The following is a 119,149-nucleotide window of genomic DNA, read 5'->3' on the forward strand; positions in this document are numbered from 1 at the left end:
CGACACCTTTCTGCAGTAGATGATATAATCCGGTGCTTTGGATCGGTTGCACGAGCAGACCAGTCATGTTTCACTGTGGTCGAATCTCTCGTAATATGCGGCAAAGTCCCCGTGGAGGGATCTTGCTGCCAGCAGATAGTACAAGTCTGCATGCGGGAGCAAGAGCTCCAGCAGGCAGCCTATGGTTGCCTTGAGATTGAATCTCTTATACTGCTCAGGAGCAGAGGTGGACTACTATATTTCGAATACTTCTTTTGGTTTCTATCTTGCGATTCTTTGCAGGTAAGCTAGCATTAGCCGGGTACCCTTAGGCTTAGGCAGTGAAGATGCTGCTTTCGCTATTTTATTGGCCTGTTTGTTGCCAGGGATATTGGTATGGCCTGGTACCTAGCGCACCTATATGGCTCCATGCAATATAGCTAAGGCCTGGAAGTCGAGGAAGACTCCTTGAGAGGAGTTAGATAGTGTGACTTGCAGGCATGTGGCGGCCGCGAGGTTATCTAGGCAGATGATGATATCTTGTCTTGCTGCTTCTCGAAGATTTAGGGCGGCCTTCAGGCCTTCTAATGCTCCTATGGCCTCAGCATCAAAGACCTCCGCCGGCCCGAGGCGACCCTATCTATCGAAGACTAGGAGGTTATTTTAGTAAATAGTAAAGCCATAGCTGGCTTCCCCATCTAAGGATAAGGAGCCATTTGAATATACAACTAAGGTAAGCGAGTCAAGTGACTGAAGCCGATAGAGGAATGCCTCGGCCGTTTCTTCTTTCGATGCCGCCACAACGTCGAGCAGTTGTCAGGGGAAGCTGCTCTGTCTGAGGCGGAGCACACACTTTGGCGGCACAAAGGACCTGTCGGAAAGCTGCACAATCTGGTGGTTGACGTCCGAAGGTCGGACCAGCTTACTTATTTGCTGCGGAGTATACAACGCTCCGAATTCGATCTATCCTCGGATCCCAGGATTAGAGCGAGGCAGCCGGTCGATTTGATCATTGACAACGATACCCGGTGGCTTTCTCAACTATACATGATTAGACGCGCCATCATTCTTCGGCCATTCATCGAACAACTCGTCTTGAATCTCGTCAACAGTGGGAGTAGGACAACAGATCAAAGAGGACAGGGAATCTTAGAAAGTCTGCGAGGGAGCCTCGGATTTGCTTGGAGGAAAACCAGCCTACGGTCAATGACTGGGCAGTCCTGGAACACCAGGCTAAGCTTCTTGGAATCTACGAGGATGCCGTGGAGACTCTGGAAGGCGATAGCAAACAACGCAAGCGGAAAGGAGGGCGGGTTGGCTCGTACGGGAATGTATGGGAGGTTATCCAGGGATACGAGTTCTTGTTGGAAGTGCTCGAGGACTATAAGCAGCTTGCTTCTGAGATACCCGACGCGGAGCACTTCCAAATCAATATTAATCTGGGTTGGGAAAAGCTCAACAAGTACTACCATCCACAACCCCTCTTTCGGCGTAACCTCTCTTTCGACAAGCAAAATAAAAAAAGCTCCACCAAAACTCATTAACTTCACTCATACCAAAATTGGTCAAAGTAAATAGCTACTTAGGGGACAATGCCTCTAGTGACTATAGGAATGATTGGTATTAATGATTGTAGCTCTCTAAGGCTGTGCGGGGTACGCGATCAATGCATACTGTGCTATGGAAATAGTGTTAGTTTAATCATCAAATTCCTCACCGCTCCTTCTCGTGTTTTTTGGTGTTTGTCTTTGACAACGACAAAAAAATGCCTAAATAACGACTTCAATGGGAATATACAGAGGACAACATGGCTGAGGCTATATTGGACATTACTGATAATGGCTTTTCACCTTCTCAAGCGGCTCAGAGACGGGGAGTGCCCCGAAGGACTCTAATCGACAGACTTAACAGCCAGACAGCCGTGAAAGAGCAGATCCACCCTCATCGACGCTTGTCCAAGAGCCAAGAGGATAGCCTGGCTTTCTGGATTCTCCGTCGGGAGTCCTTGAGCTATGCACCGTCCCATAGTCAAATCCGCACTTGCGTCATAGGCCAGCTGAGACAGCAGGGCGAACATCCCGACTTAGGACGCAACTGGGTGAAGTTTATCAATCGCTATTCAGACCTAAAGACCGAGATGGGTAGACGTCAAGAAGTCAAGAGGTTCGACTCTTTCACACCTAGAGCGGTTCATTGGTACTTTGATATCCGGGATGGCCAGTATGGCTGGATCAAGCCTGAAAACACCGTCAACGTTGATGAAGGCGGTATTATGACTGGTTTCGGCAAGCGCTCACCTCTATTCCTTGTCAGTGCTTGAGTTTTGACCGACTAATCCTCTTCATTCAGGACTAGATAGCTTAGTTGTTCGAAGCGCGGACCCGAAGCGCAAGGCCTTTCTCAAGGGACCACAAACCCGAAATTGGACTTCATTTATCGAAGCTATCACTGCTGACGGCCGCGCTTTAGTTCCTGGCATAATCTTCAAGGGGAAGCAACTGCAGAAACAGTGGTTTCTTGACGAGTTCAAGCAGATAGCAGACTGGTATTACATAACATCGCCTAACCGGTGGACTGATGACCACATAGGCATCGAATGGCTCGAGAGAGTCTATCTGCCCCAGACCAAGCCTGCTGACGACTCAGACGCGAGACTAATCATTTTATATGGTCATGGAAGCCATGCAACAGTATGTCCTTCATTTTCCCCATCTCAAGATCAATGCTGAGTGATGGAAGGATGAACGGATGGCAACGTGCTTTCTGAACAACGTTTATTGCTGTTATCTGCCAGCACACTGCTCTCATGGACTCCAACCACTGGACAACGGAGTCTTCAATGCCTCGAATGCTGCATATCGACGAGAGTTGGAAAGGTTCTCCTCGTTGACTGATTCCACTCCGATGGACAAGGTCAATTTCATCAGAGCCTACGCCAAGGCTCGCCGAGTTGGAATGACCAAGAACATACTGTCAGGCTGGAGGGCCACTGGTATCTGGCCAATTTCGCGTTCCAAAGCGCTGTGACACCCTGAAATCCAACAAGATGGGCCAAATGGCAGCCCAAGAGCGACTCCCGAACCCAGGCCGTGTCTTGACTCGGACGATACACCACAGACGAGCCGTCAAATTCGAGACCTTGGGCTGAACAAAACACCAAAGACACGGAGACGATACAACGTGATAGCCAAGGGCTTTGAGGCCCAACAGCAGACAGTAGCGGCGCATACGCTGAGGATTGCTAGCCTAGAAGAAGAGTTGGCTCGCCTGAAGAGAGGGAAGAAGAGGAAGGCTGTGCCGAATTCTAATAAACGTTTTATGACTCTTGGGGAGACCCAAGCTGGTGGAGAGGCCATAGTAGAAGAGGAGACTGAAAATATGCCTGTTGTGGTGGAAGGTGGCTGCTCAGGCGAGCCGGAGTCAGAATCGGAGGCTGTCTCGGCCATTGAGGTCAGAGAGGAAACCATACCCCGTCAACCAACCACGCGATCATGGCGGCTTATCAAAAGTCCCAGGATTCAATAGATATGTGCAATTATTATTTATAAGACGAACAATTTTGCGCATATCTATCATTTTGGCCAAGTTCTGTGTAAGTAAAGTTGTTGATTTTTGGTGGTGCTCCTTTTTTTTTGCGTGGCGAAAGGGTGGGGTTGGCGAAAGGGTGGTTGTGCATGGTAGCCCCAACACGTCTCACACTGTCTGGGTCGGTGGGTTTTGTCAATCAGTCTCGCCGCGCTGCTGCCAAAGAGCGACCAGAATCTCTTTGTGGGCTTCAGAAATGACACAAATAGAGTCTTGGTCAAGGGGTTGTCCGAGAATTGTCGCGAAGGACGTATATCAACAGGCTTGAGCCCCGTCTGGATTTCTATCTCGTCGCTGACGATGCTGTCACTATCCACCTCTTTACCGTAGAAGTCGGTCAGTCTTGTGGGGAAGTCTGAGACCACATAGGTGAGCCGTTCCTTGTTTGTTTCTACTGTCGTAGCTCCCAGTTCAGCCGCCCACTCGGCCTGCTTCTCTACAAGAAAGTCGCGTGTCTCAGAGTCAGCAGTCAGGACGGCCCATCCCGATCTGACCTGGAAAATCTGTCGAATCTTGCTTGAGACGGCGCTGAGTTTTTCCTGGATCAGGGTTCGGATTGCATAGCTACTGTGGGCTCTGGCCGGAGCCCCGGCTTCTAGACGGATGAAGACACGGAGGTCTTGTCGGGGTGGGGCGATGGTCGTTTGTTGCCCTTGGCGATGAGGTGGATCTGTTTGGCGGCGTCCATGTTGTTGTTGTTGTCTGTGAGTTAGACGGTCACGGTCAGTGGGAGGCGAGGCAGCGGCTACGCTGCTCTAGGTAGGGTTGGGGATGGTAGGTCCGGCACTGGAGAGCTCTCGTTTCCAGGAGTCGAGGAAGCTGTCGGCAAACTGTTGAGCGACACGTCGATGCGGTCCGGTGGTGAATTGTTGTGCGGCTTCTTCGAACTTGGCGCAAAAGGCCTGGAATACTATAAGTTTGACATTATACTCCTCTACGTTCGCGCGCGAGATCATTGGTTGATTCGATGATAGAGACTGGTTGCTGTTCAAAAGTCGATGAGGGGCTGGCGCGCTCAGCTCCTTCCGTAGCTGCAGCAGTGGTGGCGGCTCTGAGTGGTGAGGATGGTGTCTGAGCCATCCGCCTGGGACCGGGCGAAACACCAATGGTGCCGTTCACGGCCGCAGGGCTGTTCTGCAAGAGGGCTGCACGGGCTCCTCGGTTCAGATTGGCGGGAGTGTGGATCCCCAGATCGAAGGAGTCTGGAGCAGCTGGCGGGATTGTTGTAGACAAAGCCATCGCCGCGGCTTGCGACTGCGCAAAGCGCAAATTGAGGCGTTTGTTGTGCACTTGTTAAGGATTTAGGTGTAGACAAGGCCACTTTCTTAACACTTGTATGCCAAGAAAGTGTGATGACAAAGGAAGGTTGTGCGGAGCTGGAACATGTTATGTTATGTTATGTATATTTTTCGTCCGGGGGGCCGTAGGCCCCAAAAAGTCTCCTACTGGAGCACAGGACGTGCTGAGCTAGAGGAATTACAGTCTATCTATACGCTAATTACAGAGATATTTGGCCCTAACGAGGATTAGTCATCCGCTACGCGAAATTAGTCTTCCCCTCAGAGTCCAATTTCTGCGAACGCGTCAACAAACTGCGCTCTATCCAGCATATCAATAGCACAAATGGCGCATCTTATCAAGCTTGCTACCCGTCAGCGGGATGATCAAGCGCGGCTGATGAATGACAGCCGCAAGGTAAGCCTGTTTTTAGGCGATCGTGAGCCTCTAAACGCGGTTGTCGCGGGGCTGCCTCCGAGTGATCGCAGTCGGATGGAGGGCGTATCAGCGCCTTCCATTTAGCTGCAAGCATATAAGAAAGAGGAAAGGTAACAAAAGAAACGTATTGAAAATAAAAAGAGAGAAAGAGAGAAAGAGAGACGCGAGTGCTTCTCGAGTCGTGTTCGCCTAGTAGCGAGGGCAGATGTTTCCAAAGAACGCGCTGGCCTTGGATAGGTCGATATATTTGGTAAAGTCTTTTCCTATTGCTAGATTGACCGCTGCATTCGGTGAGGGTGCAAGCCTCATCCGATGACGCGGCGGTATCTTTCTGCAGTAGAAGATGTGATCCGGTGCTTTGCGTCGGCCACATGAGCAGACTAGGCGTGCGTCGACATGGTCGAATCTCTCGTGATACGCAGCGAAGTCCCCGTGAAGGGATCTCGCTGCCAACAGATGGTGCAAGGCTGCGCGCGGGAGCGAAAGCTCCGGCGGGCAGCCTGTAGTCGCCTTGAGATTGAGCCTCTTATACTGCTCAGGGGCAGAGGTCGACCACCACGTCTCGAATGCTTCTTTCGGTTTCTGTCTTGCGATCCTTCGCAAGTATGCTAGTGTTGGCTGAGCCTGCCCAGGCTCGGGGGCTGATGATGCTGCTTTGGCCAGTTTATCGGCCTGTTCGTTGCCGGGGATGTCGGTGTGTCCTGGCACCCAGCGTACCTGTGTGGCTCCATGCAAAGCTGTTAGTGCCTGAAACTCGAGAAAGACGTCCTGTGAGGAGTCGGACGGTGTGCCTCGCAGGCATGTAGCAGCCGCGAGATTGTCTAGGCAGATTATGATGTTTCGTGAAACTGATTCTTGTAGGTTTAGAGCGGCCTTCAAGCCCTGAAGCGCCCCTGTAGCTTCGGCATCGAAAACCTCTGCAGGTCCAAGGCGACCTGACCCGTCGAGGACGGGGAAGTTGCCCTGGTGAATAGTAAAGCCGTAGCTGGCAGCTCCCTGAGAGGAGAGAGAGCCATCTGAGTATATTACTAGGGTTAGCGGATCGAGTGACTGCACCCAACGGAGGAAAGCGTCGGCCGTTTCCTTCTTCGACGCTGTCTGCAGCGGTGGCATTTGTTCTTGGTTGAAGCATCGCTGGATGAGCTTCGGTCGCGCGCACGGCGCAAGGAGCTCATCTGTGCGTCGAAGACGTGTTCGGAAGCTACTTTCCGTCTGTGCTTGGTATCTTCGTTTTATGAGGTCGTGGTAAGCAGGTTGGCTGGGCGGACGCGTTCGCCTCGCCAGAGGGTGAGCCTCATCAAGCGATTTGAGCCGTGCAGAGAATCGGAGTCGTCGTGATTCAAGGAGTTGCGCGACTGGCGGTATCCCACTTTCTCGGTGGAGAGCAGCAATAGGTGTTGTCTTCCAGACGGGAAGTATAGCTCTCATGGCCTGGTTCATGGCTTTGGTCATTCTCTGTATCAGATGTTGGTTGCTTGAAGGTAAGTCTTTACTGGGTTGATTCCATCGCGGCCTGGATGTGCCCGGGTACCAGGCCTCGGAGCCGTGGAGCAGCACGGGCTCGATACATGCCCTGACGGCACTTCGTACGGCAGCCGGCAGCGGGCCGTGTTTCGTGTTGGTGAGTCCTCGCAGATGGTAGGCCACGGCTTGCGCTTTCGCCGCCCACTTCTCTACATGGATTCGGAACGATAGCCTGCTGTCAAGCCAGATGCCCAGCCAGCGTAGGGCTGACTCGGGATGTTTCTCGATATCGCCGTGACGTACTACCGGGGCGGTCCTGAGTTTGCTACGAGAGAAGTGCATGACTTCAGTCTTCTTCGAGTCAAAGGAGACACCGTTCGTCGCTCCCCAGCGCACCATCTCGTCGATGGCCCCGGAAGCCATAGCCGTAGTTTCGTCTACTGTGTCGCCTATGGACAGGATGGCCGTGTCATCAGCATAACCGAAGCGACCCTGAGGGTTTCCTAGTCGATAGATTGGCTCAGTATAGAGTAGAAAGAGGATTGGCGATACCGGCGACCCTTGAGGGAGGCCGCACTGAAGGGGAGAAGAGGCCGTGACGGTGTCTTGGTACCTGACACGCGCCGACCGGCCGCCCATGAAGGAGCCGGCCCAGCGAGCCAGATGATTAGGCCAGCCTTGCTCACGAAGACGCAGGATGAGCCTGTTGCGCATGACGGTGTCGAAAGCACCTTGGACGTCCATTGTGACTATAGTTGCCACCTTCTTGCGTGCAAACGCTTCTTCAATATCATGGACCAGAGCAGTTACCAAGTCTGTTGCCGACCTCTTGGGGAGCGCCCCAGCTTGCTGCGGATGAAGGACGCTGTAGTAAACGGCTGCCCAGGCTAGGCGGCGCGCGATCAGTCGTTCTAGTCCCTTACCAAGACAGGAGAGCAGTGAGATGGGTCGCCATGCTCGTGGTTCGGTAAGGTCTCTCCGTCCCGGTTTCGCGATCATGACCACCTCCGCCTCCTTGAATGGTTTTGGATGATGGCCTATGGTAAGGCATCTTTCGAAGAGACGACGGACGTGTGTACCGATGGTATGCCATACTGCTTCAAGAAGTTTGACTGTGATGTTGTCTGACCCTGGGGATGTATTGCCTGTGTGACAAGTCGCATATTGCGCCTCCTCCAGAGAGATTTCGGGAGAGAATGGGATCGATCTAGGTGGGGATACTGGCGTCCATGCGTTTGCGATGTCGTCCTCCGCAGTTCTTCGTTCAAGCGTGGCCTGTCGGAGTGCGTTGGCTTTATCCATCTGGCTTTCGTACACGACGTTATCGACCTGTAGAGGTGGCGGCTGGAAGGCTCCTGGGGACTTTAGCCACCGGACAGCTTTCAAAACATCGCTACTGCTGGAGAAGCCATCGATGAGGTTACGCCAATAGCGCCTCTTGGCCCGACGGACCACACGATGAAAGCCTCTCTTGGCGATCTGAACGTCCTGGTTGAAGCCGAGTGGGTAGCTTCTTCTGATGGCTCGAAAAGCAGCCGCGGCGTCGGCGCACTCCTCCGTCCACCAGGGAGCCGGACGTCCGCCTTTCCGTGCGGGCCTCCCAGACGCTTTTGCTGCTGATGTTAGTAGACTCACAAGTGAAGACGCAAGCTCGTCCAGCTCCTCGGGGGTCGAATCTGTGAGGGGGATTCCTGTAGCGCCAAGCTCTACGATCTCGACGAATCGTTTAAGCTCGTCTTCCGTCGTCACTCGAATCTTGCCTGGCTGCACCGGGGTCGATCTGACGTCTGGGAAGGTCAGGCTGAGCGTGAAGTGGTCAGAGCTGGTGGCGAGATGGTCCTCGACGACAGCTTCAGCAAGTGGTAGGTTAGTAAAGGCAAGATCGATTGTGTTGCCGTACGGGTTTGTTGGGATGTCTAAAGTGTTGAGAAGGCTGAGGTCATTCTCAGACACCCATCCTGCTATCTCTTGGCCCCGGTTCGTAGTTTGGCCTGTTTGCCAGCTACGATGTCTGGCATTGAAATCGCCAGCTACGAGGCAACGTTCCGGGACAGACCATTGAAATAGCGTGTCTAGGGCGTCCCTCTCGTCGTTCTGACGATAGAAGTTGACGATCGTCAGGTCGTTGATCGTGAGCCAAAGGATATCACGAGTCTGAAAAGGCCGAATCTGGTCAGCAAGAAGTCTTGGGTCTCGTCGGACATATGTCATCACTCTAGGCCGAGTGTCGTTGCTGTTCCACATGTCGACCGGCGTAAATGTGTCGTATGCAGGGTGAGTCTTAGTTAAAGTGCGGGTCTCTGTATGAGCCGTCCACGGCTCTTGCAAGAGCACAACGTCATATTGTTCCGAGTCGGCCAGCGCCAGGGCGCAGTCGTGGGCCGGAGGGATCTTGCCGACGTTGGCCTGGAAGATCCTGAGCGGCTTCCTGTCGTTCTTTCGTGTTTGAGAATATCTATTCCTGGCCATGCGAGCGATTAATGAGAACTATTCGGCGCTTTCGCGGTGAGCCTGGTCTGGGCTGTTCGGGTTCTTCCTCTGCTTCATAGCCGGCATGAGGGGTCGTGGCCACCATGATGCACGAAGGTGCTCCTGATACAGCTGGGCTTGGAGCACGAGCGTTCGGTCGTTCTTGTGATGTGACATCCTCGTTTTGTCGCTCAGCCATGCCCTGCTGGGCTTCCTGATGCGATCCCGACTGTGGTTCTTGGTGTCGTTGTCGGTATGTCTCCGCACCAACGGCCCTGACATGTTTTCGTTGGTCTTTAGTCAGTCGGCGGAGCACGCCATGCACTGTCTTTGGCCGAGCTGGGCACCTACGAAAGTTGGCCTGGTGGGGGCCCAAGCAGTTGACGCACTGTTCTGGTGCGATGCAGTCGTCTACGAGGTGGCCGGTCTCACCACAGCGTCGGCAAACTGGCTGTCTGTGACAGTTGCGGGCAAAATGGTGGCCCCAGCACTTCTCACATTGTCTAGGTCGGTCGGTTTTGTCAACAAGTCTAGCTGCGCTACTGCCGAAAAGAGACCAGAATCTTTTTGTAGGCTTCAGAAAAGACACAAGTAGGGCCTTGGTCAAGGGGTCATCCGATAATTGTCTTCCGGGACGTACGTCAATGGGCTTGAGCCCAGTCTGGATTTCTATCTCGTCGCTGACGACGCTGTCACTATCCACCTCATTTCCGTAAAAGTCAGACAATCTTGTAGGAACGTCTGAGACCACATAGGTGAACCATTCCTTGTTCGTTTCTACTGCTGTAGCTCCCAGTTCAGCGGCCCACTCAGCTTGCTTTTCTACCAGAAAGTCGCGTGTTGCCGAGTCGGCAGCCAGAACGGCCCATCCCGATCTGACCTGGAACACCTGCCGGATCTTGTCTGAGACAGCGCCGAGCTTCTCCCGGATCAGAGTCCGGATGGCATAGCTACTGTGGGCCCTGGCCGGAGCTCCGGCTTCTAGACGGATAAAGACGCGGAGGTCTTGTCGGGGTGGGGCGATAGTTGTCTGTTGCCCTTGGCGATGAGGTGGATCTGTTTGTCGGCGTCCATGTTGTTGTTGTTGTCTGTGGGTCAGACGGTCATGGTTAGTGGGAGGCGCGGCAGCAGCGACGCTGCTGTATGTAGGCTTTGGGGTCGCAGGTCCGGAGCAGGAGAGCTCTCGTTTCCAAGAACCGAGGAAATCATCGGCAAATTGCTGAGCGAAACGTCGTTGCGGTCCGGTGACGAATTGCTGGGCCGCTTCTTCAAACTTGGTACAGAAGGCCCGGAACACCATCAGCTTGGTGTTGTACTCTTCCGCGTGTTCTCGCGCGAGATCGTTGGCTGATTCAACGATAGAGATTGGTCGTTGTTCAAAAGTGGATACGGGACTGGCACGCTTAGCTCCTTCCGTAGCTGTGGTGGTGGTGGCGGCGGCGTTGAGTGGTGAGGATGGTGTCTGAGCCATCCGGCCGGGAGCAGGTGAAACACCAATAGTGCCGTTGATGACTACCGGACTGTTCTGTAAGAGGGCTGCACGGGCTCCCCGGTTCAGGTTGATGGGAGTGTGGATCCCCAGATCGAAGGGATCCAAGGAAGCGGGCGGGATCGTCGATGACGAAGCCATCGCCGCGGCTTGCGACTGCGCAAGGCGCAGATTGGAATGTTTGTTGTGCACTTGTTAAGGATTTACGTGCAGACAGGGCCACTTTCCTAACATTTGTATGCCAAGAAAGTGTGATGACAAAGGAAGGTGAGGTAGAATTGAATTTACCAAAGTCAGTAACTGCAGGGTAGGTTTAACTTTTTGTAAGGGTAAGATGCTGGTTTATAATTGGGCCTTGGTTATACGTCGAGATTTGGCCGTACACAAAGGAACGCCTTTCGTAAAGCTTCTACTAGGATTTCTAGATCCTCTCATGCTCTAAAATATTTAGTAGACCGTTTCTAAAAGTCCGGACCTCCCGACCAGCCAGCTCATGACAAGCAGCCTTACTACAAAGCTGGGCTCCTTTAACCCTATATATCCTTTTATTCTTCTTTCTGAGCATCGAGTTATCGTGTGCCAAATATGTTAGTATGCGTGTTTGATTGGCCAAAGGCATATGATGCCGCGCTGACCTACCAATATAAAAAAAACTGATTGGGCGAGTAAGCGCCTGCGATTGAGGGGTAGCCTTGGCAAGTGGCTGATGATAAATTTCTCAGCGGCCTGCTGCTGCCTAACGGTGCCCAACCTCTTTTCAGTTCGAAGGAGCGTCGTAGTGCTCTGGCTTCTTTGAAAGCATCATCGTTGTTTTTGAGGTACTATGCGCTCTCCTGATCGAACATTAGCGCAGATCCTAGAGATCCACTGAACCCCCGCGATTAGAGTTACATCGGTTTTCCAGCGGATCTCGTTTGTCTAGGCGGAGGCAAGTGCTCTTTTTAGGAGACCTCGGCGACCAAACGCTAATTGTCCTTTGTAGCTTAGCTTCCGTCTGGATCATTCTGCAAGCGAAAATGTCTAACCCAAACGACTACACGGTTGGCTGGATCTGCGCGATAACTACGGAGTATGTTGCCGCCCAGGAATTCCTTGACGAAGAACACGAAGGACCGGAATTCGTGTCTCCCCATGACAACAACCATTACACACTAGGCAAAGTTGGGAAGCACAATGTCGTTATCGCTGTCTTGCCTGATAACGAGTACGGAAAGTCCTCTGCTGCAAGCGTTGCAAGGGATATGATGCATAGCTTTCCTAATATTAGATTTGGCTTGATGGTCGGCATCGCCGGAGGAGCGCCTGGAAAGCATGACATCCGTCTTGGGGACATTGTCCTCGGTTGTGCTGGCAACGGAAAGGGTGGGGTGTTTGGGTACGACTTTGGTAAAGCGATACAAGGCCAGGGCTTCCAAGAAACAGGGTTCTTGAATCAGCCACCAACCCTCCTTCGGACGACAGTAAGTGGACTCAAGGCCCGCTACGAAAGGAAAGGACATCAACTCTCAAAGACTGTTGATTTGATTCTAGAGAAGAACCCAAGGCTCTGGAGAAAGTACAAACAGCCAGGGTCAGGTACCGACAACCTGTTCAAGTCCGACTTTACTCACGACTTGAGTTGTGCGACGACCTGTAGCGATGATGCATCAAATTTGATATTGCGACCCGAAAGGACGGAGGACGAAGACAATCCAGCCATTCATTACGGTCTCATTGCTTCAGCAGATCGACTGATGAAGGACGCTTTGGCTCGAGATAGACTCTCAGAAGAAAAGGAGGTTCTATGTTTTGAGATGGAAGCAGCTGGGCTGATGAACCATTTTCCCTGTCTGGTTATTCGCGGCATATGCGACTATTCAGACTCACACAAGAACAAGGAGTGGCAAGGCTATGCGGCAATGGTGGCTGCTGCATATGCTAAGGATCTTCTCCGTGAAATAGCTCTGAACAGAGTTGAAGCTGAAAGGAAAATCAGCGACATTCTATTCGGTAATTACAAGGCCTAGAACTATATAATTATTATTTATTAACCCTATATATAGACTTTCAAGAAATTGCACAAGAGCATCGGGATGTTTCAAAAGAGCACTGTGATATTGCCAAGGAGCAGCTCCAAGCCCAGAAAGATCTAGCAAAGGAAAAGCTATCTGAACAACAACAAAGGTGTCACCAGCTATTCCGCCTCACAACCAACAACAAGGACGCCACTTACGAGTGGTACAAAGACCGAGTGGAAGAAAGAGTTGAAGGTACATGCATGTGGCTCCTCAAACACGACCACTTCCAGACGTGGTTGAACCAAGAGTCTGGCCCCCTGCTGGTCTCGGCGGATCCTGGCTGCGGAAAGTCAGTGCTGGCCAAGTACCTGATAGACCATTGGCTGCCACGATCAACGACTATCTGTTACTTCTTTTTCAAAGACCAAGACCAGAACACCGTTCGGCAAGCACTTTGCGCCCTGCTTCACCAGCTCTTTTCTCTGAAGCCGTCTCTGATCGAACATGCTATGCCACAATTCCGTAAGGATGGACAAGGTCTTATTAACTCTACAGAATCGCTTTGGAAGATTCTGCGAAACGCTATGAAAGATCCTCAGGCAGGATCTGTAATCATAGTCCTAGATGCCCTAGACGAATGCGCCGAATCGGAATTTGCGGACCTGATGCGGAATGTGGAGAGCCAATTCCGCGGCGACCAGTTGGGCTATGGCAAGTTGAGGTATCTTCTAACATGCCGGCCGTATGACCAGACTTTGTCCAAGTTCCGCGTCCTATTACATGCCTTTCCAAATATCCACATACCAGGAGAGGAGGAGTCAGAAACGATTAGTCAAGAGGTAAATCACGTCATTGGGCGCCGGGTCAATCAACTGGCCATGGAGAAGCGCTTAACAACCGAAATTAAGAACCACCTGGAGAAGAAACTACAGGAGGCTACCCATCGCACGTATCTCTGGGTACACCTTGTGTTTGACTACTTGCAGAAACACGGCTTTAAAAAGACACTCAAGGGGATCGAGTCCGTTGTTGCAACACTTCCACGGAGTATCAATGAGGCGTATGAGCAAATTCTTAGTAAGGCTAATGATGATCCGATGATTCGAAAAGCCTTGAGTATTATATTGGCGGCAAGCCGGCCACTAACCCTGTCGGAAATGAACGTTGCTGTTAATATCGACGACGAATCCCAGTCTATCGACGACCTCGACTTGGAGGATGATGAGGACTTCAAGACGCGTCTCAGATCTTGGTGTGGGCTGTTCATCTCAATCCATCGAGGCAGTATTTACTTCATTCACCAAACGGCTCGCGAATTTCTCCTCGCAGATTCGGCATCGCCCAAGACCGTTTCGTCAGAGCTGCACTGGCATCAATCCATAACTACCCGCCACGCACACGCCGTTCTTGCGAAGCTCTGCGTGCTCTATTTGAACTCTTTCAACTCAAGCGTTGGTTTGCTGGCGGGTTTGGACGGAGAAGTCGGCCGCTGTGCTGACAGACACCCATTCTTGGAGTACTCGGCCGAAACTTGGGGCGCGCACTTCCGCAAGGCTGAGTTCATCGACGATAACAGTATTATACCTTTCGCTCTGGGAATCTGTGATACGGGTTCGAAGAGCTACTCGGTATGGTTTAGAATTTATTGGAAGACTTCAGGTTGGAGTACTACTAAGTATTTTACGGATCTTATGATAGCGTCGTACTACGGCCATGGCGTCATTGTCAAGCTGCTGCTCGATAAGGGCGCGGAAATCGAGGCGAAAGATAGCGAGTATGGTCGGACGCCACTGTCATGGGCCGCTGAGAGTGGGTATGAGGCCGTTGTCAAGCTGCTGCTCGACAAGGGCGCGGAAATCGAGGCGAAAGATAGCAAGGACGGTCGGACGCCACTATCATGGGCCGCCAGGAACGGGCACGAGGCCGTTGTCAAGCTGCTGCTCGACAAGGGCGCGGAAATCGAGGTGAAAGAGAGCATGTTCGGTTGGACGCCACTATTATGGGCTGTCAGGAACAGGAATGAGGCCGTTGTCAAGTTGCTGCTCGACAAAGGCGCGGAAATCGAGGCGAAAGATAGCGAGTATGGTCGGACGCCACTATCACTGGCCGCTGAGAACGGGCATGAGGCCGTTGTCAAGCTGCTGCTCGACAAAGGCGCGGAAATCGAGGCGAAAGATAGCAAGTATGGTCAGACGCCACTATCACTGGCCGCTGAGAACGGGCATGAGGCCGTTGTCGAGGTGTTTCTTGCAAAGGGCAATGTGAATATCGAGGATAATATTGGTCGGACGCCATTGTCACTGGCGGCCAAGTATGGACATGATAATGCCGCTATGACATTACTTAGCCATGTCTCTGTTGATCCTGACCATGAAGACTACTATGGTTCGACACCGCTTTCAATAGCTGTGCGAAATCGTCGCACAGAGATGGTAAAAGTGCTGCTGGCTACTGGACAAGTCACTCTCGACTCTCAGGATCGTTTCGGACGGACTTTATGGTGGTGGGCTAGAAGATGTGGGAATACCGACATCAAGCAAGCGCTACTCGACTTCGCGGGGAAGAGAGATATAGCAGTCTGTGGAAATGATGAACTTATCGAGGTGAGCCTGATAACTAATGACAGGACATCCAGATGGTGCGATGTTTGCACCCTGAGCATTCCAGACGATGAGGTCTTTCATGAATGTAGAGTTTGCAATGGTGGAGATTTTCATATTTGTTCAGAGTGCTATAAGCTTGGAGGGCGTTGTTTGGGGGATGATCACGGATTGGCTCAGAGAAAAGATGAAGGGAAATGAGGGTAGCTTGAGTAGCTTGACTCTGTCCCCGATTGCAAGAATACCGAAAAACACCAGTTTTGTGTGTCTTTCTCACAACAATCTGGCGGCGGTCTCTAGTAGTGTCCTACATCCTTATGGTCAGTCCCATTTTCAGTGAAATCTATATGCTGCAAAGGGCATAACTTTGAATTCATTCTATGACCTATTGCATGGTATTTGCTGTATGTTGGCTGCGCTCTGGGTTATATAGCTGCCTTAACTACCTAGTCCTACTGTACTAATTACCACTGGTAATGGGCCCAATACCAACTTTTGCGGCCCGTGCACCTTCCCCTTTTGGATCTTTAGGAGTTTGGGTCAATACAAGAATATTTGGTCCGTGCCCTCTCTCCAACTACCCAGGATCCCAGCGCTGATTCCCTGTCAACGCGAATAAAAAGCACCTTTCATATGGCAAAGGGTGCGCCGGAAACTCAATTGTAATGAATGCAATTTGGGAGCTTTGGCGCCATGTCTCCTATTCACATGGTCTCATGAGACCTTAAAACCCGATGCCGGCATCCATTCCACTTGGTGTCCTTCGTCAAAGCTTTTTCGCCTGCATCATCCTCTTACTGACGGAATCGGTCACGAGACAAACAGGGCACCATGTCCGACGATGCAGTGTTTTCACGGGTCAATCTCTCCATTGACGTCCATGCTCGAGTGCTCATATGTTGCCACGACGTACCATGCAGTACCCACCTACCGGCAGTACCCACCTACCGGCAAGCAAAAAAAAAGTTTCCCCATACAAACTGCTATCTTTCAACCCCCTCACAGAGAGTCACCAAATATAGGAATAACAAACTGATTGCTATTTTCCAGTTCGGAATTGAATGTATTTTAATATTGTCTTGGCCTCTTGACTGCGCGCCCTGCGCGCGTGCGTGCCACAGGTAACTCTTCCGCCTCCGAATTTGAGCCCTCATCCTCTTCCACTCCTCCCACCTCGATCACTTCCTCAACATCCTTTGTCTCTTCAGCTGCTTGATTTGGTCCTGAAATGGCGTCACCAGCCACTAGAGCCTCGGCTAATGTCATGAACTTCCTGTTGGGATTCGGTATCGCCTTTCTCTTCTTGCCTCTACTCAACCGCCCGACTTCCTCCTCTAAACTGGCTACTCTTGAGCTTAGGGAGGCGATCTTTGACTCTTGCGCTTCAAAGCCTTTTGATATCACAGGATACCGTCTTCTTGTTGAAGGGCTCTTGTTCTTCCCCAGGTCTCTGATGTGACGGCTGGTCTTTGGCGTATTATCAGAGTCGACTTGCCCGTCTCTGTGGCCGTCTGATCCAGGCGTCGTTTCCTTCTTGTCTGGCTGAATCTCAGGATGCATGAGCGCTTTCCGTCGTGAGATCGGCCAGTTTCCAGTCACTCTCCAGCCCGAAAGGATGTTTTTCTTCGTCATACCCACTTCCCTGGCTTTGGCATAAGCCTTGATGAAGTTAACCTTGTCCACCGGGGCAGAATCAGTCAGGGTGGCCAACTTTTGGAGTTCTTTGCGGTATGCAGCCTTAGAGGCATTGAACACGCCGTTGTCAAGTGGCTGTAGGCCGTGGGAGCAATGGGTTGGCAAATAACAACAATATACGTTGTTTAAGAAACACGTAGCCATCCACTCATCCTGGATTTAGGGTCAGCGGCACTTTTGGTTCAGGAGGTTCAGGACAGGCAGATACTCACAGACACATGGCTTCGATGACCATCTAATATAATGAGCCTCGCATCGGACTCATCTTCCGGTTGTGTTTGGGGAAGATAGACCTCTCTGAGCCACTCAATTGCGATATGGTTGTCTGTCCAGCCGTTATCGGACGTGATATAATACCAGTCGGCCACCTCCTTGAGCTCATCGATAAACCACTGTTGCTGAAGTTCTTTGCCTTTGAAGATAATCCCCGGTTTCAGAAGACGGCCAGTTGCCGTGACGGCCTCGATAAAGCTAGTCCAAGTGCGGGACTGGGAGCCTTTGAGGAAGGCCTTCTTCCTTGGATCACTACTGCCGACAACCAAAGAATCCAAGCCTAGATTCGCAATAGATTAGCTAAATTCTTGGTCAAAACGCCAGATACTCGCCAAATCCGGCCATTATACCGCCCTCATCAACGTTAACTGTGTTCTCCGGCTTGATCCAGCCATATTCACTCTCCCGGATATCAAAGTACCAATTGACAGCGGTCGGGGTAAAGCAATTGAACCTCGACGCCTCCTGGCGTTTTCCTATCTTTGTCTTTATGGATGGATGTCGTTTCATGAACCTGGCTAGCCAATGTACACCGACAGGCTTTTCCCTTCCTTGTTGTCGTAGGAGGGCATTGACGGTGGCGCGAACTTGACTGTGAGAGGGAGCATAGCCCAAGGCCTCTTGCCGAAGTATCCATGCGACTAATCTAGACTCTTCAGGTTTGGATAACAGCTGGGCAGGCTGTGTGACCTCTGACCTTGACGGTAGGCCCCTTAATCGGTCCCCGAGAGTCGACCGAGGGATCTCACGTTTCTGGGCGGATTTGTTCTGCGAGAGGCCGTTATCCGTGACATCTAACATTGCTTCAGCAACTTCATCCTCTTTATAAGACACGCGTGGCATTTTTAAGGCGATTGTTAGGGGCTGCCGTCGGGAACATTGGAAGGAGCGTCGGGGAGGCTGGGTGTCAAAGGAGACGTTTTGACAAATTTTACATTGGTCCCGTGCGACCATACTGCATACGTAATCAAAAAAGCAATGTGATGATATCAGACGGAACGAACTCCCCAATACAACAGACATTGTTCCATGCTAATAACTTCAATTCTGGTCAAATACTGCGTAAGTGAAATTGGGCATTTTGTATGAGGAAACTTTTTTTTTGCTTGCCGATAGGTGGGTACTGCCGGTAGGTGGGTACTGCATGGTATGCCGCGTTGCCCTTTCTCCCAGCCCTGCTCAAGTCAGCCAGCATCTCCGAACGAAGCATAACATACCTGCTGCTGAGCGACGTCTGGTGACCGATCTTTTGAAGGATCGCATCTCACCACTACAGAGCCCATCTGAAGCTCCCGTACGACAAGATGGTTCATCCCCAGACCCGAACCTACACCTCGTCCACGGGTTTAGGTGCAAGTTCTGCATTGAACGTACGGGCAGCTCCCAGGTCATGTCTCGTCACATAACTTCGGCGCACGAGAAACAAAGACTCCAGCTGGGAGTGCGAAGGAACGCCATGTATGAACCCGTGTTCCTGCAAGCGTGGACTAAAAGTCGTGATGACTGCTACTATTCTGCGCTCCGAGACATCCACGACTCGGTACTTCCGGACTCTGCGCCCGCATCCATTTGCGATGTGCCGATCACTCGACAAGTAAATGGCTGGACATGCGGTGTCATAGTCGTGGAATATACCCGACGATTTCTGACCGCACGAGAGCAGTATTGTAGTGAGGATTTGATGATAGAAGATCAGCCCGGGATACTCGACTGGACACAGCAGGAGCCGTATTTGTCCGAGATGCAAGACCCAGACTTGCGAGAGGTTGGTGCTATATCGTACTGGATCGAGGTGATATCGCAATATTTGGGCGCAACAACAAATCACAGTGCCACCTCCGTCGGCAGCAGGAGGAGTAGTAGTAACGATGCAGTTACCATCTCAGAACCGGCTGACCCTGCGCTGCTCCTGTTCCAAGAGTGGAGCAGACCGGTAGGATGTACGTCCCAGCAACATGAAGAGGACCACTCCTCCCAGTTGGCGGATGCAACTACAAAGCGAGGCGTCTCTCCAAACTGTTCTTCTCTATTAGATATTGCAAAGAGGTTAGAGGGTGTGACTGGGGAGGATGGCACAAACGGGCCACTACCTTGCGTCCTTGACCCAGCGAAGGATCTCTTAAGGTCCGGCATGCGGGAGTCCTTATCATCGGACGCTGACCCAACACGCTATAGCGAACCCTGCAAAGCCGCCATGGAAGGCTTGGTAGAGGGTGAACAAGATCCGCCCTATCTATGCATGCATTCCAACCATAGCGCTCGACGTCTGGAAGATGACAGGATATCGTCGTCCTACGACATCGATAGTCTTTGCAGCTTCCCCACGTCCCTTGGCGTGGCCCGGCTGGGGATTCAGTGGTACACTCAGTCGCATGTCACGCTCAACCTAGTCGACAATGTCCATCTGAGCATGGAAATCCCAGGTACGCGTGAGCAAGATGGCACAGTGACAACCCAGCCTCTCCATACCATCCCCAACTACTGCCTTGGACGTGTCATTGGCCTTGCGGATACGTTCATCTGGGCCTTCTTCCCTGCCCTTTTCTCCGGCAAGCTCTCCGATCCTTATAGCCAGACCTGTATTCCCAAAAAGAACTTCGTGCACTGGTACGAGGAGGTGATGCTGCCCGCCATACAAGCTGTTGTCGATGACAATAACATACTCCAGTATATCCCAAAGACACATGCCATCGCGTCTTCGGACTGCAGTGCGCCCCGGGAAGCGTTAGTAGCTCTGGCGGTGGCGGAGGAAGAGGAGGCCGATATGGAAGAAGAACTGGATGGGTTTACCGGAGCGAAAAGACGAGACGGTCCGGCCGCACAGCCAGGGTCACGACGCAAGCACTTCTACGTCACGCTTCAGTCCCGCTACCTCGCAGCTTTATGGGAGGAGATACATTCCAGGGCTGCTCTCTGGCCTGAATATGCAGGGTTGCGACTCTACATGGCTGCTAAGAACACCAAACTGACATGGATGCGGCCCACGTTCGAGTCGGCACTCGCGGAGTGGCAGCACCACTGGAATTCTGCGGTTGACGAGGCGTACATTGATCCGGAAGTCACTTACATTGACATCGGCCGCCAGATGACCCCGGCCGATACAGGACCACATGGGCGCGTGCTTATCTGGCGCCGTTGCTGCATGGATAGGCTCTGGCGTCGCCGGCTACAGTGGAGCCGGATCCAAAATCGGCTGTATCATCGTGAGGAAGACGCTTGCAAGGACGAATCGGGCAAACGTCAGGCTCCGCCAATCCCCAGGACGACCTATCCGTTTGTTACTCTTCGTGATGCGAGAGACATGACCATCACTCCTAGTTCATCAAGCTGGGAGCTTCGAAATGGTCTCGTGTATAGCCAGTTCTACAACCTCATCAAGGTTCCCTTCGATGCAGCTAAGCAGTACCCGTTCCAGAACCGCCACACCGAGAGCATGGCGCTAGACCCATCGTACCTCAGAGATCAACGTAACTCCACACGAGGGGCACATGCCCACCAGTCCCGAGTACAATGTGCCTACCGTCTGAGCAAGCTCCGTATTCATCGCAATGTTCCCGCTGTCGACCAGAATGAGGATGATGATGGTGATGAGATACAACATGAGGGATCAACACATCATCCTTTCACATATGGTATACGTGCAGAGGATAGGGTATCATTGGCCCTTCTACGGCGCATCACTGGTCTGTTCTCATCTAGCCCCTCGCAAGATGGGTCAGGCGATGATGAAGATGAAGAGAGGGACCATCCATTCTTCTCCGTTTCTTCTCAAACGATGGCCCGTTTTCTCCGTGCTAGCGTCAATCGATATTGTTTTCTCTTCGAGTATGTAAAATCGCAGACCAGCTTGAAATATTCACTTCCCGAGACTGTTGTCATGGCAGCAGCGCTTCGTGGACTTCGGTTCAGCTACGATTGCTCCCTCATCGCGAAAAAATCGGTACTCTGGGGAGATAAATGGACGTCGACGCAGCGTGTTAGGGTTGAGGGTGGAGAGGCACGGATCACCAAGGTAGAGCGAGAAGGGCTAGGTCTGAACAAGACGTCTACGTCGCATGGCTTTGGTTGGTGGCTACCAGGGAAGTTTGACTGGAGTATCTGGCGGTTTGCTTCCGATGTTGGCGATCGGCTCGCCGTAGGCAACGACCTCCTACGTCAGGATTACAAGCGTCAATGGAGAGTCCTCAAGGATATTCGAGATGTCCACGTTCGCATGTGGCAAGCCCAGAGTTGGTTAGGGCGATATCGAGTGCAGGACGACGCGGTGGCAAAGAGACTGTGGCTCGAATACCTACACTCCACAGTCATCGAACTCTTTCAGCGGGATGTCTGGCGTGTGGCCTTGAAGAGCGTCAGCTGGAAGACGGGCTCCGATGTGACGGACGAAGCGTCGATGAAATATCCAGAGTCTAGCCCACCAAGCTTCTGCTACGATGGGCTATCGAACCTGTTCCACGACCGCCAACGTGATGTGAGCCACACGAGACCGCACCTTGTCGCTGGCAACAAAATACGGTCGACAAGCATGAAGGATCTCTTCGATGACCTATTCTCGCCGAGCTCTACCGGCACGGCTATGAAGCGTCGGAGAGGGTGGGCTTCGCTGCCCTATCGTATCGCGACTCGTCGAAGCATCGAGCTCGTGGAGATGGCGCTTGGGGCGGCGGCCGCAACACAGTGGTACGCACAGCTTAGGCGAATTGTGCTATTGACACATTGGATTCTGCCCTGGCCGTCAGACACAGAGCTTCTAACGACGACAAAAGAAAGTAGGGCTACCAATCTCAAACGCCGGCTTACTTGGGCCTCGGTTGTCCACATCACTCCATCTTCCAAGTCTACAGGGCACGTCGAGCCTGCTGTACCGACGCGAAAGGTCAACGACGCAGACCGTCAGGTCTCCACTCAAGACGATCTATCGCAACTACTATCGGAAGCATGCAGGCGTCGGTTCGGGGATAATGGCTGGGCAAGTAGTGCAGACAATACAAAACCGTGCTACCACTGGTCCACTGGAGACTTGATCAGCAGCACGCGCGACTGTATTGGAATTGATACGCTTCGACTTGGCCGTGCTGTTGGGGCATATAATAGAGGTTGTATCTTTCCCGTAGTAGAGAACGGCCATCCGCCCCAATTACGGATGGTCACGCGTATTCGAGATAAAACCCTAGACGAGCTCAGCCAGGTTTTCAGCGAGCTACTGGAGGTTGGCAACGTTCATCCTAGCTCTCCAGGGGGGAGCATCACACCCGAAATTGGACAGTCTCGCGTATCATTTTCGCGTTCCGCGATATGGCAAGCTGAGCAAGAAGCTTCGAGAGGTCCAGCAGCACAGCCACGAGGATTCCGTTATCTACAGCTGCTAGCTAGGAAACGTCCACGAACAGCGGAGGAGCGGGAAAGACTCCGGAGACATTTCCGACGACGTGGCTGTGTACGAGTTGGTAAGGTTGTCGTCGGTACGGATTCGATCCATTCGGACGATACGGGTTCGAGCGCGCAGACAGAGGAGACAGACCAGTCGTGGAGACCACAGAAACGTTTGAGAAAGGCAGTCAGGGACCAGATGATAGTCAGGCTAGAGTAATGTAGCAATCAGTGAATATCAGTCAAAGCGGACAGAGGGCTTCTCCATGATAGATAGCGCAGTAGGTACCTTCCATCCTTATGGCGAAGATAACACTAGTTTGAGCTGCACTGTCGAACTAGACGGGGGTGAGCGGCATGAATGTATGCAGAGCGTACATGATGGGGTGAGAACTATAGGTGCAGTACGATGTATTTTTTTGCGTAATTTTAAGGCTACCTTTGTAGCGCACACGTGCATAAAGTTATGATCGCAGCTGCCGACGGATAGAAAAAAAGCAAGCTGTTAGGTCCTAAAATCCGGACAAGGTTTATTGTTCAGGTGGAATAAGTGGCCGAGGCTTGACGGAAAATGGTGCAACTTTGGCCTGTACTATACCTGGACCGATTTTTCAAGACCGATATCATGCTCGACTCAGAAATTCTATAATGCGCGCTAATTAAAGAAAAGAACTCTACATAATACTAAATACTAGATAGCCTCAGTCAAAAGGATGCTTTACGGCAGTTGCAGTATAAAATACGCAGCGACTTGGAATGGGTGTATGGTATAGGGTAGTTAGATGGTGTTGGAAAAATGAGGCAGCATGGACCTTTATGATGAGACTTGGAAAAAACTACGTCGCGACTCTAGCATTATCATCACCACTCCAATATGTATTTTTTCACGTAAGATGCATCAATATTTATGTAGGTATGCTAAATAGTACAAGCCGAAAACATACTTCAGTATATTTCCCCACAGTATTTCATGCCACGACGAGTTCCTTCTTCTTCAAGCCGACTCAGCAATCTCTTTTTTGCGCCGGGACTGGATGCATCTTCCTTCAAGATAAAAGGCACAGCGATTTCCTCAATGAGGTTACAAAACCTATGAATATCGTCCGTTTTAATGTCCCGTTTTGAACGACAGACGAAAAGAATGCTTCCCTGGTGAAGGTGACGTCGGTAATCAGGCGAGTGAACCCATTCTCCACCCTTGACAGAAGTTGTCATCAACAAAAGCTGAGCCAGAGGATTCTGCAGATCATCAGCTGGAGGCGTCTCATCGTTGTTGGATTGATTGTTGCTGTAAGACTTTGCAACGAGGTCTACGCCGAAAAGCGCGGGAATATCGCACGGGTCATCACCCTCTAGGTTAAAAAGAGGGTGCGTCTTGGGCACGGCCACTTCCACCAGCTGTGGCTCCTGTCGACTGATCTGATCGCGGAGGCAGTTGATACGGACACCAACAACCTTAGAGATCCTGTCGGCTAGCACGCGCTTGGAGAAATGGTCGTCTTGGCCAGGTTCGATCATGCTACCGATTGTGTCCCTATAATAGCCCAGGTAGTCTATGGCATCGCGGTAAGCAGTGAGGGTTATATCAGTTGAGTGGCGTGGTTCATAGCCGGTCCCCTTCCTCATAACTGCAACGACCGGGCCCTTCCAGATAAATTCGCCCCAAGTATCGCCAATCAGAGTTGGGATTGTACCATGGATTGCCTGGTTCATTGTTATGTTGCGGGGTGTCACATCTGGATCCAGGAACCAGAGGTTGAGCGTGTTCTGCCAGCTGGATCTTCCACGGAGAACATTGCCTTGCACCTGGCGCAAGCCGCGTCCGATATATCCGTCGTTCCCGGGGATATGCAGGAGCTGGTCGAGGACTGGGTGGAAGTAAGGCTCAACCTCGTACTTGTCCTTCTTGGTGTCTATCCATACAATGGAAGGCCTCTTCTTGTCCATAGGGAAGAAAATGGCAAGATAGTGTGTCGGAGAAGGCCGACTGGTATAGTTGTCTTGGGCCTGCTCTGAGAATTTGGTGCAGAGAAGGCGATGGGTACGCCAATCCGTTTGCTGACATTCAAGAGAGCAGTAGGCGGCGGAACGGCAGCGGGCGCATCGGCTCGCCTCGGAAGAGCCGCAAATTGTGCATTGGACGTCAATGTCCATGATTGGAAGCGGGCGACCGGATTAGGGTTAAGGAGTGCGAAAGCAGTAATGAAATGTTTGGGAGAGAAAAAAAACAAAACAAAAAAAATCGGAGATATGCTGGGTTAAATGGGCGGCGGTTGTTTTTTGCTTATTCTGTGCTTTGTCTATCCATTACTTTAGGGGCGCGCGCATAGCTGAGAAATCGGGCATGTTTGTTTATGGCTTGGTGACTAGTTCAGGGGCTGTCGCAGTCACAATCACGGCAGCTAGGATGACCAATGCCGGGGTGGCAGGGATAGCTGCAAGGGGTGGCTGGGCGGGTTCAAAACTGAAGCAGTCCCCCAAATTTTGGAGTCGCCCCATTTCTCCACTTTCAACTACAACCAAAGCTCGGAACCGGACGAGCAGCGACGATGAATATACAGCAGCGAAGCGAGAAGGATTGATGATCGCATCGACAAATGCAATCAGTTGGGTTTAATTTTACTATCGTCTGCCTTTTCTTTTATTTTTCTTCTTAATTTTTTATTTTTTATTTTCTATTTTTTTTCCCGTCTTCTTTTCTGTTACGGCTTGGTCCGACGTAAGCTCTTACAGGCAGCTGAAAGCACCACCATAATTGCTACAATAGCAGTTATAGCCCAATCTTTTGCCCTGTGGCGTGATGGTTAGGTGCGACCGTTACATTTTCTTCCTCTTCTGCTGCTCTTTCACTCTGTTGAGATCAGCCACAGTCGAACCCTCACCAATCTATCTCTCAGCCTGGGTTGTAGAGATAAACGCACTACCATGCTGGGTCTAGGCAATGATGCTAGGGTTGAGAGAGCAGACGGATAGCCCAAGTGGGATATCAGTGAGGTCTGTGGGTTGTCTCGGCTGGCTCGCCCTGGCTGTACGTATATGTAGTGCGTGTTCGATTCGGAGGGTTCCTATCGGACGGAGTTTACGAGTACATTCATGCTCAACTGGTTGTTTGCTCGCTGTTGGGCTAGAGGGAGATATTTGCAGCCAGGATTTGGTGTCCTGATAGGAAAGCCTAGGGTATCGCTGTCGTGGGATGAGCAGGGGGCAAGCGGGTGATTAAGGTCCTCTGAGTTGTCTGTAAGAGTAACGAGATTGGTAGGGGGTTTGGGTTTGAAGGGGAGGGGAAGATTCGGGTTGGTATGGCTTTGATGTTTTACCCGTAACCCTAACCCTATCCTAGCTGCGAGGCGGATACAGGTCTGAATCCAATGGAAAACACATATAAAATAAAACCACGCTAATGAAGACAGGGACCTGAATCCATTGCCCCCAACGGATACAGGTCGCCATCATCAAAAGTTGGAAAAAATAACTTTTAAGATAATGCATCAATTCGTAAATACCAGGACATATCGCATTTTAACTTTTAGCCACAGAAACCAAGTATTGCGGTGTTGCGATCAGTTTAAAATTCAGTTAATTGCATTCAGCGTTGTTGAAAGTGGATAACAATTAGCGAATCATTTACCCCGAGTTGGTCCGTGCATTCCAGTATGCCCGGGTGTAAGTGAGGGAGAGCAATGGAAATATAAGCGGAGAACAGCAATTAAGCCAAATCAATTCATAAGGACAGCCAAGTCGTAATAGTAAACACAAACATATATCACATTAGTATTATCACAGTCCGTCAATCCATAGTAGTTATTAACCCATAGCAATATATACGACCAAGTTAGGATTAAGGTTTAAGCCATAGCAACCGCAAAAGCAAGTATATTAATAGATACAAATAACAATTAACGTGGTTGATAAGCATGCTGACCGGACAAGTATACTGACCAGCTTAACCTATACCATAAAAGCTAGTTTTTAAAAGCCTATACAAAATTCAAGCTAAGCCTAGAATAGCTATAATTAAAATATTATTTATTTAACTACTTAATAAAGCTTTATTATTAATAAAATTATTCTAGCTAATTTATTATACTAGTTATATATAAAAAAGCTTATTTACACTCTTTACACTGTATAAATAAGCTTTTCTATATAAAATAAAATAGCTAAAAGTCTAGGAAAAATATGTATTATTAATAGAAATATAATATAAATAAAAATAATTTTAGTGGATTTTTAGCTATTTTATTTAAGGTAGCTAGGTGCTATAGGGTAGGCTATTTTTAGCTGTACAGTGCACTGGTCAGCATACTTGTCTGGTCAGCATGCTTATCATATACGTTAACAGTCATCAAAACAAAGCAACCGACAATCAATCCATTAGCATTTAACAGTTACAAGCCAACGGTATCAATCATGGATAACATAGGGCCATTTGTAAAACTGCCCGAGTTTCCATTTGTTATTTGCAAAGTATGTCGATATGCGTATACTGGGAAGAAAGTAGAGCAGCATTTGAGGAAGCATCACAAGTCATTACAGGCAGCAGAACGAAGCAAGATCATAACAGCAATCCAATGCAACCCCGACATTATCCAGAAGCAGAGCGATTTAGCAACATGGCCACTGCCACCACCGACGATTGACCCCATACCATTCATCCATCCGCCAAGCCCGAAGCTTGGATGCAGCGAGGAAGGGTGTTTACACGCGGTTGGTACGACACGAGGTATGCAAGAACATTACCGGGAAGAGCACCGATGGATCAATCCCCGAGGGAGGGGGGGGAGTGCCCAGAAGCGAGCCATAGAGGCACAGCAGGTACCGTGGCGTATCGGGGTCCAGTGTCAACGGTTGTTCAGTAGCGGGCCGGGTAGCAGTTGGTTCGAGGTCGGGTTCGGTGGACAAGCCAGCCAAGCAGCGCCCGAGGAGGCGGCCATCATCGACCGGATGAACCGGGCGATGGAGCAGCAGCAGCGCCGATTCGAAATGGAGGATAAGGAAAAGATCAAAGCGGCCGATGCAAGGATGGATGCCAATGCGTGGTTAGAGCACGTCGGGTGGGCGACGCATTTGGAAGGATTCGACCCGGAAGCCATGCTGCGGTTAACCGATCCGGTAAGTGAGCATGAGCACGCATTACAGTTGATACAGGACAGTTTAATGCGAGTGATGAGCCGGGCCCGCGCCATAGCCACGCCGGCGCAGGTTGGCAGCCAGGCATTATTCGAGGCGCAGCGGAAAGAAGTGGATAAGAAGCCAAGGCGGCCATTTGATAACCGAATGGAGGACGACACGTGGGCGCGTTACACGGCCGTATGGACCAAGTTGGTGTGTTATATATACCGTGCGGAGGCCATGGCGGATGAAGATAGGCCCGGGTATCGATTGTCGAAGCGGCAGAGCGAGTCACTCGATGAATTGAGTGAAATTGTCGAAGCATATGTCGATGATCCGGATACGCGGCCATTGGAAGAGGATCAAGTAGACAGGTTGACATTACAGACCGTGATGGCATTATTGGACCACCGTTTAGCAGCCGGGGAGTATCGCAGCGCCATTATCAGCGGATTAGCGGTGATGGGTATCCGGAAGGATGGTGGTTGGATGGATGTGTTGGATTACACGCCGATATATTCCGCCGTCATCAAGATCGCCCGTGCCTAGTGCTACAGTCCAAAATCAATTGTTGTACAATTGATTTAATTTACTCCACTTTACAGGGGGTAGAATTGATTTTTGACCGGGGGTAGAATTGAATTTCGAAAAATGGACTAGCGTTGGGGTAAACTTGATTTTGACAGGGGGTTGACTTGGATTTCTGATTGGTGCTTGGCCACACGTTCAGGCAAAACAACACTTTAACAGCAGCGCGTCAAGTTTTGATTCTAGCTTGCCAGCGTCTATCGCGACAAATGTGACAGCCAGCCAGCAATTACTATTGATTTTATCCAGAAATGATTCGTCAGACCATGGCACTCAACCCTACTGTACCAATTACCACTGGTAATGGCATCCAATACCACTTTTCGTGGCCCGTGCACCTTCCTCTTTTAGATTTTTGGGGATTTGGGTCGCAATACAAGAATATTTGGTCCGTGCGCCCTCTCCAACTTCCCAGGACCCCTGGCACCGATTCCCTGTTACCGCAAATAGGAAGCATCTTTCATGTTGCAAAAGGATGCGCTGGAAACTCAATTGTAATGAATATAATTTGGGAGTTTTAGCGCCGTGCCTCCTATTCACATAATCTCATCAGACCTAAAAACCACATGCCGGCAGTCATTCCACTTGGCGTCCTTGACCAACGCTTTTTTACTTGCCGTATCCTGTTGCTGACGGAACCGGCCACAAAACAAACAAGGGACAATGTCTGAAGTTGCAGTACTTTCACAGTTCAACCTCTCTACCGACCCTCATGCTCAAGTGCTCATATGCTGCCATGACACATGCCGCATCGCCCTTCTCCCCAGTCCTGCCCAAGTCAGCGAGCATCTCCGAAAGAAGCATAACATACCTGCTGCTGAGCGACGTCTGGTAACCGATCTCTTGAAGGCCCGTATATCGCTACTACAGAGCCCATCCAAGGCTCCTATTCGACAAGATGGGGCAGCCTACGACCCGAACCTGCATCTTGTTCACGGGTTTAGGTGCAAGTTCTGCAACGAACGTACGGGTAGCTCCCAAGTCATGTCTCGTCACATGACCCCGGCACACGAGAAGCAAAGATTACAGCTGGGAGTGCGTAGAAAAGCCATGTACGAACCTGTATTCCTGCAAGCGTGGACTAAAAGTCCCTCGGGAGGACGTTACTGGATTGTCGAATATGGCGGGTCTACAATCAGACCAGTCGGGGGCAAGGAAGTTTGCGACCATCTTGAGGGTGTTTTCGAGCGCGAGAGAGAACGACAAAAAGACCTGTTAGGCGGGGGCTCAGCGAATGGGAATGTGACTACTAGGGACTCACGAACCACATCATTCACGGATCTCAGGCCCTGGCTGGAGAGAACCGGATGGGAACGGACTTTTGAAGGAGTCAATCGAGAACTGCTGAGAAACCTAAGCGCTGCACCCTCTCCTGCAACATTAAGTCGGGGGCTGATACTGGAGGGCGGTGGTAGTCGCGGTGGCCCTGTTCGTCCCGACGAACAAACAACAAGCTCGGCGGATGATGAACGCAAAATCACTGCTCTTATTACCGCCGTGGATTTGGTAATGAGCCGCTGCGAGCAAACGGCACGGACAACAAGCAGAAGTCTTCTGTGTTGGTTGCGTAGTGTACGCCCCCACGGGTGTTATGCGAAGCCTTTCACATTTGTAGGAAAGACGGCAAGCAGGAGGAAGTACATCCGTCTTCTCAAGCGCTTCGTTGCTATGATCTTTCGAGCTTATCGCCTACCTGCGGGGATTCGACAGCACCAGGCCGGCATCCGTTTCAAAAAATCACAACTTCGTTTGATATCAGTACTGTGGAACCACGAAGGCTGGACCCAGCATGATGCTTTGAACGAGCAGCTTTGGCGAAGTATGAAGCTATCTGACGGGGCCGATGTTGAGGTTGATCGAGATGTAGAGAGCACTGATGGAGAGGAGGGTTGTGAAGATGAAGACGAAGACGACAGCGACGATGAGAGTAGTGTCGTGGGTGCTGAAGACTCCGAGACGGATGATATGGATGATGAAGATGACGAAGATGACGAAGATGACGAAGATGATGAGAGTGAAGAGGAAGATCACGGCCGGAAGAACAAAGCGATGAGGAGTTCGGGCGGGGAAGAAGTATCACCCTGGGCCGAAGAGGTGCTAGAACTCCTATTCGGACTAATCATGGCATTTTGCACTGAAGAAGTTATGGATGGTCGCCCAGATTCAACGCTGCTGGTGTATTTCAGTGGTGTTCTTGGATTCTCGGCTGACCTCACTGGTTTCCTTCCGGCCAGGTCATACACGTCTAACCTTGCCGCGCTGATATACATACAACGCCTTCTCTTCCTCGAGTACGCTGTACCAACGCAGGACTACCCTCGTCTTGGAATTTCGAGACGCCCTCGGACGAATCAGCTCGCACGCCTGCAGAATGTTCGTCAGGAATACCTAGTCCTCGGATCACAGTCACCATTCGAGGAGTTATTCTCCCTACTCGCATTTGGAAGGGCAATAGCAGGCTCAGAAACACCTGCCTTCCTCCTCAAATGGAGCGATGACGGTCAGGTTGTGTCATACAGAGACGACATTGCGGTTCACATGGAAAAGTTCCGACGTCTCCCGAAGGTGCTTTTGGCGCGCGCGGAGGCTCTTTGTGAGCTATTGATGTATGGGTGGAAACCTCCATGCGATCTCGCCTCCGTCAAAGACGATATGGCAAATACGACACACGAATTTTCATTCGTTAGTCACCCGAAGAACGGGCTGGCAGAGGCTTATTTGGAACTAACCTTAAAAGCTTGCACCAGTCAAGCGGACTCCCTTTCCCGCAAAGGGCGATGGAACCAGAAGGCGATATTCGAATACCTGAAGAAGGAAGAAGCATTGCGCGAGAACCTGGCAGGTCTGATGCTCATGACGTGCGGAGGTCAGCCCCGTTCACCAGACCTGCTCAGTGTCCGAGTGAGTAATCACAGGACTAGCGAGCGTGGCCTTTACATATACAACGGCTATATGATCTATGTCACCCGTAGTCAAAAGCAAAGCGCTCAACCAATAGGGAATTCGTTGTTGCTCGGTTCTTCCCTTCCCAGGTCGGTCACTTGGTGTATATATACCTTGTATATATTCGTCCTTTCGTGGATATGCTTGCTCGAGAGCAATTGCCGAATATCGATGGCTGTTCCCCTTTTTTCTTCCGGAGCCGGCCCGAGTCTGACAGCCCCCATTGGTCCACTGAACGCCTCACCAAGATAGTGAAACGCTTCACACGACAGGTTTGGGACCAAGGGATTAAGCTGCGCCTCTTACGACAGATCTGTATTGGGATCGCTGATAAACACGTTCGTGAGGTGAGCCGTCCTTTTAACCGGTTTGATGACCGGACGGATAATGCGGATCGAGGAGTGGTATTCGCCTGGTCGAGCGGCCACCGCCCGCTACAGCGAGCGAGGACATACGGGCTTGATGGGGTCTTCCCGACGCATCTACAGCCTCAGTTACTTGAGCGTTACGAATGGGTGTCAGTTCGTTGGCACGAATTCTTGCACCTACCCAGTAGTTATGCCTCTAGGCTTGTGCACGCTGGACCTGATCCTACTACTGTACGCAGTCGTAGTGGTAATTCGACGAAATACAACAAATCTGGCCCGTGCACATTGCTGGATTATTCGTGTCCTTTGTATTTCATTAAATTACCATAAATTCTGGTCCGTGAACGCATAACATCTCTCAACCTTCCCTTTTACATCCTATACACCCTTTCGTCTACGGCACGATCCAAATACCATAAGACTTTTAGTGTAATGGCTGACTGCACTCTTTTTGATAACCTCCACCTCTTCTATGATACTGGCGGCCGTCTATTAATCTGCACTAGAGAGAGCTGTAAATTCGCACTATCCAACGGTCCATCACCCATAACAACACATCTCTGCGACAAGCATAACATCCCCACCGAGGCAAGAAAAGGGCTAAGCCAGCTTCTTAAATCATTATCCTCAGTCCCTTAGACCCTATTCTACCGATTACCATTGGTAATGGTACCTAATACCATTTTCTGTGGCCCATGCACCTCCCTCTTTCGGATATATTTGGTATTACTGTTTGTGAAGTGGGTTATTCTAGCTATTAACTGAAGCATTTTGAAACAGGCAATAGATCTAGCTATTAGTGTATTTGACCAATTTCTAAAGCAGCGATTTAGGTAAAAACAAACAAAAGCTGGTAAAGATTAAGTGGTGTATTACGATACAACTGATATAATAATTGCGAGGTTATATGATGAGAGGGCTGAAATTGAAGCCGCGGGTCGCATCAGGCGGAAAATCATTAGCCCCGGCAGTCTCCTTGGGGGCCGTGCGAGGGCCCTTATGTTGCTCGTAGAAGCTCTCGTCATCATAGGAATCAATTTTCCGTCTTTGATAGGGGTCTAAAGAGGTATTCATTGATTAAATTGCAACGATTTGTATAGTAGGTTGCTGTGAGAGGTTGGAAATTGAAGCTATTGGTACCCCGCTTGTACTGCTGTGATGACAGGGATAGGATGGGGCGGGGTACGGATTGTGGCCTCATAGGAGATGAACAAATGAAATGATCGAGACGCCATCAGCGGCATACTCAGGATCGCGCGTTATGTCAGAGCAACGTAACCCGTAAAGACGACAGCTCGCTTAGACGCAACCCTACACCCTCATCCTGCCCCTCCTCAAATTAGGTTCTAGAGCATTTTTTTAAACCTCCCAGTCCCAACCTCCCTGCGTCATTCGCTGGCGTCTTCCTCTCCTGCCTTTTATCTCTGAACCTCCGTTAAAATTCGGTCAAGTCAAGATCCGTGTGTGATGACCTGTTTGCCCTGCCTACGCAATGCTCGACCTGTGATCTGGCACAGGCCGAATATGTCGAAGCCGCGACCTTTTCTTGATTCCAGTCATTATCCAGTTGAAAATAAAAATGAAACAGAACGTCAGGACAATAAGCCCGGCGCAAATCAGCGGTCCCAGAATGGAGAAGACGGTGAAGCCGTATGATGCAGATTGAAAGGCGTCGTTGTTTTTAAGAGAATCGGTTGCGAGCCCGACCTGCATCGCGGTCAGGACAAGTGCGATGTAGACTGTCGTCCCCGCGAGCCAGGCAAAATTATCTTGAAAAAAAGTGGCGTACCGATTCCAGTGAGCCATGTAGCCAAGCAAAGGGGTTTGAGATAGGCGGTATATCTTGTTTAACCGACTCAATCGAAGCTCACCGTAATAGAATCGCGGGTCAATGTCTGGGTAGATGTGCTCCGTGTTAAGTTGCTCGACAAAGGATATCCACTCTGGCCATTCGACCTCTTCCGGGAGCAAGTGCTTGTCTTGCGCCGTGAAGAAGTCACTCTCGTGGCGTATTAGCGCGGCGTAGGAGAACAAGAACCCAAGCGCGCATTTCCAAAGCCTTCGACACTCACATTCCTGGACACTCCCTTGGGAATGAGGTTCACCCTTAGAGCAGTCACATTCTGGTCCGCAACAGAGATATTGGATCCAGAAGCACGGCTCAAGCAGGAAGCGCGGGATGGGTTTAATGAAGATACGGCCTGTTGTCCAGACGAGATGCATATCCATCTGCTCCGTAATGAAGATCTCCCGGCTAAGCAGGAGCTGGTGGTGCAACGGACGAGGCGGCGTGAGCCGTCCCGCAATCCACAGCCAGCCGTCAATGTTGTTCAGCCTGTGCACATCGAGCTCCATCCTTATGCAGGCCCTGACCTGACGGCTCGGCGTAGTTAGGTCGTCGGATTCAGTGCGATATGACGCGGGCAAGAGCGGCGTGAGCTGGCAGTCGTCCAGGGGAGATTCAGAGGCGTCTTGGTTATCCTGGTATTTTAGGAGTCGAACGGAGAATGGAGCAGCCTGTTAGCGGTATTATTAGCTTGATCGGGGCCAGCTGTACGGAGGGTACGATGGGGAAATACTCGACCGCGCTGCCTTCTTATTCCACTCCCGTTTCGTGAGTCCGCCATCATCATCAAGTGCGCTCCTGAGAAGAATTCACAAAATTGACTCAATCGGACGTTGTTGCCTGTCTAGGGTTGCGCTGATGTTCAGCCGGCTTCATATTCAGCAGGTTGTTATGCGGCAAACGGGAAGCAGGTCGACTCAGCTCCCAGCTCATCACCGTCCGCAATGTTATCCTGTCTAATTCTGTCTAATAGCTGACAATTCGTCAACCTGTTCATTACAATTCGCATCGCCATTCACCTTTTGGCCGCTTCTCACATGATGCAAATTTTCGCAGTGCTCTCTTGACCATTCAGCACCAGGCAGCGACCTTTGCATTCAAGCTACCGTTATCGTCAGCTGAACCTTCCGGGTCACCATTTCTCTAACTCACCACCGTATCGTTGCGGTGACGGGCAACCACGTCATAAGTGGCTTCCACTCCGCTTTGCTTCGCCATTCCTAGTCAGAGGCGAAAGGATATGGGACCGAGTTATTCCTCGTTTCAGCGTAAATGCTAGCCTTGCGAAGAACATTTTCTTGATAAGCCCTTCGTCTTAATAGCCTATGGTCAAACTCCATTCGTCGGCACGGTGGCGATATCTACCCTTCCATTCTCAGTCTGTCGGGTTGATCCAGCCTGCCTCGGACGATAAGCGGTGGCAAGAGAGCGACTACCGCGATGTCTTCTTTTGCGTTCCCTAGGGTCGTTGCCGGGATTGTCATCGGGCCTCATGGGGCGATTTGGTATATTTTCTCGATCTGCTGTGGACTTCTCATCGTATCCATCAGCCTCTCTCGACGGCGACGAGGCCCATCTCGCCTCACAAACGCCCCGCCACCCGCTGAATATCCCATACAGATTTTGCATGACGACAGCAATGCAACTGTTGAGTACGTCTTTTCTCTCGGATGGCGTTAGATTCCTAACAATTATCTCAGCATCGTTGCTGTACATGGACTTGCAGCGAACCCGGATTATGCTTGGGTCTGGCAACCGAAGAACAACACTCCGGGCCACCCTGGATACCCAGCTAAGCATTTCAACTGGTTGAAGGAATTGCTACCAAATGAGCTGTCTTCTGCACAATTGCCTTGTCGAGTTATGACCTTCAACTACGACTCCAAATGGTTCATGAACGCCCCCAAACAAAGACTCTCTAACATTTCGGACACATTGCTAGTCAGCCTCAGGAACAAGCGTCATGAGGTATGTGCAACGTCGTATTTATGGGACCAACAGCATTGTTAAATAACCGCCTTCATTAGAAGGCCACCGGCAGACCGTTGATCTTTATTGGCCACAGCTTCGGAGGCAACCTTATTGAACAGGTTCGTAGCCGTCCGCTGTCTAACTTGTTCAGTTTATATCAATCGTTCGGTAGACTATCATCTCCGCTCTCCGGCGGTCCGAGTACCTCGAGGTCGCCGAATCTACCGTCGGGGTGGTCTTCCTGGGTACACCTCATCGAGGCAGTGCCGCTGCATCCTGGGGTGTTCTGATCACATCGCTCGCACCGCCTCAGTTTACTGTCGAAAAGAGGATTTTGACGGACCTAGAAGAGCAGTCAAGTTCCTTAACAGATCGTCTGCATGACTTTTCTCGCTGGCTTTTTGTCGAATCAGTGCCTGTGGTCTGCTTCTTCGAACAGCTCATGACAGACTATTCATCCAGGATGGGAGCTGTAGGAAAGATTATCCCCTCCAGAGAACTCGTACGCATCTATCTATCCTTCCATCAGCACTTCTGACAGGCTCACTAGGTCGTACCCGAGACTAGCGCCTGCATCGATGGCCACCTTAAGATATCTTTGCACGCAGACCATTTCAAGATTAACAAATTCTACGGCCCAGACGATCCCTCTTTTAAGCTCGTCTACCCTGAGATTGAGCGGATGGTCCGGGGTGCTCAAGACATGCTCAGCCACCGCCGGAATCCTAAAGCTATTCCAATGGATCAAAACGCTACATCTGGCGAACTCCGCACATGTCTTCAAGAAATGAGGGTGACAAATCCCCGAGACGTCCTATCAGACATCCGGAGTCAAAAAGGAAAAAGAATAGGGCATACCTGCGAATGGATCCTGAAGCGAGAAGAATTCTCGGCTTGGGGAACCAACGACAACTCGCAACTTCTTCGCCTCATCGGCCCCCCGGGCATCGGAAAGACGATGATGTCCACTTTCCTCATCGAAGTCGTCAAGGCAAAAGTTGAGAAATCTCCCGACAAGATGTTTGCATACTTTTTCTGTGACTACAGATACCCGGAGCAGAGGTCGCCCACGGCAATACTTCGAAGCCTCATCTGGCAGCTGCTGCTGCAAAGGAATGAACTCTTCCAGCACATGCGGTCGGACTTTGAGAAGCACAAAGACAGCCGCCTTTTTGAGTGCCTATTCGAGAACTTCTCGGCTCTATGGCGAATATTTCAAGACATGCTCCAAGATGAGTATCCTGGTGAAGTATTCATCCTCATTGATGCCCTAGACGAGTGCGATAGATCCACGGGCAAGGCGCTGCTCCGTTGCGTAGGGGAACTCTTCCAAAACTCGCCAAAGTCGGCAGGAAACTTCAAGTTTCTTGTAACCTGCCGCCCTGAGATAAGCGACATTGAGTTTGAGCTAGATGGAATTGGCGTGCCTTTGAAAATGGACTCGAGCGAAGTCAATCCCGATCTTTCCGATTACATAAACCTCAAGTGTAAGGACCTAGCGCAGAGGAAAAAGTACAGCCGAGGTCTGAAAGAAGATGTCAAAGAGGCTCTAGAGAGTCGGGCTGGAGGCACCTTCCTTTGGGTGTCTTTGATGATCAATGAGCTTGAGAGCACACCGAAATATGAGGTTGCGGATAAACTTAAGGATCTTCCCGAGGGGCTTGACGAAACTTACACCAGGATTTTGGACGACAACATTCCGAAAAAGAGGCGGGAGGACGCTCGATTTCTCTTACTCAGCATGGTCGCTGCGCGGCGTCCTCTAACCAAAAAGGAGCTAGCGGCCTCATTCGCGTTTTGGAAGACTGGGTCAGTGGTGGGTGATCATGATCTTCATGATTACATGGACATATGTGCGACATGCAGCTCCATCATCTATCTTGACGTTGCTAGCAACGGCAACGAGACTACAGCCAACTTCTGCCACCAATCGGTGAAAGACTTTCTCCTGAACAATCATAGTGGTTCAACTGACGCGTGGTACCACACGTCCCCGGATCGCGCGAATCTTCACATGTTCGAGATGTGCTGGCATTATTTGAGCAGCGACGTGTTCCTCAACGGCAGGTTAATTATCGATCGCCAGAATAATGTGCTCCTCAAAGAACCTATGGGGGAGCTGCGAACTCACTTGCGCCAGTATTCCTTTTTGAAATATGCATCCAGCGAGTGGAAAGAGCACGCAATAGCAAGTTATCCTGTTTTGTTAAAGGAGTTGAAGATCGACATCGCGAAGGCCCCGACATTACGCGACACCTGGTTGCTACGCACGGCTAGGGAAGGGCACGGGCAAGAGGCCGTCGTCAAGCTGCTGCTCGAGACAGAGAAGGTTGATGTGAACGCAAAGGGTGAGGATGGTTACACGCCGCTAATGTTGTCCGCTGCAAACGGGCACGAGGCCATCGTCAAGCTGCTGCTCGAGACAGAGAAGGTTGATGTAGACTCGAAGGGTGAGGATGGTCGAACGCCGCTGTCGTGGGCCGCCAGAATGGGACATGAAGCCATCGTCAAGCTGCTGCTCGAGACAGAGAAGGTTGATGTAGACTCGAAGAATAATTACGGTTTCACGCCGCTAGTGTGGGCCGCTAGAATGGGACATGAAGCCATCGTCAAGCTGCTGCTCGAGACAGAGAAGGTTGATGTAGACTCGAAGAATAATTACTGTTTCACGCCGCTGTCGTGGGCCGCCGCCAACGGGCACGAGGCCATCGTCAAGCTGCTGCTCGAGACAGAGAAGGTTGATGTGAACGCAAAGGATGAGGATGGTCTGACGCCACTAATGTCGTCCGCTGCAAACGGGCACGAGGCCATCGTCAAGCTGCTGCTTGCAAAGGGCAATGCGAATTCAGAAGATACTATTGGTCGAACACCGTTATTTTATGCGGCCAAGAACGGGCATAGGACAGTCGCAATGGCATTGCTTAGCCATGGCTCTGTTGATCCCGAACACAAAGATCATTATGGTTCGAATCCGCTATCAATAGCTGTACGAAATTGCCGCACAGAGATAGCCAAAATACTGCTGGCTACTGAACAAGTCACCTTCGACTCACAAGATCGTTTCGGACGCAGTTCGTGGTGGTGGGCTAGAAGACGTGGGAATACCGACATTCAGCAAGCGATACGCGACTACGCAGAGAAGATTGGCATAGCAGTCTGCGATGACGACTTTATCGAGGTGAGCCCGACATCTGATGACAGGACATCCAGATGGTGTGATGTCTGCACTTTGAATATCCCAGAAGATGAAGTCTTCTACGAATGTGAAGTTTGTAACGGCGGGGATTTTGACATTTGTTCGGAGTGTTATAAGATTGGAGGGCGTTGTTTGGGGGATGATCACCGATTGGCTCAGAGGAAAGAGACAGGAATGAAATGAAATACGCCATGCGAATCGGGCCTCCCCAGGCTTGAGCCCTACTCAAGAATTATCGGCAGAAACGCATTGCGTTTCATGTTTTTGACCAATCATCGTCTAGCATTTTCGCCCCATATTTCCCCGATAGAAACGCACTGCGTTTCTTGTACTGCACTCATGAAATTAGAAACCCTACTCTTCTATTCCTAATTGTCGTGTACCCCTAATTGTCGCGTACCCCCTGTTTATTTCTCACGTGTTTGCTTATCTCCCGTCTATTCCCACATGACCATACTATGGTGACTTATGTTTTCTCATTTCGATCGACAGTCTGCGGGCGCATTACTTACGCGTGTAAACACGCGTAAACGCGTACATCATCTTTCTTACATCATCTACTCTCTTTGCTTCCTCCAACGATCTTTAAAAGCTCATACCATCAAGAAGAGACTCATGGACTATAAACGACTTTCACTATGGAACTTGAAGATCTCCTTTATTACGATCCTTCTTGGCGTATCATTGTTTGCAAACAGTGTGGCGTTGTACCGCAAACCAATATCGCCCGGCATATCCGACGGCACCACAACGCGACGCGTGCCTTCAAGGTTGCTGCCATCAAGCTATTTGAGCGAAGTTTGGACCATCTACCTCTCATACGAGACGCCGATGAGATATGTAGGAACGTGCGACCGTTGCCGATCGCCCATCCGATTCGGTTCCTTGATGTTTTTCACGATGGAATTTGTTGTCTACTTTGTCAAGACGACCGAGACCGGTATGTCTGCCGAGGTCGCACAGCAATAGAAGATCATCTCAAAAAGGTTCATAATCAACCATTGCGCCAACCAGGGCGTAGACGAAGGGGAGAGGCCGGAGGGATCAAAGGTTTGACCCAGGTTGGTCTGGTCCGGACTCCAGTCGCTTGTCAAACCCTTTTCCACGGCCCACGATGCAGGTACTTTATCGTCAAGGCCCGCAAAGTTCACGAGGAAATAGAGGGAAGACTATCTGGATCTGATGCAGGAAGTGACGGAACTAACATGGGCCCTGCGTTTACTCAACCTAGACTCGAGGACATCATAAACCTTCAGCTTGCTCAGCAGGAAAACGAAAACTCAGCAATATCAAACCAGACTGGCTTTAACATAAACCTTCTATCTTCTGACCCGCGACATCAATCCCAGTGGCTTCGAGTCACGGAATGGCCCCGCTTCCTAGAGCCCCACAAACAAGAACTCCCTCAGGTCGCTGCTCTAGTTTCACTTCCAAACCTAGCCAAGTCCTATGAGCTAGGCTCCCCAGGCAATTCTGAAATTTTACTCTCTATTCTTCTTGATTCTCTTTCTCGCGTGATCACCCGATCACGGAGTTCGCTTCAGGATGGCACGTTGAATGCTTTCGACCAACATCGACTCAACTCATTCATCGCTGGTCGCTCGTCCCGGAAGCCACTAATCCATAACCTAAGAGAAGACACGTATAAGAAATACAGCCGCGTCCTTCAGCACTTAATGTGTTATATTTTTCGACTAGCATGGCTAAAGAGGGGTCCAAAATTACACTACCGGCTTACTGAGGGACAGGCTGTAGCGATGATGGACGCCGTTCACACAGCGTCAGAAATGAGTGGTGCCAGCGGCGATGGACAGAATCCCGATCACGCTGAAGAAACCAGAAAGAGACTTGACGATAAGTGCCTTATTCTGATGGTTTCGCTACTAGATCACAAGTTATATGGCGATGTTTATGATAGCATTGTTGTCAGCTTTCTGGCAGTAATGGGAATCCGTCAAGATGTGACATCCAGCAACGCGCAGAAATTGTCAGAGGCTGCTGAGTTTACTCCGAAGTTATCGGCGCTCATAAAGTTGGGCCAGCTTCTTGTGGCCGAGAGGGTGCTTCTTGCGGTGGAACTCGACGAAGCAGACGTCCCGGCTCACGCACTGGAAGAAATGCAAGATAGATTTATGACAAAAGACGCGAGGTCACCGATAAGCTGGTCACTAAAGCTTCGCGCATACGGCAAAGCCGTAAAAGATAACACGACAAGCCTTGGCTACATCATGTGGTCAGACGATAACGAGATTCTAAGCTACAAAAAAATGCGCTTCTCGATGACTGGACTTCGTGACCTGGTTTCTGCAGAAGTAGAAGCGGCCCAGAACCAGTTAGCAGATTTACTCTTGGTGCCACCTGACACAGAGAGAAAGCATATTGTGCCCCAGGTTAGCCTGCGATCAGTCGTGGATGATCCGTCGGAAGGGGCTCCAGGTTGGAACTTCACTTGCCATCCCCAGAACGAGGTCTTACATGGCCATCGGAGGTGGATACTTGGCCGCATACTCAAAGAAGCTTTCCTTCGACGGGACTTCTTCGATAATGAATCAACAGGTAAATGGAGGTTGCAAACTGTAGGCCGATACTTATCTACGGTCAACGCATTCCTCGAGCGGTTGCTACTTCTTGTACATATTACAGGGGGTCAGCCAGCGCGTGGGACGGAACTACTTTGTATTCAGCACTCTAACCCTAGAGACGGGTCGGGAGGCCGTCGAAATATCTTTGTTGAAAATGGCCTCGTTAGCTTCGTGACATATTATCATAAGGGATATAGCGTCACTGGTACAACCAAGATCATACCTCGATACCTCCCGAGCAACGTTGGGGAACTTCTTTTATACTATGTTAGGCTCATCGTCCCATTTCTCAGCCAGCTTTCTCAGCTAGCCAAGATTCCTGGCTTCAAGCAAGGATCCACCCCATACTTATGGGGCGAGTTTTCCATCTCGCAATTGTTGCCATCAGGGAATACAAAAGTGCAGACCCTGCCTTACCTGCAAGCGAACGATACAAAGGCTCGTAAAGAAAGAAAGAAGGCTTCTCGCATATTGCAGAAATTGACAAATGAGAAAGCAGAAACTGACTCAGTAAAATTAGTGTCCAAAAGTCTGTGGACGGTGCCCCGCCAACGTGTAATCCACCAGATAAAATCAGACTGATCCTAATTACAAACTTGGACAAAACTTAGACAAAACATATCTCAAATGAATGGAATTTTGGCCACCTTATGCGCAAAGCGCAAAAGAAACCATGAATTCGATGACGTAGTTAAAGCTCTTATTATACAGGCTGTAGAGAGTGGGAAGTCATATCGAGCTGTCGCACAAGAGGCAAGATGTTCACCACAAACAATCTCAAATATTGTTCAACGCTGGAAAACTCTACAAACTCTGGATAAAAAACCAAGATCTGGACGTCCCCGAAAACTCACGATTCAGCAGATTCGGTACGTACTAATTTCATTAAAACGCGACCGTCGCATTACATATGAAAAGCTTGTCAACTTTTTAGGTGGTCACATCTCACGAACTACGATACGCCGAGTTATACGCCTCCATTACGGTCGCAAATGGAGGGCTATGCAAAGAATACCGTTATCTAGAGAAACCGCTCGTCAACGGCTTTCTTGGTGTCAAGCTTGGAAGGAATATATCGAAGAATTGTTGGAGGTTTGTCGCTTTGAAGTTTGCGGGTTGTTCGCTTCTGGGAATCTTCCACTCAACTGACGAAGCCTTCAGACCATTTTCAGCGACGAATCGTCAGTTCAATCGCAACCCAATTATAAACGAGGTTGGATATTCCGGAAGCCTCATGAGAAGTTCATGAAGGAATTAGTTAATGTAACAGTTCATGGAAAGTCTCGATTATCTATCATGGTTTGGGGAGCAATCTGGAGAGGAGGGAAATCTGATATCATCGTCATGATCCGCGATCAGACCGCCAGAAGAAGAGGATATACTTCTTTAAGTTATCAACAGGCTTTAACAGAAGGTTTACTTCCTATATACGAGGGATTTCGTCAATTTCAACAAGATAATGCTCGTATTCACACCTCAGAGTCTACGACGAACTGGCTGTTAGATCACGGAATATCCTGGATTGACTGGCCTGCTCACAGTCCAGATCTCAATCCAATTGAGCATATTTGGAAGCAATTGAAGCTGAATATTAAAAAGATGTTCCCTCAATTAGACCTTCTCAAAAACAACGAAGTCGATCGAGCAAAGTTGATTAAATGTATCAAGTTGGCGTGGGCAGCAATTACAACTGAGCAGGTAAACCGGCTGATGGACTCACTCCCCCGTCGAATTGACGCATGCATTCGCGCCCGGGGCTGGTATACAAAATATTGAAGAGAAAATTCAGGGCTTTAAAATGATATATAATACATTGTTATTGGATTTAATTTAATTAAAATATCTATAAGTGAAGTTATTCCTGTTGTACGGATCAAGTTGCTACAGGGTGGGGTGTCCACAGACTTTTGGAGCATAATTTTACTCACCTGGAAACACAGCATCGCAATATAAAGCCAGGGTATCGGCAGAGCCTGGTGGGTCAAGTCCTACGTACTGTAATGGGAATGGGGTTTACACGTGTTTTACACTTTTTGGTGTACATACATACTTAATCTATGAGATTGTCTGCTCAGCCAACGTTGGTCGAGGCTAACGGAAATGACGAGAATGCGTCACCTTCTCCTAGTTAAGCAACACAACTTGTGAAGAAGGAGGAGATAGCGAAGGTGCAACCACTCAGGAAGCCATATAAACTATCAACTCTGATGTGCACACTATCACCACAACATTAGAGAGGGACATCGCAAATACATAGGATTTATTCAACATCTTGAGCTATGGAATGCACCTAAGCTGTTCTCAGAATTGGTTCATGCAGTACAGGCTGTCTCAGCCAATTGGTGAGGCGTGTATCTCACGGCCGGGATCCGTTTGGGTTCGTGGGGTGGCCTTGGATAATGAACTTTTCGGGCCAGAACTTGAGCTCGACACTACTGCCGGAGACGTCCACCACATTGTGCAGGCGAACTGATTCGGGCGGGTTGCTCTGGATGAGCAGGATGCCGTCATCACGCGACTGAGGGTCTTCTTGAAGCCAGCGAATAAAGCCATCCAAATTTTCACGTCTGCCAGACTCCAGGTATTTTTCTAGACGGCGGTAGAGCTTCGGCCATAAGACCGCCTTCCTCAGGTTTGCCAAGATCGGCGTCTCAACGATAAGTGGATCTCCTGGGAAACCCTTTGATCGTAACCACACGCCCTTCTTTGCTATGCGGGCAGCTGTCGACTTCATGGCCAAATGTTCGCGCAGGTTCTCCGGAAGACTGTCGTAGAACGCTGGGAAGACGTATCCCTCAGAGAGCAGGGCGGTATTAACTGATTCATCTACCAGGCTCCTGTCCAAGGAGATGACAGAGCCATCCGAGCCGTGCACGCTACCATCGCCTTCGTAGACGAAGCCAATTAACCTCCCAAAGTTGTCAAAACCATTGGACAATACATGCCCACTGATTTCTTGATCGCCAGAATTGATGGTGAACGGGGGATTGCCAGAAAACCTCACATCTGTAAACCCGAGCCTGCGCAACAGCTCGTCACGAGCGGCTGTGGCGCCCGTCAACTCCTGGCTTTTTTCCAGGGCGTCAACCGCTTCCAACCGAATATTGACACCTTCATTCATGATAGTGCTACCATGGGATTCTCGTCGCAGCTCTTCAACGAAATCGACGTTGTCAGGCTTGAACCTGATCGTATCGCCATCTGGCTGCAGACCGTTTCGGACAACGAACTTTCCGTGCAGAAGCTTGAACATCTTAGACTTGTTCTTCGAAGAGAATCCTTAGTTGCAAAGAAATTTTGTTTGGGAGTCGTAAATGTTGATCTATGCATTCTCTGGTTGTATGCGATTACGGAAATTATGAGGCCATGCAGAGGCCACATATATACTTGACGAGTACCATTTGATCGCATATCGCCGGGACAAGCTTTCTGTAATAATGTCTCCTAAAGCTATCGTTCAGCCTTATTGATTTCTAGGCAACAACGCCAATTTCCGTTTCATGCGCCAAAAATACCTCCGTAAGTTCAGCTTCAGGTGATCGGAATGTGAGGCTTATGTCTATTACGCTGAGCGGAAGGCCTAGATGAGTCTAGACCAGCTTGCAGAATGCAGCTAGGAGCATTATAAACCAAAACGCCATTAAGCCTAAGCACTAATTGTATTATACACATTCTCAAGCATGTGTCAGGGATCTCCGGAAACAGTGCCTAAATGACATATGAACCCTGTAGGCGAATGACGAGAAACGCCTTCTCTCCTTCCACTGGCTGCTACACCGTGTGGCTTAAAAAATCTTCAGCCACCAGGCCTAGAACGTCCCAATAACCAACACCAGATCAGCTGGCGCTCTATGCAAGACCCCGCTATCCTCAGGCGCTTTTCTTTTCAGAGACTCTTGGGTGATTTTGACATTGCGTCTTTGCAAGTCTGGCATCACATGTCACTGCTCAGCAACACCTGCTGGCGGCTTGCATGGTAGATTGCAACTTGGTGTCCAAGGTGATCGAAGCTACCCACAGCAGCCAGAAGGCTTATTTTGAATAAGGCTATCATAGTACAGAGCGTTAGGTATGGTGCTGCTGTTGTGTAATATGACTGTGTTTGTTTTCGCTGTTGAGTTACTGTAACCTACCCTTTAAGCATTAAGAAGAGAAACAGAGTAATGCTAGATAAGGTATTAAAAGTCTATGCCCACCCAGACATTGCGCCACAATGGTGGCCATAGGCTTTTGGTAGCTAACTGTACCCGGACTTTTCGAGGCATCCAGTCACAGAAGATAGTGTGGCTGTTCCGGGATATGCGGTATGGGCTTGGGTTTCATCGTGGGGGGACATATTTATCATGGCTGCCTGTTGCTCGAGCAAACTATAGTCTAACTCCGAAACTCTGATCGGTGTGCCCCAAAGGTAAATGCCGTATGTTAACATACCTCATGTGTTCTGTTACTTGAAACATGCGGCATGATCGGAACTTCCCACTCCCAAACCATCACAAGTGCCGTCACATGTCAGCAACATCCATTTGTGGCGCAGTATACCTACCAATCAGATAAACAGAACCTTCGCTAAATTCTGAGAATACGAACAGCAGTTCAAGTTCACAATTCAAAGGCAGTACAATTGAAGTTGGAGCGTCTAATGTACTCCTTGCAGATAGTTGAAGCCACGGGCAAGCCATAAAACAAGAAGTCTCTTTATGGTTGGGTAATATGAAGCGGAGGGCAAGGCATGTCACCGTTCAGAGTGACGCTTCCCTGACTTATGGCAAACCTTACGATTTCTGGTCAAGAGATAACATGTGAATAAAAACAATAGTCTGGGCTGTGCCGCAAAATCTGCACTTTGAGCTTGCGCGCCTTGCCCTTTAGGCGGCCGGATGAGGGGGCGGCACTCTTGTTGGCTGCCGCACCTGCGGTAGGGGGTGCCGCGAGCGAGGTCGTGTGTCCATGTTGCTGGGCAGTTGTGGCTAGCCATGAAGCGACGATGTCCATGTCGCGCTTGTATTTCTGGTATATTGGGAGGAAGCTGGCGGATAGCATTTTGGAAAGTTATCCCATTCTTAGTCAGTCTGAACTGGAACGGATTTTAGTCTGCCCCCGGAGAGTGCACGGACGAAAATGATGTATTACGACGCATTTTGTGGGCAATTGGAAGGACGTCAAGCGTGCACGAACCAGGATATGTGCATTGCGTCGTAATATTTGCAGCAATCATTGCAGTAGGGATTTATCAAGCGATTGCCCTGGAGCGGCATGCCTCTGACTAGTAAATCAATCTCGAGCCTGACAAGTGATCAATTGCGTAGGTATTCTTGCACTGGCAGACTGACCAACCGTTTATTCATCGTTGTACGCTTCATTTTCAATTTCCGCGGCGCCGGCTTACGCTCCGGCAGAAATTTTGTCATTTTTATGCAAAACTGGTCTATCATCTTTTCACACATCCCGCGCACAGGCAGCCACTTATTCATTATCATGTTGACATAGACTATTAAGCACACTGCGCATCTAGTCGTCATCCTTCGAGCCATTCCTCTCCTTTGGCTGGTCGCTCTGTGCTCGTTGACCTGTGCATAATGCACCTTTACTTGTATGCTGAGGCTAGCTACCCTGTAGCAATACGACAGAGAAACCTGCGTCTTTAGGAACATTTCCGAAAAGCCCATATCAACTCACCTCAAGAGTTTACTCATAAATTACTTATTGTCGCTCAGCTGCGGATTAAGCTTTAATAGATAGGATCTATAATAGTGGCCTTAGAGTCTGTAGGTTTAATTGTATTATCTTTAAACCACGAGCCTAAGCTGCTGGCCAGTGTTTTAGGGCTTAGGCCTAGATTCAAGCTATTCAATCGTGGGTGTACTACCCTACAAGTCGGATGTTGGTAGCAGGTGATGGCCTAGAGTGGGAAGTTTCACTCAGCCAGCATATGCCGGTAACCAAAGGCATATTCAGCCATGATGCTATTGTCGCATCGCCTGACTAAAACAAATATAGGGACTACTTACTTATATTGGCTGATATGTATTCGAGGACAAGTATAAGCCATAAAACCTTAGGTTAGTCACAAACTCTCTGCTTCATTATAGGATTATCAGAGCTCTTAATGAGGTGTAGAAGAGTATAGATTGCTATTGGTCTATAACCTGGAATATATTCCGTTAAAATTAGCTTTTAGTAATAATTGTCACAGTATCAGTGCATAGACATTTTGGTCTTTTTATATTGTCATTATATTCTTCGTGCTATTACTTTATCTGGTTATCGCTTGGTCTATATATCAAATCTTGTTACTTTTCTACTATAACCGGCTCGTTCTTATTACCCTTTGGAAAGATCCTATGCTAGGAGCTTTTATCCTCAATGACGCCTGTAATATAATGAATATACTGGGCCCATCCTAATTATTTCATGAGGCATGGCCCCTCTGCTGTCGGAGCTTTCCTTTTACGCTCAACTGGACCCTTTTATTATCTTCGTCGCCGTGCAGGGATAATGGATTTGTAATTGAGCACAAATTTCTTTTTTTTTTTGTGGGGGGGGGGGGGGGTGGAGGTAAAAAGAAAGAAAAATTTAATACTTGCTCGGGCCATATTGTGTGTATTTAGTCAAACTATGTGCACCCCTTTAGTACAGTAAAGATGTCAATGGGCACTGCAAGAGCTCGTCGTGAGAGTACAGTGACGAGGTGTGTGGCTGTAGACGGCTAACATGCTGCATGTTGATAGTACATACACACAAAGGTAGTTCATTATATCTTAAAAACTCCTCATGTATTCAGAGCACACCAACAGAGACCCAAGCATTGTGGACAATAATCGATGCAGGACCGCCGAACAGACTGCGAGCCTGATCAACCGTCACTTGAGCCCAATTTGCAAAAGTAATACCTTCGCCAAAATCCCTGATTTTCGGGTCCGTCAAAGTCTTGTACCAAATTTTTCCTGCTGTCAGCCAGGCATACCCACCGAAACCAACAGCAATCAAGTAGAATGCGCGATTGGGGATACCCGAAGTAACGTGAACATCCAGGCTATCATTGTACTGGCTAAAATGGGAGATCTGACGGTCTGGACCAAGGATCGGATCGTTGAAGGCGGTCCCCGGCTTTGCAAGGTTGCGGAGAGCTGCACCTTTAAAGGCAACAGGGAACAGGTTCTGACCAGTGAGCCAATCAGCATCTGCCGCGGTCTGATTGAATTGCCACTGCTCAACCAGTGCGGCAAAAACATCGGAGATGGACTCGTTCAGGCCTCCGGCTTGCTTCGCGTATGGGAGAGCAGCGGTGTATTGGGTAATAGCATGAGTCAGCTCGTGGGCGATAACATCCAGGGAATCTGCAAAATAGTCAAAGATGATACCATCACCGTCTCCGAAAGCACACTGGGCGCCGTCCCAGAAGGCGTTGTTGTACCCAAGGGGATTCTCCTTCTCCGGGTCGTGGTGAACTGTGACAAGGGGAGTGCCGCCATTATCGTTGATGGCGTTGCGACCAAATACTTTGTAAAAGAACGCGACCGTAATGCCGACGCCGTCAAAGACGTTATCAACTTGTCTGTCAAATGTGCGTCCATCACCTTCCTTGCGAGCAACTTTACCAGGAAGAGCGGGACGTTTCTTTCCATCGTAAATGGCGCGCCTCAGCGTTAGAGCAACAGCTGCAGGGTCATGAGGCTGGTCCGTCGCGGCCGGGCCAACGAGAGCAGCTCTCTGTTCGCGAATCTTAGCATCTGACCTCAACGTTGCTCTTGCACTCTCTCGAGCCTTGTCGTCTCCTAATTCACTCTGGGCGACATGCTCGAGAATGCCAGGTGGGACAAAGCTTGATCTTACAATTGGTAGTTGTGCTGTCGGAACTTCGGGATCGCCAAGAGTAGTGGGCTGTTCACGACTAAGGGTATCCATACGTTCCTTGCGGAAATTCTGATCGGCTGATAGAGTGCGACTAGCAGCCTGGCGTGCTTCCTCTGGAACAGCCTCAGACTTGGCAATGTTGTCAAGGATATAAGCGGGGACGAAGTGGCACATCTGGAACGAGAGGTTAGAATACACCCGCAAACAATAACTCCGAGAGCCCTACAGCCCGGGACTGGTGTTGATTGCACATGATGATTGATCAACAGGTACTTTGCGAGGCAAGAGGTAGGAAGGTCAGTACTAGCTCAGGATCGTAGTAGAACTTCGGTGGTTCTTGGATGATAAGTTTGCATTCGATGTTCGCCATCCATATGTCTCATTTATACCTTAATTATGGGCCCCCGGTCAACAACGGCCCCCAAGTATGCTGCAATACCTTTCACATGTCCAACATACTGTGCCTTGATCTGAACCAAAAGCAAAGCCTTCTTAGCCGCCGAAAACCTAGCAGTCCTGCAGGACACAACTCTATTGCCATTTCTTCGACGTATTATCATATGCAAAGACATGTGCTGGTTGGTGAATAAGTCACTCAGCAGGGCCGGAGAATACGGCTTGTTCCAGGATTCGGTACTACTGGCAGCTGTAGCACGCCATCCTTGAATGATATGATAAAAGTATGATAGTTCTGGAGCCTTCTAGGGCAATTTTGCAAAGTATATGCCCACATGCGTATGTTGATCTCAAAGTGTGCCGGGCTGCAGCGGGACAGTGTACTAGACCATGAGGTAACAGGAACAGCCATTTGTAGCTACTGACTTACCTTGGCAGTATTGCAAGAAGGTAATAATGAGGATTATGGATGGTGTGCTCGGCAAGACGATGGTTAGGCCTTCGTTAATTCCTTCACACCAGCAACGACTTTTACAGCCACCTCGCTTCCTGTTTTACGTAACTAATTCGCAAAGCGGGCTACCATTAGGAAGAAAAATCATCACCTACGCCAGCGTTTCGATCCTCAAAAAGGCATATCAAGCGCCGGCTACGTCAGGCATCGTTCAAATCAAGGTGCGGGGTGCTGAAGGTGCATGATCTTCTAATAGGCCATTCAATAATGTATGCAGGATGTAGTGCTTTCTTCAGTATGGCCGAATAAGCTCTTGGAACTAACATATCGTTAACATTAATCAGAAGGTAACAGCTCCCCCCATAATACTAAGTGTAAGCCTTATCAGGAGGCTCCTTTTGCCAACGGACATCACGCGTATTAGTGACGCAGTATACGGGCTTTTCGGGACCATCACCAGAAATCCCTATGGAGCTTATTTAACTACCGCTGCGGCTTTTTGGCATTCACAAGTCATCGTAAGCCTCAGCGTTACATTTAGTGTTGGGCACATTGACGCACACTGGCTTGTGATATATCCCCGCTAGTGTGTGCTTAAGAGTACGCAAAGCGCATCCACCAATATTAGCGTTATTTCCTTAACACGTAGAAGATTCCTTTCGTAATATTAAGCACGATTACTGCGGAATCTCAAACTCCGGTCAGGTTTTCGTTGCGCAGCGAATCCTAGGCTCCTTCTTGAGGGCGCTAACTGGTGGATGCAAGCTCAAGGTCTAGGGGCAAAACCGCCATTCACTCCGGGAACGCAACGAGAGTCTCCATCCCTCCTAGTCCGATCAGACTGCTCCCTTCAATTATTAAACTCCCTTAACTTTGCCCCTAACAGCAAAAAGACTACGACCAGGCTTTCGCTCAAACGCTAATGTTTCCCTTCCCTCAGGAGAACAAAGGTTATGAGTAAAACCTTAGATGCCTTGACAATGGGCGGATAAAATGTTTTGGAAACAGCAGCTCAACTATCCCTTGAGTTGTGTTGAACCTCCCGCCAGGTCACAGCAGGGGGTTACAGCCAATTAAAATGCGTCAATCAAAAGATACCTGTCGCTCCCCTATTTCAGCCTGTGATAGAAGTACCAGCAATCTCTCGAGTTACAAATCGCTACATCTCACTGCTCACGTTCCCAATCTATCAAGTGGTGTCCACCCATGTACCTCCTAGAAGACGGTGGGCATATGGGGCCTGGTACGGCCGGGAGGTTCAACACAACTCATGGGATTAGTCCCTGACCGAAAATTAAAGCTTTATGGCACCGCCAAATCGCTGCCACAACTAACTACCAAGTGCAGAATGGCCAGTATGCAACCTAAACTTAAGCTCAGACTTATTATTATACGGTAAGTCTAAAATAAGAACTTAGGTTCCAAACATCGAGCTCTTACCGCTATTGCATCTGCGAGTTATTCGTATAATGCTATTATTACCTTTTCTACCTCCTTGTATAACCTAAATATAGAAAAATGAACTTATTTTATGATGAATCATCCTGACTTCATTATTACTACCTTGTCACCAAACTTAAGAAATAAGAATCGTAATAGTGACATACCGGCGGTGGCTCTTATTCGTAATGACTAACAGGGTTTTTGATATTTTATCTAAGAATAGTAATTACCGCTCCTACTTGGTCCGCTCCTGAAATCTACCACTGCTCAGCGCCCTTGTCATTCCACTCAAACCCTGCCCGTTAACACACAGATACAGTACAGTTCTCCCCACGCCTCCTGTTTGCCATGGCTGCCAATGCCGAACCCTCAACGCAAGCAGCGCCAAATATGACGCCCGAGTACGAGGTCAAGCTTCTGCTCAAACCCACCGCTGTCCTCGGCCCAGATAAGGAGCTTAAGAGCACCGTCCTATCGACCTTCGATATGCCTCCAAGCGTCACTAAGCAGAGTATTCAGTTTCTCGACACGGACAGCAAGGACATCTATACCGCCGGCTGGAGCGCACGCATCCGCAAGACTGAGAACGACGATGGTTTGGAGCTGACGTATAAGAAGCGGTATGCCATCATGGGCGGTGACATCGACGCCGCGCTCACCACGGCTAATAACGATGGTTTCGACGCCGGTGACGTGAAGTACGAGGCGCAAGTCGAATGGGGCTATCAGAAGCAGACGCTCTCTATCAGCCGCAAGAAGAAGGTGGCAGAGTCTACGAACAGCGAGATGGATCTGCCGGGGGAGTCAAACTCGCGTGCAATGTTAATTGACGAAGCACCTGATAAGTTCGATGACTGGCAAGGCAACAACTGGGGCACTAGCATGTTGAAAGAGTCGCGTATATTTGGGCCGGTCCGCGCCAAGCGCTCCGTTGGCAAGTGGGAGGGGATGCGGCTCTACATCGAGGTTTGGCCTATTGGCCAACGCGCGAGCACTGAAATCGAGTACCTCGTCGAGGCATCGTTCAAGACTGAGAGCCGCATGACAGCCTCGGCAAAGCACGACAGCTTTATCTCCTTCCTGCAGGACAAGGGTTGGTTTCTCTGCAAGGACTCACTAAAGACGCAGCTCATCATGGATCGTTATTAATTTGAAAGTTACTAGGCGTAGAGATAGTTCTTAATTTGGCCTCTGGGATAATGGACTCTGAAAGAATAAAAAAAGGGTTCCGAACTATGGATAAAATATTATCCTATCAGCCGCAATTCACTATCGAGATAACCCTCTCACGATACATGACATAATTAGGTTATGATCTATCTGCCTTGTGACGTAGTTTTAACTTTAGGCATTTCTGCTCTAATATGACACCTGCCATGTTAGCCCTCACCTGGAGCACCAGCTCCACGGAGGCGTTTAGTAGAACTGTCTAATATGCTTTCTATAGTACCTAGGCTCCTAGCAAAAGATATAAGCAGGAGATGCATCATTGGTCTCCCAATTAACCTGATGAGTGACTAAACCCATTGTTTAACGGTTTTATCAAGTGATTGCCCTGGAGCGACATGCCCGTGACTAGTAAATCAATCTCGAGCCTGACAAGTGATCAATTGCATATATATTCATGCACTGGCAGACTGACCAACAATTTATTCATCGTTGTCTGTTTCTTTTTCAATTTCCGCGGTACCGGCTTACGCTCCAGCAGAAATTTGACATTTTTATGCAAAACTTATCTATCATCTTTTCACACATCCTGCGCACGGGCAGCCACTTATTCATTATCACGTCAACATAGACTATTAAGCACACTATGCATCTAGTCGTCATCCTCGAGCCATTCCTCTCCTTCGACTAAACACTCTAGTCACTAACCTGCACACAATGCACCTTTACTTGTATGCTGAGGTTAGCTACCCTGTGGCAATACGACAGAGACACCTGCGTCTTTAGGAACATTTCCGAAAAGCCTAGATCAAATCACCTCAGGTGTTGACTCGTAACTTCGTTATTGTCGTTCTGCTGCGGGTTAAGCTTTGATGAACAGGATCTGTAATAATGGTCTTAGAATCTGTAGGTTCAATTGTATTACCTTTGAACTACAAGCTTGAGCTGCTGGCCAGCGTGTTAAGGTTTAGGCCTAGATCCAGGCTACTCAATCGTGTGTGTACTGCCCTATAAGTTGGATGTTGCTGGCAGGTGATGGCCTAGAGTAGGAAGTTTCACTCAACCCACACACGCCGGTAACCCAAGGCACATTCAGCCATGATACTATTGTCGCAGCGCCTGACTAAATCAAATGTGGGACTATTCATTCATATTGCCTGACATGCATTCGAGGACAAGTATAAGCCACAAAACCTTAAATAAGTCGCAAACTCTCTGCTTCAAAACAGGTTTATCAGAGAGCTCAATAAGGTGTAGAAGAGTATGAATTGCTATTGGTCTACAACAAGTCGGACGTTCAGTTTCATATTAACATGCTTGAGTAGACCTATGTTGCAAGGCATCGCTTGTCCCTCTTTTTGGCGTTGTTGCGGGTTAGTAGATGTCGTTAGGACAAAGTTGAGGCTCTTAGGCAGGAGCGGGGATAAATTCAACGGCTCGGAGCGTGTCGCGCTACACAAGGTCCCTGCTTGGTTTCAACAATATTCCGAGCCGGGGAGCGGCTAAAAATAGCTGTTTACGACGAGGAAAAAAAGCCCGAAACTAGCTTTTGCGTATGACGCTGCATTTACATAAGCTGTATTTCACCAACCCCACTTGCCATTTTTGTCCCCACCCTCTAAATAGCAGTAAGTGCGTTTTCTGGAGGGGTAGACAGGGGGTAGAGATGTATGGGACTGTGGATGGACGGGAAGGGGAAACACAGTGCGTTTCCGGTCTACATACATGAGTAGGGTATGGGTCAGGTTGAACTCGAAATCCAGCAATAAAAGAAGCAAAGAAGCCAACCAATAAAAGAGTTAGAACTTCACTATAACTTGAACTTTGCTCGGGGTCCTTTATTGAGAGCTTTCTTTCAAGTGAAGGTGGAATGCGGGGAAGATACAGGGATTATCAGCCAATAGGATCGTGAAACGTCCACTTTCATCAAAAGTGAATGAATCCATAGAGATGTAGGCCTTCCTCTTCCTCTTGGGTTTTTCCACAGATGCTCTTCCATACAATGGTGCCGCATCTTTTGGGCTTGCCGGAACATACGGCCACATTTCCGGCACTTCAGTCCGTCCAATCTCGGCGCAGCAAGGCAAGAAATCGGTTTAATCGGTATGCGTGGTAGTCGAAGCTTAGACTGGTCTTGGAGAAGATTTGGGATTGCTTTGACCTGCTCTGCCAATCTATGCCGGCATTCCAGAGCAATATTGTTGTGTTTTGTCCTGAGGTTTGTGTTGACCTCGTTGGGGAGGGTTGCAAATCCGCATAACTCGGATACAAATGGGCAAGGGGCGAAAGTACGACTCTAATGAACGACTACCCTATAGCCACTATATCTCGATTTCTATAACCAATTTAAAGCCCATCAGGTGATTGAAAGCTATTATCTATATGAAATAAAATCTTCTATATTCTTAGGAATCCCTATGTCTATGTTTTAGTATACGAATGACCGCTGTGGCGTGGTTACGTTTTGGAACAGGTCTCCGGATTAATTGTGTGTAAGGTCAAAACCCGTCACCTAAAACTCAACATTGATAACTGATCCTTATCCCATTTATCTGTGATCACAGCCAACACAATAATCTACAGTGTATTGTAACTTTAAGCTGACAGTAAATCTCATTTAGCAAAGCTGGCGAAATTGAGCAGCTCCTAATTAACATCTGCAACAATATGCCTGACCGCAAAGCACGTGGGCGTTTCGCGTCTGGTTGTACAAACCTCGTGACGATATGGGACAGTTTATCAACGCTAGCTAAATTAGGGAATCGTCACGCTCTACAGAAACTGTACTAATCCATAAGAGGAAATCGTCACGGTCGAATGGTGCCGGTATTATTTCTTGACTTTAACAAGTAGCTACAACAGAAATACAGATCTAATCATTAATTTTTTTATTTTCATACTTTCCAGTGGCTAAGCTTCTAAAAAGAGTTACATAGGATAAAGAATCTTGGTTGTGGTCTTGCAAACCTAAGTGCTGATTCCCTCCTGGATTCTGGTTAACGGTGAATTCATCAATGGGTTGTCGCTCAATGTTGTACGATGCAAGCAGTGAATGCGACGCCTTCCCGGACAAGACGTATGCCAACTTCAATGCAAAGTTATGAGCATCCTGGAACAGTAGATGTTAGCAATATGTTCTACGAAGAAAGGTGCCAACCAACTGACAGCTATTCCGGTATTTCCACCCAAGCCTCCAGTCGGCGGCATAGTATGGGCAGAGTCTTCAGCAAGGAAAACTCGACCGCCCTTGCTCTCGAAGCGACCAGCATTGTACGCCGCAATGGTCTATTAGTTCATTGACACGATCTCAGGATCTACCTGGTCAGGAGTCAAGCCGGACAATTGATAAAAGTATTGTTCGGCGTCGTCCACTGTTACGGATCCGGGCTCGAAGCTGGTCTTAGATCCAACATTGTTGACCATCATAATGCCCTGTTTTCCTTCATTTTCTAATCGAAAGCTTCCACCGATGTCTTTGTTTGCCACGTAGACAACTCCGTGACCCATTCTCTTGCCGATGAAAGGGCTCAGGTCTGATTTGAAGCTGACGCGAAGACTGTTTCGAAGAATACCTGGCCCATCCCAGCTGATACCCTCCTTTTGACGGGTCGGGCTGCGGTTGCCATCACATGCAACCACATATGGTGTCTTGTACTTTTTGACATCGCCAATGTTCAGATCCTTGACGACAACAACAACAACATGATCCTTCTGTTCCTCATAGAGCAGAACCTGGTGGCCATGGCGCTGTTCGCTGTTCAACCTTTCGGCATTCTGGCTTAAAATGGGCTCAAACATTCGTTGCGATATCCATACCCAGTTGGAAGGAGTAAAGTTCTTGACATGTTCTGGATCATGTTCTTGAAGATGTTTTATAACTTTGCCACCCACAAGCTTTTCGACAATAAGCATACCGGCATTGAAATCAAACTCTTTACCGCTCTGCTCTAGAGTAAAGTCTTCTAAGCCCAATTGGCAAAAGATCTCGCTTGTTCGAAAGTTGATGCCTGCAGCTTGGGGGTGAGCTCCGGCTTTAGAGTGACGATAAAACGAGACCGATTTAATGCTAAAGCTCATTCTCAGCTTTCATTTTGTTCGGCTATAAAACATTGAATAACTATATTTCTTTTTAATAAAAGAGAATTTATAAAGGTATAAATAAATAAAAGACTGTAAATTTACTCTTTTATTAAAAATAAAATAGATGATATTAATATAGTCCTCATAGTATAATTTAAGTCTAATACTTAACTAAATTAAATAAAAACAGTAGTAAGTTCGGGCATTAGACTAATCTTATAGGATATAAAGAATCTAAATATAACTGCTATTTATCTCTTTTTAATTCAGCCTGAATTTCATTAATAAGTAATAGCCCTTTTACGATTTTCTCTCCAATGGTTGACATTACATAATTTATTTATATACAATACCACACTGCAACACATTATAAAGCAGACATGGTCTGAATTAGATAGAACAGCCCGTTGGCATTATTAGACGTTGGAAGCAGCCACGCGTAGCTGCCATTACCCAGCCAAAGTTTCCCGGACCTTCTAACCCCAGGCCCCCAAGCTCGTCGCATAACCGTGTTCAGCTAACCTTTTTTCTTTTAAATATACATGTTAATTCCACATGGCCACTAGCACTCAAAACTTCAGTCCAGTCTGTAGTATTACTTTGAGATTCTCCATCTTTAACATTTCCAAAGCATGGGACGATTCCGTTGAAAAAGGGAGTACAAGGGTTATCTGTAGGAGTAAACTTGATTCCTTTTTTAGATCGCTCAAAAGGCCCATTAGGAGGAGAGGGGATCTGTCCAACGCATTTTTGGATTATCTGGCCACTGGGAGTATAGACTTCTGTTATTTTGGCAGGAAACTTGCCCAGGTTATCATAAAGATCATATAATGTGTCTTCCGCCGTAAGACAAGAGGCGGAGGTGTTGAAATATACCGTGCATAAACCACGGATATTCGATATGTGGACTGCGCCTCCTTTCACTAGGGTGATCGTGAAATATATAAGAAGTAGTGCTAACATCTCGATTATGCGTCGTGCGTTTGAGGGTTTGTATGTTTGTGTGTAGTTTAGGTTTGTGTATATAAGTGTGAGAAGTTTGATAGTATCTCCTGAGTGCGTGAAGCCCTCCAATGCGGTCACGACAAGGGTATCAGGCCAATCAGAGTTCTCGTTAAAAGCGATACCTCACTCTCGCCCATCTTTCGCCCAAGGTTTAAGTAGATGTATGGTAGGACCTTAACAGTCACGCCCCCTGAGCTCCTCTATAAAGGGCGCTAGCTGTTAAAGGCATAACACTGGGGCGGGGTACGCCTTGGAGGGCTTCACGCACTCAGGAGATTGGGGCGGTTCTAGCTTTGTGTGTTAGCGGCCTTTGACTATCCCTTCGATTGTGTTAAGGCTCCAGTCGGGTCACTACAGGGATAACTAACCAATGAATTCGCGAAGGTTGATAGGTACATCATCTTCCACCCATATTACCCTGTGACTAAAGTCCTTGCGATCTTCAAGCTACAAAATAAAACCCCCTTGTTACTTTTATTCACTTACTAATTGCCTTGCGTATATAAGTTTCCTCACGTAGAGTCGAGGTACGTGGGGTTAGTGGGGCGTTATACCTAATGGAGCCTTAACATAGTCGAGGAGATAATCTTCGTGATAATGACATTAAGGCTTACCAAATTTTCAAGTTTCGTTTTTTGTTATTTTTATGCTTAGCTATCTGGTGAATCTTTCTCTTTGTATGTGCGTTGAAGCGTACAAAGAACTCAGAGATTGTAAGTTAGGGGGGATGAAGACGTGTACTTATAGATTGGCTAGTCTCGAGCCTTGACAGTGTAGGGCAGAAGAAGCGAGGTGAAAGATCGCAGTGCCTCGTCCAGGATCCCCTCAATGCTCAATGAAAGCATCACTTCAAAAATAAAGTTATTGGCTAAATGACTGGATGGAACCCACTGTGGTCACGTTCCGAGCGCGATGCGACGCGATGAGTTTATTGATATAGACTCGGGCTTACCAGTACGGATTTCGCCAATAAGAAAATAAACAACAAATCTGGAGTGAGGGTTAATGATGAAAGAATGACGCAAGACTAGGTTGCCTCTGCCTTGCACCGATTTATATGCATACATGGCTGTGCGACGAGAGGCAATAGGCCATCGAATCCGGTGAAGAACACAGATGGCTTCCCAAATGACGATGCGTATGTGCCGTCAAAGGCCTCAGCATCGCTGGATCCGCAGCCGATTGCGTTAAGATTTTGCTCGTGATGCTTTTCAGGTGGCATTTCTTTTGTTGGGGATGCAAGGCGGGCTCCGAAAATGCTATTGCAGTAGCACAGAAGGGTGCTCGGGCAGTGTCTCGGTCACCCTGGCCACCTGTGGACGCAACGTAATGCAGGAGCGTCTGTGTGTACGATTAACGTTGTGGATCCTTGTCCCTTGTCTCCACCACTTACTTTCATGAGTTGCATCGTCCCTCCTCTACGGCTGAGTAGCTCATCGAATGGCCTTTAGGATATGATAGAAATTTGTATATCCCTCCACGTCCCCCTTATAAACCACACGATGCGATTTATAATACACTCGGTCTGTTAATATTCTAATTGTCACTTTAGCTATATTGCGCCCTCTATTTGTGCAGTGCCTCGAGAGTAAAAATAAAGTTGCTAACCTTGAAAGTAATATAAGTAAACGTTAGCTATTAAACTGTTAACTCTTTACAATAAAGAAAAGAAATATATAATAAAGTATAGCTGTTAGATTAACTTTAGAGTAACTAATAGCTTTAGTTCTTTTTTAATATATTATTAGATATAATATATCTAATAATTAAGTAAGTTTGATAAATAGAGTAATAACGTAGTTCACAAGCGAGTTGGCCAGCATACTGTGCAGCTAATAATAGCTTACCCTATAGCATCCCCAAAGCGTAAATAAATTAGCTAAAAATTAAATAAGTTTTTTTTCCTAAAATAGTATAGTTAATGCTATTAAAAAGTATTTTTAAAAGATTTTAAAGTATTTTAATTTATATAGAAAACCTTAAAATACAGCGTATTTTACAGTATAAATAGACTTTAAAGTTTATAGCTATAAGTTAGCTTATGTTAGAGCTTATATATAAGTTATTTAAATCTTAACGTACATGATAAGCAAGTGGGCCATCCAAGTAAGTGGGCCAAAAATCCCTCACCTTGCAACATTTCTATCTGATCAGATAATTCTCAACCACCAAGCATGCCGAACTCTTCTACTGAGGCTAGAATGCTTCTTGCACTTCAGGCCCTTCAAAATAACCCCAAACTAAGTGTCCGACGCGCTGCAGATACATATGAAGTTCCTCGCAATACCTTACGTCGCCGCCAGAATGGCATTCAATCACGACGCGATACTACCCAGAAATCACGCAGACTATCTAATCTAGAAGAAGAAATAGTAGTTCACTTTATTCTCGACCTAGATTCGCGAGGGTTTCCTCCGAGACATTCTTTTATTGAAGAAATGGCCAATTCTCTCCTCGCTGACCGCAAGGCGCCACCCGTCGGCAAGCGCTGGGCTCATAACTTCGTTAAACGACAACCAGAGCTCAAGACGCATTTCTTTCGTAAATATGACTACCAGAGGGCCAAATGCGAAGACCCAACTGTTATTCGCAACTGGTTTAAGCTCGTACAGAACACAATCGCGAAGTATGGTATCCAATCAGAGGATATCTGGAACTTTGATGAGACTGGCTTTATGATGGGTGTTATCTCAAGCGGCATGGTCGTCACAGGTTCAGAAAGGCTTGGAAGACCAAAATCAGTGCAGCCTGGGAATCGTGAATGGATTACAGTCATTCAAGCGATTAATGCGGAAGGCTGGGCGATCGAGCCGTTTATCATTGGAGCGGGCCAATATCACCTTGCTAACTGGCATGAAGAACCTACCCTCCCAAACAGCTGGGTTATTGCAACGAGCCAAAATGGCTGGACAAATAATGAACTAGGCCTTGAATGGCTAAAGCACTTCAACCGATGCACAACTGACCGATCAGTTGGTTCTTATCGTCTTCTGATCCTTGATGGCCACGAAAGTCACCACTCCGTCGCTTTTGAGAAATATTGCCAGGAGAATAATATCATCACGCTCTGTATTCCAGCTTATGCATCTCATCTACTTCAGCCTCTTGATATTAGGTGCTTTAGGCCACTAAAGAAGGCATATGGTCGAGAAATAGAGCATCTGATTAGATGCTCTATAACCTATATTTCGAAGACCGAGTTTTTTCCCGCCTTCCACGCCGCCTTCCAAGCCACTATAACCGAAAAAAATATCAAAAGGGGTTTTAGAGGAGCTGGGCTTGCTCCTTTTAACCCGGAAAGCGTGATCTCAAAGCTTGATATGAAGCTGCGGACTCCAACGCCTTCCGAGGAGGTTGCTGAACCCTTAACCCCATGGGTTTCAAAGACCCCAAAGACAGTTCTTGAGGTCCAATCTCAATCTGCCTACTTACAGAAACGAATCAGAAGACATCATAGCAGCTCTCCAGAGTCACTTATTCAAGCTGTGAAGTGTTTTGAGAAGGGAACAAGCACAGTCTTGCATAAGCTAGCCTTAGTAGAGGCTAGGATGAATGACCTTGAACAAGCAAATGAGATACTTAGTCGACGCCGAAGGGCAAAAAGAACCCGATTACAGAAAGGAGGGGTGATGACTGCAGGGGAATCAAGGCAAGTAGTTGATCAGATGGATGTAGATGCGCAGGTAGTGGCCGAATCGTCGAGAAGTAGTGGTCAAGAAAGGTCGGCGCGACCGGGTGTTCGGCGCTGCGGTGTATGCGGAAAGACTGGGCATAATGCAAGGACCTGTCAGGTAGTGATTGAGACGTCTAGAGGAGAGTATAGCGAGTAGTTTTAATTAATTAGGTAGTTTGTGGTGTTTTTATTTTAATTTTTACCTTAAGGGTATATAAGAAGTGGCCCACTTACTTGGATGGCCCACTTGCTTATCATGTACGTTATTATTAATTTTTATAACATTTAAATCTAGGTATCTCCTCTCCTACCTAGGAATGTGTTGTTACTTTTTGAGACCCACTGTAAACCCTTATTATTGGATGATCGGAGAGGCTCGCCTTAAGACGGTGATCCGAGATGAATGGACCGCTAAACAGGCCGCCGACAATCTTGAGCGCCAGTTGGCGGGTTGTTTGGCGCCCGAACCAGGTCATAGACAAGCGCTGCCGTCCCAGACCAGCTCAGAGGCGTCTGGTTCAAGCATTGACCGCTCCATCCGACAATACGCTTGAGGGTCAATATCGGCGACGGGACAACGCGATGGACGCTGTCATTGCGTACTGCATCGTTGACGAAGGGCAGACTAGCTCTGCTCTAGCAGTTCACTCCCTCCTTGACCTGGTTCGATATGCCAACGAGATGCGTCACCCAGCTCAGCTGAAAGGGGCTTGCGTATCATCGCAAGTAACGCGTCATCGTGATTCGAGATATCTTTCACATGCTAACCGCAATGCTGGTCTGTGTACGTCTTTGGGTCCATCAGTATTGACTGTAGCGTCTGATCTGATGACGTACAGATGTTCTCATTGCGTTGAAAGGATCAGCTCGACCGAAATTGCATGTGAAGCTTCATCTCCCAAGATGCTTAGCCGCGGCAGAGTTATAAGATTCAACATGCTGCCGACCTGTCATCCTCTGCTCAACATATTCTTTCCCAAGATTTCTGAATAGTTTAAACAAGACCTTACCAAATCAAATCCTACAATGTTTCTCACTTCAACTCTTTTCATTATCGTCACTCTCGGTGGACTCTTTGGCAAATCTGTTCTGTCCCAAACTCTCAATGACCCGGATGGGCTTGTTAATTTGCGGAACCTCGCTAAAGAAACAGAGAGAACGGCAGCCGACAAGTCAATTCCGATTGTTTTTGGTAGGTATTACACGTATTCCCGAACACAACTAACAATGCAACGAAGTGCCTGGATTCTCTGGTTGGGGCGCACCGCTGTTCGGTGCTCTCAACTACTTCGGCGGCGTAATTGACATCCCGAATCTCCTTGCCGATATGGGATATACAGTTATTGTTGCTCCAGTTGCTCCAATCTCCACCAACTGGGAACGCGCTTGTGAGTTATACAGACAGCTCACTTTCGGAAAGTATATTTCATCACTACCTATTCAACCTTCTTAGCTAATTGCTATCAGGTTCAGCATAGTTAACTCGGCGACAAATTCCATTGACGAGGTCTATGACGTAGACGTTGATTACGGCACTTACTTTGCTGCAGATCCAGCTCACGCTCCGGAGAAGACCAGTACCACAGGCAGGAGACGGGCAATCCAGTTTTCAAACTCACCAGACTTTCGCAACTGGAAGTGGGACCGCGATCGCAAAGTTCATTTTGTTTGCCACTCTCAAGGTGGAAACACAGTACGCTATCTCATTAGTCTGATGGCCAATGGCGCCGGAACTTTGCATCCCACATACTTTGCCGAGGCAGGTAGAGATGACTGGATCATCTCTGTCACAACACTTGGGACCCCTCACAGAGGAACAACAATCATAAATGCCCTCGAAAGCTTTCTTTCCGTATGTACTTAAGCCCTCGGTTCCTGGGCCGTCAAGCCTTCAAAGACTAATGAAAGGTAGCGATCGAGGCAACAGGCAGTGGGCCTGGTCGCAAGACTCTTCGCTACAGCATCGTTCTATCCTCCAGAGAAGAGGGCTTATGATCTTCAGCTTGACCACTGGGGAATCCGCAGAAATTCCGGAGAAACCTTCCAGGGCATGCTCGCCCGTATGGAATCAGTTAACGGCTCTGTGTCGAAATGGCTGAATTCCAGCAACAATGGTCTTTACGATAACAGCATCGAAGGAGTTCATAATCTCTCCCTGAAGGCAATCAATACCTCAGAAAATATCTATTACTTCAGCCTATCCTTCCATGCAACAGATCCATTCCCTGAAGCCTGGCCTGAGTGGGGTAGGGACGCAATAGACTCCTTTCCCACCAACATAGAGAGGTTCGTTCGGGAAGTGACAAGAAACATTCCAATCATCGGGAGGCTGGTAGACAGAATAATCAGCGCCTTTACTAGCCTTGGATGGAGAGTCATCATTAACGTAACCAGTTTCCGCTCTTTCGTGGAGTGGGTTACTAAAGCAGTGATAACTAGGGTTCTCCAGGAACTGGGATATGATCTCGCGCTTCCAAATCCAGGAAGATACATTCCGCGAAAAGACGTCATACCAATTTTGCTACCGAGTGTCTACGCAATGGGAAGCCAGGAGCTCACACAGGTGCAAAGGGACATCCTAGGGCCCAATCTAGGAGACTGGTATCAGAATGACGGTATCGTTAACACCGAGTCCATGAGCGGTCCCGATAACTTCGTCAGGGGCATCAACTCCCTGCCGGATCTCAACTTTAGTGTCGACGGAAAGCGGGGGATCTACTGGCATTTAGGCGTAAACGATCAAATGGACCATGCAGATCAGATTGGCGTTTTCATAGAGCAAAGCACGGTGAGGCTGCGAACTCTATGCTGCTCATGGTCTTGCTAACTTTGAAGCAGGGGAACCTCATGAAAGAGATGTATCTTAATATCGCGAACCTGATATCACGGCTGCCGGTTCATTAAGGTGAGTTGTTCCCTCTATTTGGCCAGGCAGCGCCGGTTCCCAAAGGCATATGACGTTAAGAAAGAAGTCGCTACTTGCGCGCCCCACGGGCGATCGGAATGTGGGATGAAATCGGGATCAAAAGAACGCAGCTGCAGAGAGCGACGCTGCTTATCGGCATTTTTGGCCTCTACAAGACCTTTGTAGATGCCACAGTTAGGGCGGGCTGTGCCGGTTGCACCATGGCCGTGCTGGCGAAGGGAGCGGAAGTGGTCCGGCGACCAGAAGAGGATATTGTCAGACATTACGTGTATTCGGTCCATTGATCCAGATTGATATATTCATGTTGTGTTTTTTGTTGAAATCTACCACTTAGAGGTTTTACCATTTCGGTTGTAATCTTAAAGTATCCCTGCTTGCACGTGAGACCCCAGCACCTGTTCAACAGATATCCACGAAGACGTAATATGCGATATCGGCAGTAGGTTAATGACCCCAGCTTGAGAAAGTCTTGGGGGTAGGGTTAGCCTTAGGTATTAGCTAGGGTTATGTTAAGTAGTATTACGTAGTATTCGGTAGGAAAATAGAAAATGCTAAGGTATGTTTGTACCTTAGGGTATAAAGTAGAAAGATACCTAGACATCATGAAAAAGGTGACTAGACATGGGCGTAGAGAGCTGACCAAAACTACTTTCCATACACTATACACAATCTCAAGGTCATTTAGATATTATAAAAGCTCATTTTATCTTTATTCCTGCTCTCGTTGTGACGTTATCGCTCGTATTAGTTGTGAACGTCGTCGTCGCTTCACCAGCCCGTAGCCAATCAGAATTTCGTGGTCAAAACTAAACCTGATTCGATTTTCGTGGTCAAAACTAATCCTTCTTTGAGCTAGCGCAGCATGTACCCGCGCTAAGTCTGTTTAGTCAAGTAATCTCCACATCTGTGGCCTTAGGGGGTTCACTGATGTATTTGTGTAAGTACTTTGTTTGCTTCATGTCTATGCGTCCTAAACCTGTCACCTATTCTTTGTGTTCAATAGTGCCTGTTGAGCCTTCGAGTATGGATCCGCCTCTTCAATCTGAGCTTGGGCGTAAGAGGCGCGGACGACCACGCCAGTACGCTACACCCCAGGATAAAACGAATGCAAACGTAGAACAAAGGCGAACAAAGCGGCAGAAAGCAACTTCTGCCAAGAGGGACCAACAACATACCCATTTCTACGACGCGAGTACTTCATCATCACTACTGCCTATTCCACTTCAAATCGATGGTGGAGCCTCGATCCAACGGTCTGATCATCGATTTGAGAATACCAGCATGATATCAGAGATTCCGTGTCACGCCCCGGAACTTGATGGTCTAGATATCTCGCACCTCCTTCCTCCACCTACGCCTCCACTAGAACCATCTTTGTTGCAAGAGTCCCCTTTAAGGAATGATGAAGATCCAGGAGTACCGTTGCCAGTTTTGGGACTTTTGGAAGGTGATACAGAGGGCCTTGCTTCAACAGCCACAGCTCACGATGCCGAGATCTCGTCGCCCGCTCATCATGCAGACTACGAATCTCGAGTGAAACGTCTTGGACGCCAGCTGGCGCAGCAGTTAATCAGATTTCAAGGATGTTGTGCAGACTGTCATCGTTCAGCAAAAGCCCAGCACGACCAGGTCCAAAGGGAGCATATCGGCCTTGCTGCTTACCTGGAAAGCACTGCAGACATTTGTCCTGAGATCATAAGCTCTACTCGCATTGCATCTCCAGAAGATGGACTTTCTGAAAAGTTGGGTAGCTTAGACCGGCGACAGGTTTATTGTGGTCTTGGCTCTGGGGGCCACGCGTCCCATATCTGCTTGAATGAGGACGAACGAATCACGCATGTTGCTGGAGTCAGCTTTGACGTGGATAGCGTCACAGGATTTCCCAGCAGCCTTGCTATTGCTAAGCAAGGAATTCGATGGTCTCCCACCCAGATGCCTGTTTCAGACCTGCAGTCGAATCTTCATCTCTGTCCGAGAGAGGTACACTATCTGGATATGGCGGGAAACCAACGCCGAGTCCACCGTCCTGTGCAGCGAATCCCGCATTACACTTTCGGTCGCCTCATCGGATTTGAAGATGTGTCGCTCTATCTGCTGTTCCCTAACTTGTACCGAGAAGAGCAAAAGTCTAGTCGGCTCCGGGATGAAGATTTTCGCACATGGATGGACGGCCTGCTGCTTCCTATCATTCACAACCATTACAGTAATTCCCATGTCCAACACTACCCCTCGAGCTATGATCACAGCAAGCATAACGCTACCGCTCGCGGCATTGAGACGCTTGCCCAAAGAGTGCATCCAATTGCTCGAGAGCAACAACTCATGTATTACCTCCCACCTGAGTCTTTGGGAGCTGTATGGGCTTCCATTCAGCTTGCAGTTCAGAGACCTGGATTTCGTCACTTCCGCGACGTTACTGTTCTCCTACAAGCCAAGAATCTGAAGGTCCTAACGAAGGACATCACTTGGTCACAAACGATGGCACGATTTCAGAGTTACTGGACCCACTCGATCGATGAAGAGTATGTTACAGCGGAATTCTACTTCGATGTAGGAAAGGAGACTTGCCCTGAACAGGCATCTCAAGCTGCGTCGTTCGGTGATGACGCGATAGGTGATGGCGATGTCAACAATTCGACGTGTGTTCCGGTTGGCACGCTTTTATACAAGCGTTGTTGTCTCCAATCGTACGCACATCTAGCACAGAACGACGTCAGCGCCCAAGAAACTGAGAAGCAAATGTTCTATCCTTTCAGCATGCTCCACGATACTGGTAGCCTGACTATTGAGACGGGTCAGCGATCCTTACGACGCAAAACTGGACTTCTGTATACTCAGTTCTACCCCAGTGTGAAAGAAGTCTTTGCGGCAGGGAACGTTTATCCATTTACCAACACCGCGATCGAAACACTTGCCTTGGACAAAAGGTTACGGCGAACTTGGGAATTAGTCGGGGGCGCCCTCAGTCATCAGCCGGCAGCTTTGATGAAAGCATACTTATATACTAAGCTCCGTTGCCACTTCGCTTTGTTGGGGTCAACAAAAAAGTCGTTTGGTATTAGGGAAGAACATCGTGTCTCCAAAGACCTTCTCAATGCTATTGACACAGAATTCCATTCTCGGCAGCTGCAAGATGAGCGTTTGACGGTACCGGCCAACCAAAACTCTCCATACTACGACTTCACAACAGAAACTGTGCTACGCTGGTTACGATGGAATATTAATAAGTTCTGTGTCGGATTTGAAATGGTCTACAGCCTTCAAGACCCTCACTTCGTGACATGGGAACATACCCGAATCATGCTCATGTTCCTCCGATGCCTCCAGTTCTCGTACTCTGGAGGCCTCATACAAAAGTCTGGCGGTTGTTGGCAAGATGTTCGACTTCAACCCGATGCAAACCAGCCCGATGGACTCCGACGGACTGAAGGTCTCGGATTTCGTCACACTATGGAGACTTACGGGTATGCGTGGTTTCTAGACAAAGTTGATTGGGAAACGCTCACTTTCAAGCAACCTCATGCAGCCTACATGATGTTCAACAACCCGTCCATGCAAGCTGCCTACCATGCTCGATACCGTCAAGTTCGAGATGTACGTATTGATTTTATCCGAGTGGATAAGGCTCGACAATGGATGATTGAGTTCAGCTCGGTTCCTGACTGCCTACAACTTCTGGAGAAATACCTTCAACAGCTTTGCTTGTGTGCTTTTCGAAAAGATGTCTTCACCTACATTAAGTCTGTGTTGCATCCCGATCACGTGGAAGCAGCCCTAGCGGGCGAGGTACCTCTCTGCTATGACAGTGTGCACGATGCTCTGGCTGAGCGCCACCGCCCGCCCCAGCTTGCGTATGGGAACCGATTAGCAGTCAAAAACATTGATGTCCTATTTGCATGGCTCTGGGAATGGAAAGATGGCCACTTTGAACGCAAAGGATGGAAAGATAAGCCGTACCGTATGCTATTTCAGCAAGGTTTTCAGGCCGTGAAGACCGCTCGAGGTGTAGACGGTGCTCGAAAGTGGCGGCAAGAGTTGAAGAAGTCATTTTTCAAAAGCCATTGGATGCTGCCCTACCCCCAGAGCCAAGGGTTTATGCGCAAATATAAGGAGACCAAGGAATTTGTATGGTGGCCCAGCTTTCACCGTGGACTTAATTCATACTACACACAATTGCAACAACTTGGTTCGCTTGCGCAGCCACTACCAACATCCAATATCAAACATCATCCGAGTAACGGTTGGGAATTATCACCAGGCTACTTCACGAATAGTCATATGCCATATGTTGTGCACCCAGAACAGCAGTTACTTCGCATCTCTCAGGATGAGTTGTTAGGTAAGCTGGTTAGCCTTCGGGAGCAGAACTTGGCTTCCTCACCTCGGAACATGACGAGACCGTCAGTGGCTGTCAGTGAATTCAATATCTCCACGCCCGACCATCTAGGTACTACCGAGAAGTGGTGCGCGAGAAGGCGAATGTATGTGCTGAAGACGTTCGAAGAAAGCGAGTCACCCGGTGAGTGCGCCGCCTTTCTCCGGAAAGCTCTTGAAAAATACGAGCTTCTTCAACACCATCAGCGAAATCTACGCCGAAATCGCCGGAATCATGCTTCTAAGCGACTAGAAGTCGAATCGGATTCAGACCCAGAAGGCGATGATGATTCTGAGGCCACCTCAGATGAAGAAAGCCTTGAAGTGAAGCGACTAGAACAAGCAAAAACAGTTCGGAACATCGAAGCCCGCATGCGAGAGCTCATCACCCAGCACCAGCGAAAAGAAAAGAGGTGGCCAGGAGCGTACGACAATCTTCTGAGAGAGTTCCATCATAAGCTACAGAGAGTTGAGTGACCAGCGCCTTGCGTACTATTATCGGGAAGCGTTCCGTGACGACGGTCATTTCACGAGAGAATATGGCCACCAGACCTTGCCGCGAGACGTCATCAAAACGACCCCTCTACAGCGGCAAGCCATGCAGGACATCATTAATGCGCTGCAGAGGCAGGACAAAATGGCAAAGGAGGGTGCAAGCAGCGACGAGAATGATGAAGGGATGGATAGTGGGAGCGATGAGGAGCGTGACGCCGAGCTGAAGCACACCATCCGTAAATTTTACATCTCGCTCATCTGCCAGACTGTCGGAAGCAGGCCATTCCGGTCTGCCATCTTGAGCTTCTGTGCTATGCTCAGCCGGACGAAGGCTCTGACGCGCCGGGTGGATAACGAGCAGCACAAGCGGTGCACATGGCGCGAACCAGGGAACTTCAACAGCAATCTATCGGCACTCACCTGGACTGCCCAGCTCATCCTGTTCGACTTTGTGTGCTTCCAGAAGCAGGACGACGAAGACGGAATCCCCGATCTGCTGGATCAAATGTGCAAGAAGTACTTTCAGCAGATGGCGGAGACACCTTTCGGACATGTACTGCAATGGAGGCTATATCTCTTTGCGGCCTCCCGCACCAGTCTTACCAAGCACCAAGCCCGCTGGTCCCTTGATGGGGAAACGGTCGACTATATGGGGACGAAACTACACATGGAACAAGTGACACAGCTGGTCGAGTCTGAGTTCCGCCAGGCGCACTCGCTTCTGTATGATGAGCTCTTGTTTGGAATGAGGGATGTTGCTCCGATCGAGGCATGGAGGCTGCACGACGATCTAGATGTAGACGACTACGGCGCTTCGTGGTTGACAGACGAGAGGAATCGCGAGATACTGGTGGGGACGCATGACGCCCTGCTCCGACAGATCGAAGAGAGGGCGGATCTACGGCAGGTATTCGTGCGGCTGGATCCAAACGGTGGGGTTCGCCTCTGCCCCAAGGCGATAGCTATCTATGAGGCGCATGTTCAGGAGTTCCTCAAGAGGATACTGGCACCCATCTCGGTTCCCTCGGGCCCTCCATTACGCTCCCCAGAACTACTCTCCATCACGTACATCAACACGGGTGCCCGCCGCCGATCGGTATTTCTGTGGGAGAAGATGGTCATGATATATGTGCGATACAGTAAAAGCCAGGAACAGACCGGGGAGGAGAAGGATAACATCAGGTTCCTACCCCCGGCCGTTGGAAACCTCCTCTTGACATATCTCGCGTTCGTGCTGCCCTTGCGTCAGGCCTTTCTACGTCAGAGCAAGCCGGGGGCTCTACTTTCGCCATACCTATGGTCAAAGCTTGGTGGCGAGGTCTGGAGGGACGGTATGGTCTCATCCTGCCTCCGGAGGGCATGCGTGCGGGCAGAGGTGCCCCAGTTCCAGGTGGCATGGTGGCGCCAAGTTGCTGCTTCCATTACAAAGGAGAAGTTCAGCGCCAGGGAGCAGGCCAATTTCGACATGGGTGAGATCGCAGCGTCTGAAGAAGTTGAGGATGAAGCGGATCTTGCGTACCTTGCCGGGATGAGCAATCATAGTTTCCGGACATTTAACTATAGCTATGCCGGCAGCACGACCTTGACCGTGACAAGCTCACTTCACCGTGCCTACCGAGCGTCTCAAAGCTGGCGGTCTCTGTTTCGGATCGATCAAGTGCTCCAGGGTAAGCGGCCGCCTACCGTATCGGATACACAAGCTCAAGGGCTACTCAATGCTTGCAAGAAGGTACGGTTTCGTGCAAGGCCGGCTGCCAAAGAAGATGGAATCACCGCGGCCGCCCGTAGGCTGCATAACGACCCAGAGCTACAGTTACGTCGCCCTGGTCAGCGGGATGCCATGCTGGCGACCATGGGTCCACGTGCACCTGAGCAGGTCATCGTCGTTCTTGCAACGGGTTCGGGGAAGACATTGGTATTCATGGTCGGAGCCACCCTGGCGGGAGCTGAAACAACCATTTTGATCCTTCCCACTGTAGCCTTACGTGGTAATATGCTCGGGCGCCTCGATAAAGTCGCACTAAAGCACCATATCTGGCGCCCAGGCTCGAACAAATCAGCCCCCATCGTTGTTGTATCGGCCGAGGCAGCTTGTACAGAAGCGTTCCTAGAGTATGCCAACCGACTGTCTGATAGACAGTGTCTAGATCGGATCGTGATCGATGAATGCCATCTCACTATCACAGCAAGCTGTTACCGACGAAGTATGTCGCAGCTAGCATGGCATGTACGGCAGATTCGTACACAGACTGTCTGGCTGACAGCGACACTGCCACCAATCTATCAAGAGCTTTTCTTTGAGCACAATAAGCTCGTGCGGCCGCATATCGTCCGAGAGTCAACAAACCGTCCTAACATCCGATATATCGTCCAGCAAGAACGTGGGCTAGGCAATCTATGTGAGCAGGCAGCTTGTCTTGTACAGTCTTGCTGGACCCGGACAGACCTGTTCAAGAGCGAGCGGGACCGGGTCATTGTATACTGTCCGACGAAGGATCTCGTGGCAGAGCTTGCTGACATGCTCGGCTGTCCGTCCTACACAGCCGAGTCCGGCACAGAAGAAGAGAAGATGGCGATCATAGAGCGATGGCTAACAGCAGCCGATTCGCCTATCATCGTGGCGACGTCAGCGCTGGGTCCTGGGTTTGACTACCCTCATATTCGATTGGTCATTCATGTCGATGCACCGAGCCTTCTGACGGATTTCTCTCAAGAGTCAGGTAGAGCGGGTCGGGATGGCGAAGTAGCCGAGTCGATCATTTTACTTAGCGCAGCCTGGCAGCCGCAGTTAGGTCGACCTGTAGCAGCAGACAAAGAGGCCATGCAACTGTATCTTTTGCAGGAATACTGCTCGCGCGGGGTCTTGAGCCAATTCCTTGATAGCAAACCTGACTGGCGGTGGTGCATGGAGGGCGATGAGCTCTGTAGCGTTTGTCCCAAGCATCATGCGCAATGCCGACCGCCTACCCTAGAGTTCCATCTACCGCGGCCCCTACGTGATGAGACTGAAGCCGGACAGGACGAGGACAACGGCAGCGCTGACCTTACCGTTAGCGAGATGATCTTTACTGGACCTGCCGAGGTGCTCCGTCAGGACCAAGTACGTGATGAAGAATTGAGTCGGTATGAAAGAGATCTTGAGACAATGAAAGGCTGCTGTCTCTATTGCCGCGTAGAAGGAAAATCGTTTGAGCATACCGTAACAGCTTGTGCTCGACGTTTTGATTGGATTCGAGCTAAGCAAAAAGCACTTCGAGACTGTCAGAGCAAGAAGAAGGAATGGATGGACCGGCACGCTGTGTGCTGGAAGTGTTACCAGCCGCAAGAGATCTGCCGAGCTGCGGATCCAGAGTACGAAGGGGACAACTCATGCCAATACCCAGATATGGTAATGCCTCTATGCTTTGGCGCATTTAGTCGACCAGGCCGTACTAAATGGTTCTTGAAGCATTTTAACGAGTCATTTAAGACATGCCAGGAATACATGTTGTGGCTTGGTAAAGGTGCCTCTCTTGGCGGTAGTCGATGTGTGAACGCCAACTGTGTAGCTGCTCTTTTACTGGGAGAATTGGAGTAGGGGGACGGGAAGGAGAAGTATTACTGTTATTTATAGTACATGCTTATTATTATCTTATGAGATCATGCATTTATCATTAAGAGAGTGAGTATAAGTACTAAAATACATTTAGAGGATAAAGTTTTAATTCTCTTTGGGAAAAATGACTAATAATATTATATAAAGAAGTAAAGCTCTAGCTAGTTACCACATAAAGGTATTAAATAGATACAGTTATTATTATTTAACTACTACTGACAGTTTAGGAGAGAGTTAATACTAGTTAATATAACCTTAACCCTAACCCTGAGGCAAAAGGTTGATCTTTCTTTAAACCGGGAAGTTAAGAGACTAGTGGGTGTTTTGAGGAGTTATACCGGTCTTATGATAGAAGGTCAAAGTTTTTATATCAATAAGAAAGTTAAGAGGGTAGAGTGTAAGCATAGGTCAAGAGTTAAGAGGGTTATTGATAATGATTTACCCGTTACCCTAACCCTAACCCTAACCCTAAAGCAAAGCCTCAAATTTTCGTTTGATCAGGGAAGGTAAGAGGCTAGCGGGTGTTTGAGAGAGTTAGGCGAAGGACAAGGACAAGGACAGACTGGTTGGCTGTTGTGCTAAGCCTGAGCTAGAACTTAGACAAACGAAACCTTGACGGTAGCCTTTACCCGTGAGTGTAACCCTAACCCTAACCCAATATCGGGTTAGGGTTAAGGGGTGAGGGTAAAGGGAAAGTCAGAAGAAAAGGGAAGAAAAAGGTAGAAAGTAGAGCTAACTCTAAAGGTCTGGAGTGGCTTAAGAGGGTTAAAGAAAGGAGGTTAAAGAGAAGGGAAGGGTAACTGAGGTCTACTTAAGAAGGGGCAGTAGCAGAAAAGTTAGACAGAAGAGTTACAGGTGAGGGTTAAGTGGAAAGCAGAGGAGGTAAGTAAGTCAGGAGTGGAGGGTTAAGTGTAAAACAGTGCTAACCCGCACGGGTTGGGTTTAACTTTAGGTAAGGAGAGGAAGAGGGTGGGGCTAGTAAGGTAAGTGAAGTAGAGGCTAGCCTCTAGCGCTAGGGGTTTTAAAGGTAAGGAAAGGGCTTTAACCTACTGTGCGCAGTCGTGCTGGTAACATGACAGGATACAACAAAACTGGCCTGTGCACGATGATCGTCCTGTCCGTGCACACACTCTTATCCCCGTAACATGACAGGATGCAACGAAACTGGCCCGTGCACGTTGCTGGGTCATTTATATTAGTTATTCCATATAACATAGTTATGGTTTAATTTACCTCGCATCGCGGATGTATGCAGAGAGGTACCGAAGGATACCATGGAAGTTATTCAGCCATTCACCCTCGCTCCGTGGGAGGCACGCCTACAAGTCATACTGAACAGTCAAGGAGAGGAAGAAGAAAACAAGATCAAAGAGCTAGCCAAAACAGGATGGGCGGTCAGGATAGCGACAAGCAGCTCCGCGCGGAATGATCTAGTCGGCATGGGAGTAGCTATCAGAATCCCCATATCCGTGGCAAGAGCCGGCAAGATCAACGAAGCCTTTTCGGTCACCCTGGGTACGAGGGAAGAACACAACCCGTACACAGCCGAACTGGCAGCGATCGCTCATGGTCTCAACTACCTGCCGGAGATGAAGTATCGAGTCATTGTGATCGCGACAAGTAACAAATCGGCTGCACAAGCTATAGGTAACCCCCGCCAGCAGTCAGGTCAAGGACATATACGAGAGATATATGATGCTATAGAGAAGCTCCGAGGAAACGGAAACAGAGTCAACCTCATCTGGCTACCACGCGACAGCGAGCTCAAAATCCAGAAGACAGCCAAGATGTCAGCTCGTTACGCAACGGAGCCGTACATGACACCGCGGAGAGGAATGATCAAAGCAAAGATCACAATTCTTAATCGAACGAGGGCAGATCTACGAATGGAGAGGAAGCTACCAGATGGAGTGGGCAGGCACTCTAGAAGGGTCGACTCGGCTCTGCCCGGTAAACATACCCGCCTGTTGTACGATCAATTATCATGGAAAGAGGCCAGTGTACTGGCGCAGCTCAGAACCGGAATGGCGCGACTGAACGGTTATCTATATCAGATCAGGGCAGCACCGACGGATGAATGTCCGTGCGGGCGGGCAAAGGAAACGGTAGAGCATTTCCTCTTTCGATGCGTGAAATGGACGACACAACGCAAAGAGATGTTCCAGAGTATAAATGAGAAACGCGGCAACCTCTCCTTTCATCTGGGAGGTAAGGCAGCATCAGACGGTCGGGAATGGAAGCCAGACATGGACGCGGTGCGGGCCACGATCAGGTTCGCGATCGCTACAGGTCGCTTGGAACGGAGATGACGGGAACACTACTAACCTAGTAAAATTTTATCAACACTAACCGATAACCTATGACGCCCTCAAATAATCAACAGCAGGCATTGCTTCAGCCGCCGAAGATAGGAAACTGAACACTTGGAGGGATTGGGCTTCAAGTTGACCTGCTACTACTAACAGTCACGAGGACTAAGAAGAAAAGCAATGACTAGACTGGAAGGAACAAGGTGAGAATTGTATGGGCTTGGCGAGAGCAAGGCAATAACTAGCGAAGTGTATGTACCTTTAGCTTCAGAGCCCATTGGGCGTTGGCCTACCGGGCGTAATAGACTTGTATTTAATTTACCTATCAAGCGTGAGAGAGTCTTTCCGAAGGATCAGGTCAAGATCCTAGGTGTTATCATAGACTCGCGGCTTTACTATAAACAGCATATCGCAAGGGCAGCAACGAAGGGTTTAGGAGCTGCGATAGAACTGAAACGACTGAAGGGAATGGCTCCCTCGACAACGAGGCAGCTTTTTACAGCCATAGTAGCCCCTGTGGTAGACTACGCCTACTGTACCAATTACCACTAGTAATGGGCCCAATACCAACTTTTGCGGCCCGTCCACCTTTCCCTTCTGGATCTTTAGGAGTTTGGGTCTGGGTCAATACAAGAATATTTGGTCCGTGCCCTCTCTCCAACTACCCAGGATCCCAGGGCTGATTCCCTGTCAACGCGAATAAAAAGCACCTTTCGTATGGCAAAGGGTGCGCAGGAAACTCAATTGTAATGAATGCAATTTGGGAGCTTTAGCGCCATGTCTCCTATTTCTATGGTCTCATGAGACCTCAAAACCCGATGCCGGCATCCATTCCACTTGGTGTCCTTCGTCAAAGCTTTTTTCGCCTGCATCATCCTCTTACTGACGGAATCGGTCACGAGACAAACAGGGCACCATGTCCGACGATGCAGTGTTTTCACGGGTCAATCTCTCCATTGACGTCCATGCTCGAGTGCTCATATGTTGCCACGACGTATGCCGCGTTGCCCTAACTACAATTCAGCTTCGACTTTGCCTAACAACAATTCAGCTTCGACCTTGCCTAACTACAATAACATCACATTTTGACCGACTCAAACTAGACACTCGATATAATGTAAAACTCATTAATACTGGATAAAAGCATATAATAAGACCTCCAGACTCACCTTGCTTATGTTTTCTGTAAGTAATTTCTGCTCGATGTTTATATATTCATCTTTCAAATTGTTGACCTCGTCGTCAACCTCGAGTATTACTAGCCAATTAGAATGTAGCGGATATACTGGGTCCCCTTCAGCCAATTGCCGAATTTCGCGGGCAAGATCTATCTATTTTCGGATATACGGGGCTTCCGCTCAGCCAATCACTGAATTTCGTGGGCAAAGTCCATCCATTTTTAGCTAGCGCACAATTACCCCTTTTTGGGATTTTCCATAAGGCACATGACGACGCAATTGCATAATCTGAGTCTCGCCTGGTCCTCTGCCTGAGAATCCCGCCCGATTCATATCCTGCTATCCTTACCTTCTACTCTATTGTATACTAGATTTATTATGGAGAGACCAACAAAACGTGGACGACCGCGCAAATATGCAACAGCTAAGGAAAAAGCGACAGCAAACTATCAACGCCAGCGGAATAAGAGGCAGCAGGCAGCAACTAGAGAGAAGGGCTTACCCTATAGCAATTTCCATAACTTGCACTATCCTATTCACACACCTTCCTTTGTCATCACACTTTCTTGGCATACAAATGTTAAGAAAGTGGCCCTGTCTACACGTAAATCCTTAACAAGTGCACAACATACATTCCAATCTGCGCTTTGCGCAGTCGCAAGCCGCGGCGATGGCTTCGTCTTCGACGATCCCGCCCGCTGCCTTGGATCCCTTCGATCTGGGGATCCACACTCCCATCAACCTGAACCGGGGAGCCCGTGCAGCCCTCTTACAGAACAGTCCGGTAGTCGTCAACGGCACTATTGGTGTTTTACCTGCTCCCGGCCGGATAGCTCAGACACCATCCTCACCACTCAACGCCGCCGCCACCACCACCACAGCTACGGAAGGAGCTGAGCGTGCCAGTCCCGTATCCACTTTTGAACAACGACCAATCTCTATCGTTGAATCAGCCAACGATCTCGCGCGAGAACACGCGGAAGAGTACAACACCAAGCTGATGGTGTTCCGGGCCTTCTGTACCAAGTTTGAAGAAGCGGCCCAGCAATTCGTCACCGGACCGCAACGACGTTTCGCTCAGCAATTTGCCAATGATTTCCTCGGTTTTTGGAAACGAGAGCTCTCCTGCTCCGGACCTGTGACCCCCAAGCCTACATACAGCAGCGTGGCCGCTGCCGCGCCTCCCACTGACCATGACCGTCTGACCTACAGACAACAACAACAACATAAAGGCCGACAAATAGATCCACCTCATCGCCAAGGGCAACAGACGACCATCGCCCCACCCCGACAAGACCTCCGCGTCTTTATCCGTCTAGAAGCCGGAGCTCCGGCCAGGGCCCACAGTAGCTATGCCATCCGGACTCTGATTCGGGAGAAGCTCGGCGCTGTCTCAGACAAGATCCGGCAGGTGTTCCAGGTCAGATCGGGATGGGCCGTTCTGGCTGCCGACTCGACAACACGCGACTTTCTGGTAGAAAAGCAAGCTGAGTGGGCCGCTGAACTGGGAGCTACAGCAGTAGAAACGAACAAGGAATGGTACACCTATGTGGTCCCAGATGTTCCTACAAGACTGTCTGACTTTTACGGAAATGAGGTGGATAGTGACAGCGTCGTCAGCGACGAGATAGAAATCCAGACGGGGCTCAAGCCCATTGACGTACGTACCGGAAGACAATTCTCGGATAACCCCTTGACCAAGGCCCTACTTGTGTCCTTTCTGAAGCCCACAAAAAGATTCTGGTCTCTTTTCGGCAGTAGCGCAGCTAGACTTGTTGACAAAACCGACCGACCTAGACAATGTGAGAAGTGCTGGGGCCACCATTTTGCCCGCAACTGTCACAGACAGCCAGTCTGCCGACGCTGTGGTGAGACCGGCCACCTCGTAGACGATTGCATCGCACCAGAACAGTGCGTCAACTGCTTGGGCCCCCACCAGGCCAACTTTCGTAGGTGCCCAGCTCGGCCAAAGACAGTGCACGGCGTGCTCCGCCGACTCACTAAAGAGCAACGAAAACATGTCAGGGCTGTTGGTGCGGAGACATACCGACAACGACACCAAGAACCACAGTCGGGATCGCATCAGGAAGCCCAGCAGGGCATGGCTGAGCGACAAAACGAGGATGTCACATCACAAGAACGACCGAACGCTCGTGCTCCAAGCCCAGCTGTATCAGGAGCACCTTCGTGCATCATGGTGGCCACGACCCCTCATGCTGGCTATGAAGCAGAGGAAGAACCCGAACAGCCCAGACCAGGCTCACCGCGAAAGCGCCGAATAGTTCTCATTAATCGCTCGCATGGCCAGGAATAGATATTCTCAAACACGAAAGAACGACAGGAAGCCGCTCAGGATCTTCCAGGCCAACGTCGGCAAGATCCCTCCGGCCCACGACTGCGCCCTGGCGCTGGCTGACTCGGAACAATATGACGTTGTGCTCTTGCAAGAGCCGTGGACGGCTCATACTAAAGCTCGCTGCCTAACCAAGACACATCCTGCGTACGACACGTTCACGCCAGTCGACATGTGGAACAGCAACGACACTCGGCCTAGAGTGATGACATATGTTCGACGAGACCCAAGACTTCTGGCTGACCAGATTCGCCCCTTTGAGACACGTGACATTCTTTGGATCACAGTCAACGGCATGACGATAGTCAACTTTTATCGCCAGAACGACGAGAAGGACGCCTTGAACACGCTACTTCGATGGCCTGTGCCGGAGCGCTGCCTCGTCGCTGGCGATTTCAATGCCAGACACCATAGTTGGCAGACGGGCCAAGCTACGAATCGCGGCCAAGAAATTGCAGACTGGACGTCAGAGAATGACCTCAACCTTCTCAATACTCTAGACATACCGACAAACCCGCACGGCAACACAATCGATCTTGCATTCACCAACCTGCCGCTGGCCGAAGCTACTGTCGAGGACCACCTCGCCACTAGCTCCGACCATTTCACACTTAGCTTGACCTTCCCTGATATTAGATCGACTCCGATGCAGCCGGCCAAGATCCGAGTGACGACGGAAGACGAGCTTAAACGATTCGCCGAGATCGTAGAACTTGGAGCCACGGAAATCCCCCTGACACATTCGACCCCTGCGGAACTAGACGAGCTTGCGTCGGCACTCGTAAATCTACTAACATCAGCAGCAAAAGCATCTGGCCGGCCTGCACGCAAAGGTGGACGTCCAGCTCCCTGGTGGACGGAGGAGTGCGCCGACGCCGCGGCTGCTTTTCGAGCCATCAGAAGAAGCTACCTGCTCGGCTTCAACCAGGATGTTCAGATCGCCAAAAGAGGCTTTCATCGTGTGGTCCGTCGGGCCAAGAGGCGCTATTGGCGTAACCTCATCGATGGCTTCTCCAGCAGTAGCGATGTTTTCAAAGCTGTCCGGTAGCTAAAGTCCCCAGGAGCCTTCCAGCCGCCACCTCTACAGGTCGATAACGTCGTGTACGAGAGCCAGATGGATAAAGCCAACGCACTCCGACAGGCCACGCTTGAACGGAGAACTGCGGAGGACGACATCGCAAACGCATGGACGCCAGTATTCCCACCTAGATCGATCCCATTCTCTCCCGAAATCTCTCTGGAGGAGGCGCAATATGCGACTTGTCACACAGGCAATACATCCCCAGGGTCAGACAACATCACAGTCAAACTTCTTGAAGCAGTATGGCATACCATCGGTACACACGTCCGTCGTCTCTTCGAAAGATGCCTTACCATAGGCCATCATCCAAAACCATTCAAGGAGGCGGAGGTGGTCATGATCGCGAAACCGGGACGGAGAGACCTTACCGAACCACGAGCATGGCGACCCATCTCACTGCTCTCCTGTCTTGGTAAGGGACTAGAACGACTGATCGCGCGCCGCCTAGCCTGGGCAGCTGTGCACTACAGTGTCCTTCATCCGCAGCAAGCTGGGGCGCTCCCCAAGAGGTCGGCAACAGACTTGGTAACTGCTCTGGTCCATGATATTGAAGAAACGTTTGCACGCAAGAAGGTGGCGACTATAGTCACAATGGACGTCCAAGGTGCTTTCGACACCGTCATGCGCAACAGACTCATCCTGCGTCTTCGTGAGCAAGGCTGGCCTAATCATCTGGCTCGCTGGGCCGGCTCCTTCATGGGCGGCCGGTCGGCGCGTGTCAGGTACCAAGACACAGTCACGCTCTCTTCTCCCCTTCAGTGCGGCCTCCCTCAGGGGTCGCCGGTATCGCCAATCCTCTTTCTGCTTTACACTGAGCCAATCTATCGATTAGGGAACCCTCAGGGTCGCTTCGGCTATGCAGACGACATGGCCATCCTGTCCATAGGCGACACAGTAGACGAGACTTCTGCCATGGCATCTAGATCCATCGCCGAGATGGTGCGATGGGGCGCGGAGAATGGCGTGTCCTTCGACACGAAGAAGACCGAAGTCATGCATTTCTCCCGCAGCAAACTCAGGACTGCGCCGGCAGTACGCCACGGCGATGTCGAGAAATACCCTGAACCAGCTCTACGCTGGCTTGGTATCTGGTTGGATAGCAGACTATCTTTTCGACTTCATGTCGAAAAGTGGGCGGCCAAAGCAAAGGCAGTGGCTTATCATTTGCGGGGGCTCACCAACACGGTACACGGCCCTCTACCGAGCGCCGTGCGAGGCGCCGTCAGAGCATGTGTCGAGCCAGTGCTGCTCCACGGCTCCGAGGCGTGGTACCCGGGCACATCCAGGCCACGGTGGAACCAGCCTACGAAAGACATACTATCAAGCAACCAGCATCTTATACAGAGAATGACCAAAACCATGAACCAGGCCATGAGAGCCATACTCCCCGTCTGGAAGACGACACCCATCACTATCCTCCACCGAGAAAGCGGGAGACCGCCAGTCGACCAACTACTCGAAGCACAGCGACTTAGGTTCTCCGCGCGGCTCAAGTCGCTCGATGAGGCTCACCCTCTGGCGAGCCGGACACGCTCGCCTAGCCAACCTACTTACCATGACCTCATCAAACGAAAATATCAAGTACAGATAGAAAACGGTTTCAGGACACGTCTTCGACGCACAGACGAACTCCTCGCACCCTGCACGCGACCGAAGCTCGTCCGGCGTCGCTTCCAACAAGAACAAATGCTACCGCTGCAGGCAGCATCAAAGGAGAAAACGGCTAGCGCTTTTCTCCGCTGGGTTCAGTCACTCGACCCGCTCACCTTGGTTGTATACTCGGATGGCTCTTTGTCCGCGGAACGCGTTGCCAGCTACGGCTTCACCATTCATCAGAACAATATTCCCATCTTTGACGGATCAGGTCGCCTTGGGCCTGCTGAGATCTTCGACGCTGAAGCCACTGGAGCATTAGAGGGCTTAAAAGCCGCCCTGAACCTGCGAGAATCAGGGTCCCAAAACATATTCATCTGCCTAGACAACCTCGCGGCTGCCACATGCCTGCGAGGTACTCCAGCCGACTCCTCTCAAGACGTCTTTCTCGAGTTCCAGGCTTTAGCGGCATCGCATGGAGCCACACAGGTTCGTTGGGTGCCAGGACACTCCGACATCCCTGGCAACGAACAGGCCGACAAGCTGGCAAAGGCAGCATCATCGCTCCCCGAGCCCGAAGGCGCTCAGCCGACGCTGGCTTATCTACGAAGAATCGCAAGACAGAAACCGAAAGAAGCATTCGAGGCGTGGTGGTCCACCTCCGCCCCTGAGCTGTACAGGAGACTCAACCTCAAGGCGACTACAGGCTGTCCGCCGGAGCTGTTGCTCCCGCGCGCAGCCTTGCACCATCTGCTGGCAGCGAGGTCTCTCCACGGAGACTTCGCCGCATACCACGAAAGATTTAACCACGTCGGTGCACGTCTGGTCTGCTCATGTGGCCGACGCAAAGCACCGGATCACATCTTCTACTGCAGAAAGGTACCGCCACGTCATCGGATGAGGCTGGCACCCTCACCGACTGCAGCAGTCAATCTAGCAATAGGAAAAGACTTCACCAAGTTCATCGACCTGTCCAAAGACAGCGCGTTCTTTGGAAAGACATGCCCTCGTCATTAGGCGACGACGACCAGAGAAGCACTTGCGACTCTCTCTCCCTCTCTTTTCACATCTCTTTTGTACACATTTTCTTCCTTACTTTGTCTCTCTCTCACCTGTTCTCGACCAGATGAAGGGCGCCATCACGCCCTCCATCTGGTCGTGACCACCTTGAGGCAGTCTCGGGCTGCCGTATGCATAGGCTGATCCCAGCCCTCCTGACACCAGGCTCCATAAGCGGCTTCGATTCTTCGGCCGCGCCTGATCATCCCGCTGACGGGTAACAGGCTCGACAGGATGCGCCATTTGTGCCGATGATATGCTGGATAAAGTGCTGTCTACTGACGCGTTTGCAGAAATTGGACATTCGAGGGGAAAACTAATTTCGCGTTGCGAATGACTAATCCTTTTGTAGCCAATAGCATTCTACGACTAGCGTATAGATAGATTCTTTAGCCCAGCACGTCCTGTGCCCCAGTAGGGGACTTTCGGGCCCCGGACGAAAAATACACATACATACATACATACATATCCTATTCAGCAACTCTCTCCTGTAAAAACTTTTCCTTGGCACCCGCTGTTAGCGCTCTGCTAGGGTAGAGAATTTTTGCAGGCTAAAATGGCTACAAAAGCAGCTGTGGGGCTAACGGGACCCTAACAGCTGCCTGAAGAAAGGGATTCAGAGAGTTGACCTTTCTTCATGACGAGTGTCTGCAACGACATTGAGCTTCGCGAGCTCTTGACATCGCCTTCGGGCGCTACCTTTCACGTGTTATTTGCTGCTTCTTCTTACCCCGACAATCCGGCCTCTGCGCCCCTCGACTTCCCGTACGACCGACTTCTGCAGCCCTGGCTGCCCAGACGACATTCGCGGCATCTTGCCGCTCGACATTGAGGGTCGTCGCACCCTCACCCTAACACTCACCTGCAGCTTTGCGCTGCCTCGACCGACCACTGCAGCTTTGGCTGCCCGGACAACACCAGCAACCGTTACCTGCTCGACTTTCTGGGCCCTTTGGTGCCCCAACCTCGACGCGCGGGCCCTACATGGCTCGCTGCCCTCTTTACAGCTCGGAAGCTGCTTGACCGATCTCTGCAGTCGCGTACTGCCCAGAGAACCTCTTCTTCTTTGCAGCCTCGGCTGCCTCCGGAACACGGCCGGGCTTGGACAATTGGTCTCACTGGCTGAGACCACTAGAGGAAACCGCTGGGTCGAAATGGTACAGAGCTTACCTGGAGACCGTAGAATGAGGCGACTACCTCGTCCACAGAGCAGCGTTCTAGCCGCCTTGGGGTTTTCTCCTGCAAGGGTTTTCCCCAAGGATGCACGGTTCTAGGGTTGCAGCTACTGGCGATCTTAGGGGATCATGGACTTCCTGCCTCAGGGTATGGAAAGCTACTTGATCTATCTGTGCAAGAGAATTCTAGGCTGGAGAGGAATAGATCCCGCTGACGGGATGACCTCTTGAAAGTAAAGCGCCTTTGTGCCGATGATATGCTGGATGAACTAGATAGAAGCGTTGCTGAAGGGAAGCTCTGCTGAGATCAACTGTATTGATGTCCATGGGACGTGCTTCACCGACAACTACTGTAGAGCTGGGTACGAGTAGAGAGGTGCCTCTTGGAGGTAATGAGTACAGAAAACGCTCGAGCATGTATACGGCTCCGATCCAAGAGGCCTTGCAGATGATCCGAGCGAGAATCAGCACGGCAGCGTTTGTAGTTAGTTTAGCTCAGCACATCCTGTGCTCCATTTGGAGACTTTTTGGGGCCTATGGCCCCCCGAACAAAAAATATATATACATACATAGCCGATTAAATCTCACCCATTTGCACCATCGGATTTCGTAGTGGGGCTTACTCCAGAATTAATTGGCTACTAAGCAACGCGCCACAAATACCAGCCTCAATGCAGCAGCTGAGCCTCCGCCGCGACGGGTCTTGCCTTCGAGGTAACATGACTTGATGGAATTAATCGTGACGGCATTTGTAGATGGTCTTATCACAGATGAGGAGCAATCGGGCTAAGTAAGATGAAGTTTGTCAGGTGATTTGATTTTGCACAATCCCAACGGACAATAGCGTGCAAAGCGCGTCCAGTATACTAGATCATCAAAATTTTTCTACTCTACTGGTGCTTAAGAATAACAGCCATCAGTCATTATTCCATTGCGGCTTGTGCGCTATGCACCAACACCGGCACTTGCATCTGCGCATAATCCCGGTAAATACATCTTATACCACGGCCATAACACCTCAAGAGACCATTTCCGCAACACTCTCAGACCAGCCATAACCTGAAACACACCGACAACAGAACCCGTGTTTCCAAACTCAAGGCTACAAAGCACAGTCTAGTCAAATTAGCAAACGCCATGATACCAGGGCTCTCATCAAACGTACCGTTGTGCCTTCGTTCCTTTTCGTGATAACAAGCGACCAGATATGACCCTGAATCACAATACCAGGTAGAAACTCTAACTTGGCCACCGCATCAGCGCCCGCGCGAGTGATGAGAAAATCCCACTGGGCCGCGTGCCAGATTCCCATCTGCTGCTCCCCCTTTGCCGCATTGCCACCGTAGCGCTTAGTTTCGATGCTAAAGGCGAGAGGGTACTGTTGAAGCATTCTGTCTGAAGTCCAGTTGAAGCAAGGAATGGCGGTGGGGGGTTGACTGAGTGTAGGGTCATTGTCGGGTACAAAGTAAAAGGCAAAGTCGACGCGGCTCGCAGGGTCGGGGAAACGATGGTATGTGGAATCGATGTTGGTTGTTGTGCTTGGAGGGTTAGATTTGATTGAATGCTCGCTGGGGATTTAACCTACCAAGGCATAAAAGTGAGTATATTCTCATTTGCCTCACAAATGTCGAAGGTGAAAAGGTCGAGCAGAGGACAATGTACAAGACAGTTCCAGGCCGCCTCATCACTGAGCATCTGAGAGCATTCATCTGACCGATCGGCGATGCGCGAAGCACGACGAATGATTTCTATCTCTGACGCCATGGTAGGAGACTCAGACTCAACCAAGCTCTGACTCGTCGTATCGTCGAAGAACATATGATCATGCAAGCGATCAAGCGACATTGTCGATTGTAGGTGCCGATCCAACGCCCCTTTGATACTCCGCGGGATGATGCCATAGCGCCCCGCGACATCAAATAAATCTCGATAAAGTTGAGACAGCGCCGAAGGAAGCTTTCGCCGTGGCGCCGTCATGCTAATTGAATCTCTCACCAGTCGGTGCCCTTCTGAACCATACATTGGAAACAACTTGGCCGGGGACTGAGACCGCTTTGACCGCTTGCTATCGCGTGACATGGACGCATCACTTTGCGAAGCCAAGCTCGATTCGCTCCTTGAAGATAGACTCGGGGGATTGGTGAGGGGATTCGCGACTGTGACTTGGGCACGAGGAGTTTGGTCATTGTCGAGGTCTGGCCGGGTGCGCTTCGCGGGTGTGGCGGGCATGCTTCTGATTCTGGCTTTGCGCGAGGTCTGCGAGTGGGAATGAGATTCGGGGGGTGATGCTGGATATCGACGTTTGCGCGACTCGTTGAGATGCAGAGATCGTTGTCGTTTGAGTGCGCGGCGGGTAGCAGAGGGCGATGGTGGTGAAGATGGGGCTGGTTGGTCGAAAGGAAGAGAATCAAGCCAGGTTGAGACTTGAGAGATTGATGTGTTCAAGTCCATTTGATACAGCCACGTTCATTGATGATGCGGGTGATGGTGATTGACGCTTTTGGTGTTGCTGTTGGTGATGATTGAGGATGATTGAGGGAGAAAACAATGGAGTCATTTTCGGCTTAGCTTACGTTGGCGGGGCGACTCTGCACGTGATGTCACTTCCAGGAATGAGACAGCAGTCGTTTTACAATTCAAACCCTGTCTATTAGTCTTTCAATCACTTGACAGAGTATGATCTAAATTAATCTCATTACTTTTTCATGGTTTTGAGTAGTGAATTAATTGCTGCTTGATGCCCCAAGGTTTGTATACTTGCTGTTATGAGACCCCCACCAGTACCGGGCGATAAGATAAGCGATAACAATGACACCATGTTAAGAGTTACAGTGGGTGCGCAGAAGTTCCGACAATTTCCCGCCCCAGCCCCTCATCTGTCAACACCACCAAATTCCTTCAATAACTTCAACACGTTCTATCTATAGTAAAAAATACCGCGCATACGCCAGAAAACATATTATTCTCCTCATAAAAGAATAAGGATTGTAATAATGAAATATTTAGGTATCCTACTGGACGAAATCGTGGCGAAAGAGGGCATTACAAAACATACGATCTTTAGGATTATACGACGCTACCGAAGTCCAGATTTCAGCTAAAGATAAACCGCGCTCTAGGCGCCCGACTATATTAACTAATCGCAATAAAAGGCATACTAAACAGCTCGTTAATCGATTCCCTTTTATTACAGTTCAAGAAATCAAAGAACAGACTGGAATTAGTTATCATAGATCGACTATAACAAGATGGCTTAAGAAACAAGGTATACAACACCACCACGCACTTCGACGCCCATTTCTTAGTCCAACAGCTATCCAACAACACCGAGATTTCGCTAAGAAATATCGTCATAAAGCGGCTAGCTACTGGTATTCTTGGTTTTTCTCTGATAAAGTCTCAATTAACCGTACAGACGGTAATATAACCAAGTGATATTTTCACCGGGCAGTCAGTTTTATCGCTGCTTCTTTAGACGAAGTTTCTAACTGCAATACAGGGCGAAAGACTTCACAGGGATAATATTCAACCTTGTAAGACTCCCCTACGACATTCCAAGATGTTTTATAGTGGTTTCTCTATAGACAGACTATCAGAATTAGTCCCCCTTAACGGCAATCCATTGGCAAAGCATAGAGGCATTACAGGCCGGATTATCTTGGCCTATCGTCAATAACAGCTTCCAGCGGTTTTACAGGAGGGAATGACACTACAGCATAATAACGGACCAACTTATCGAGCTAGATTTATCCAGAACTAGCTCAAAATCTACTGTCGTTTAGAGGGCATCTTTATGGTAGACTGGCCGGCCTACAGTCCTGATTTAAACCCCATTGAAAATCTCCAGAAGCTATTAAAATAGCGTATTTACAAACAGTATCCTAAACTTGCGTCAATGCCTATTACAGATAAAGCTATCGCGGCCTTGATTGAAGCCGCACAAGAGGTTTGGAATGACCTTGAAGCTGAAGTGCTCGAAAACCTGATAAATTCGATGCCGAAACGCCTCACTGCACTTCATCAGGCAAAAGGCTACTACACCAAATATTGAGTTACATCACTGAAATCTTCTAATTCTAGGCTTCAATAAGATATATAATACATCTCAATTGGATGTAAATTAGCATCTCAATTGCCTTACAAAGTAACAGCATACGATCAAGGTCGTTGGTGCTGACCACACAATTGTCGGAACTTTTGCACCCAACTGTACCTTGAGCTCGAATTGACCTATGCCTTTTTTCCCCTCCTTTTTCTCTTGGGTACTTAAACCAAAGCTTCACGGTTAATTATGCAATTGGTGACCGAGTCGCAGGATTTGAGGGCGCAGAAAGTTCACATTCTAAGATTCTTGGAGCTTGCGGTTGCAGCATCAATGGGGACGGAAGCCCATCACTCTGTAAAGTGTGGAGAAGGATCCATCAGGCTAGTAGGCTGCAAAGACGCGCTCATCGGCCTGGTAGATCCAATGACCTACCATATACCACATATTAAACACTTTAAATGTTATTTTGAATCTAATGTTTTAGGTTTTTTTGTAGAATAAAATTCTAGCATATTTAAGTAAATCGTTTAGCAGTTTGTTTGATTGCATTTGATTTGTAGGCAGCGGTACATTTAGCCGTGGGGGTGACACAACAATGCGACATGCTCACGACCTTGGCGTGACTTGGCTCTGATGCTTGCTATCTGAATGTGACACCAGAGTAGCGCTGAGGCATTAGCTGCTGCTGGGGCAAATGTCAATAAGGCACTTGGTAAAGTATTTGCGGAGGAATGTAATCTCTGGATTGAGAAGCTTTAGGGCTTGAAGTATTACCGAGAAGATAGCAGATACCGGTAGCTGATAGAGCAGTTTGAAGCTAACTGGGATAAGGGATAGACTGGATCTAAAAGGGATGAAATGAATTATTGAATCTACCTGAATCAGTTTCTGTATCTTAAATTAATACAATACATATTACTAATAGAGAAGAGGCCAGAAGCGACCGCCCTAGGCCCTGTGAGTGACCATGATCGCAGCTGTGTGCTTACTGGATATCAATACACTGTAGGGCAGTGCAAACACTCGATATGAGACCACCCCATCCCCTCCCTCATTGATGCATGATTACATTTTAGGTTAGGGTGAGTGACAACAGCCAATATTTGGTTGCTTTAGGTGCCATGTATGAAATCTGACCTTCTTTGAGTAAATCTGCCTTACCCCGCTCGTATTGATAGGCAGACTTTTCAGTGACTGGGATAGTATATAACTGGGGGATTTTCCACTCAAGGTTTTCTGCAGCATTCTATCGTTAAGTAGCCCCAAGTGAAGCAAAAAGAAACAGCCTTGCGGCCTACATTTGCTTCCTCTAGCCTAAAATCAGGTTACGTACCTACGACCAGTCTTAATAATTCTATTACAGGAAGTTACGAGGGTTAGCTATCACGTTCATCTTCAGAGCACGGCTAATTATAGTTAGACACCCTTATCTACTATGGAACAAGATCTATCAAGCTTTCAATCTGACGTTACTGCCCTGCAGCCACACTCTTGTATTTGTTGCCAGAAGCTGCTGATCCATAATAAGTCGACCTATGGTAGTATTACAGGCAAGTTTTCCTATACCAAAGTAGCAGAGATGGCTTCCTCGGGTTGCCTGCTCTTCCAGACTTTACAAACAAAGTTCGACCGTATCTCATATCCAGCTTGTCGGACACGTCATGACTTGGCTTTAAAACCACAAATTTACAGTGATGGTGATATATTGCGGGGTCTAGGCTTCAAATGGGAAATGAAGCCAGAAGATCATCAAGTCAGGGGTTACGAGGACGATGAAGAAGAGAATATGTTATTCGCTTTCGTCCCGGAAGGTGACCAAGAATTCAATCCAAGATGAAATAAAGATTTGATCTTTCATGCTCACTAAATCAATAGATAGTCTTGCTCATAAATTTGTTGAGGCTTCGCCTTTCAATTTGCATCCTGGCTCGGCCGAAAGCTTCGCATGGATAAAAAAGCGGTTTCACAGATGCCGACGCCGTCATGCCGAATGCGAAAAACGCGTCAGAGAGAATCGACAAAACTTGGTCATGCCGAAGAGACTACTGGATGTAGGTCAACTCGGTGATCCCGCCATCGGGTTGTTGGAAGCAAGTGACGATGCCAGAGTATCCTTTGCTATTGCCAGTTATGCATGGGGCAACGGCTTAAAAGCGGACGCTATACAACGAGCTCAAACGACCAAGAAAAACATAGGCTACAGAATGGCTTCTGGAATCAAAGTCACAGGCCTACCAAAGAGTATTCAGGACCTCATCGAAGTCACGCGACAGATCGGTCATCGATACCTTTGGCTGGATGCTTTCTGCATCGTCCAAGATGACAACGACGATAAAGACCATCAATTTAACTCAATAGCTGAGTTTTACAAGCAGGCAGACATTCTCATTTCAGCTGCAAGTGCTTCGGACTGCGGCGAGGGATTGCTACAATCCAGATTAGTTGATCGGTGTTACGGCTCGATCTTTGAGTTGCCTTACGAGTGGAAAGTTGATGGCCACGAGACTCAAGGATCCTTGCTCTTGTCGGAAATGGACTTGAACTGTTCCACAGACAATGATCCTGTGCATATGCGAATTTGGACATTTCAGGAACATCTCGTGTCATCGCGGGTCATCAGCTTTGGCTCTCGACAGGTCAAGTGGACATGCCAGCAAGAAAAGAATCTTGTCGATGGTGGCAATTACTACGACATGATAGGTAGCCAGGAGGAAAACCTTGATATAGCATTTTCTCTACCTCGATATCCCTCTGAGCCTCTAGTAGAAAAGGACTGGAGGGTTTGGAGTTGGATGGAGATCGTTGGGGAATATTCAAAGCGTGACTACTCTCGTCTAGAAGACAGGGTCCCGGCGTTTTATGAAGCTATATCACTTTTAGCACCTCGCATGGGCTGGACAAGAGATCAGTGTGTTTATGGGATATGGAAAACTGACGCCAGCCGTCAACTTCTGTGGAAGAAAGACAAGCCTCTGACTATTCAAGAGGTTGAAGAACTTAAAATTTCCGCAAAGGATGGAAGACTTGGACCATCGTGGTCTTGGGCGACATTGCCTGGCGGAGTTTTCTATGATACCCGCTCACAGCTTCGCCAACTGGGCAATACTAATCCAACAATCGAATTCCAGAAAATTGATGATCAACCGCGATGCCTCACGATAGAGGGATTTATTCAGGTAGCCGAGTGGATTGAGGATTGTACAATCGACATATCAGCCGAGGATGTCCAGCTCTTTCAAGTCGATCTGGATGTCGAAATGCCACCACAGCCAGTATTTTTACTTGAGTTGTCCGCAACCTATACATCAACAGTCAGCATGGGGTTAGTTCTGGTAAAGATTCCAGGATACCCGACGCGTTTTGAAAGGCGTGGCCGGTTCGAGGCTGTTAAATTTAAACCAGATGGATCACATATGCTCTTCTCAAACAAAGGTGGATCATTCAAGACGATTGCGATAATCTAGTTTGTAATTCTAAAGTTCTGTAAGAAAGTTATTTTGCGCTTCAGAACTAGTTTATAAATAATACAGCTGGCTCATAATTTGAACATTATACCAGTGCCTAGTAGTTTTATTCACATTCGATAGATTATCCTTTACATCGTGGGCTAATGTACCATCTGAACAGAGCATTCTCAACATCAGTAGTGCGCTCCGGGTCCAGGTCGCCACTGTGCTCCAGCTGAAAATGCCCACTTAAGGCAAAGTGACTCGGTTGAATTACCTCCCCAGAGACAAATCGATTCGCAGGGGCTTCGCCTCCTCGAACAGACGATTCAAGTGGCAAGAAGTCTACTAATAAATATTCCTTCTTCTCAAGCTATGTAGCGGTGAATCTTTGCCACATTTTAGACGACTTACGATAGGGTCCATATGAAGAACCGCAAGAGAAATCCACATTTGTTCCTATACAACCCGTCAAATCAAAAATAGCAAACCGAAAAACGTATAGAAACGTCTCTTTGTACCCGAAGGGTCAAGCAAAATTCGATTGGGCTCATTCGGGATCGGACTTACGCACCATCTGTCGATATTAATCCCAGGAACCATCCATAAAGCCAGACAACACGACCGCGACATCCGTAGCTCAGGGCTACGTGGAAACGAGGCCCTCCAAGATATCAGATGGTCTTGAATCCACCCAGTGTCAGTAGCGTTATAAAAAAGTATTGGCTTATCCAGGCCTCTCGACTGCAGGTGGCTATTATCCCTTCTTCACACCTGATCATTCCGCCTGACCGATTCCCTCAGGAGACTATTCGAGCTTTCGGTATTAACTCGACTCGGGTCGGTCTTATGGTCGATAGAGCACTAAGTCTTGCAAATCATTATTCTTGATATAGAGATGACGATATAACATAAAAGTATATCCAAAATGCAATCAATACCTACCTCATATAATCACTTCCCAATAAACAGCATAGATAATAGCCACCACGATGGGGACTCATCATCCGAAGCAGTATTGTATCTGCATTTCCTAACCTAAAGGTCAGAGCATCAAGCACATCATACGACCCAAGCACCAGCAAATCCTTACTACTAAGTCCAGTCCCAAATATAATGCTACACCTCTCGGACTTTCGACGGCACAACACAGAATTTTCTTCTCTTTCTGTCTTTAGTATAATTCATTGGAAAACATATCAAATTAGTAAATCGCCAACATCGCCAAGACCGGTTAGTAACTTTAGGCTAACGCCCAGCTCTGGTAATCCTTCTATATACAGAAAAGACGTAACATGTCAATATAATACTACAGACAAAGATTTTCCTTACAATTGAACGCTAGAATGCTAGATCTATTAGTCGACGAGAAGAAGATTTATTCATCGTTCAACGCTACTGTAGGCGCGATTAATCCAACTTCTCTGGCGCTGTTCTTGGGACGACCTACATCTATTCTATTACTAGAGGTAGGCAAAATGTCCAAACCCCTTCCCAAGTCTATTCTACCATATATCCCGGTATCTCTACCGTGTTTCACCACCCCATCTTTACTTGCCAAGCCTTCAGCAGGCTCTGTAACATCAAAGTCTGTTCCAGCGTCGACAAGAGTTCAAGTCCGAAGGCACTTCCAGTTGCATCGTCAAAACCTCCCTCTTCAACAACTGGAACTGACATTGCAGTGGTTCTTCTCACCTGCGATCTAGCCTCCAGTTATAGATTCCCTTTAACTACCAAAATCGGTGATATTTTCACTCCTTAGTATAACTGCAAACTCTCGACTCTACCGGTAACGGCCATGCATTGGAGGGCCTAGCAAAGAATGACATTATCTTCACACTTTCTGATCTAGACAATCGGAATACACGAAACTTTGATATAAGTGAAAAGGTGATGTACATCAGGTTTGTCATTCACGTAACTTGCGCCTGGTTTCTATCCGGCAGGTATATTACCATCCTACCGGTTCTTGAAGCCTATAGCTCTACAACTCAAGCTACCATTGATACCTCAAGGTCTAAGTTGCTATCTATTACCGGGTCCTTATCTTTACCTATCCTTACACGCTTACATTCCCTCGGCCAATCTTAGGGACGGGTGTTTCATCGATACCTTGCACTATCCTGCATGTATACGACAGCAGGTGTAACGATCAGGAATCGAATATCCGTATCACATGATGACCCGGTGCTCGCGTCATTTAGATTGCTAAATGGCCACACCGTACTGCTTTCTATACAGAATATATTATAGCCCAGAGGATCCCAGACGCTGTTATTCTCGATCTGTAGGCACCTAAACTAAGACCAAATAGGAACCTCTATAGTAAATTGTGCTGCCTTGGTCAGCTAGAGATCACCCCAGCCTCGGACCGAAGAGCCTGCCGATGACCCTTAAGAATAAAGCTATCGGGAGACTCTCCAATTGGTGCAGCTAATGAATCAACATTATCAATTCTCATAATGAGGCCTTCTGCTGCAAGTGGTCATTGGCTTAAGTACGGAGAGATCAACCAGCATCAACTTAAAATGGTACATCAGCCTCACCGGACGAACGGAAGCGTATCGGTATGCGAGAAAATAACGTAAAGAAGAAACAACAGGTGAGGCGTGAGAAGGAGCACGCGGCATATCAGTAGGAAAAAAATCCCTGTTATTCATGCAATATGTGACGAACATTAGTCCGTGTCATGGCAATCTCTTGCGTGGGGTAGATGTGCTCTCCATGTTGTCTCCTTCCCCTTATCTTGACAACAGAGCAGTCACATTATGATTTGTTGAAATATAATTGTTGGTTGCATGGCCGCGCCGGGCATGGATGAAAAGGGAAGCGGCTGCATATTTTCAACCCCCGCAGATAACAAAGCAACAGGCCGCGACTACCCGAATCTCTGCAGTCATCCCCGAATTGTGCTGTGTGAGCCTTGGAAGCTATCAACTCCGTCTTTGATTGAGCACCGGGCAGGGCGGGGTAATAAGACATGTAGGACTAAGGGAGGCAACAGGCTCGATTACAAGTCATGTGCCACTTGGCACCTGTCAGCTATGACCTGACCGGACGCCAAGAGTCGATAGTGGGGCCCATCCCGCACCGCCTGTTAAATTCCTCTAGTCTAGATCGGCCCGCCCCGGTGTATATCCTCTAACAGTCGAGGGAAAGGCTATGCTAGCTCCATCTCATAATAATGGAAAACCATGTTGTTGTGGTTGCTGCCGCCGCTACAAACCGAGTAAAGGCCCATCCGTTTTGGCCAATAAATCGAAATAATTGCCGATCACGGCTCAAACAATGTAGGAACCCCTCCGTATCTACGTATTGAAGCCGACAAAGCGATAAGCTAAATTTTAGATTTGCGAGGAGCCGATTTGAGCTAGTCCCTGCAAGGCATGACCGGCGACTGATAGGTTGGCGCCCGGACGCGCTCACTGACTAGTCGCCACAGAATGCCTGGCTCCCACTGGAACATCGCCCAGGCACCGTTCCAGTAGGAGCCGGCTGCGCTAGCTTGATAACGTAATGACAGAAAGCCCTGTTGTTGTTGCTGTTGGGGTCCGATTTAAGCTAGTCTGCAACTCACAGCCTCCAAGGCGGCATGTGAGGCAACCTTGAGGCAGCCTGACTGAGCCCCTCCTCTTGCCTTCCTAGCTTCCATAAGCTCTTCTCCTTTTTTTTCTTTTTTCTTTTCTTTTCACTTCATTCCTATAGATTGAGCCCACGCCATCCTCCCCAACATGGCCGAGGCGTTCGGCATAGCCGCTGGTGCGGTGGGATTTGTGTCTCTACTGGTCCAAGTCACCAGCGGGATCAACAAGCTGCGCGATATCACGAACAGTGCAGACGCCGCACCGGCCGAAATAAATTCTCTCATGCGCGAGTTGGATTTCTTAGTCCACGTTATGCGGGAGGCCAACGACAAGGCACCCTCACAGAAGGATCTCATCCTCCAGCACTGCCAGACAAACTGCGATCAAGTTGTCAGAGATCTTGAGGTGCTTAACAAAATGCTGGCAACGGGGTCAAAACGCAATGTAAAAGTTAAGGTCTTTGGGATCCTCGCTTTCCGCCACTGGAAAGGAAATGTCGAGGTTTTGCACCGCAATATCCAGGCGGCCAAGCTCAGCCTGATCATGTGAGTACATACTCTCGGATAGATCTCTATCCGGTATATGTTTGTTCTGGAACGTAAGTTAACTTTTCAGGCTTGTCAATCATCACACCTCAGTTCGCCTGGGCGAGATTGCTCTGGTCAATCAGCTTGACGTTTCGCCTACTCGGGCAATGAGCGCGGACGGAGATGGCATCTCCTCTAAAGGACTATGGCCCACCCCTTCCGCCAATTCATCCAATCTTTCCTCAGTTTCGAGACAGACCGTCACGTTTTTTGATCGATCCAGGTTCAGGCGTCGTGGGGATTGCCTATCTAGGTACTGTTCCTGTATATGCCATCGTACTGAGAGAACATCTCGTCGCTTCTGGGCACTCGAGCACACTCCCCTAGCAGTTTTCAAACAGATTTGCGATAAAGAATCCTGCAACGCCGTCAAATATGGCGGAACATTTAGATTCGCTCTCTCTCAGTTTGGAGTTCGATGGGCAACGGTCATTCAGCTTTATATTGTCACTACATCAGGAAAATACTCGCTCCGTTCGAGTTTCGAAGTGGAGCGGGTCGTGCCGTATACCTCGCCCGGTTTCGAGACATTGTGGAAAATCCGGGAGGGTATAATTACATTCGAGGAGGGTCGAGAAACGCTCGTTCATCTTCATCTTACCGATCCGACCTTCCCAAACCATGTCGACCCGAGCGGAAAATCTTACATCGAGGTATGGCTGCTACTTTCCACACTCGAATACATGTAGTTGATAAGTGACTAGAACCTCGTGATGGGACCAGCACGGTGGCCAGTTGATAGGGAATGCCGATATAAGTTGCTTGAGCTTTTTATGGGTGAATTCAAAATGACACGAGGGACTGAACATTCAAGGTAAGTGTCATGAGTTCTATCGGAACTTGAATAGGACTCCAGACTCAATGGATCCTAAATCTGACGTGTGCATTAAACAGGTTCCTTTCTAGGTGCGCAGGCTGGATAGGGGAAGCACCACATTTGGAACTCCTGGAAATTCTTCTCAACCTAGGCTTCGATGCAGCCGAAATCGATATCCACGACTGGCCGGAGCCCTGCTCCCCAGACTGGTTCGTACCAGACATAGCTCCCGACCCGTTCTTTATTGAATACCTTGGACTTCTCTGTAAAGATAACCAAGGAAAGCTTTCTACAAGTCATTTCACATGCATCATGCTAATATTATCCGTGTAGGATTCGCTGGGATGACTCCTCTTCACGAAGCTGTGTTATTTGACTCAGCGGACTCAGTTCGGAAATGGACATCTCGCTCCAACAAAGATGAGAGAAACGCCTTCGGCCAGACACCTCTTCACCTTGCCATTTCAAACCCCCAATATCTGCGCATCCTCATACAAGCTGGCTATGAGTTAGATGCTCACGATAACTATGGCATAACGCCCCTCATGTATGCGACCGCAATTAACAAAGAGGAAGCTGTTATGGCGCTCATAGACGCTGGCTCCGATCTCTCTGCTCGGGATACTCAATTGAATCGCAACTTTATGTGTTACGCTGCTCTTCGTCAACATTGGAGCCTGGTTCTCAAAGTTCTGAACACAATCGAAGATCATGCTGGTAAACGTGCAGCAGAGAGCTGGGCAGAATTTGCAACATATCTATTTGTCGTGGTCTACCCGGATCATCTAGGAACCAGCGGCGTATCTCTTGATCAATTACTGGCCAAATGCGGCACTGTCAACTTCGTATACGACGCTAGTGAGGATAAAAAAAACAGGTGCTTACTACACGACATCAGGTCCCCCGCGGATTTCGAGGCCTTGCTCGGTAACGGATTCAAACTCGTCAACCATGTAGATAGTGCCGGCCAACACCCTCTTATGGTAGCTGCTGATCGGTGCGATTCCGCTTTGGTTAGCAGGCTCCTAGCTTGTGGGACTGATATCAACCTCAAGGATAAATTCCACAATACATCGCTCTGCTATGTCCTCCAACGGCTGGAGACTAGTTTCCTTGGCCATTCCTTGTCCATAGCCATGGACACATTGCGCGTCCTGCTCGCAAATGACGCGGATGTTCTCTCAAGAGATACTTGTCGATGCCCTTGTTCGCCCCAAGGCTGCCTCCCAGCTTCAATGCTTAATCACGGCATTCATCAGGTACTCCGGTGTACCCGTGCCCCTATATGGTCATTGGAATGGCTTAGCCTTGTATCAGAACATCGAGGAGAAAATGAAGCAAAAACGATTGTTCAATCGTTCATTAGAAGGGCAAAGCATGACGAGATGGGAATGACACATGTCTGTTGTCAGCGGGAGCGGGGATATGTCTTCCAACACATCCGCTGGGAGAAACCCATACCTGACGATGACATCGACGATATTATAGATGAGGAGTCCGAGTTTATTCACGTTTTGGAAAGCGAGATGAACCAGAGCTCCAAAAAGGAGTACAACGCACTACTCGATGACTGGATTGTCCAGATCAAGACCTCACTGGATGAAGTGTGCAGTGAAGCTGCGAAACATAACGAAAGATACGAACCTCGGAGGGTAATCATTCATATCAGCACTTGTTCGTGCCCATAGAGAAGCTAATCAGTGCCATAGACAGGCTGGGAAGTGGACTACCAGCACGATTATTTCATCCAAAGGATTGAGATGGATGGGTGGAGAGATCCCATCAGAGACGTTAAAGACGACATTTCAGAGTACGTTTATTGGATGGAACAAGAGTATCATTCCGGAAACGCCTCCCAGATGAATGAGTCCTTTAGAGAGAGGTGGTACCTGAGAAGGTTTTCTTGGCTTCGTCGACTCGCATGTGCACTAGACATATCAGCAGCAGAAGTAGTTGACAAGATGCAGAACCCGCGACTGCCCAGGCAACAAGGCGAATGCAGTCCTCTGAATATGGAAGAGGGCATTACGCATTTCCTTTCAACGTGGGCAGATTGGAAAGAAGACTGTGGACAGCGGGAAACCGTGTTGTAACTTCTTCCTCGGATGAAGAGCCTTCAACTCAGTAGTCTAGGCTTATTCGGGAGGCTGAGCAAGGCTACTACTTAGGTACAATAGTATATTAAAAGGGACAGTGTTACAGTGATTAATACCGTGCTATACCGCTAGTCTATTACTTGCGCTTTAAAATCGTAATATATATATAAGGGCTTATTCCCTTTAGCTGTCCCTCAGCCTAACGACATCCCTATTCCTGTATTCCATTCGCAGCTTGCCCAACCGATGTTCTTGAGATCATCGCTTGCAGAGGTAAATCTCCTTAGCCAATCATAATAGCCTAAAGCAATACAGCCAATCAGGCATGAACAAGTTCGAAATTATAAATATTTCAATAGAAATTACTATTAGAATAGTTATTAATTAGGGTACTAATAAATCCAAGCTGTTTAGTATATCTTTTAAGCTTATATAATATAGCCTCAGGACTATATATCAGAAGGGTAAAAAAGCTAGTAAGGCGTGAATTACTAGCTCGCTGTCCACCGTTACGAAACAAGGTTTCTCTAGTCCTCCTTGATGTTTCCCAACCCTATTGCTAATATTATGATGGGTTACCCCCCTCATACTAAAGGCTTTCTTCCATAAACGGAGCAGCTGTCGGCTGGTTAGTCGATATAACTAGTGGATAACCATATGCACTTACATTGGCCAATACCCATGTATCTTTGGGTTGTTAAGATCTTTTCTCACACTAGACTGAAAAATATGGACCTCTTCAACAGACCAACCATGGGCTCTCGTAAATGGTGCTATAGTCAATGATTCCAGAGCGATGGCAATATTCTAGTTATTCCATACTCCAAGCTCTTTATACTTCTTATCCTTTGGCCAGTGGTTTGTCGGCCATTTGAAACGCATGTCGACAATTTCGGTAAACCCTGCTTCGGCCATCATGTCTTTGAAGTCGTCAATCTTTTTGTAAGCTTGTTGCAACTTGACAGAGGCTTCTTTCAATAGGTTACTCCATTTCATGATTGCACTGTCGTCGCCAAGCGCGCCGTCGTCAGACTTCATCATCACGTCGATCTCTTGGATCTCGACATAGCCCCCAGGAGTGAGGTTTTTGAGGTTGTTGGACTATAGAGAATACTAGGAGGTACTGGTTAAACTTACTGGTAGATCTTGTTCAAGTACTCTGGCCAATTGGGGATACCGAAGTTCATCATCCTGCTATGTATATAATCGAAGGGCTCAGAAAAGTCCCATTGCTCATGAATGTCATGAATGAGGAACTGAACGTTGGGCGGAACGCTAGCTAATTATTAGCATCGATAAAGAGAAACAATAGTTATTCAAAGCTGACAAACTGGGCTGGATAGTAGATAGATCGACGCCGATAACCTAAAAGTATCAGCTTCTAATCCTCGCTTCGAGTTTTTGATCCTTGGTTAACTGATCCTACCTCGGCTTCGGGATGGTCGTCACCAAAATCTATTGCCCATATTCCCGTTCCAGTTGCCAAGTCCAAGACGCGCTTGACCTTGGAATCAGGAAGGTTTGGAGGTGAAAGACCAAGTTTGTTATCAAAAGTGAGGAGGAATAAATTATGCTGCAAGTCTGGACTTCTTTAGTATAAACGTTGCCGCCATACCGCAACCGGGACTGTACCTAGCCTGTCATTTTCACGCTCATCGTTGGGAAGATGATATTCTTTGTGTAGGTAAGGTTAGCATTGGACTCCGAGCTAGGAAAAAGAGCCGTTGACGGTAACTGACTTCCATCCTTGTATGCATGATATGTTCTCCCATTTTCGTGACGAAAGTCGAGGATTGAGCTGCTCAAACTTGCTGTCGATGATGTCGCATCCTGCCACTATTACTTAGCTCATTCTATCCCCGCTACATAACGGCCGGAGACAGGTCTTACATATCCAATTGATGAGTCGCGGTCGTCTTGGACCTATACCAGATATCAGTCAGGGCACTTGTTAAACAAAAAAAAGGATCTAACATCTTCATCGGGTGCCATGATAGGTCCCTCGTTGTTTGCTGCCATTTTGTCGATTAGACTTTCTTGTCTTTGAGTAGGTAATGCGTCACGAGAGACATGTCGAGGCAACCAGATTTTAATACCGCAGAGAGATTTTTTGCCATCTGAACGATGGCCAATCAAACTTTCGAACGACTACATTGTTCTCTCTCGTCTCAACTAACGTGTTGCAAGGGTATCGATCAACAACCAAGACTGACAGTTTATCCGACACTTCCAATTGGATAATCGACCTGGCGGGCTTAGTCCACGATACCTCGCTTCGATGCAGAACAAGGGTAAATTGGCTGGGAAATACACCGGACCAATAAGCAGTTCCCATCATTTGGCATTACCGTTACACTACCCCACTTCAATCCCAGCTCTCACTGAGCCCGTAACGGATGGTATATTGACCCTGTCTCCACTATGATATGACCGACACCAGACGTCATGGAAAAACCGGAGTCTCCACGACTAGACTTTCATTGTTCCAAATAATATAAAGGATACAAAAAGCATGAGATTTCGCCATTCCAGGTCCCGGTTGAGAATTTGAGAGCGTGTCTGGCACCTGGCGACGTGTTCACATGACTATTTTGTGTAATCAAACGGATTACCGTACCATCGCAATTGCCTACCGTAGAATGTTCAATTTGGTCTCACAAACACTATTGTCAGATGGAAGTGAGAATGTGCACTTTCCAGAAACCGCAGTATTAGATGCCAATATCTACTCGTTTGTTGGGCAGATCTATGATCCTGATCAGGCTGGTGCATAACCGCCAAAGTCTGATTTGCCACACAGTGAGCCAAAAAGACTGGTTTAACGACCGTGGAATTCGCAAGAGTAATTCCTGCTGACCTGATAGCTTCATTTAATGCCTACATCGTGAGTAGTAGCATTCTTGGAAGAAGAAAAAACAAGCCAGTGACGCATAAATAAGTACACGGATGAATGATTGGCGGGCATTGTTGGAACGTGGCATGGCTTGATACCAATCATCTTAAAGGTCGCACTGCAGTCATCCCCTCAAGTTGCTTAGCCATTGCTCTGGTCGGGACTATAAACCAGGCTTAGGCTCTTAAAATCCTTGGTAAGCTACTTATCGTGAAAAAATAACTTTTCATAACAACTGCTCGAGTCGTTTCTCAACTGTCGTTGCCCAATATGAATCAATACACTGGGAAGCACCAGTATGAACCCCTCAGAGAAAGTTCTACCAACAAATATGATATGCAGGTTACGAGGAGTATTCGCATTCTCTCACTTCTGCCGGGATTTTTTGATGATCCCATTCGATGCAAATTGACTGTAGAGCCAATCGCACAAGATCTTCAGTATGACGCTTTGTCATACATGTGGGGAAATCCATCGGTCACTCAACCTATCACTGTCGACGACGACAAAACGTTCCCAGCTACTGTGTCGCTCCAGACGGCCCTTCGCCATTTGCGACTGCAAGACGGAGTACGGCGTTTATGGGTTGATGCAGTATGTATAAATCAAAACGATAACAATGAGCGCAGTCGTCAGGTTGCTGTGATGAAACGGATCTACGCTAAGGCCCGAACTGTGAGAGTGTGGATCGACGTCAACCTGTCTCCGGATGATGGTGCTGTCCGAAAGCTACTTTCCCTCTCTTCCCGCTCCACAATGGATGATCTCGGAAACGATCCAGTATTCTGGGAGCCTCTTATCCCATTATTCCAAAGCCTCTACTGGGATAGGCTCTGGATACAGCAAGAGCTGCTTTTCGCAAAAAGACTGGAATTTCACTGTCATGGAGTGAATATTCCTGGTAATAACCTGATGAAATTCCAACACTTCGTCTTCCAAAAATCGTCTCTTGGCCGGGGACCTTTCGACCCCCTCTCCGACTGGGCAACCTTCGGGAAGCAAGTATCTATCCGCGATTTCTGTTCAAGGAATTTACTTGGTTGGAGGAAAATGCTGGAATGCAAGGTCCCAGTGGAACCACACAGTCTCGTATCAGATTATTCACTTCGAAAGCCACCAGCTGAATTGCAGTTTGATCCAAATAAGTGGGGTCCTGCCTTCAGCGCGAGCCCAATATACATGCTAGGAGCACTAAGACATGTTCGAGATCTGAAGGTAACAGAACCAAAAGACAGAGTTCACGCTACACTTGGCCTTATTATAGACTATGAGGGCGCCAATGAGGTCTGGAGCTATGAGGAAAGTCTTACAGACAAGTACACCCGCATCGCCTGGCTGCTCATTCTCAAATGCAACAGTCTCCGTTTTCTGGCTGACGTTAAGCTCACCGAGAAGCCTGACCCAACAGTGATTGGGTTGCCCTCCTGGGTACCAAACTGGAATCCCCCTGGGAATGCAGCTTTCTTCCACGCTTCCTTTCGCGCAGCAGGCGATATCCCTATGTTTCCTTATCCGCTAGGAGAACACATGGAAGAGAGGATACTGAATGCACGGGGATTTCAGTATGATTCAGTACGCCAAACTTTAGGAACTAGAGATAACTCACGCATTCCACTTTCTCAACTGTTCACCTTTTCAATATCGGCCCTCGGTTCTTGCGCAGATCTTTCTAGATATTTCGATGACCTTGCTTCGGCCCTTACTGAACCGTCCCTAGCCAAGCTGCAGCTATCACAATCCTACTTCAGACAGACTGAAAAGATATTCTATCTTTACGTTCTTCACCACTATGCTTTCGCTACTCCTGGGCTTCGCATTGCTGATATACTTCCCTACGAAGCAATCGTTTATTCCCAATCACGTGAAGATTGGGCCGGTTCAATAGAGAACTTGCAGAGTTTTCATGACTTACTACCCTCGGATTTACGCACGCTTGATCTCAAGAAACTATCGGACGTCATTCCGCAAAGCCTAGATCAATACCAACGCTTTGGGCATTTCATCACGTTGATAAGCCAGACTCTAGGTTCCGGATGTCTCATGTCATCAACTTCATTCCATCTTGGTATAACCGAACGCATGGCGGCAGTTAAGGCAGGGGATGAAGTATGGATATTATTTGGCTGTCCAATACCCATGATTCTTCGACGTGATGGATCTGCTTACGTCGTAGTATGTCCTACTTATGTTTGCAATATTATGGACGGACGAGCTGTCGAAGGAATATACAGCCCTGACCAGTTCAATATGTGGCCTAAAGTGTTTCGTACGGGCTATTTTGCGAAGCCATCAATCCACAAGAACTCTTATGTTTCAGGAAATGGCAAAGTCTATGTCAAAGTTATCAAATTGAGATAGAAGTCTTATATGTTTCCAGGGGGGATGTCAAGGGCAAGGATCACGACCATCGTGAATAACTTCACAGTTGCCATGAACTCTAAATCGCAGGCAGCATCCTGCTGCCTAGACGATCGGCAGACTGAACATGAATATAACGGACCGACTCTCGTCGCTGTCTCTGGTCCACATCCACATTCACACATGTCCGACTCTGCGGCCCCGATCTTGTTGAGGTAGCTGTTGATCTTCGCCATTCCCGTGCGGAGCTGCGAGAACACTCCGGCTTCTCGTCTCTTGCAAATGTCGTATAGTGCTTGCGTATGTTTGCCTGGTAGGGCCCGATCTACCCGTTTGGAGTAGTTGCCTACATTGTTGGGTAGTTTCCGTTGCTGATGCAGCTGCGACACTGCCAGCCTGAGCCGCGTGGAGCGGGCCTGGTACGGTAGCGATTGCGGCGTGCATCCCGCTCTGGTAGCCTTCTTGGCTTGTCTCTTTGCTTCACGACTCATGCTGAGGTCATCGTCTCTGGATGGTACCCAGATCATCTTGACTCTATTGTTTCCCTTTCTCAGTCGCTCGATGTGCTCGTAGATCTGACGGATGGAGGTCTGGCCTGATTGCTGTTGCGGTCGGGCAATCGCCTTGAGTGAGGACTGGCTACTTGACAGCACCGTAAGCTCTCGACATTGTAGACCATCCGGCATGCATCGCAATGCCATCGCTATCGCCTCCAGCTCGGCGGTGTACGGGTTCTGATCGTCTCGTGATCCGAGCGTGGCCGAGTACCTGGCCACTATCCTGTCTGTTTGACCAGGCGATCTTTGGGCCACGATGCCGCCCATACCCACTAGACCTCCCGTGTCGGAAGCACTGGACGCGATGACAATGTCGTTGACGTTCTTTGCAGCTATTTCCGCCGCTTCACGATCGGCCTCGCGTACAAGCGGCACCCGGTTGTACCACGGTGGTACCGCATAGGCCTCAATCGTTTCCATCCGCTCCGTTCCGCTGCCTTCATACGCAAGCGCCAGCTTCTTCAACGGTGACATGTATCTTCGACTCGCCGACACCTTGAGGGCTGCTAGCGGGTGCGTCTTTGGCACCGTCTTGATGTTGATGTACATCCGCATGCCTGTTTGAGCATGTCGCTCGCATACCGTCTGTATGTTGGCTTCTGCCTCCTCACTGCTGTCGCGACTGTCCGGAAAGCACCCGTGATGGCTCGTGCTCCTATCTTCTGAGCCCTGTTGAACCAGCTCAGTGCTCTTTCGTTTCGTGCATGCGACCACACGACCGAAGCGTAGTCCATCGCCGGAGCGACGGTCGCCGTAAACAGCTGCCTAGCCGTGCGTGGAGATAGCATCCTCAGTCTTCTCAGGCACATGGCCGCCGTGAGACCTCTGGTGGCCGCTTCAGCCATGTGTTTCTTGAATCTTAGTCCTGCATCCATGATGACGCCCAGGATCTTGGCCTTCCGCTTCGGCTTGATCACATCTCCCTTGATCGTGAACGGTATGCGGCTGGTACGGTCGATGACGCGGGTAAAGTGCACGATGGTCGTCCTGTCGCACTCAAATGTCGCTCCGCTGCGTCTTTCCCAGCCCAGTGCACGGTCGATGATGGCCTGAATGCCCTCTCTGTTGTCTTCGGCCGTCGGACCTGTGACCCAGGCTGAGTAGTCGTCGACAAACGCAATCGAGCCTCCGTTCGAGTCTATCCTGCTCTGCACTAAGTCTGCATTGAAGAACAGGAACAGTATCGGCGATAGTGGTGACCCTTGCGGGATGCCAGCTTGTGGCAGTTCCCGTAGTGCTGATGTGTAGCTATTCACCGTGATGGTAGCCGTGCGGTATGAGCAGAAGGCATCGATCCACCTGATCAGCCCCTTGGGTATACCACGCGCCTCGAGCCTCTGCAGCAACCTGTCCTTGAACACGCCGTTGTAAGCTCCTTTGACGTCGAAGCTGACCAGACTGACCACTTTGCGATTGCGCCATGCTTTGTAGACCTGTTCCTGGAAGAGCAGTAGAGCCTGCTCTGCCGATCGCCTCTTTCTCGCACCAAAGTGATTGGTGGGTAAGAGTCCGTACGTCTCGGCGGCGTGCGATATACGGTCCGCCACTACTGTTTCCAGGATCTTGCCCAGCGTCGATAGAAGCGAGATCGGTCTCCATGCCTTGGCTATCTTATAGTCGCCTTTGTTCGGTTGCTTGAGTGGGATGATTTTGGCCGTCCTCCACTGGCTAGGCAATCGCCCTGTATCCAGTGATGTCCGAAACAGATGCAGGACCCGTTCCTTCACCACCGGCCACAGCTGCTTCCATACCATGGCTGGCAGTCCGTCTTGACCGGGCGCCTTCCACGCCTTGGCTTCCATCACCTTCTCCTCCACCTCCTCCATCGTGAGGTTCGGCATGGCCACTTCTCTGCGCCGTGGTCGCGGGCCTTCTTCTTCTATGTCTGTTGGCAGCGGCGGGAAGAAGACGTTGAGCAGTTCCTCCGCCTGTTCGACTTTGTCCTGCGTCGTTGTTCCATCAGTTCTCTTCAGCGGAGGCACCTTATCACCGTTCGCATCATGTCCGGGTTTGAGGTACTTGGCGGCTTGCCAGATGTTGGTCCCATCGGCGAGAAAGTCGTCCCAGTGCGTCTTTTTCTGTCTTTTGATAGCATCATGGTACTCTTTACCCGTTTCTTTGGCTCGATCTTCCAGGCTGTCAATCCGTTGACCGGCCCGACGCCGGGCCCTTGCCAGGTTCCTCCAGAACGTGTACGTCCTACGAAGCTTGGTGAGATCTGTTGTCCACCATCTCTTTGCGTACGGTGATGGCTTCGCACGTGGGGCTAGATCGTGGATCGCATCGAGGACCACATCCATCAACCTGTCTGTCTGTGTCTGGACATCACCATCCCACGGAAGTGGTGAGAGCTTTTCCTTCACCCTTTCCCTGATTGCGTTCCACGGTGCATTTTTAAACAACAACCTTGGTTCCGCTGTTCTCTCGGGCATCGCGAGATCAAACTCTGCCTGGATAGCCCTGTGATCTGATCCATGCTCGGTCGGATAGATGCCGCAGTGTACCATCTCGTCTGCCAGCTCGGCTGACGCGAGCGTCAGGTCGATCGTGCTCTCGCCACCTGGTCCTTCCCACGTCTTCGTTCCTCGTGGGAGAAGACTGAGTAGACCATGCTCATCCATGAGGTCGACGATCGGCCCCGCCTCACCTTGTCTCCTACCCGTCACATCGTCGCCTCCCCAGAGCTGATCGTGCCGGTTAAAGTCGCCGGCTAGGATAATGTCCGTCCTCTTTCCCGTGCTGTTACGGAAGCTCCCGATGGTCGCATGTAGTTGCCTCATGGCAGTACGTAGGGCCTCCTCATCTTTCCCTGCCACGTATACCGATACCACCAAGACCTCCCGGTCGGGCCACCGAAGTATCGCCCCCGTGAGGTCAGCCGACGGTATCGGCACTTGTTCCGCCTCTAGGTCGCTCCGTATCCAGAGCATGCTGCGTATCGGCCACTGCATGTCGTGTCTCTTTGTAGGTATATACTTGATCCAGTTCCTGTGACTGTTTGGTGTCGTCACCACCGATCCTTCAATATTCAAGGCGTACGGCTCAGCGACTGCCAGCACCGCATAGTCCTGCAAGTCTCTGTCGTTCATCATGCTCAGCTGCACCACATCCTTCTTGTGCACGTTGAGCTGGAAGATTCGCAGGTTAGTGCCCATCAGTGATGTGTAGTTGTCGCACCCGACAGTTTTGACTGAACGACTCACTACATTCTCTTTTCCTAGAGCTTCGGCTGCACCAGGCAGAATATTGCCAGATGAATCTAGAACCGCCGTCCTGTTTGCACCGTCGACCTTGACCGGGTATAGCTGGTCTCTGAGAACCCTCACGCCCTTCACCATCGTCCTCTCTGCCGCCTCCCTGACAAGCTGCAGCTCCGCCTCGTCTCGGCACACTACCTTGATGCGATCTTCGTTCCTTACATCCTTCACCACGGCTGCGCATCGCCAGTTCGGTTGGCCGCCTTCCCTCGCCCGCACCTTTTCTTCGATAGCTTGACGCACTTCTCCTACTTGCGCCTTGCCTCTGTTCTCCTCGCTGACCCGTGATGTGTCAATAGTACAGAACAAGGTGTCCGTGAATGAGGATGGGGTAGTGCGCATGGACGAAAGAGTGCGGACGTTACTTGGCTGGCTTGTGGGTGGGGTACGGGCTACGTCCGCATACGATGGCTGCGGGCTCGTCTGAGCACCGCTCGAAATGCTGCCGGCTATCGTATTCAGCTGTTCTTTCATTTGGCTGATCTCCTCTTTCGCCTGCTGCATCTCCTCTCTTGCCTGCTTCAATTCCTCCTTCGCTTGCCTTATCTCTTCTGCCGCTTGACCTTGTACTATCCCTACTTCTTTCATGACTTGCAATCGCATCTGCTCAAAGTTCCGCGCTGTTTGTTCCCGGATGATCTTCAATTGCTCGGTTGTTTGCTCACGCGTTGTTCTAATCTGTTCGCTCGTTTGCTCTCGCATCACCCTCAGCTGCCTGGTAGACTGCTCATGCAGGCGCCTGAGCTCATCTACCTTCCTCGACTCCTCGACCGCCTGCGTCTTGACCGCCTGAACTTCCTGCTGAAGCTGTCGAATCATCTCTAGCTGCTCACCCATCATCTGCGTTGTCATCCGCTGATTGCCCATCAACGCGTCCCAGAGTCTCTCGAGCATCTTCTTCTGCTCGTCCATTAGCTGAGTCGACGTCTCGTGAAGCATGGCTCGGAGCATAGTCCGCATCAGCGACACGTTATTGCCCGACGCGTCTTCCAACATCTGCGATTTTCCAGCCTTGTCGGCCAGCTCGCTCTCACCCCCGGCTCCGCCGTGAAGCGGTGCTACAACTGCATCAGCCCTTTCCCCGACCGCCTGCGACTTTTCCTGTAGCCGTTCCTGCAGGTTCGCGGTCCGCTTCATGGTTCTCGAGGTCTGGCGCGTCGCTGCGACAGAACCTCCACCTTGCACCAGGATCACGTCACCAGTCGCGTCCATTTTGCATCAAAGACGCTCACGGCCGCGCCGGCTCCTACGCTCCGCTAAAATATTATTAAGAAGATTGTAAAGATTGTAAAGATTCGCGTTCCCCCTAGTAGTCAATGACCCAAATGTGACATCTAGCCAGTCTCGTGGGTATGGGGTTTCGGGTATGATGTTGAGGATTCTTCTGGTAGTCGGCGGTGGGTCTGCAGGCGCTGCATCCAGAACAAGAATCCCAAACCCAGAAGCTTCGCGGAGAAGGGAATCCAGAATGCGAACGCCCATTTATTCAAGGGCCATGGAATACGCGCTCCCCCTGACAAGACGAAATCAGCTGCTGAGAAAAAAGCCGAGAAATTAAAGGCCAAGGATCAGAGGTCCATCGCCGAAGTGATGAAGCTCGATACGCGACTCCCGCGCGAACAAGACATTGCGAACAGTTTGGCCAAGGGTTTCGACCGCAAGCACTTCCAGCGCCTCCTACTCGAATGGATTATCGAGGAAAACCACGCATTTAGCGTCTGTGAGCAAGGAAGACTACGCCAGATATTCGAATACCTCAACCCACTTGTCAAGATCACGGATGCCAATATTACCAGGACAATCATCCGCCGCAAAGTTCTCTCGGCCTACGAAATGCACAAGGATAAGGTCATCGCAGCGCTGAAGCAGTCAAGCGGCCTGATTCACGTCTCCTTTGACGGATGGAAGTCAGGCAATAGGCACAGCTTGTACGGGATTGCTTCTTTCTTTCGGGATGAGAATAGCCAGCCACGCAAGCTGGCGCTTGGTGTACCGGAATTGAGAACTCGCCATTTCGGACACAACATTGCGGCCGAAATACTGGACGTCCTTGACGCCTATGGCATCCAGGATAAGATTGGGTACTTCACACTGGACAACGCGGAAAGCAACGACAAGGCCATGGAGGTAATTGGTGGTGAGCTCGGGTTCGTCGGGTCGACGAGGCGTGGGCGCTGCTTCGGCCATACACTAAATCTCTCGGCCAAAGCACTGCTGTTTGGCCACAACGTCGAGGCTTTCGAAGAGCAGTTGTCAGGGGAAGCTGCTCTGTCTGAGGCGGAGCACACACTTTGGCGGCGCAAAGGACCTGTCGGAAAGCTGCACAACCTTGTGGTTGACGTCCGAAGGTCGGACCAGCTTACTTATTTGCTGCGGAGTATACAACGCTCCGAATTCGATCTATCCTCGGACCCCAGGATTAGAGCGAGGCAGCCGGTCGATTTGATCATTGATAACGATACCCGGTGGCTTTCTCAACTATACATGATTAGACGCGCCATCATTCTTCGACCATTCATCGAACAACTCGTCTTGAAGCATCGTCAACAGTGGGAGCAGGACAACAGATCAAAGAGGACAGGGAATCTCAGAAAGTCTGCGAGGGAGCCCCTGATTTGCTTGGAGGAAAACCAGCTTACGGTCAATGACTGGGAAGTCCTGGAACACCTGGCTAAGCTTCTTGGATTCTACGAGGATGCCGTGAAGACTCTGGAAGGCGATGGCCAACAACGCAAGCGGAAAGGAGGGTGGGTTGGCTCGTACGGGAATGTATGGGAGGTTATCCAGGGATTCGAGTTCTTGTTAGAAGTACCCGAGGACTATAAGCAGCTTGCTTCTGAGATACCCGACGCGGAACACTTCCGAATCAATATTAATCTGGGTTGGGAAAAACTCAACAAGTACTACAGCAGGCTGGATGAGACACCAATCTATTACACGGCCTTAGCGCTGCACCCGGCTTTCCGGTGGGGGTATTTCGAGAATGAGTGGAAGGATAACACGAAATGGGTGATGAAGGCGAAGCAGATGGTCCGAGAAGTGTGGGAATCGGACTACCGTCACCTACAGGTGGTCCGGAGTCCTGTGGACGACGAACCAGTTGCGAAGCGGCAGCGAAAGTACTACAACCCATTTCAAGCGTACTGTGAGCGCACGCAGCCGGTTCTCGGATACGGTTTGGTGAAAGAGGAAGCGACTTTGTCTGACGACATCAATGAAGATATTAACGAGCTCGAATTATGGCAGTCGTCATAGGAGGATGGAGATAACGATGTTAGAGATCCAATATCATACTGGCATGAGCGCAAACGTCGGTATCCTCGTCTTTCACGAATGGCGCTGGACTTCCTTACGATCCAGCCGATGTCAGCAGAGTGCGAGAGGATGTTTGCGGCGGCAGGGCGGATGGTGACGCCACTACGAAATCGGCTGGACGCGGACATTATAGGAATGTGTCAAGTGCTGCGATCGTGGTTACGGGCTGGGGTGATTGACGACCTGGACGTGTCACTACTTCCTACTGAGAATGGTAGTGGTGATGGGACGGAAGAAGGATCCTGGGTACAGGTGGGATGTGAAGAAAAGGGGATGGGAGAGTGGGAGTGAACTAGCTCGGCTTGGAGATCAACGACTTCAACCAGTGTCCATTCAACTCAATTTGACGGATAATTGATCAACGCCACTAGAGAGAGTGGTTGACCAGGTCAACTCACCGCCACCGAGCCATTCAGTTGATTGAATTGAGTGGTGCACACCCTTGGTAACAGGCTCGACAGGACGCGCTTTTGAGCCGATGATATGCTGGATAGTGGTCTGTTCTTAATTTGCGAAAGCTTTACGTAGATTTTAGCATTAGAGACTCTATCTCAGCACGTCCTGTGCCCCAATAGGGGACTTTACGGGCTTCACGGCCCCCGGACGAAAAATATACATACATACATACATGTCTCTTCTCTCTTTTGCCGTAAGTGGAGCAATGGCAGTGTGCTTTGTAAAAGCGCAATTGTTGGTTACACAGATGCATCAGAACATCTGAAAAGGGAAGCAATTGCATGTTCTCGACCAACATCGACAAAGGGCCATTCATAAATCGTAGCACTCAAGTCTTGAAAGTTGGCAGTCCTTTCCTTAATCAAGCGCCCGACATGGCGGGGTAGTAAGACATGTGGGATAGACAGCAGGCAGTAAGCTCAATGATAAGGGCGGATAAATACGGCTGTATATCAGTAGTCATTTAGCGCCCGTCAGTTATGACAGTATTCTATGCTAAAAGCTATCGGTGGGGAGCTGAAAAGCTAAACTCGCAATATTAGACTCGTTTAGTCAAGATCGGCCCGCGCCGGTGTAGATCCTTTAGCGGCGAGTGGAAGTGGTGGAGATGTCCGATCATAACCTAACCTTGGATGGAAGAGCCTAATGATAACCCTTGGAATAAAACCATCGGGAAACTCTTTCGTTAGTGCGGCTGATGAACCAAGACTATGGATTCTCACAATGAGGCCTTCTGCTGCAGGTGGTTATTGGCTTAGATACGAAGAGATCAACCAGCAGTAACTTAAATTGTCATGTTAGCCTCACCGGACGAACGGAAGCGTATCCGGGTGCGAGAAAAACATAAGACAAAACACTACAGCTAATTGTCCTTAACCCCTGTCGCAGTTGCGGCTGAGTCAATAGTTCAGGCTTGACCCCCATGACGGGGCTGCTGTGGCTGCAGCCGCTGGTCTTCGACAAGGGTTTCAAAACTTGGAACGGCAATGGAATGCCCTAGTTCTCTCTTTCCGCAGCGAGGAGGTAGCGCTAAATCATCCCATTAAGGTCCATGGGGCCCCATTCGACCCAGCGCCGGCATTGAATCCCACTTGCGTTATCAACATCAGGTGAAAGGTAAACTGTTGAGAGATATCAGAAACTAATATAGCGCGATGGAACTAGCTGGCAAAAAACTCTTTGCCTTACCGGCCGGTTTGGACAATTTCTAAAGCTCTTGGGTGGAAGAGAAAACAACCTCAGTCCATTGCCGTTTTCGGTTTGATGTAAACCCTATCGAAGGCTTGAAAATGGCTTGCTTGACCGGCTGCAGCCACAACAGCCCTTTCGCTGGGGTAAGCAAGGCCGATTTCGATGTATGCTAGTCCGTACACAGTGACTTAATGGCGGGCAGCTGGCCAGGTAGCTGATGCACAGGGCCATTCAAGTGTCGGACGTTGTGGTTCATCTTGAGAGTGCCTTTTGAGAGTGTTTTTTTGTTGAGAAGTTGGGTTGGATCGTCTGAAAGGAAGAGCAGCAGCTCTTTTTATGGCCGTTATGATGATATCTAACTTTGCAGTCGAAAGCTTCATCCTAGGCAGCAGGGAGGGCGAGGAGTACATTGCCCTTATATGTGTTTATATGTGTTCTTTGCGATTGTGTTATTTTAGGCCCCCAAACCTTATCCCATCACCAACCATAGTGCACAGACAGCATAGCAGCGTGCACGGGCCAGAATCGTCGTAATTCGTCAAATTACCACCACGACTGCGCCCACTAGTAGGGACGCCACAGGAGCGGCGAAATCAACTGCATACGCCATATCAAGTGGCTGTCTTTCGGTGAGTTGGAGGACCAGTGCCGTGGCGGTCGATTGAAATTTCTGTCTGGTGAATCTGTTCACAATCCTTATCCCACGTCAGCAACCGGCAAGTCATACATGGCTATCACATCAGTGTCTCTGGTGGCCCTATGAGCGTTGTCAAGCGGTCTGCAGGCCCGGTCACGTCTGATGGTGACAGCGGAATGCATGTTAGAGACCTACCGCCCCCGTGCAATTTTGATTTTTACAAAAATCTTGCAAAGAATATGAACGAGACAGGAAACCTGGAAAAAACGACTATCACTACCCGGGGTTCAAACATATATATAAAATGAGTTCGATATTATCATCGGAACCTCGTCCTTTCGCACCCTCACCAGTAACACTCCCTTCCGATCATTTGCCCGCTCAGCAGTTGGTGAGAAATACCATCTTAACTCTGCTTCTTATGCGTCATGGACGCATCTACGCTGGTGTATCCATCCTGGCATGTGTGGCATCCCGCATCTTCGATCTCGGTGATGAATTGTCCATCCGGTGGGCTCTACACCTCACGGTCTTCGTTTATTGCCAGAGGACGACGATATTGCCATATCTCCAACTGCCCGATCATGTAACTTCTTCATACTTTATTATTTGGGCGAATATCCACTATGATCTCTTCAACCTTGGCCTTGAATTTGCCCCGTTCTATATGATTGAGTGGTTTCGGTGGCATTGGGGACATCTTTGGCACACAATCTGGCTTATCTGCTCAAGGATTCTTCTTTCAATTCTCGGCTTAGCGGTCGTCGCTTTCTGTTTCTCTATATGTCCAGAGACGACTAGGGCCCTGGTACTACTCTGCTTCCAGGACTTTAAGAGGAGAGTTGAAGACATTGCTAAGGCGACTGGCTACTTGCTCAACGTGTCGGTCCATTACTTCCATAAGCACAAAGACAGGTGCCGACATAAAACGGAACCAAACTTCACCCTACCAGAATTTAAATACGAAGCAGTCCTAAACGATCGACAATTCCGACTCCTCAAACTCCACCGAAAGGTACCCCTACAAGACCTGAAGTGCGAACTAGTTATCAAGCCATTGGATAAGGCGGAACCATACCAAGCCGTCTCATATACTTGGAGCGACCAAAAGCCAACCGAAGAAGTCATCATTAATGAATCGCGTCTACTTATCACTCCCAACGCATACAAGGCCTTAAGGTCCATGCAGTCCATGTGGTCGACGAAGATGGTATGGATTGACTCTATATGCATCAACCAAGGGAATAACTCAGAGAAAACAGCGCAAATAGCGCTCATGACGGATATTTATAGCAAGGCATCGCAAGTAACCGTATGGCTCGGAGATTCTTACGACGGGCATCTCGCCATGCAGCTCACAGCGGAGCTCTCCATAACTTTGCTTACGGTTCCTGCGTTGGATCTTGTGAAATGGTACGGAAATCAATTGGAGACACCTCGATGGTTAGCGCTCAAAAAATTGGTCTTGCGTCCTTGGTTCTCTAGAGTCTGGGTCGTCCAAGAAGTGGCTGTGGCATCCTCAGTTCAAGTCCGTTATGGAAATTTACAGCTCACCTGGGAGTCGCTGTTGCCAGTGTTCTCTGCTGTAGTAGGTCCTACGACATGTCTTCTTGCTCTCGATCCTCGCACAGGGGTGGAAGCATCGAGGAACAACCAGAATGCCATGGTCATGGAATATTTCAGAAACAACAGGAAACAGAACACGAAGATTTCGTTGTTTGCATGCCTGGAACTTTGTATCGGGTTCAGCAGCAAGGATCCAAGAGACAAGATTTTTGCTCTACAGGCAATGAGCCGGGAGGGACTTGGAAACTTGAAGCCAGATTACAACAAGTCAGCTTTTGAGGTATATACCGATGTGGCTCGATATATCCTTCGTACTACCGACACCAATCGTCTTTCAATGCTCTCACTAGCTGGTACTGGCTTTCCCAGAGCTACGATAGTAGATGGTCTTCCTTCTTGGGTACCGCAATGGAACTCCAGAGAGTCGGGCATACCGCTTACAAACACTTATAATCGGAAGGGACCATGTGTATATGACTATAACGCCTCAAGTTCTACGCTACCCGTGATCCATTGGCGACAAGACCCAAAATTGCTCGTTGTTGGCGGTGTGTACATTGATGAGATTGTCGCCATTGGGAACTCGCCCCCACTTCGGCTCGAAAGCGATGTTACTGACCCTTCCTCCCAAACCGTTTCACTTGACCGGCTCCAGAACTGGACTCTTGAGGCGCAGCGCCTCGCGTCGAAGGTGCCATCGCCAGGCTTGCCCTGCGATCATGAACGTGAACTGCATTGGCCAGCAATTGAAGGCACATTTCGCTACCATCCAACTAATCAGACCGTCGGAGAGGCATTCTGGAGAACCTGCATGGGAGACCGCCTCATGTCTGCCGAAGGTGCAGTACGGCCGGCACCAACTGAATACGGCGACTACGCTAGAGATGCGGACAAGATGCGTTCATGCGGATACTTCATTAGCAATCCCGATGACCCTCGTTCCTTTGAACTCATGTTCAGCGCGTTGCGAGAATTCTCATCAGTGGAGGAGGTCCAGCGGTGTGTCTCTGGTAGTACAAAGTTTGAGGCAGCGATAGGCCCGCATCAGTACCACCGAAGCTTTTGCACCACCAGGTTGGGATACATTGGTTTGGTGCCGCCATATTCGCAAGTTGGAGACACAATATGTGTCATATTCGGCACGCAAACGCCCAGTATTTTGAGGCGGGTTCCGGGTACCATAGGGAATACCTACGAACTAATCGGGGAGTGCTATATCCATGGTTTAATGAATGGGGAGACTGTTAATTCAGGGATGGAAATGAGAGAGTTTGTGTTATGTTAGCAGTAACTTCTTTTACACTCCAGGAGGGAATCATCCAGGAGGGAATCAGCACTTAGGTTTTCAACACCACAACCAAGATTCCTTATCCTATATAACTCTCACAACAATCTGACGACGGTCTCTAATAGTGTCCATTGACCTAGTGCTCCATACCAAAATCAATTCTATGTAGAATTTATTTGTTTCATTTTAAGTAACCCAGGGTAGAATTGGTTTTTACAGGGAAGTAGAATATAATTTCTAGACCCACCTAACAGGGAGTAGGCTTAAATTACGCAGGGGTAGGCTTTATTTATACTAGGGGTAGACTTTATTTAAACCAGGGTCAATAATTAAATTAATAGCATGACGCGTAGTTGTTGAGCAAATGCGAATATGCGTGATTCACGGCATATATTGTCCAGTAATAAACTTTTATACAGTTCATAGAGATCCTCACCCTTAACCAAGACCGAGATATAGGGAGCATATACCTAATTACTGCATAACAAGTTTCTTTCCAATAAAGACAATAGGCCTTAGTAAGCAATCTTAATTATCTAACCTAATCTAACGTACATGATAAGCGAAATGGTCAGATAAGCGAAATGGTCACTTTTCCCTGAATCTCTCCTCTTTCTATTTGATTACTTATTTCTCAACCACCTAATATGCCATAATTAATTAATGAGGCAAATATCATTCTTGCACTTCAAGCCTACCAGAATGACCCAAAATTGAGTCTTCGACGCGCTGCAAAGATCTATAAAGTTCGCTATAGTAACCTCCTTAACCGATATAATGGCATTCCTGCTCGACGCGATATAATGCCTAATTCACGCAAACTATCTGATTTAGAGGAAGAGACTCTTGTTAGGTTTATTCTCGACCTGGATTCGCGAGGATTTCCCCCCGGCTGTGTAGTGTGAAAGAAATGGCTGATCAATTACCAGACTTGCCTATCCTGATATCATATCCGATATGATAAATTATCCTGATATCAGGATAACACACTATCCTCATATGATATCGGCTTAGCAGGATAGCAGAGATGATATCAGTCTAGGAGTTTTAGCAGCTTTAGCAGAGATGATATGACGACAGATATGTCTAAGCTTAAAGGTAAATATTTCATCCAATTCTAATCTAGATCATCATCCGAATCAACATGAACACTGCCGTTTATTTCACCGTCCACAACAAGCCCTCTACCACCACGTGATGATGGTATAATGAGTCCTTCACGCAGCCAGTTGCCGATGCATTCAACTTTCTCCAGATTAACACATGACATCCTTTCCCGATCCCATGATAAAGTGCGTCTTCCTCCACTGAATGCAGACTCGGGGTCAGCAGAACCAGGGGGCACAGACAATATGTCGATGGCTATGCGACTGAGACGCGGATATGTTCGAACCTGAGCTGGTTGTTTACTGTGATTATTGCGGTTGATACGTTGAGAGTAGAGGAAGGAAGATGGGTTACCGCGCTTCTTATACTTTTCTGGCACCTAAATGAGTCTAAATGGATTAAAGTAAAGATGGTTGGATGAACTTCAGAGCAAGACATGGGAAACCCCCTTCTGCATTGTTGCCTGCCAAGACACCACAATGCTAGGCGTGGCGCCAGCAACAATTCCACGGCGTCACGTAATACTTTTTACGTAATTAGAGACTCACAAAATCATCCCGAAAGTAGAACGAGTGTACTCAATTATGATCTGTGTGTGCTAAGCCTCGAGGCCCTTATGTGAAGACAGGGGCGGAACTAATATGGCTTAGCACATGATGAATGTCCCTAGTATCATACCAGGTAGCCAGAGGCGACAGTAGCACCTGCACGATGGTCGTGGCTGATGGTACATGCCGGCTACTCTTCGACAACTAGTTGGATGCCAACATTATTTAAACTTCAATATATTGGACTCGAACTGTACGCCTCCTCGTAATATTATTAATGACCCGCAGGTTTAATACGAAGTCTTGGCCGATATTATGTACCAAGGTGCTGTTAGATAGTTCGATGGCTTTTGGCCTTGTCTAAGCTGCTACATTCCCACTTCCGAGGAGTTTCAAGAATAAAGCTTAGATGAGAAACAGGTACCGGTTGAGATACTTCAGAATATAAACGCACTCTTGGCTATTAATCAAAACAACCTGCTAATTTCGTTGCGATTCTACTCGTAAATGAGGAGCCAGAGTTAGGCTATCTAAAAAGAGTATAATACGGTGCTTTTTGGAGTAGGGCTAAATAAGGCTTGAGGACCAGTTGTATCCATAAGATCAATTAGGTATCAGGCTTACTAGTAACGCCCGTTTTTCAACGGCTGTCATCCTTATTATTGACGAAACTTTTAGTCATTTAAGGATCATCACAAGTAAGCCAGAGCAAGCTTATTTATCTACCGCTGCAGGGTTTCGGCATTTGAGAAGGGTCAACGTTACATCCGGCATTGGAACACAGCTGCAATAGAGTGATTACACTATCTATGCTGACGAGTTAATGTGATAGTAGTGGCGTTGTTGCCCCGCCCTCAAGCGACGTCTGTGCGGAGAGACAGAGTGTGTCCCTCGCTCGTAATCGAGGGGTCTAATTTAGTCGCAGCAGAGGTCGAGGAGCAGCAATGGTACCGCTGCTATATTTGTGCTGTTTCATTATCCAATGCCATTAGAATCAAAGATGCAGTCCTGGCGCAAAAAAGGCCGATGTAATCGCTACCTTTGTTAGCAAATACGAGCATAGTGAGGAAGACAGTCGCAGCCCTCGACTTGTACTTCGAAATCATCAGGTTGTACCGCTTCACATTCCCTCTTGATTAAGATAGGTCCAAATATAGCTAGGTAGTCGACGTACTTCCCGTTTTAAGCATCTGTAAACATCCAATGCTCTTCGGCTTTCATATTCTTAGCTAGTTACACGTCAAAGGCGGTGCCTGCACGACTTGCTTACCTGGGGTTGCTTTGGCTGCATAGTTCTACTTGGGCCCGGCATGATAGCTTTACTCATATGACTCGATCGAAACCATGCGATCCCTTCTCCTCACGATGTAGATGATCCTGCATCTGCATTGCGGCCGCCCTGCTTGCCCACAGCTTCGGGCCAGCCACTGATCCTAGGGCATGCCGTCATAAGGCGAAACGACACAACCTTCTATACGATTTCTCTTTCACATCGACCCCTCTCCGTCTCTCCTAATCCTAGCACTCTGCTCCCTTCAATCCGTAAATCCACTTAAATTTACCACTAACAGCAATAAGATTCTACGACCAAACCCTCGCTCAACTGCCGATATTCCCCTTCCTTCATGAGTTTGAGGGGACAATGGCCAAAACTTTAGGTGTCTCCAAATCAAGTGGATAAAATGTTTTGAAAGCAGCAGCATGACGATGAGCACGGTCACCGAGAATTTAATTTCTATGGCTCTGCCAGATTGCTGCGCTACAGCTGAGCTACAGTTTGCAACTTAAATTTAATCTCAAACTTTTATTATACGGCAAGTCTAAAATAAGAACTTACGCTCCAAACATGAAGCTCTTACCGCTATCGCATCTTCGAATTATTCGAATTATGCTACGATTACCTTTTCAACAGCCTTGTATAACCTAAATATGGATAAACTTTTATATA

At 49.0% G+C, this 119,149-nt stretch overlaps 26 protein-coding genes across 26 annotated transcripts; 17 read left to right on the forward strand and 9 right to left on the reverse strand.

Annotated features, from left to right (window-relative positions):
* Positions 1-11,718: 11,718 nt before the first annotated feature.
* FOBCDRAFT_241719 (nucleoside phosphorylase domain-containing protein) lies at positions 11,719-12,708 on the forward strand (the record flags this gene model as incomplete). The annotated part of the gene is made up of 1 exon (XM_054705614.2): positions 11,719-12,708. One exon carries the CDS (start codon positions 11,719-11,721, stop codon positions 12,706-12,708), a length of 990 nt encoding a protein of 329 aa, XP_054561589.2.
* A 104-nt stretch (positions 12,709-12,812) lies between these two features.
* FOBCDRAFT_111012 (uncharacterized protein) lies at positions 12,813-14,333 on the forward strand (the record flags this gene model as incomplete). Its single annotated transcript, XM_059607715.1, has 1 exon — positions 12,813-14,333. A coding segment is annotated over one exon (1,521 nt), but the record flags the coding sequence as incomplete, so codon positions are not given.
* Positions 14,334-19,008: 4,675 nt separating this feature from the next.
* On the forward strand, positions 19,009-22,857 carry FOBCDRAFT_139322 (uncharacterized protein; the record flags this gene model as incomplete). Its single annotated transcript, XM_054705615.2, has 1 exon — positions 19,009-22,857. The coding sequence occupies one exon, from the start codon at positions 19,009-19,011 to the stop codon at positions 22,855-22,857; it is 3,849 nt and encodes a 1,282-aa protein (XP_054561590.2).
* A 725-nt stretch (positions 22,858-23,582) lies between these two features.
* FOBCDRAFT_276687 (uncharacterized protein) lies at positions 23,583-24,791 on the reverse strand (the record flags this gene model as incomplete). Its single annotated transcript, XM_054705616.1, has 1 exon — positions 23,583-24,791. One exon carries the CDS (start codon positions 24,789-24,791, stop codon positions 23,583-23,585), a length of 1,209 nt encoding a protein of 402 aa, XP_054561591.1.
* Positions 24,792-27,277: 2,486 nt separating this feature from the next.
* On the forward strand, positions 27,278-28,298 carry FOBCDRAFT_139879 (uncharacterized protein; the record flags this gene model as incomplete). The annotated part of the gene is made up of 4 exons (XM_059608065.1): positions 27,278-27,348; positions 27,494-27,749; positions 27,786-27,962; positions 28,137-28,298. Coding segments are annotated over 4 exons (666 nt in total), but the record flags the coding sequence as incomplete, so codon positions are not given.
* A 702-nt stretch (positions 28,299-29,000) lies between these two features.
* FOBCDRAFT_295851 (uncharacterized protein) lies at positions 29,001-31,978 on the forward strand (the record flags this gene model as incomplete). Its single annotated transcript, XM_059611871.1, has 2 exons — positions 29,001-31,238; positions 31,310-31,978. The coding sequence occupies 2 exons, from the start codon at positions 29,001-29,003 to the stop codon at positions 31,976-31,978; spliced, it is 2,907 nt and encodes a 968-aa protein (XP_059467510.1).
* Positions 31,979-33,133: 1,155 nt separating this feature from the next.
* FOBCDRAFT_241722 (uncharacterized protein) lies at positions 33,134-34,712 on the reverse strand (the record flags this gene model as incomplete). Its single annotated transcript, XM_054705618.1, has 2 exons — positions 33,134-34,165; positions 34,647-34,712. The coding sequence occupies 2 exons, from the start codon at positions 34,710-34,712 to the stop codon at positions 33,134-33,136; spliced, it is 1,098 nt and encodes a 365-aa protein (XP_054561593.1).
* A 222-nt stretch (positions 34,713-34,934) lies between these two features.
* On the forward strand, positions 34,935-38,844 carry FOBCDRAFT_241723 (uncharacterized protein; the record flags this gene model as incomplete). Its single annotated transcript, XM_059610387.1, has 6 exons — positions 34,935-35,146; positions 35,195-35,462; positions 35,638-35,967; positions 36,016-37,841; positions 38,055-38,336; positions 38,391-38,844. 6 exons carry the CDS (start codon positions 34,935-34,937, stop codon positions 38,842-38,844), a joined length of 3,372 nt encoding a protein of 1,123 aa, XP_059467511.1.
* Positions 38,845-43,501: 4,657 nt separating this feature from the next.
* FOBCDRAFT_227634 (uncharacterized protein) lies at positions 43,502-44,624 on the reverse strand. Its single transcript, XM_031189565.3, has one exon. The coding sequence runs from the start codon at positions 44,494-44,496 to the stop codon at positions 43,600-43,602; it is 897 nt and encodes a 298-aa protein (XP_031033550.2). The 5' UTR covers positions 44,497-44,624; the 3' UTR covers positions 43,502-43,599.
* Positions 44,625-48,020: 3,396 nt separating this feature from the next.
* On the reverse strand, positions 48,021-49,148 carry FOBCDRAFT_139633 (Bacillolysin; the record flags this gene model as incomplete). Its single annotated transcript, XM_054705619.2, has 1 exon — positions 48,021-49,148. One exon carries the CDS (start codon positions 49,146-49,148, stop codon positions 48,021-48,023), a length of 1,128 nt encoding a protein of 375 aa, XP_054561594.2.
* Positions 49,149-51,738: 2,590 nt separating this feature from the next.
* FOBCDRAFT_140857 (uncharacterized protein) lies at positions 51,739-52,539 on the forward strand (the record flags this gene model as incomplete). Its single annotated transcript, XM_054705620.1, has 1 exon — positions 51,739-52,539. The coding sequence occupies one exon, from the start codon at positions 51,739-51,741 to the stop codon at positions 52,537-52,539; it is 801 nt and encodes a 266-aa protein (XP_054561595.1).
* A 3,016-nt stretch (positions 52,540-55,555) lies between these two features.
* FOBCDRAFT_99594 (FAD-binding monooxygenase) lies at positions 55,556-56,631 on the reverse strand (the record flags this gene model as incomplete). The annotated part of the gene is given in 3 exon segments (XM_059612292.1): positions 55,556-55,666; positions 55,723-55,842; positions 55,861-56,631. Coding segments are annotated over 3 exon segments (1,002 nt in total), but the record flags the coding sequence as incomplete, so codon positions are not given.
* A 5,710-nt stretch (positions 56,632-62,341) lies between these two features.
* On the forward strand, positions 62,342-64,142 carry FOBCDRAFT_139185 (lipase; the record flags this gene model as incomplete). Its single annotated transcript, XM_059608035.1, has 4 exons — positions 62,342-62,507; positions 62,554-62,734; positions 62,783-63,167; positions 63,228-64,142. The coding sequence occupies 4 exons, from the start codon at positions 62,342-62,344 to the stop codon at positions 64,140-64,142; spliced, it is 1,647 nt and encodes a 548-aa protein (XP_059467512.1).
* A 1,056-nt stretch (positions 64,143-65,198) lies between these two features.
* FOBCDRAFT_241727 (uncharacterized protein) lies at positions 65,199-69,334 on the forward strand (the record flags this gene model as incomplete). The annotated part of the gene is made up of 3 exons (XM_059610388.1): positions 65,199-69,040; positions 69,081-69,265; positions 69,303-69,334. 3 exons carry the CDS (start codon positions 65,199-65,201, stop codon positions 69,332-69,334), a joined length of 4,059 nt encoding a protein of 1,352 aa, XP_059467513.1.
* Positions 69,335-69,423: 89 nt separating this feature from the next.
* FOBCDRAFT_138667 (uncharacterized protein) lies at positions 69,424-70,206 on the forward strand (the record flags this gene model as incomplete). Its single annotated transcript, XM_059608003.1, has 1 exon — positions 69,424-70,206. A coding segment is annotated over one exon (783 nt), but the record flags the coding sequence as incomplete, so codon positions are not given.
* A 24-nt stretch (positions 70,207-70,230) lies between these two features.
* On the forward strand, positions 70,231-70,626 carry FOBCDRAFT_114337 (uncharacterized protein; the record flags this gene model as incomplete). Its single annotated transcript, XM_059607723.1, has 1 exon — positions 70,231-70,626. A coding segment is annotated over one exon (396 nt), but the record flags the coding sequence as incomplete, so codon positions are not given.
* Positions 70,627-71,316: 690 nt separating this feature from the next.
* Positions 71,317-72,687, forward strand: FOBCDRAFT_241728 (P-loop containing nucleoside triphosphate hydrolase protein; the record flags this gene model as incomplete). Its single annotated transcript, XM_059610389.1, has 1 exon — positions 71,317-72,687. One exon carries the CDS (start codon positions 71,317-71,319, stop codon positions 72,685-72,687), a length of 1,371 nt encoding a protein of 456 aa, XP_059467516.1.
* Positions 72,688-84,357: 11,670 nt separating this feature from the next.
* FOBCDRAFT_295859 (uncharacterized protein) lies at positions 84,358-85,727 on the reverse strand. The gene is given in 3 exon segments (XM_059611872.1): positions 84,358-84,569; positions 84,619-85,021; positions 85,039-85,727. The coding sequence occupies 3 exon segments, from the start codon at positions 85,680-85,682 to the stop codon at positions 84,399-84,401; spliced, it is 1,218 nt and encodes a 405-aa protein (XP_059465348.1). The 5' UTR covers positions 85,683-85,727; the 3' UTR covers positions 84,358-84,398.
* Positions 85,728-87,012: 1,285 nt separating this feature from the next.
* FOBCDRAFT_241732 (uncharacterized protein) lies at positions 87,013-87,504 on the forward strand (the record flags this gene model as incomplete). The annotated part of the gene is made up of 3 exons (XM_059610390.1): positions 87,013-87,121; positions 87,236-87,249; positions 87,316-87,504. 3 exons carry the CDS (start codon positions 87,013-87,015, stop codon positions 87,502-87,504), a joined length of 312 nt encoding a protein of 103 aa, XP_059467517.1.
* A 1,268-nt stretch (positions 87,505-88,772) lies between these two features.
* On the forward strand, positions 88,773-91,031 carry FOBCDRAFT_164743 (heterokaryon incompatibility protein-domain-containing protein). The gene is made up of 3 exons (XM_031195252.3): positions 88,773-88,873; positions 88,919-89,309; positions 89,374-91,031. The coding sequence occupies exons 2-3, from the start codon at positions 88,934-88,936 to the stop codon at positions 90,960-90,962; spliced, it is 1,965 nt and encodes a 654-aa protein (XP_031028831.3). The 5' UTR covers positions 88,773-88,873; positions 88,919-88,933; the 3' UTR covers positions 90,963-91,031.
* Positions 91,032-94,675: 3,644 nt separating this feature from the next.
* Positions 94,676-97,808, forward strand: FOBCDRAFT_186319 (uncharacterized protein; the record flags this gene model as incomplete). The annotated part of the gene is made up of 6 exons (XM_059608622.1): positions 94,676-95,073; positions 95,144-95,800; positions 95,858-95,929; positions 96,010-96,227; positions 96,266-97,584; positions 97,642-97,808. Coding segments are annotated over 6 exons (2,829 nt in total), but the record flags the coding sequence as incomplete, so codon positions are not given.
* Positions 97,809-98,420: 612 nt separating this feature from the next.
* On the reverse strand, positions 98,421-100,076 carry FOBCDRAFT_321353 (S-adenosyl-L-methionine-dependent methyltransferase). Its single transcript, XM_059612066.1, has 9 exons — positions 100,003-100,076; positions 99,919-99,951; positions 99,768-99,858; positions 99,661-99,702; positions 99,455-99,609; positions 99,356-99,393; positions 99,166-99,303; positions 98,696-99,115; positions 98,421-98,646 (listed from the first exon to the last, which is right to left on the reverse strand). Exons 1-8 carry the CDS (start codon positions 100,045-100,047, stop codon positions 98,836-98,838), a joined length of 822 nt encoding a protein of 273 aa, XP_059465349.1. The 5' UTR covers positions 100,048-100,076; the 3' UTR covers positions 98,421-98,646; positions 98,696-98,835.
* A 1,287-nt stretch (positions 100,077-101,363) lies between these two features.
* On the forward strand, positions 101,364-103,279 carry FOBCDRAFT_139600 (uncharacterized protein; the record flags this gene model as incomplete). Its single annotated transcript, XM_059608056.1, has 3 exons — positions 101,364-101,515; positions 101,551-101,923; positions 102,035-103,279. 3 exons carry the CDS (start codon positions 101,364-101,366, stop codon positions 103,277-103,279), a joined length of 1,770 nt encoding a protein of 589 aa, XP_059465350.1.
* A 4,293-nt stretch (positions 103,280-107,572) lies between these two features.
* FOBCDRAFT_227656 (uncharacterized protein) lies at positions 107,573-108,053 on the reverse strand (the record flags this gene model as incomplete). Its single annotated transcript, XM_059609754.1, has 1 exon — positions 107,573-108,053. A coding segment is annotated over one exon (481 nt), but the record flags the coding sequence as incomplete, so codon positions are not given.
* An 858-nt stretch (positions 108,054-108,911) lies between these two features.
* FOBCDRAFT_164753 (uncharacterized protein) lies at positions 108,912-109,280 on the reverse strand (the record flags this gene model as incomplete). The annotated part of the gene is made up of 1 exon (XM_059608422.1): positions 108,912-109,280. One exon carries the CDS (start codon positions 109,278-109,280, stop codon positions 109,002-109,004), a length of 279 nt encoding a protein of 92 aa, XP_059465352.1. The 3' UTR covers positions 108,912-109,001.
* A 4,079-nt stretch (positions 109,281-113,359) lies between these two features.
* FOBCDRAFT_138761 (heterokaryon incompatibility protein-domain-containing protein) lies at positions 113,360-115,543 on the forward strand (the record flags this gene model as incomplete). The annotated part of the gene is made up of 2 exons (XM_059608007.1): positions 113,360-114,983; positions 115,050-115,543. The coding sequence occupies 2 exons, from the start codon at positions 113,360-113,362 to the stop codon at positions 115,541-115,543; spliced, it is 2,118 nt and encodes a 705-aa protein (XP_059465353.1).
* Between the last annotated feature and the right edge of the window lie 3,606 nt (positions 115,544-119,149).

The sequence above is a fragment of the Fusarium oxysporum genome, chromosome VII (assembly GCF_013085055.1).
Source record: "Fusarium oxysporum Fo47 chromosome VII, complete sequence".
NCBI classification, from domain to species: domain Eukaryota; kingdom Fungi; phylum Ascomycota; class Sordariomycetes; order Hypocreales; family Nectriaceae; genus Fusarium; species Fusarium oxysporum.

What these genes read in the sequence shown, in the direction of transcription:
- FOBCDRAFT_227634 (XM_031189565.3), bottom strand. Translation starts at nt 44,496, where the DNA reads ATGTTCAAGCTTCTGCACGGAAAGTTCGTTGTCCGAAACGGTCTGCAG.
- FOBCDRAFT_295859 (XM_059611872.1), bottom strand. Translation starts at nt 85,682, where the DNA reads ATGCCCGCCACACCCGCGAAGCGCACCCGGCCAGACCTCGACAATGAC. An exon ending in AAAGGAACGAAGGCACAACG is followed by an intron (nt 84,570 to 84,618) that starts GTACGTTTGATG and finishes TAATTTGACTAG; the next exon opens with ACTGTGCTTTGTAGCCTTGA.
- FOBCDRAFT_164743 (XM_031195252.3), top strand. Translation starts at nt 88,934, where the DNA reads ATGGAACAAGATCTATCAAGCTTTCAATCTGACGTTACTGCCCTGCAG. An exon ending in ATTCGCTTTCGTCCCGGAAG is followed by an intron (nt 89,310 to 89,373) that starts GTGACCAAGAAT and finishes CTAAATCAATAG; the next exon opens with ATAGTCTTGCTCATAAATTT.
- FOBCDRAFT_321353 (XM_059612066.1), bottom strand. Translation starts at nt 100,047, where the DNA reads ATGGCAGCAAACAACGAGGGACCTATCATGGCACCCGATGAAGAT. An exon ending in TCATGGCACCCGATGAAGAT is followed by an intron (nt 99,952 to 100,002) that starts GTTAGATCCTTT and finishes TATCTGGTATAG; the next exon opens with GTCCAAGACGACCGCGACTC. An exon ending in ACGACCATCCCGAAGCCGAG is followed by an intron (nt 99,394 to 99,454) that starts GTAGGATCAGTT and finishes TGATACTTTTAG; the next exon opens with GTTATCGGCGTCGATCTATC.